General features: G+C 36.4%; 2 protein-coding genes across 5 annotated transcripts; one reads left to right on the top strand and one right to left on the bottom strand.

Moving 5' to 3' along the window:
• The first annotated feature begins 1,424 nt into the window (after positions 1-1,424).
• Positions 1,425-15,545, top strand: LOC134792893 (telomere-associated protein RIF1). Of its 3 annotated transcripts, XM_063764332.1 has the most exons (13): positions 1,425-1,524; positions 1,779-2,013; positions 2,729-2,956; positions 3,606-3,868; positions 4,057-4,828; positions 5,046-5,218; positions 6,144-6,390; positions 6,750-6,939; positions 8,121-8,174; positions 8,700-8,917; positions 8,999-12,058; positions 12,651-13,805; positions 14,770-15,545. In XM_063764332.1, exons 2-13 carry the CDS (start codon positions 1,786-1,788, stop codon positions 15,082-15,084), a joined length of 6,903 nt encoding a protein of 2,300 aa, XP_063620402.1. In that variant the 5' UTR covers positions 1,425-1,524; positions 1,779-1,785; the 3' UTR covers positions 15,085-15,545. The 3 variants fall into 3 exon arrangements, with proteins under 3 accessions (XP_063620402.1, XP_063620400.1, XP_063620403.1); XM_063764330.1 differs by having other exon boundaries at positions 1,431-2,013; XM_063764333.1 differs by lacking the exon at positions 8,121-8,174 and having other exon boundaries at positions 1,431-2,013.
• A 487-nt stretch (positions 15,546-16,032) lies between these two features.
• On the bottom strand, positions 16,033-84,595 carry LOC134793118 (patched domain-containing protein 3). 2 transcript variants are annotated; one of them, XM_063764661.1, is made up of 12 exons: positions 84,461-84,595; positions 84,072-84,172; positions 35,054-35,330; positions 33,607-33,824; positions 22,787-22,965; positions 21,380-21,723; positions 20,940-21,140; positions 20,612-20,749; positions 19,920-20,233; positions 19,415-19,627; positions 18,879-19,088; positions 16,033-18,706 (listed from the first exon to the last, which is right to left on the bottom strand). In XM_063764661.1, exons 3-12 carry the CDS (start codon positions 35,328-35,330, stop codon positions 17,621-17,623), a joined length of 3,180 nt encoding a protein of 1,059 aa, XP_063620731.1. In that variant the 5' UTR covers positions 84,072-84,172; positions 84,461-84,595; the 3' UTR covers positions 16,033-17,620. The 2 variants fall into 2 exon arrangements, with proteins under 2 accessions (XP_063620731.1, XP_063620730.1); XM_063764660.1 differs by lacking the exon at positions 84,461-84,595 and having other exon boundaries at positions 84,072-84,399.
• Between the last annotated feature and the right edge of the window lie 31,969 nt (positions 84,596-116,564).

Below are 116,564 nucleotides of genomic sequence, written 5' to 3'. Positions count from 1 at the left end.
AATAAATACACATGTATCCATTTGTGTCATTCAAACTCTTTTTTAACGCGCGTTGTAAAAGCGCCCGTGGGAATGGGGGCTAAAGATTGGTTTTCCTAGGATAGCGGTGCCGTCATATAGTGGCCGTCGCCATACTAAATAATACGGCTAAATATGGGTGTCGTAGTATTTGTATGGAGACGGCCGCTATATGACGGCACCGCTATCCTAGGAAACTAGAGCATTAGGGCCAATTACACGCGTTGCAATGGGCCCGATGTCGCGCACAATCCTCGCCCGAGCTATAGTCGTTTTCCGTTTCACGAAATATCAGCACATCGTTAACAATATTTCATGTGAAAAAGTAGAAGTGTAAAAACATTTTGTCTGTGCTTTTCGCGCAATCTGATTAAATTTGGGAATTTAATCTGATTGTGCGAAAAATCGTTACCTATTGTAAGTTAAGTGCGATAAAGAGGCAGATGACGATTTTCAAAGTTAGTGGTATTAATGGTATTATATTCTTTGGGTAGGGCCTCGGAGTAATTAACAATGGAGCCGCCATTAACAGGCGTTCCCCTCTGTCGAAAATAGGCGGCCAATGGTCAACCACATGTCAACCATATGTATGGACTGACGTTTATCTGACATGACGTACCTATACATTTGATGTGCCCCTCCCCCGCAAAAAACGGCAGACTATTTTGTACCGAAAATTTTAGACATGGCGTCTCCGTTGTTAATTACTCCGAGGGTAGGGCCTTCTAGTTTAATAAACTAGAAGGCCCTACCTACATAATATGTCTATGGCGCCCTTAAAGCCATAACAGGCTACCGCACCGCACCGCGACTTTGGTGTGCCACACCCATAAGTGAGAGCGAGAAAGAAACTTTTTGACCGGACAAAAGTTGTGGTCCTACTCCCGCCTGTTTGAATACTGGCAAGTTTGAAACGTGAAAACCATGACGAAGTTGCGAAGACCTCAAAGACTCACAAAATATAAAGGCCCCTGTACACAATGGGCCAGTGCCGGCCAGTCCATTTCGTGTCACTTTATTTTTCACTGTTTTTTCTATGTATGTCTATTGTCTGTGTGTTTACGAATAAAAACTATTCTATTCTATTCTATTCTATTCCAAGGGACACAGTCATGCAGTAGAATGAGATAGCAATATCACTTGCTCCCTCTAACGCATACCTAAATGCGTCCCCCAGACTGGTCCACGCTTCGCAATTGTGTACAGGGGCCTTTATAGAATTGTTTAAGCTTAAAGCAATTTTCATCATATTTTTAAACGTAAATTAAATCAGAAACTGCGTTTATTATAAGGTCATTATTTTTCTATTTCGAAAAATCGTGTTGAATCGAAGACTATTCGATAGTTACAACTATTTCGCGCCAGAAACGCACATCTGTCATTCTGTCAAACAAATTATTAATTTCTTTCTTTTGCCCACGATCAAATATTTTTTGCAATTTTGCATTACTGATAACATGCGATTCAGTAAAAATCACATTCTTAAGTGGTCTAATACCTTTTGAGGTAATGAAGTGCCACTAGTTTAACGGATAACATTTGTGTTTTGTTGTTTGTTTTTCTTGTACAACGATACGCCGACAGTCCGTCATATCGTGTTAATTTATGGTTATAATAGTTTCGTAGTTACTTGAAGATAACGAAATCGTGTTCAGAAACGCGTTTAAAACTATTTGTAGACACATATTGGATAAAAAGTTCAACTATAATGTTTCGTGTTGTACACCTACATCCGTAACCTTTCGTTGTTCATATTACAGTGACAAAATGTTGGACAGGGATCTCGAAATTTTAGAGGACTACACTACATTTACTCATAGTGGATCAAGAAATAAACATTTCGAGGCAATTCTACATGTCTTAGACAAAGGAAACACCCCAGGTGTTTCAAAACTTGAGAGAATATTGACAATATGTGTACATGACCTGAAAGAAGACGCGCGGCACGCAGTTTTTTGTTTGAATATAATCACTAAGATCGTGAATAAACATCAGGTATTGATACATTCTTGTTACTTTTCTAATAATATATGCTATTTCCAAATCTGTTTACTTTATAGTTACTGAAGTAACTTTGTTATGCTTCTGTAATATTTCAACTTGACCACGACCGCTCTGTCAAGAGTGATACGACAGAGACAAGAAGAATATTTAATATACTTTTCTTTCATAACTAACTTGGGACCTCTATATTTTTGTATTGTTATTTTGCTACAAACTAATTATTAATGCCTTAGCGACTCTGATATTGCATTCAATACATTTCTATCCAATAAATATAACTGTTCTCAACTAATGATTTTCAATTTAATTGTTTACTTTTAAGCTTTTTTCTCTAATGCTTGGATCACATTTAAGCCAGTTCACATACTTTGATCACAGATCTCATTATATTTTCATTAATTATCTTTCTCTATAGCCGTTTTCTACCCTTCGGGTGTAGGCTTCCTTAATTTTACGCCACTTATCATGGTTCTGTATCAACCTGGAGCCACTTCTTCCCTGCAGTTTCATTTTCATGTTGTCGTCCCAACGCATCTTGGGTTTACTTTAAGGACTCTCTTCCCCCTATGGTCGCCACTCAAGTAGTTGTTTACTTCATGAATCTGTCTTTCGTGCTATATCACCAGCCCATTCCCACTTCAAATTGGCTATAATGCTGTCTCAGCTACTCATTAATTAATTAATTATATTTCATTATATTTTACAGACTGAACTTCCTGCATCAAAATTGGCATCGTCAGCGGAGGCTGTTCTAAACTTCCTTCTAACTGCAGCAGCATTAAACAAAGCAGAGTCGCTGCAAACTATTAGCTTCAATACCCTCCTCGCGTACCCTGATAATGTGCTGGCGGAGCTGGCATCTGACTGCAATGACATTTACGAACTGTTCAACTTATACTGCCATCTCAAGATGCCTGTGGAAATCAGATTCAAGGTAGTCACATCACATCTATTTGTACTTAGTAACTAGGCTTGTGCCTGCTCAGTCACTGCAGGGAGCGATCCACTCTCGGTCAATCGGTCAAACTAGTTCGGTCTTTTAGTCCCTTTAGTTCAGTTCGGTAATTGAGAGTTGACTCGTGCCAGTGTCATTGTGAACCATTTTGTTCAGTCTATTTTCTGTTTCACTCATGTCAAGCGCTCACCAATCCCACTGAACTAAAGGACCTAAAGACTGATTAAGAGTGTGCAAAAAGATTTAGTTCATTTCGGTCCTTTATGGGGTTTCATTCTTAACAGTTCTTTGTTCATGACTGACACAAGCCTATTAGTAACATTGTAATGTAGTGTATTTATACATGTTTGTCAGGCATATTTCAAGATAAGTACTTTTTATGTCACTCCGATGTATAAGTGTGACAGCGCATATCCCCGTTTGCTTCATTACAAAAATTCTACTAAAAGTATTGATTGTGAACCTCATGACATTGCATCAAATTCTATAATAAAATCTACATCTATCACTATCAATTCAAAGCGAATAATTAAGTTATAAAATAAGTAAATGTTGAGAGGAAGGAGTACCTAATTAAATAATATGAACATTCATCTTAACTTATTGATAATATCCTTGCTATTTTCAGCCTGTTAACCTAGCTCACAGAGTAATAATCAACCTAACTCCAGAAAATAAATCAACATTTGTGAAAAAAGGCCTAGCAGTATGGTTTTCAAGAGTGATTCCAACTGCCATGAACTATTTCCAAATACAGACCATAGGCACCACACCCATGGTCCTGTCTATAATGGAACTATTGGAAATGTTGACTGAAGAACTTGTGTCAATTGACTACAGTACTAATCCTCAGTGGCAGACAGTTTTGGAAAATATTTACAGCCCAAATGCGTAAGTATGAAAACCTAAAATAAACATTTTTAAGATTTTTTCCAAGCAGTAGGTACTTAGCTAAAATATTTGTATATAGAACAAGTTCCTCTACCCTAAATTTACACTACGTTTTCAAGACCCCTGCTATAGCATTAAAAAAAAAAATATATAACCTACAGTTGAATAATCCTCTATAATGTTTCCAGATATCCAGCTCAAATGAAAAACCTTTTAACAAGTGGCAGTGTTCTGTGGCATAGGATTTGGACAATTTTTATCAAACTGCTCAAAGCTCAAATAACTATGAACAAACCTGGAGTTGGCAGCCCTATCAACTCAATGTTGCCAGTAGTTGAAATGGCATTCAAAATGGATGTAAAAAGCAGATGCAGAGCATTCGAATGTTGGAATGTGTTAATTGATAATTTCTCAGCTGAGACTAATGAACTATTTGTTAACAAGAGGATAAAATTACTTATTATACCTTTGAGATCGAACAATGCTAAAGTTGAAGAAACTGCACTTGCCAAACTTGACACCTGGTGGCATCTCATAAAGCAATATGAAGCCAGAGTAGATGAGAGAATGGTGTATCCATTTTTACACTTTTGCTTTGGAAGACATATTCCCGAAAAGACGGTTTTGATACCCGGGATGATATCACCAACAGTTAAAAAAAATTGTGTTGAAACATTTGTTGAAATGGTTGGCCATGTTAACTGTGAAGGCTGCGTTTCCAAACCTAGATTAAAGACCAAAATTATCAGTCCTAAAACCTTGGTAGACCACTGGAGTGACTGGATTCATTCACTAAAGATGGCAATAAAAGTATCCGCAGAAGAAGAGGTTGGGATTGGAAACCAGCCAATCATGTGTGCTTGGAAATCATTTGTGATGACCATCGCTGAAATGCCAGAAAATAATATCAGAAAAGATCTTTTTAATGATCTTTTAACCATTACGAAACTACTTGCACAGGTAAATTAATCCAACATTTATAATTACTTACGAATTTTTGTTCTTTATCTGATGCGAATTACATTAAAATTGTATTGATATCACATCTCACATAGGCAGGTGGATTTACGAAATTAGAGTAAAGATAAAGATCTAAAGATGATCCATGATCACCTCCCTAAAAATTTCTGTATGTCCATGTATGTTTAGAAAACTAAAGCTAATTCATCTTTTACAGGAGAGCACAAGTAATAACAAGCTTGCAGACATAGTGAACAATATCCTCATTTCTTCACTTTTCGAGGAAACCTCACTAAGGCAGCTTCTTAAAACCACGGAGTTTCAAAGCGGACCAATACAAATAATTCTCTCCATTCTAACGGACCCGACATTTGTTGAGACTTGTAATAAGTAAGTCTATATTAAAAATATATCTGGGAGACCGAGCTTTGCTCGGAAAACATATAAAAACTCAAAAATGCGCGTTTTCCCAGAGATAAGATCTAGCTAGATCGATTCATCGCCTCCGAAAACCCCCATATAGCAAATTTCAACGAAATCGTTAGAGCCGTTTCCGAGATCCCCAAAATATATAAATAAACAAGAATTGCTCGTTTAAAGGTATTAGATAGATAGATATGGGCTCGTATCAGAACTTTTGTTTTCCCCTGATATTAGCTCTACTATTGCTACTTAAGGCGCAGCGAGTTTAGGTCCTTCTCTGAACGCAACAAGGTATAAATTTGAATGCTCTGAGACCAGAGGGCCTACCGCGAACCACGTTCGACGTGTTGCCTCCTTGTCACACTTACGTATGAATTTACAAGTGCGACAAAGAGGCAACACGTCGAACGTGGTTCGCGGTAGGCCCGCAGCCTCGGAGCGTCACGGAGGATTTTGTCTCCACGGCATTGAGGAGCAAGCGAGACAAGGAGCGCCAGCATGCAATGGAGTGATGTTTTCATTTAGAAAAAAAATGTCTTAATAATTCTTAGTCACCGTAAAAATGTACCGTATATTTGGGCCACCCTGTATATGTTATTAGGCTACAGTATCCATGCCATAACGAACCATAGCTTTGTTTGCTACCTTTCAACACGGTATAAACTATTATGATTTGTTTTAACCGGATATAGTCTTTGTTACTATTATTTAACTTGTGGAATAAATGTGTCGCTTAACTTCAAACTCGGGTAAATCCATCCGATCCTCTGAGCAAATATCTACCCTATTACCTTTTCTTAATACCAAAATAGCATAATCGCATAATCGAGTTTAAGTTAAGAGACTCAAATATAACAGACAATTTATTGTACTATAAATACTTTTTTTTCAGGCATACCAACCAAAATTTACTCATAAACCTGAAGCTAATAACCGAATTTCTCGTCCTGGAGTGCGGCCATTTAGAAGACAAGGCTATAAAATGGCTGATCAAAGACGTGACGCCTCACGACAGCTCGCTGCAGTTGTGGACTGCTCTGGCGGAAGCATTGCAGGACTCGAAATCGAGACAGGAGGGTTTGCAGCAAATGTGCAACTTGCTGCTTTGGCCACTGCTCAACTTAGATCATTTCAGTAATGTAGGTATCTAGTTTCATTTAGTTGTTAGCTGTTATGTAAATAAACCCTGCCAGGAAACATCAAGGTATAGAAAAAACAGACTTCTTAGTATCCTAAAAACGTCTTTATTTCTTAACTGTTTCAACCAATTTTTTACCTTGAGGGTAATATTGCCCATTAAAAAATTGTGGTGATCTGGTGATATGCCTGAGGTAATTTAAAAAGCTTTACATTTACTTCATAAAATATGTATATTACATTTTATGTTCAAATTATTACCCATCTTGTTGATTTTGCAGTCCAGGCTAATTACAAATATATTATATAGATCTGACTTTATGTATGTGTTCTAAATAAATGAAATAAAATATTATTCCAGGTTCAGGCAGCTGCATTAACGTGGAACAATATGTACTGCGTCATGCACCTAACGACGGTGCAAACCGTCTGGTTCCACATGGAGATCGACAGAATTCTCGCGGAAAACGTGAATAAAGGAGCCACGGCCACTTTCTTCGTGCTATGCGTTTTGCTTGCTGTCATTAAGACCAAAATCGTCACAAGGACATGTAAGTTTAAGAATGTATTGTATCTCTGAACCTGAAGTGAAATAATCTGTGCGATTAGCCGGGTCCACACAGCGCGAGCATAGCCTCGCGCGCGCCGCTTTCGCAGAGGCACGTCTACACTGGCCGTTTTTTGCGCGAGGAAAATTGCCTCGCGCGTATGCACGCTCTGTGTGGACCCGGCTATTGATACATAAAACGGAAATAGATAGCATGATGTGGGTGGTATGAATGCCAACCGAATTCCGATGAAGACACTACTTCGTCAATAGTCAAAGGGCCTACCGCGATTCACGTTAGACGTGTTGCCTCTCTGTCGCACTTGTAAATTCGTACGTAAGTGTGACAGGGAGGCAACACGTCGAACGTGGTTCGCGGTAGGCCCTCAGATGTTTTTGAAAGAAAGAATGAAAGTAAATACATTTATTTACCTCAAACAAAACCAGTTAAATTAAAAACAAGACATAGGTCAGATGGACGTTAAAAAGGAGATAATAATATTAGAGAGACAGATTTTTAGTGGAGATCAAGGAGATAATCATGAAATTAAGATACTGTCTCATGACTTGACAGGCAGATTGTATTGGAGCTAAGTATTTAAGCATGAAGTATCGAATTTCTGTAATAATAACAACATAAGTTCATGTTTATATCGAAAACTTCTGTGTTGTGTCTTGTGGATTTTATGAATCTGTTTGTAGGTTGTGTGTCAATGCTTCTCATAATAATCAGGAATAATATTAGGTCCTTACCTATGAAATTGGCGTTTTTGTTCATAGATATAAGTCTGATCCTAGTTTTTTTTTTTTTACAAAAGTACATACACAATTACAATAAAACTACAGTGCACTCAATAAACAACGATTTTACATACAATTAATTGTTATTTTTTATTGTTAAGTGTTCAGAATTAAGCCTTGAAAATAGGTCTTTTCATGTGCTGTCGGTTCGAGTATTAAAATTACTTATATTTTTCTAATGGTACCAATTTTCAAGAAATGGAGATATTGAAAACATACCTTAAAGGTGTCAAAAATTACTGGAAAAATTTTGTTTGGTTTGAATTAGCCATCAAAAAAATATCCGCAAAATTAATTGTATGGAAATTCGTGTTTCGTTGAAATTCTCCGAACAAAACGCCAATTTCATAGGTAATGACCTAATATTAAATTTAACTACTGTAGGTAGTGTTTTCGGGGGCATGAACAAAACAAAGAAGTTTCAGAGGATATGGAAAGGTTTGATTTTATTTTAACTTACATGTCTAATACCTTTAAAGCAATTCTTGTTTAATTTTTTATATGTATATTTATTTATATGTATATGCTCTAACGATTTCGATGAAATTTGCTATATGGGGGTTTTCGGGGGCGATGAATCGATCTAGCTAGGTCATAACCCAGGGAAAACGCGCATTTTAGAGTTTTTATATGTTTTCAGATATTACTATAGTAACATATAGTGGTTGGTAATAAGCACCAAGTGCGCTAGAAAGTAAATAGGTTTGTTTTTACATACAAGACACCTGTTGCCATTTCAATTATTTGGCGGGTAATGAGTATGTTGGTCATTGGTTAAAAAGGCACCTTGTTGAATGTCACGCGATTCATATTTGTAAAAAATATAACGTATTGGGAAACGTGGTCTATTTATTTAAATAACGACGGAATAGGTTTGAAAAAATAAATATCAACTTAAAATGGGTTATAAATGGAATACGAAAAACGTACTTTAATTATACTTTATTCAATCGTTTTTTTCAGATGAGGGAATAAACAAAGAAGTTAAGATGTTACAGGATGTGATGTGTAAATACAATGATTATGATGAAATCAAACAAGTATTTCCTATACTAATTGATACAGTGGACCTCCTATCGACAGCTGCCACAAATGAGCGTTTGGTCGGTGAATATGTCCAAGAAATCTTTGTAATTGGAAGGAAAGCATTAAATATCATGCTGAAACATTTTAAGCGTGGCGTAAGTACAATATTCTTATTCTTAGAACATTGGACGCGCTTATAACAATTTAAGCATAATCTATTCATTATTCATTTCCAGGATCCTACTGGCGAGGTGCTTTTAGTAAAAGTTATTGATGCTTTTGAACATCTTTTCAAAACTGAAAATGGAAGTGAATTCAAAATAATTTTATTGGATGAGTTACTTGTGTGTCAAACTTTATTTACAACAATACCTTCCAATTTGGATGCTGTGTTAAAACTAATTATGGCGGATGAGGGCATTGATCAATCATTAAGAGCAAAAATTAAGGCATCTTTTGAAACTATTGAAATGAAAAGTAAAAATGAAACAAAAGACTCTAAAAATAAAGTTTCTAAAACTGAAGGTCAGGATGAAAACAAGTTTACAACGCCTGTGCCAAAAAGCGTTAAAAAGGATCCCAAAAAGAAAGAAGCCAGTATCATAAATACAGTTGTAGAAAATGGTGAAGAATTTGCAGTAATCAAATCAAATTGGAAATTCAATCCACGAAAACTGACAGAAAATCAAAAAGAAAAATTTAAAAGGAAACGAGAAGATATTCCGGCTTTGTATCAGGACCTTTCACAGTCACAAGATGAATTTAAACTTAAATCTTGGAAAACAGACTCTCAAGATGCCTCTACGACAAACAGTAGATCAGCCAGTACACCGTCTAATGACAATATTTCAACACTTAAAAACATGCCCGGCACTGATATAGTGCCTAAAATAATTGATAATTTTTTCTCTGATGCATCTAAGACTACAGAAAAGAACGAAAATAAACAAACTGAAAGCCCAAAACAGAGCAAAGGTGACCAAACGAAATCTTCTCCGGCAATTAAAACTCCGCGAATGGCTTTGAAAGACAGAGTATTTCGTAATGTTAGAAATTTGATTGAAAAATCTACGCTACCGAAAGAAGGATCACAAAGCACAGATCTGTTAAATCAAACAGTTAATGCAAACACATGTAGTACGCCAGTTTCGAAATGTAAAGAAACTAAAAATGAAGTTAGCTCGACGCCTTCAAAAATAAATGCTGACCGGCCTGCTCGTGTTAAGAGAAAACCTAAAAAGTTTGACGACTCGGAAATTTACTTAGAAAAGAAAAGGCGTAACTCGACGACTCAAAATGAGTCGCAGTCATTTGACAAAAATGATGCTTCAGAAGATGCAACAGATTTAGTAGAAAAAAATAATGAAGATATAAATAGTACTCTCAAAGTTGCCACTGTTTCAGTGAACAACATGGAAACAGATACAAGTGAAGTTTCCAAATCAGATGCTCCTACTGATGACCACAAAACCGTGACTACTGTAGAAAAAGCAGACACACAAAAAGACAAATTACCTACAGAAGTTTCGTCTTCGCCCATCGATAAAGCAGTGCATAAAGATCCGGAAAGTGATAATGGTTCAAACGTTAATCTTGAGGACACTGTCAAATGTTCACAAAGCGACACATCTATTGACAAATCAATAGAAGAAACACAGCAGCCTGAACAAAAAAAGGATACCTCCGTGGGCAATACATCAACGCCAAAAAATATTACTAAGAGAAAAGATTCTGACGAGACGAAGTCGACTTCCAAAAAGAAGTCGAGAATTGAAAAAGAACTGGCTATAGATATGGTTGAAGGTCATCCATTTTTAAAACTACAATCAGATAAGCGAGTGACCAGAAAAGGCTTAACAGAGTCGCCAATCAGCGGTCGTAAAAACCGTTTAGCTGATAAACTAAATAAGTCTAAAACTGAACCAAAGAGTGCTTCGAAAACGAAAAAAGGTACAAGCAATACAGAAATTCCAAATGAAAAGTCCAGAATAAATGCCAGTGAGATAGAAAAATCGCCTGTTACAGTTTGCGAAACACAGAATATTAGCCCTGATGCTACACAAGATCTTTCTGAAGATGTTATAGAGAGCTCTCAAGATACGACTACAACAATATCAGTTAAATCATTCAGAAGGTGTGCTGATAAACCATCTAGTAGTTCCGAAAGCATAGATAAGAATGTTTTAGAGACACAAGATTTAGTTGACAAATCTTCTCAAGAAATAAATACAACTGCAGACGTCATAATGTCTCAAGTCATTAAAGATGACACCGAATTACCTGCCAACAAGACAGATGTCCAAGCTAATGTTATAATGGATTTAACAGAGGAAATGGATACGGAGCCTGTAAGCTCTGGAGATGTAATAATTATCAACGACGACGATCCTGTAATTGATTTAAATACCGAATGTGAGCCAGGCCCAGGACCTGATACACTTGAACTTGCAAATGCTGATACAGAACCTACAGATCCCTCCCAATTTGTAAATGACACAAATGCATCGATTGAAACTGGACATAATGTTATTCAAGACACTAAAGATAATAATGAAAAAACTGATTCGAAAGTTGATGAGAGTCAGCTTACTACCACAGCCGATGACAGAACCATAACCCTTGTTGACATAACTCAAAATGAAGAAACTGGCGCTTCGTCTCCCACTATCGGCGCTGATCAAAGAAAAAAAGATTTCTTAAACAACACTTCAGAAATTTCGCCTATAAAATCCTTAAGCCCAATTGAACCCAAGTCGCCTGTATCTGAAAATAGCAGCGATTTCTTAGTAATTAAACTATCTGGTCCGGTACAAATAAACGGTGAACCTTTAGAAATGAGTAATTCACCTGAAATATTTACTGAAGAAAAAACTTCACCCGACAAAAGGGATCAGTCTCCTCCTCGACCAGAGGTTACAGTTACTAACAGTAGTCCTAGCTCTTCACTGTCTCTGAAGAAAAATCGGCCACAAGTACGTAGTGGTGGTCGTGCGGCGCAAATGTTAGGCCTGTGCGTACCGGACAGATTACAGACAATAAAGCACGTTGAAAGACCTGAGCCTGACGAACCTAAGAAAAGCAGTCCCGTGAACACTCCAGCTCGTCGAAACCTTAGAATGTTGTATCAAACAGCTCAATCGGCAGACAGTGGAAGTTCTGACGAAAAAGAAGAAACAGAGAGTTTCCTGAAATTTAAGAAAGCTTTGCCCAGTGCCGACTGTAGTCCTGCCGGTCCAATTCTAAAAAGAAAGCTTGCTGATATTGCTGACGAAGCCACAGCGTCACCAGCCAACAAGGTTAGTTCCTACTTAATCCCTACATATGCGTGTCCCTATCCTTATAACTCCGTCTGTCTGTATTCATACTTAAACTGTTCAACAGATTTCGGAGATATTTGGTAATATAGTTTAACCCCCTTATTTATAGTCGTGCTATAAACCTCAATTGAATAATAACCGTTTATCCTTATCTGTCATTTTGACTTATGTATTCGTAAGAAAGGGATAAAACATAATTTAACTAAATCAGGCCCGTAAAGTTTTATGAAAAAGGGGTTTCCCGAGGACAGGACAGTTTTATCAATCATTACCATCATTCCACGTAGATAGTCGCTGGTACTGATATAATGATGTACTTATAGTATTTTTCAAACTGGAAGGGTACGATGATAGATGTCAATTCAATACAATTTTGCGCCATTTGGCATTTTTAGGTTATAAATTGTATGGTGATGACATCTATCATCGTACCTACCCTTCCAGTTGGAAAAATACTATAAGCTAACACGTTACTTTATAAACAGATATTCATAATGTAGGTATGTAATTAATATTTAATATAATTAATTAAGTATTGAATGTAATAATATAATATAATTTTGCTTTCCAGAGAAAACGAGTCAGTTTTCATGACCCAGTGTCAACGTCAGTTGCTGTTCAAAAGTATATAGAGACAAGTGGAGTACGATCACCTCAAAATTCAGCATTTAAACGACTGGAACGGCAGTTACGCCACCAGTCTCCAAAATCTCCAAAGAAAATTGATAGTATGTTGAATCTCGAGACCGTATTAACTTCAACGGCTGAAAGTTTTGGCAGTATTGAACAGCCTAGTAATGATACAGAATTGAGCTCTATAGATCAGACCCCTGCCGCGGAAATAGTTAATACTAGTGAATTAAATGATACAGATCCCATATTGCCAGATCTCATACATTGTAAGGATTCTATTGATAACATTGCTTCAGAACTATCTTCACCTGGTATGAAAGAATTATTTGTAAAAGAACTTGGAGGAAATATTAAAACTGTTGGTGATCTAGCCAAGTTAACTGAACTCGAAGTAAATAGAATTTCTATCAAAGCTCCTAAAGTACAAGTGGTCAAAAAAGTATTAGAGGATTATGCATCTAGAAAATATAAAATAATGAAAGCGAATAAACTAGTAGAAACAAACAAAGAACTTACAGTGACAACACGTGATGGAAGACTTAGAAAAAATGAAGTAATGGAGGTAGATAAAAAAGTCGAAACTACTGTAAATCCAAATCTTACAGTAACAACGAGTGTTGGAAGATCTGGAAAAGATGATTTAATGACAGGGGTTAAAGCTAGTGATCTAGAAAAAGTGATTGAACCTGAAGTAATTGAAATTGTTGACAAAACTATAACACAAGCGACTAAAAAATCGTCTAAAAAGGCCAAAAAAATGGAGACGGAACCAGTGGTTGTCCTAACAAAGGTCACTCAAAATGAAGTCGACAGAATCGATGTCAAAGTCCCTAAAGCACTGACTAGGAAAGATAAAATAATGGAAGTGGATGAAGCAGTGAAGCCAACTGTAGATGTAGATCTTAGAGTGGCAACAAGTGTTGGAATACAAACTAATATTATAATGTGCGAAACTGAAACACAAACCTCCTTGATATTGCAAAGGCTCTCATCAACACAGACTGACGAAGTAATGACGAAGCAAACAAGTTCTCAGACAAATGAGTCGGGCAACAAATCAACTGGAGAGATTATATCATCATGTATGAAAGATGTAAGTAGTCCAAATTTTTATATCACTGCATGCAACATTAAACTTTCAATTATTGTTATAAGAGTTATAAACATAGAGTAATATAAGTAAAGAAAGAGTGGTAACTCCACACATCAGCTTTCTTACCAAAACGCGCGTTATTTCGTAGTCGACATCTAACGTGGAGGTAGTGGAACTATCAGTACCCCTACTTGACACCAGATGTCACAAGTGTAGCTACTGACGAAAAATGTACTACTAAAACAATTTACAACTAATATTATAAGGAGAAGGGGTTGAAAATAGACTTCCAGTTGATCCGGTTATAATATTCGCTGAAAATTGTTGAGCATTAGAGTTTTCGTTCGCCGAGACATCTATTGTCAATTAGCAGTACTGATAAATTCCGCTACATGACGCTAGATGTCGACTACGAAATAACGCGCGTTTTGATGAGAAAACTGGTGTATGGAGTTACCACTCTTTCTTTACTTTATATTACTCTATGGTTCTTAGGGAAATATTCATGTTACAACTTCGGGAATAAAATTAAATATTTTGATTTATGTTTCTTAATTATAATTAGTCTCACTACTCTAAATAATAAAATAAATAAATAAATAATAAATATTGGGGACATCTTACACAGATCAACCTAGCCCCAAACTAAGCAAAGCTTGTACTATGTGTTCTAGGCGACGATATCCATACTTATATAGATAAATACATACTTATATACATAGAAACCACCTATGACTCAGGAACAAATATTAGTGTTCATCACCCAAATAAATGCCCTTACTGGGATTCGAACCCGGGACCACCGGCTTCGCAGGCAGGGTCACTACCCACTAGGCCAGACCGGTCGTCGAACTATATTATTTAAATGGTGCTAATGAGGGCTAAGGGCTTCGTAACTTTTTCTTTGGTATGGCATCTATTTCAGTTTATAGACATGTTACTAATTGTTTCATTATTCTTCCAGAGAAAGGACTTCGTTTTTAAATTAGAAGAACAATTAGAAAACGTATCAAAACTGAAACTGGCAGAATCTCTACCTGTAAAAGACTGCACGGACTTGCTTGTGAAGAAAATGACGGGTTCGGATGCCAAGGGTGTTTTGAACAGCGTCATCCAGCGAGGTTGCGAACTGCACGCAAACGGCCAGAACGGAAACAAGGAATTATCGTATCTGCAAAATTACTTGTGTGATAAATTTGATGTTAAAGACTTGATTTTGTTTTGCAGCCAGATGATGCAAAAAGTGTATGACAAGAGTATTGCTGATAAAAATGTGTGAAGTGTAATCAGTTTCAAAGGTCATTTCCTTTTGATTTTATTTTGTTTGCCTCACAGTATAAAATGATGCTGATGTTAGTAATAACTTCTTTGTGGCAGATTTCTTGAATGATTACCTACTGTATACGTTTTTAAATCGACTTAATTATTAACAATACATTTAATCATAGTTATTGTACCACGTAGTGCAAAAGTATTCATGTACATATTTTAGGATTGGACTGAATTAGAATCTTTAGTTTTGTTTTAAGTAACAGTGCCTTTTTGCGCTTTAGTGATAGATAGTATTGTATGTGCCCATTTAATATAATATAACAATTTTGGACATACCTACATAATGTACCTATTGTTTCACTTGCCGAGTTCACTCGTGACATGTGAGAAAATGAGATTGTTACTAGATATATATATAGTTACTATATCGTCGGGTGACAACCAACACTTATTAATTACCTACTACTACTAGTTTCTGAACTAATATTACTAGCTCTGGCTAGTCAACCGTACTAGTTCAAAGCAAGGATGAATTATTGTTTATATATTTTTTGCAATTGGTGAGTTTTGGTTGTCACCTGACAATATCTACAACTAGATTCAGGCTAAATACGACTTGTAAGGAAAAATTTACCAATTCCAGGGCTAACTAAAGTGTATTGTTACGCCGCTTTATTTAGGCAATGTAAAAATATCGTTAATCAAACATACTTGTACTTATGTACTTGAGACACCAATAATAGAAAAATGACATAGATAGATGTCTGTGACTGACTGTTCTAGGTACAGTTAGACATACTGTGGGGTACACTTTGATATAAACCACCTATTTACTTAAATGTATCAAGTACATTGGATGGTTATATGAGACTAACGCGATAACATAAGTTATTTAAATTACGTTAGACTTTTTAGTGATTATTTTTATAATGAAAAGAAAAATAAAAGATCAAAAGATTATCAAAACTAGTTTTATTCAATATAAAACATGTCAATAATATTTACAATATATTCAGTCGTGTTGACCGCGCGCGATCACAATAGGTTTACGACAAGACTACGAGTAGGGGTCGGCGAGGTACTAACAAGATACCTACTAATGATAGATATCGTAAATTGTATTGAAGTGCGAATTTTCACACTTGTATTTATGAGAATTCATAGTTTTAAAAACATGTCATTATATTGGTAAGTATTGGTTTTGTTTATTCAGGAACGGAACGGAAATGTTATTAGGACCACTACATCATAATATATCATGTCATGAGATTTAACGCAATAAATCGTAGAATTGATAATGTGTATAATACTTAATACACATTTATATGAGAAGAATACCATTAAAATCAAATCTTAATTTAAAACTCGAAAACAACAATTACCTATCACTCACTGATTTAATTTCGATAGCCACATTCTCATAACAACGACAATTTTACGATTTATTTCAATACTTTTAAATAAAATACACATAACGTACGGCACATGTCGCTAAATTATTAGTTGTATTGGAAGTTTGTGGCAACAAAGATAAGTTGAAGTGGGCAAGGCCTTGCTAAAACCGAATCGAAGATATACCAGCCCCAGCTTACTTAACAAGCCCAAAGGAAACGGAAATGGCCACAAGATACCTATAAGTAGCTCAACTAATATTTACAGCATCTGTCGATAATCTTAAAGCTTTCACAAAAGAAGGGGACTTACACTATTTTAAATACACAAATATATACACAGTTTTCACCCACCCAGTATTATCACACTAACATAACACTCCCTAATTACAACTTTACTAGAGATTACCTAAAACTTATTATATTACTGACATACTAAGGTATTTGCACCTTTTTTGGATACCTATATAACATTGACGGAGTCCAGATGCCAAATAAATGTAACACTGGATATCTACACACTAATCTGCTTGATAACTAATCTCTTATGTATTTTCAGGGAAAATATGGGAACAGCAAGCTGCAAAAATATCTACGTTAATAGTTTAACTCCACAATGGAAAAAAATAAACTTTCCATACGTTTTGTACGGATCGGCACAATAGTGAGTTTTACATTATTAATATTTTTTCAGATTGTTAATCGGTTTGATAGTTTGTTGCGTGTATCAGACGTTTAGCTACCCGTAGCTATCTTTGTAGCTGACTGTACTTATGATTAGAATACCTATACATACCTATGTAAGATTCTGAATGTTCATGATGAATAATGAATAATACTATTTTATAACGAATTCAATTTCTACACGCAGTCCACATTTTATAGGCAACACACACACATTTTTGGCCTAATTTTTTTGCTAAATATACCTAAAATGGTCCTACTTTCTGCAATCCACAAAAAACATTATTTTATGTAGCCTTATAAAATACAGTTTTTTGTTGATCTAATAATCAAAATCTCTACGGAAACGTAACTTGTGAGCTTCTTAGCTCACTGTTCGATCCAGTTTTGACCATCAACTTTATCGTGGAACTTTGGTCCATAAATTGAGCACTTGATTTATGTTATCTAAATTGTGGGAAGGTTCTGTCAAGGAAAACGCATTTCGGCTACATAGTCTAAATGCTCTAGGTTGTGATGCGAGTTTGACCGCCTCGGAGCGCGCGGTCGGTGCAGGTTGTGGTGGGAGTGGGCGCGCATCACTCTGTAGGTTCCCTCGCGCCGAGGGCCTGCGTCGCTCGTCTTGCGCGCAGGCCTCACCCAATCATCATCTCTAGAAGCCGCACGGCTTCTTCTATAATTGTCAGCCCCGCGCCTGTCATCGTAAGGCTGTCTCACCCAAGCCCGGTCTGCCTCGAGTACATACGGATCTAACTCCCCCGATGGCTGGAATTGGCTAGAATTTTGTCCGTAACTCGACCTTTTCCATCCGAGGTCGTATTTCCTGTCATTGTCGCCTATTTGACGGCGCTGTGATTGGTTCGAGCTGCTCTCGCTCGTGTCCTCTCCAGACGTACCAATACCCAAATCCTTGTCATCTCCGTAAATTTTGTATACTCCATTTGGGCCTACATTCTTTCCGTTGAATATTTGATCGTTTAAAACAAGTTGCGGGTGTGGTATGCAGTATGGGTGTGGAAAACTCTTATCAACTTTTGACATTTTGATGTCTTCATGTTTTTTGGAACAGGAGCCGGGTCCGAATAGAGACAGAAGTACTGGTAGCAAGAAGAGTCCGTGCATTGCTCCGAAGAAAATCACCATGAACACCATCTTGAAGAATACTGAGAAGATGTAGCTGTCCGCTAGAAGGAGTGCGACTACCCCTAAAATTGTACTGAAGGATCCTTGAACTATGGGCAAGCCCAGAGAGTATAAGCATTCGCTAACTCTCTCATTTGGAGATTTCGCTTTTGATGCCATGTAAGCGTAGCATATATGTGCTGTAAAGTCAACGGAGAAGCCGATGCACATGATCAAGTTTATCATGGAGATTGAATCAAGGTTGATATCCCATAGGGCCATATATCCCACAACCCCGATTTCTATAGATATGATACTGAAGGCGACCCAGAGCGAGCACAGAATGTTCGGTATAAATATGAAGGAGGTGATCATCATCATCAGGGCTCCGTAGCACAAGTTCTGAATGGATGTTGGCTTCACTAGCTCGAACTGGAAAAGAAAAAGAAAGTGTCACACAGAGATTTTACGAGTAGACACGTGTTTGCTATCGAGACATTACGGTACTGTTACTTAACAAATCGTCTTGATACAGGGTTGGCATGACTAATTCTGTCACAAGGATCGTACGCACATTCTAGAAACAAAGCTTATCGATACATACCTGATCGAAGAAGACAAAGTACGGATGGAAAACAGATGCGTTCAGCGAAGATTGAGCCACAACATCTCTTAGGACTTTGACCATCTCCTTCTCATGGTTGGTGCCACTGATATTAATCGCTTGGATCAAAAACCTCGATGCTACTATTTGGTCTCCGGCTTCGTTGAATTTTACGTCCAGGGAAAATGGATTAGCCGGGAATAGCCATAACTGAAAAGAAAGTTATTTGTTGTCAATATTTCAGCTCGCTGATTGAAATTGTTCTTCGAGCTTCGAGGTTAAGCATCAAGCCAAGGTTAAGCATCAAGCCATTTACTGCAGAAATCGATGATGCCTATATGCCCCTTTGAAAGTTTTCTATTTCTTAGCATTAAAATAGGTAGCCGAGTGAATTAGGTTTGGGTAGGGGGTCAGTGGAAAATAGGGGACACACAGTGCAGGAGAACGCTTGTGAATCTATTTTATCAACGTACTTTTAGTACTGATGTGGAGTAGGCCACAGTTATTTTCGGGTGGAAACGTCATGTTATGCTTACCTCGCGTAAATTTTGAATGAAATCCGCTTCATTATCGATGGTCACGTTCAAGTAGTCATTATTTCTCGACACGTAGTTGACAAATGTTCGTAGCCACGATTCCGTGTACAGAGAGTTCGATATGTAGGAAGTGTTTTCTAAACTTTGCGTTAATTGTTCTACTTCGTCTTGGATTTTTGGATCTGAGTAGTTGTATTCGCCACTGATCACAACCTGTAACAAAATCAATGGGGTCAATAACGCCAAAAAATTACAACAGATGACGCTTGTAGGACCTATAGGTACCAAAAGTCTATAGTGGTTTATTTTTTCCGTTAAATTATTATTAACTAAGATTTGCAAAATATGATACAAACGTTGCAGCAATTAAATTGCAATATATTTAGGTAAATAATTCCAGCTCCAAGTTGCATTGAGCTTTGCCCGTTTATTCTCATTATTTAGTGAAACCGCGGTCTTGGTCTTGGTCAACTCAATAAGTAACAAATCTTTGAACTTTGCCTACCTGTATTCTGTAAGGAAACTCCCTGTAGTATAAATCTTCACGGTCAAAAAATTCGACAGAATACGAATCTACTTTGGACAGTTTTCTTCTTTCGAGACCCTCTTTCAAATTTGTGACTCCGTAACCGGCTCCAGCAAGATAAGCCAGGAAAATGACGATGACGAAAGCCTTCACTGCGTTGTTGTTGAGGATATTGGCCATTGTGTCGCGGAAGAAGGCCATGATGCAGTGTTCTCTGTTGTCGATGGGGTTGTCAGGGTCGGCTATGTCGATACCGCCGCTGCAAAATGCTCGGTACAGCCACGATTTTTCTTCTGTAACAGAACGAATAAGCATTCAAAAGTTAACTTTATGGGTAAAGTAAACTGAAGGAGAACGAATAAGTTACAAGTAGTACCTACTGACTACCCAATTTCCAAACAGCTTTTGTCATGAGAAGATACATGTCATATTAGGTACGCATTGGGCGTATTCTGATCACTACCTTCAAAAACGCGAAATACCAGATCGGATGTTTAAGCGATAGCTGCTCAATAGTCCGGAAAGATGAAGAAACTTTATGGTTATACAGAGAAGATTCACATGACGCTCGATCACGTAATATGGAGGGATATTATCCATCCTGATACCTATAATGAAACTAGGAAGAAGTCAGATAAAAGATTTAGGGTTATACCAATGGTTATACGCACCCTTTCTTGCTCTGGATTCCGGCAGCACCTTAAAAAATGTGATCGTATGTCTGTTCTGTTTTTCACGATATCCTGATACGGCTACACATCCAGAGAAGAATGTCAGATGCCATACAAACGTAAAGCAGACTGCTAGACCTGAAAATGAAAAACAGTTTTAGTTGACGCATAATGGTTAAAAGAAAAACATTCGAGTTCAAAATTTATTTCGTTCGTTCGTCCATTTGCCACACTGTAGCTTGAATATGCAAGAGTGACACAGGCAGATAACGAAATTCAGATTTTCGCGGTAGGCTCTCAGAGCTTGATATATACAATTACCGCTTACCTGAATACATGCAGAAGATTTGGACCGACGGGAATGGAGAGAATATGCCGATGAAGAAAGATAACATGTCAGTGACGGAAGTTATCGTGATGGAGACCGCTGCCTCAGATAACATGATGGCCATACGTTCGGGCACTGGCAGTTTTGGGGAGGTCCTGCGCCACGCCGCTAACATGACGAATGTATCGTCTATACCGATACCTGTGAACCAGAAAGAAAAAATTATAAACGAAAATGCTTATTTTAATTGTAAAGCCATTAGGTTTTTTATAAGTGCACAGTTTGATCGATGATGTCAAGAAGACTTCTAATATTTACATCAATGTTCAGATGCTCAGTGAGTTCAAATGCTCCTACAGACTAATAAGTAAGTAGCTGTTTCAGATTTCACTCAGCTAGTAATGAAATATGATATGGAAACATGAGAGATAGATACGTACCAATCATCAAAAACGGAGCAGCCAAATTGATGCCAATAAACGATATCCCTAGATAAATAGCGCAGCCAAAAGCTGCAGCAGTGGCCATAACAGCAGAGATATTTCCAAGCAAACCCAGCCAGGGCTTAGATCGGACCCAGTCAGCCATCATACAGGTCACAATCGAGAATATTCCCATTAGGATGAACGTTGAACTGAAGAATGGAACGACAGTCCTAGTGTTCTTTTCGAGCTCATGGTCCAAAGTTCTTGATGCGAATCTGGCGATGGAGATGTGTTTGAATCGCCCCGTGTCTTCTGCTACGCCTACTGCATCCAAAAATGCGTCCTCCCATGCAGCACCTCTGAAAAAGAAAATGAACATAATTAAAATAAAAGAACACAATTTGTTCGGTTGGTTGTTAAATCGGTTGAAGAAAGTGACATTTAAACGACTCTCAATATTTAAATGTATTGTAAAAGAATGGTTTATTACTTGTGAATAACTACTTAAATATTCATTGCAAAACTCGTGAAATATGAATAACAAAAGAGCACCTACCTAATCTTAATTTTAAATTACCGTATATCCACCTGTCATGTGATAACTTGAAACTCATAACGCTCAGTAATAACTATGATAATGTTGTCAACATCACGTTGACCCACAATTAGTTCCTAACAAGTGAAACCTTTCTATTGGTATTCTGGCATCATTACACAGCGCTTAGTATTCGAAACGATTTCCTAAACCGTGTCAAGATCGGTACCCATTATCTAAGAAACTGAGTCATTCAACTCGAATGTAAAACCATTTTGTACCAGACAAAAATCTTGTAAACACCATTTAGAGCAATTAACTAAACTGAAAGAACCTTCGTTAGACACTTGTTTCCTTTTCAGAGATATTACGTCTATAATCATTGTTTCCGTAAATTGCGTGTGATAAGTAGAATGTGTGGTCATTAACCTATGGTTATCTGCGTAATTTTATTTGTTTAGGAAGGATATTCTTTATTAAAATTAAATATGTACCTATCTTAACGACCTGCCATTCCATAACAATGGCAATATAATAAAAGCGGTCAAATGATGTTTCGAATAACGAAGAGTTACAACATCTTACTGCCCTTGGTTTACTAAGCTGGTAACTAAATACCATAACTAGATCAACGGACATTCATGGCTAACTTTTTACTCGATTGCCGTTGGCCTGTGGTCTGTCGTCTGTAGGTAGTGATTCGGTCAGGATGCCGTGGTTCGGTCAGCACATAACGTTGACGACTAGACAATCTAGGCACGATGGTGTCGTTGACAATAATGGGGACTGTGATGTCACGTGATGTGACAAGACATGGAGAGAGTGTTTAGCTTCCCAGATCATTAGGCTGAACATTTTAGACGTCGCTTTCAAGTGACAAAATTTACCTTTGTATTTGCAATGGGGTGTCGGCCTTCACGAACCAGACGAGCTGAACAGCCGGCACGGACACGATGATGTCGTCGACGACGGTCGAGCCTCCGAAGTAGACGGGGAACGCGTGGGCCTCCCACGTCACTGGGTTGAACATTATAGGGAATGTCAGGTTTAGATCGCCGCGTTCCACCTGGAAAATAAATAAAATACGTAGTAAATAAAAAATTACTCAATTAAAAAAAATAAAGGGACACGGTTAATTAAGAATCACGAAGTCTCTTGTTATGAAACCTAACAAAAATTTCAGCAGTCGATACCTATCATGGGTTTTGTTTAGAGATAAGCAATATTTAGTGTCGTATTTTCAGACTTGACGCCCTGGCCCATGAAAGGTTTGCCGCCCCATAGTCCCACAACTGTCCCCAAGGTTCGGCATGTGCCGCCCCTCGCAGCCCGCTGTCCTGGACGATGGCCCCTTTTGGGAATAGAATAGGGCATATACGTCTTGATACACTTTGATTAGGCCCAGCGGCGCACAATACACTATGTAGAATCGCGAAGCTACCTACAAGTATTTATAAGTAAGTAGTAAGTGGACAATTTGTTGGGGTCATTACAAAATGTCCTAGTAAATATATTTTCATGGTAGGTGTAGGTATCTCAATTTATTAAAGCGAAGTAAATGTGGCCGTCTTTCTAGAAATAATTAGGGACTCTATGACTCTCCGTAACGAAGAATGAAGCTAAAAGCATTACCTATACTTACTATCTATTCTTTTTGCCTATACGAACTTAAACTATACGCATTCACATATCACGTGGCAAAGTGAACATGTTGTAACGCCTGACATACCAATCGCGATGTTAAATGAAGATACTCGAAACGATGACAAATGACCGATGCAGCTCATTACGATAAGTGGATGTTTGGAATATAAATCAACGGTGACACACATGATGGTTAACCGACATGATGTATCGGCAGCGGCACAGGTAAAGACAACTACTACCTACGAATGTTACGAGTATGTTGTTTTGTGTGTGACCACTTGGTGACCACAACACACTTGCCAATATTCGTTGCATTTAACGAGTATGATAGGAATATCTTGTTTGTTGCCTTTGTCTTTTACGATTGCTTATATGAGATATCTCTAAAATAATGTGGGTATTACGTAAAATCACGGTCTCTACCATCTAACTGAAATATACACTTATAAAACTCCTTATATTTCTACTCGTAACGTGATGTGTCACCTATGTAGGGTTGGAAATAGTACATTGTGCAACGAGGGGGGTAAGGGTAAGCGAGATTTTGTAAACGCGGTCTATAACTACAACAGTTAAAGACTCGAGTTTACAATATGCTTACCCCCGGCTTACATACAATGTTTTTCATCACACTTGCGATGAAAAACTAAATTTTAAGCGAAATAATTCTTAAATACGGTGACATTTCAAACATTCGTCCGCCATATTGTCTTGTTTTGACAGGTTAGGATTCGAAGGCACAGACCCACCCGGATTCAGCCATAATAGAAAATTGTGTAAAAATTAATTTAAACGGCTATTAAATTAATCAACTTAAATATTCTTAAACATACACATAAAAAATAATTCATAAACGTCAGTATTTTCAATGTAAAACTCATTTAAAACTACTTTTTTCGTATAAATTAGTGACATAATAAAAAAAAAAGCCATAACTCACTCGTGAGTTATAGCTTTTTTTTTACAGAATCTATAACTCCCGCGGGAACAATATAGGCCTTTGTCCTTCAGTACACCTGCATGAAATAAGATCTTTTTCGAGCAAGTGTGATGAAAATAATATTAACTTAACGATACTGGTTCAAAATGTGGTTATGTCATAACTTCATAAGACCTTTCAGAATTATAGTAGGTACCTGGTAATGGTATGGATGGAGGTATGGAGTCGCGCGCGAGAACGCAACTCATGCTAGCAGATCTGCTTAACTTGTACGTGTGACAATAGTTTTAGATTAAGTTAAAGAAATATTTATTATGCGACGTTTTATTCCGTTTCCTGAACTGTAGACATTTATAAATAGTTTTTTTTTAATTAGCTAGTTAGTGTTTCATTTTGTTATATGTATAATATGTACCTACATAGAAGTGGTCTTTAAAAACTGTCTATTGTTCGTACTCCGCCTATACGTTTTATGACTGTGACTCATTCTAGTACCGACCTTTGGACAGACGTCCAGGAAATTGTCGGCAGTTTTAATCGATCGCCAATATTATAATTGTACTTAAGTATGTATAATAATGGTCACGAGGCCACATGTGATGGCTCCTCTACAATAACAACAACAACAACCAAGGGACGCAGCCATGCGGTAGAATGAGATAGTAATATCACTTGCTCCCTCTAATGCATAAATGCGTCCCTTGGATTGGCCGGCGTTGGGTCATCGTGTAGAGGAGCCATGAGAAAATGGACCCATTATGTCCAGGATCGCACACGAAGTGGAGAAAATGAGAAAGCTGGGATAAGGCATGCTATTCATATTTAACGAATAAATGATTTAGGGCCCGATTCGGATTTTGAAATAGACATCTATTAGATATCTTTTAGACATCACCAAGATACGATAACGATATGTTTAAGATAAACGCTAAACGATAAAAGATAAACGATATGTTTAAGATAAACAGCACACATAAACGACAAAATTAACAATATTCTTAACAATGTCTCAGACTGGATGCATGATCACCACCTTGAAATAAATTACCAAAAAACAAAATTAATGACTTTTTACCCCTACCAGAAAAATGCATTAACTATTAACTACAGCCACAATTCATTACAGTTAGATGTTGTTGATAAATTTACACTACTCGGAATAGTCATAGATAGTCACATAACATGGAAATCGCACATTAAACACATTCGAAGTAAACTCTCAACATTTGCTTATGCACTTAGCGAAATAAAGAAAACCACAGACTTTGAAACAGCACTTACAACATATTATGCATATGGTTATTCCTGGCTTTCTTATGGAATAATCCTATGGGGCAACAGTACAGATGCTCCCTCCCTATTCATCTTACAAAAAAAACTTATCCGCATACTAGTAAACATAAAGCAAACTGATAGTTGTAAACCTCATTTTAAAGAACACAAAATACTTACCCTACCTAGCCCCTACCTAGCCTCTATATCTTAGAAATATGCAAATTTGTCCGTAAACATTCAGAATTATATACCAAACGTGAAGATGTACAGCTAACTTATACACTAAGAAACAAATCAAAGTTAATGCCACCACCCTCCCGATTAAAACTCCATTCGTCTGGCCCTCTATCAATATCCATAAAGATATATAATAAATTACCACAAAATATAAAGGAAGAATAGTTATTTGTACAACAAGAGATCAAAGTTTGATATTTCTTCGAGTGCTTATTTTGAGTCCCGTGCAAGCGAAAGATTCTATAATAGATTCACGAGCGTAGCGAGTGAATCTAATTTAGAATCTTGAGCGTAGTAAGGGATTCAAAAGCGCACGAGATGTAAATAACTTTGATCTCGTGTAGTACACAAAATGTTTCACCCTAAGCAGTGAGAACATACCTAGAGGGACAGAGATAATAGAACCCAAGTATATCGAACTTGTATTAGACCCCGCATGTTGAAATGACATTTGACTATAAAGGTCACTTCAATGTCATTTTGTCTCACTCAGTGAGCAAAATGATTCAGTGAGCAAAATCGCATTTTGCTCACTGTTTTTAAGAAGCAAAGTACCCTTGTTCGAGCTGCTGAGGTGAAAAAGAAAGAACATTTATTTGTAAGAAAATTAAAAGAAACCCTTATAAACAAAAGCTACTACACTGTCGACGAATATTTAAATGATAAGTTTTAAGATGTACCTATTCTAATAAGATTACAATTTTACATTTTTATTTGTATTAGGTATAAGTTAGGTTAAGTAATAATGCTATGCCCTTGCAGGGCTCATGTTTGAAACAACTCATTTGTTATTTAATACCCATATGTACAACATGAACGCAAATAAAGAACTTGAACTTGAAAAAAAAAAAGATCTAACCTGTCAAATTTGACATTTGCACGATTCTGGAGATAGGTACTCTTGAACGATTTCCTCAGGATATGACTTAGAGATCCAATTCACATGTAATAGATATCTTACGCTATCTAACGTAAAAGTGACATTGGTTGCCCGAATTGCGCTGCAAAAGAGAACTAGTTGATATCTAAACTATAACGTATCTAGAATGGATCTAGTACGTGTCGTCTCTTGTGAATATCTTGAAGTTCGAATACGGCAGTAAGATTAATATGGTGCATATTTGAGACCAAATTGGTAAATAAGTAATGCATTACAAAAGCTAGAGAGAGGAGCGTGTCGCCAAGTTTACCCACATATACATAGAGTTAAACCAAGATATGATGTCTGCAACGATCAAACGTCAAACTTCTATGAAATTTTGACGTATAAATAACGGGTCTCTATTGTTTCCCAAAACGTTTTAAGTCATATTGTATTGTTTGTCCACATTCTCGTTAGTCATAATTTGTTTTTCGCAGAAACGCGTAACTATTCAGGATTGTCATAAAATATACCTAATAGGTTAGGTTTTTAGGTTAGGACCTAATCTATCTATAGGATAACCTTACGAAAATCCTGAAAAGTTAGCGGTTTCTGAATTATGACTAATGATAACATGACAAACAATACATTATGACTTGAAACTTTATGTCAAACAAAGGGACCCCATAAATAACACTTGCACTGCGTGTGCTATCAAAATCGTTGAGACTTACGTGGGTCTAACTCCATCTATCCTGAAATGAATTAATTTATCCTGAAATTATTGCAAGAATTGCGCGTGAAACACAAACCAGGCTATAACGAACTGGTTCTCTCAGGTCCACTTCATGTTCATACTGACTGAATATAGCCAATGGCAAAAACAAAACATATTGAGAGATATTGAAGGTGATGACAATATCACGACTTACAAGTCTTATTAAAAACATTTATAACATAACCTATTATGCGCATTTATTTAACCCGCACACCTCTCGTTAATAGGTTTCTGACAAGTCAACATAGAATACGATTACTTACCTACTTAATATGAAACAAAGTGAGATAAGATTGATAGTAGGTACATTTATATTGTGGTTGTTGTTGGTAAACGTAAATAATAATATTTTATTACTATAAAGATGCTACAACTCTGCCGGCGAAACCGCAACCAATTGGTGTGAATCTCGCTACTCAACAATTTATTTTTAATAACAATACTTAAAGTATTTGCTAAAGGCACCTTTGTTCGTGCCGTGGGAGAAAGTCAGTGGAAATCGAAAGTGTATTGACCCAAAGTTAGTTAATGTTTTTAAATACTTTTTTGTAAATCCAATTTCTGTTCATACCTACCTACTTGGTTCGTACCTAGCCATGTTTGCCTAGTGTTAAAAATAAATACAACCGTTTTCTAGACAGAAACTAATTTTTCACCTCAGCAGCACGAACAAGGGTACTTTGCTTCTTAAAAACAGTGAGCAAAATGCGATTTTGCTCACTGAGTCATTTTGTCTCACTCAGTGAGCAAAATCGCATTTTGCTCACTGATTGTGTCTCACTCAGTGAGCAAAATGCGATTTTGCTCACTGAGTGAGACAAAATGACATTCAAGTGACCTTTATAGTCATTTCAACATGCGGGGTCTAATACAAGTTCGATATACTTGGGTTCTATTATCTCTGTCCCTCTAGGTATGTTCTCACTGCTTAGGGTGAAAAATTTTGTGTACTACACGAGATCAAAGTTATTTACATCTCGTGCTCTTTTGAATCCCTTACTACGCTCAAGATTCTAAATTAGATTCACTCGCTACGCTCGTGAATCTATTATAGAATCTTTCGCTTGCACGGGACTCAAAATAAGCACTCGAAGAAATATCAAACTTTGATCTCTTGTTGTACAAATAACTATTAATACAATTTCGAGATAGCGGGAAAAAAAATCGCAGATGAAGCAATGCTTTTGGCATAGCTCTGAAAATTGTCGGATCTAAAGTGGCAGTGGGCGGAGCACTTGAACTGATCGCTACTTTAACAAGTTTCTGGAGTGGCAACTGGCAACTATACCTACTCCGGAAGACTCTACACTGTAAGGACAGTCAGCAGCAGAAGTTGCTAAGCGGGCGAGGTGATCAAGGTGTTTATTTTTTAGAGAATAAGAGCGTGTGTAGCTGATTTTGAATACCTTACCCGACATTGGTTGGCTGCTGCTGACTGTACATGCACAAGATGGATCCATAGTCTAATAAAACATGGTCTTCCATTCCCAGAGTGACACGGGGCTACGTCACAACAACATGGCCGCTATATATAGCGCTATCGCATATTATCATATAGCGCTGTCGCATGATGACGTAAGCCCGTGTCAGTTAGGTGACCTAGAAAAGACGGGAATGGAGTACCAGGCGGAGTATATTATTATACCATGGATGGATCGTAGGTCTGATAAAACTAGCCTTAAATCTTTATGTAAATGCAACATGTCGTGGATTTTTTTCTTCAATAGAGGATAATATTATTACCGACCCGACTTTACGAAGCACCCACTCTAAATTAACCATTTCTAATACCCATGACTAAATAAAACAGTATGGAAGTCTGTTCGCCGAAACATGCGGTTGGTCGCCGTTTTTGTATTTCCGTATTATATTCTTTTATACAATGGTAAGTTAAGAATAGGTATGGCTATTAGTTACACTAAGGTGGCTGTTTTCGTATAATTAAAATGTCATTTCAGTTTCAAAAGAATGAGACAATATTTTCGTCTTGAGACTGTAATATTTGATGAGTATTTAACGTGGTTGTCAGGTGTTATCTTTTCCTGTACATTGTTAATGTAATCATTCCCTATGCATATTTCTCTCCGAGAAATACACCACCAGTCCACCATACATATTTACATCAAAGTTTCCTATACTATCCTTATCTAGGTATATAGACTCACGTCAGTCGCGGCTAGATACTAGTGCAAACTTTGATGTTAATATGTAGGTACCTGTTCTATTATTTACCTGTATTTTTTTTTCAAAAATATCTCGCTATCATTTACTATTTAGCAATATGGCTTAATGTCAAGTAGCCTGGCCAGGAGTCGTGGCATTGCCCCGTACTCACTTGGGTCAGATTATGCAACGACCGATTGTTGGCTAGGTTTGACGCTCGTAAAATCTACTACTCATTAGTAGGTTTAGCGACATTGAGTCGCTTCACCGCAATCTTGACGCATGCAGCGAATATACAGGGTATTAAATCCAGATGGGGCGGTGAGCGAAGAACATAAACTTTGAAAGACGGCAGTGGTGACTTTCCTAGACAATGACGTTACTTTACAGAGACGTTCGGCGGAAAGTTTGCCCTATATTACCAATGAATTTGTTCGTCAATTTTGTATCCCGAATAAATCCTAAAAATTAAATATGTAGGTATTTCAGATTTTGATTTCCAACGCCAGTATAGGGACCGTGCGTGTTGAAGGGTCTGCCATCTTGTGGCCTGAATCGGAAACATATTGTGCACATGGCCAAAGTAAGTGCTACCATCTACCGTTCTCGTCGGTACGTTTCCTTGTTCTGCCATCTTGTGGGCTACATCGGAAGCATAAACGACACATTTACGCCTCGTGTCAAAAATCTGATGGCTCCTAGTTATGCTGCTTATAGTCCATGCACAGGGCCTATCATGATTGTTAAAAAAAATACTGTTGGCCCGATTCGGATTTTGAAATAGACATCTATTAGACATCTTTTAAACATCACCAAGATACGATAACGATATGTTTAAGATCTAACCTGTCAAATTTGACATTTGCGCGATTCTGGAGATACTGTTGAACGATTTCCACAGGATATGACTTAGAGATCCAATTCACATCTAATAGATATCTTACTCTATCTAACGTAAAAGTGACATTGGTTGCCCGAATTGCGCTGCAAAAGAGAACTAGTTGATATCTAAATTATAACGTATCTAGAATGGATCTAGTATGTGTCGTCTCTTGTGAATATCTTGAAGTTTGAATACGGCAGTATTTCTTATTAGGTATCTCTTATTTTCTTTTCTGCTCGATTTTGATTTAAGTACTTACTATCCTGTATATCAATGAATAAAGCTTGTAGAATGTTTACTGAGTTTAACTCAAGAGGTGTTTATGACTGAACCGTAACATATTGCGGTGTACTGTATTGTTAGTACTGATACAGAATACGCGGCTTTGTATTCGAGTGTAATGGTAATAGCAGCTATTAAAATTGAATCCCTACAATTATGTTCGACGTTTCCTATATAATAGAATTGACCGTGGATTTTGTTTACAACTTTGCTTAACTGAGATGTGTAGGTATATGTTTCCTCTTCAACTTGTTTTAACTTATCTATCAATAGGATGTAGCTTTCAAGCGTAGGTATAGTCCAGGATCTACCTTCTGTGGTAGTTTAATAGCTACAGTTAAGAACTGATCGTGTAATAGGGTCAAACAGATCACTGTGTTATGTCTTTCCTGTAGACATACACAAGAGTTAAGGGCTATAAAGGTTAATTTTCTTATTTAACCCTTATCCACGTGAAAAGGTCCTCCTTTTATTTAGAGAACTATGATAAAATCATTGCTTACATGCCCACAAGCTGTTAACTATTGCCCACAGGAGAGAAAACTAGTGTGTTATCGCGAACAGCACATTTTTCTCTCCTGTGGGCTATAGTTAACAGCTTGTGGGCGTGTAAGCAATGATTTTATCATAGTTCTCTAAATAAAAGGAGGACCTTTTCACGTGGATAAGGGTTAAATAAGAAAATTAACCTTTATAGCCCTTAACTCTTGTGTATGTCTACAGGAAAGACATAACACAGTGATCTGTTTGACCCAATAACAAGAAATAGGAGTGGGTAAACTTCTTGTGAATCATAAAATCGTAAGATTATTAGGGGGAAATCAGATCCAATCTAATAAAGGAATTTGTGGGGCGGTATTTATCTTTATAGAGGTACTTTTAGTCCCAGTTGGCTTGCAAGTTACCTACTTTGCCCCAGGGGCTTCGAAATATTTATCAATCTTACCTCCTCGATAATTTTGTCCAGGTTCAGAATATCGTTGGTAAAGCACTGGCCCAGTGGCGTAGCTAGCATGGGTGGCACCCGGGGCGGAAATTGTGGGTGTCACCCCTAAATTCAATCAAAATTGTAAAATTATTTAAAAAAGTAATAGTAATTTATGTTTAATATTCCATAGCTCACAATTTACTCCATCGCTTTCATTTTAGATTTCATGAACTCTCCACACCCTGGCAGGTGTTGCCTCTGCGCGCGTTCTATGACACGGGCAAGGACAGCATCCGCACGGTGTAATCCACATTTCATAAGTGTCAAAAGGGCATCTACGTGTTGGCTTGGGCTCCGCGCACGCCTCCCAAAGGTCCGAGTCGTCATTGTCCCGTGAAAGATATACAAATAATTTATGTTAAAAAAAAAAAAAACTGTTTTTGCCAAGTGCGAGATGTGGAAGAGATTCTGTAAAATCCCATATGACAATGAATTTCAAATAGTCCAGAGTCACCCAATTAGAAACAGTGACATGGTTTGTCAATTACAGAAATAATCACATAATAAAAAAAACCTTTCTGAATAAAAAATCCTACGAGGCGCCAACATATTATTGTTCCATACCATGTGCCCACGAGGAAGCCGAGAGAATTTAACCACGCATTTCTGAGGCCAAAATAAGGAAAAAATACTAAAAGAGTTATGTCAATTTCGCCAAAAAAAAATTTTTCGTTTTTGTGTACGTATTTGTACATAAAATGTAAATGCTATAATTTGTAAAACTGTCACCCAAAAATAATTTTAACTTTTTTTGTCAAATTAGGTACAGAAATAATCACATAATTTAAGAAAAAAACCTTTACATTGATCCTGAATTTAAAAAAAAACCTACGAGGCGCCAACATATTATTGTTACCTACCAGGTGCCCATGAGGAACCCGGGAGATTTTAACCACGCATTTCCGAGGCCAAAAGAAGCAAAAAATATTAAAAGAGTTTACGTCAATTTCGCGAAAATAAAATCTTTATTCGATTTATTTGTACGTATTTGTAAATAAAATATAAATGCTATTTATTTTTAAAACTATTACTCAAAAGAATTTAAACTTTTTTTGTAAAACCTAGTTTTTGCAAAGTGTACATGTCACGTTTTTACATTCTATCAATAAGGATTGGACTAGGTCCCATAGTAACAACATCGCCATCAAAAAAACATTTTGCACTAAGTAACAATTAAAAAGATGTTTTTTTTGGCTGCCTGGTGGTACATGTAATCTGAAACTAGGCGAATTCCAAACAGTTTATAGGACATTTTAGTCTTTAAATAGGTATTGATCAGGAACATACCGTCAAAATCTCTCGGGTTCCTCGTGGGCATGTTGTATATTATTTCCTTAATGGCGATTGTGTAATCTGCCACAGTTTTACGATTCTTTATAGATGATTTTTTACTGATGTTCACGGTCGGGTGTCACCCCTAAATGGGTGACACCCGGGGCGGGCCGCCCCCGCCGCCACTGCACTGGCCCTCCCACTTGGCGCACTCCTCCTTGTATGTGAAGGTCTCCCCGTTGGGCAGGGTCACGGTGATGTTCTGCACGAGCTCGTCCAGCTGTCGCACTCTTTGTATATACTTTGTATGCGCCAGGGGCACAGACTAATCCCAGGCGGTTTTCTGTGCCCAGGGGTGTCGAAATATTTTTCAATCTTACCTCCTCGATAATTTTGTCCAGGTTCAGAATATCGTTGGTAAAGCACTGGCCCTCCCACTTGGCGCACTCCTCCTTGTACGTGAAGGTTTCCCCGTTGGGCAGGGTCACGGTGATGTTCTGCACGAGCTCGTCCAGCTGTCGCAGTTCTTTCCACACTTCGGCTCGGAGCATGTTCGTGTTGTTGTCCTTAGGGACGATTATGGTTCGGCCAAATCTGCCTGTAAAATAAAAAGGACTTGTAAATTACTTTACAATCAAACAAATATGTAGAGCATTAAGCACTAGCTGTCGCTGTGGCGTCGCTGTTACATATTTCTATTTCCCCTCTCGGAGGTGGATATCCAAAATTAGGTTTAGTAGTTTAGCCCTAAAAGTTATAGATAAACAGACACACCAGAAAAAAGGCCAAACTGATATCAAAATACCTATTTTCAAGTGGAAATCGAGTTCTATGAACTCTTTGCCACTTATAATATACTCGTATTATGTTCACAAATAAACAATAAAAATCAAAAATATTAGTGTCTATTATAATTAGTGATGCAAAGAATAATATTTTTTAGACTTTATTACAATGTGTTAATTAATGATTAAGGAACACAAAACATGTTTTCAATAAAATTTATATTAACTTGTATTGTATCTACTGCACAGTATGCACAGTCGATAACCTGTTGTCATTGCACTTAGTTCGGAGGACAAAGCAATTGGTTGAAATCGGATGATTGGTTAAGATTAACGGATCCGTATTCAATTGAATTGTACAGACACAGACGAAGCGACGGTGAAGATTTGAAATATAATAAGGAAAACGAGTGATAAAATAAAAGTATTGATAAAAATAAACTTCTTGCACAACTATTGAAATACACTCTGTCTGTGTCACTTTCGAAAATTATACGGTTTTTAATTTACTTAGTTGTGTTGAGATATTACCGCGACTAGATATAATATATTTAATGTCGACTGTACCTTCAAATATTTCTCAAATTGCAAGTGAAGCAAAAAAAAATGTATAGGTAATAGGGCAACATTTTGAAAGTCCTACGTAAGTATTTTTTTTTAATTCAAGTACATAGTTTTTTTGTATTAATTTTATTTTTAGTAAGTGTTATCAGTTAATATAGTTTCAAATATGTTAAATATCTTTAACTTGAATTTAAACTGTTGTGAGACATACTAACATTGAATAATTTTACGGTTTAGACTCACTTGTTTTTAGTCACTCGCGCGACATGTTTCGGAGAGCCTAGGTCTCCTTTCTCAAGCACTAACAGTGCGAGCTGCGTTCACGACGGCCGTGTATCGCGTAGTCGCGTAACCGTAAAATTATTCAATCTTTAACTTGGTTTCTATTTTCTTACTTCTGTTTAGGTACCATTATAATTTAAAAAAAAATTACATCGTTTAGTTTTTCACCTTGTTTATAAATCTCCTATTTACACACCTGCTCTCGTAATCCGGCCCACATTAAACCTGTGCGAGTAGTTAACTTTGAAGTGTTCCTCAACTATCCGCCTCTCATATTTGCCTTGCCCGCTAACTGGCGAGAACAGGTACTCTGGGTCCATTTCGTAGTTGATCCGCTGGTAGCCGGTGATCATGAGCAGAGTCAGTAGTACTGGGATGATGATGAAGTAGCCAGGATTGCGGCCGACCAGCAGGCCGAGCTTGTAGAACGACCGGTTCAGGATGTCGTCGACGAATGTTAGTTTGCAACCCATCTGGAACAATGTACGTTTTTTTATTAGAAATACTCGTGCCTATGCAAACAGGTGAGATTGAAGATAATACTGTATGATGTACATTAGAAGTCACCAAACTCTTTGGCGAGTAACGGTCAGCATCCGCTTTATTATTGCGAGCCGAATTGTATGGAATATATGGCTCTATTATATTACAGTATTAAGACAGTAGGCTTAGCAGCGCAGCGTCACTAGCCGTTCCTTATTTCTTTTTAATACAGTTAGAAAAATGGATAACTATTGTAAAGTAATATATCGTGCGCGAGATACTGCCGCGGTGCTTTCGTGCTACGCCTGCTGTCAGTCATAGTACTTGAATAGGCCCTCTACTTGAGTTATTCTTTACCTACACTCATATTCGTGAATCATAGCTATTTGTTTAGTTAATCCGTCACTTACAATACTCAAGTGTCCATATATCAAAAGTGTACACAGGATATTAGTTCAAATATTTAGGTATTTAAGGCTTAACATACTTGAAACATAGAATTATTTACTCATAAAAAGATAGTAAAAACTGGATATTAGACGTCATTTGATTGATCCAGTAGTAACTAATGAAAATGAATATTGGTTGCGAGCAAAGATTAAGCAGCAGAGTTTTTTGTATTTAAGTCCAATCCCGGAGACATAGTTAGTACGCAAAATTTTGTGCGAGAAATCTTGGAAAAATCTTAACATTGTTTATCTACGAAACATGTATATTTAATTTATTAGAGAAACGTACCTACTCAAATTTACTAGTACATAATATTAATTGCCAAGGCGAGAACCTAATTTTGGGATTCTTAATACGGTAGGAAAATTGCTCTACCTACGGGCAATAAGAATTATTTAGATAAGTACCTATCGAATTGAAAAGTTGCCGGTTTCCACATTACCAACTTGGTACAAGGACGATTAGGTTTACTTATCAGATCCGATAGTAGTTTCTAGTTTTAAATTCCCCTATACTGTAGGTTATTGACTTGTTGTTGATGATTGAGGTTTACTAAGGTATCCTAACCTAACCTGAACTAACCTAACCTAAACGTGCGGCGATAAAATATTTGTAACACGGTTTCTAAAACCATGAAAGGTTAAACATTAAAAAAAGTGTTTAAAAAAAAACAAAAATATGCATCAAATAGGTACAGCTTGCGGGGTTATTTTAAAATAATATATTATATTTAGCGTAGCAATTTATTAAATCATTAAGATAAATATATAGGTACCTACATATGCCATTAATTTTAATTCAATAAATTTTCCTTTATTATTAAAAGAATATCCCGTAAGAAAAATCATGATATTTCTATATAATCATAGATAAATAATTAGCGTCATCTAGGTTAAAAGCGATTATGTACTATGTAGGTAATTCTTGCATTGGGGTTAGGCTAAGTTGCTAAACAGTCATGCGCGCGACCAATTATGAGCAAAACCACTCGAACAGACATTCCAATCGCTACTCGAGCGCGGTGAGATCGGTCGAGATTCGGATTTGAGTACCTATGTGTGAAATGCACTATGTATACATATGTATGCTAGACGAACTAAAAGCGATGAAAAGCATACCTCGAAGTTTTTATAGCATAATAAGACGAAATAAGAATCTTTGCAATCATCTTCTTTACTCACGACAATATACTTATAAGCTATAAAGCTTTCTAAGTAATTAAATAATATTAGGTCATTACCTATGAAATTGGCGTTTTGTCCGGAGAATTTCAACGAAACACGAATTTCCATACAATTAATTTTGCGGATATTTTTTTGATGGCTAATTCAAACCAAACAAAATTTTTCCAGTAATTTTTGACACCTTTAAGGTATGTTTTCAATATCTCCATTTCTTGAAAATTGGTACCATTAGAAAAATATAAGTAATTTTAATACTCGAACCGACAGCACATGAAAAGACCTATTTTCAAGGCTTAATTCTGAACACTTAACAATAAAAAATAACAATTAATTGTATGTAAAATCGTTGTTTATTGAGTGCACTGTAGTTTTATTGTAATTGTGTATGTACTTTTGTAAAAAAAAAAAAACTAGGATCAGACTTATATCTATGAACAAAAACGCCAATTTCATAGGTAAGGACCTAATATATTGAAAAGAATAGTATTACCAATTCAATAGAACAATAAACCATTACCAACTCACGCCTCGGCGTGGCAAATATCGATAATTGACGTTCGGTTTGACTATGTGCGGAAAATTTCATTTTATTTGACAATATCTGGGAGACCGAGCTTTGTTCGGAAAACATATAAAAACTCACAAATGCGCGTTTTCCTAGAGATGAGACCTAGCTAGATCGTTTGTTCGCCACCCAAAACCCCCATATAGCAAATATCATCGAAATCGTTAGAGCCGTTTCCGAGATCCCCGAAAAATATATATAAATAAATATACAAGAATTGCTCGTTTAAAGGTACAAGATAAGATATTTCCCCCGTAGCTAACAGACAGGCCCCACTACAGTCAATTAGGATTCTCATCGATTACGGACCTCCAGGTCACGTTACACCGGTTTATCATAAACTCAACTCGAGCGAGAATGAGAATAGGTGCCGGTTAGTGCGATTCGGTCTAGGCGTTTCTTGACACATCTAGCCTGTCCCCGTTTCTGCACGAGATCTATTGCGTTTAACGATAATCTCATCTGCAATGCCATGCGGTTATACGCGCAAATCATAAGCTAAGTAAGATATGAGTTGGTAAATGGACTCGAAGCAGAAGTAATTGACAGTAATATTGGTAGAGCCGTGTCGTGTGTCCTAATGGCTCTTTCTATGTATATATCCGTTTCCTTCCAAAATAACTTTTTTTATTTCCTCGTCTCCAGGATGCAGCGTAAAAACTAGCTTTGGATTCTCTTCTTTGTGATGTCTACAGGAAAGACTCAAACAAACGAGTCAAGGATGAATCACGTTAGACTTTAAGCTTGATTTTTTTTTATTTGGCTTAAATTTGGTTTGTCGCAAATATTGTACCTACTGAACTACGAATACTTACCACTACGAATAAAACTAGTGCGAGTACTGACGTAAATTTACGGTGGGTAGGTATGCAGTATGGAGAGAGAATAATATTAAATGTTTTCACCGAGTGAGCCGTGTGTTTAAAACGATGCGCGTATTGTCACACATGTCTTGCATTTCACGAGAATGAGGTAGAGCTTCGGTTCACTCGCTCTCGTTAATGGCAAAAACTAACATTTGCATTTATGAGAAACAAAGGCCGGGTGAATAATACCTCGTGTATTTTTTCAAGGTAAATTTGTAAAATTCGTTAAAATCTTTGTAGACTCCGAATAAAATGTGTGATTATTTTGACGGCGTTTGAAATAAAAACACTATACTTACTTCCTATTTCACTAACCAAAATTTATGATATGTTTTGGATTGGATTGCGTGACATCAGAGCTTAGAGCATTTAGTAACTGGAGACGTCACGGCTGACATTTTCTGTACGAAACAGTCTGCCGATTTTTGCGGGGGAGGGGACGTCAAATGTATTGCTATTTCTACATGATTTGTACGTAAGGTACAAATAGCCATGTCAGTCCATATAAAAGTTTGCACAATTGTGCAAGTTTTTCGGCAGAGGGGTAAGCTCTTAAAGGCGACTCCAGTTATTAAATGCTCTAAGCATCAGAGATTGCCCATACCGGTTTCTAAATGACGTTCATGTTACACAGCCTGCTAGTTTATGACAAAAACGCAACACATAAGTTACACCATTGCGTGTAAGCTATTTCTAGACCCAGTGTGTTTGGATGAAGACATATCAATGATAATATTTTGGAACGGTTATGCCTACATTATAAAACAATCAGTAGACTGTAAAAAATAAAAAGATCGACTGCCTCTTTAGCTAGGCGCGTTTAAGCTTTGGCTAAGGAAGCGTCTAAGGAAGTTCTTTAAGGCCTTAGATTTGAAGACATAGGTAGGTTACGAATCTTCTTAAAATCTGTATTTCGGAGTAAAGCGGACTTACGTCATTAAACAATGACCTACACGAGTAGTATCTGAATTTATCCGGAACAAACATGTCAAAAGATCGTCATTTCTACTAAAAAGTCAGTTTGCACGTCCAATTTACTAATTCACGTTCGTTCACCTCAAACGGTACCTACAGTCCTACATGTTTGTGGCTTATTTCAGCCGGTATTTACTCGACTATTGGACATAAGTACCGTTTTTTCCTCGCGAGTTATGCGTGCGGTCAATTTGTTGAGATATTCGCTTGTAGCAATATTGGCACCGAAAATGCAATATGAAAATGACTGCATAGCTCTACACGCGTATCATCTAAGTAATATGAGTATAGTATATACTTAGTATTTATATATTTTAAAAGAATTAAACACTATTGCATTTTATTAAATAATTTTAAATAAAATGATTATGAAACGACATTGTTTTTTTTTAATATTAACCAATGTAAGATACACTGTTAGTTCGGAAACAGGATATATTTAATAATCACAAGTTTCTTCTGTACAAAGCACTCTCTCGCAGCACTTACCAAGACTAACAGGCCTATTCGGATTTCGAGATAATCACAAGATCTTGAGACGATTTAGAGATCAACTAGATCTACATTAGATATCGACTAGATGTGACTTGGATATCTAAGTCATAACTTGTCGAAATCGTTCAAGAGGACCTCCAGAATCGCGGAAACGTCAAATTTGACATATCTATCTTACAAATATCTTTAAATTATCCGTATCGTAACTTGTTGAAGTCTAGTAGAAATCTAATTCATTTTCCGAATCGAGCCGCAAGGCGCCTTGGTAAGCATTGCAGACGTGTAGGTGTAGCTAAAGTTAGTCTAGGATTACTGTTAGGCACCAACATTGAAGCTTTTAATTCAGTCAGAGCATAGATGGGTTGGAAGAGTGTTTAAAATAGAGGTCTAGAGTAGGTCAAATTAGAAAAATCGAAATACGCGACCAACGATCTAATACGCTCTTACCCAATCGAACTCATTTTTTGTTGTTTAATTGATACCTACCGCTAAGCACCGTAAACTTAAATAAAAACAAATGAAATCGGGGTAACTGTGAAACAGTTATCCAAGGAAAAAACTGTTATTTAGAAAAATCGTTAATTAGTGCAATGGTGATATTTCCAAGGTACCTGTTGACTCCATCGTGTAGTATTTATTATATGCAATACCATCTTGCAAAAGATTGCGACTCTGGAGATGGATGAAGGACCAAAGTTTAAGGGTTACGCATACAAGCCAGGCTGGTTGCTCATTACATTACTCTGTGCTTAGCGGTCTTAGGTTTTAGTTGTTTACGATTTGTCTATGGCTCGACTAACACCAAGCCCTAACCTAGGAAGTAGTAGAAGCTAGCTTTATTTACGAACTATGTATGTAGGTTTTATTAGGAATCTGCTAACTTGATATTTAAGCAGTAATTATTTAATACATCCTAGATCTCCTTGACCGACCCTTTCACTGATTCAACGTCTAATAAATGACACTGGCGTATGACATTATCTTAATTATAATATTATGATCATACTGTAATTTGCATTTAGGGATTGGGAATACTATGTAATCAATATTGATAATGATGGTCATATTTATATTTAGTAGGTTATAGCTATGTAATTTTTTTATGATACTGTACCATGTGGTATTAGACAATATAACATGGTTTTGTTAAATTAAATACATTATACACAGTTGTCTCGCAAATTCCTAGACAGTCTTAATTGATAATTTTTATATTCTATAAATTGTAGGTACTTGTCCCTCGTCGTCGTCCAAAAGTATTCTAAATACTCGTACCATAAAGTGCATTTATCACAGATTAATACTAATTTAAATTATACAATGTATCGTTAGTTTATTCACGTAAGTGGGTTCTCGTGACTGTAGGTAACTGAGCAGGTGTATTTAGCTGAGTTAGTAGCACCAGTCGACCTCGGCACCAGTTACGGTGAAAAATGCAGCTTTTCTAATATACGCGTAACTAGATTTCCTCAGAGTTTTCCTCTTGATATACTCGTACTCGTAGTAGACAGATACTGTCTAGGAAAATAAGAAAAAAAGCTGCTGATTACTATATTTATTACTAGAAGTAGGTTTAATATATTTATGTCATATCTAATTAAGACATTGTATCTATAAATAAATAAAACTAAGCATTTTTTATTAGTACTCCTATAAACTCGCGGGTATATACATATACATCTCGGTCATTTGATAGGCGTGCGTGGGGATACAGATCCAACACGTAGAGGCCATTTGGAGAAGTTTGCAGTTATGTAATACACCTGCTAGAACCCATTCACGGGTACCCATTTATTAGTAAGTACTTATTAACAAACAAACAAACAAAATTTACTTTATTCATGTAGGCCTAGATACAAGCTCTTATGAATCGTAATTAATCTTAATCTAATTATCAGAGCAATTTATTGATGTTAATATTATTCCATAATAAAATTGGATTATTATACATATCAAATTTAACACTAAAAATTTCACAAAAGGATCGTCAAACATTAAAAAGATTGTTAAGTTCTTGACGACTTATATTTTTGTAAGTACTTTTTTGGGTTTTTGAGCGTGTCTTTTTTTCGTTTCGCGTCATTATCTGTGAGATGTTAGTTAGTATGTATGTATTTTCAATCATCATCTTTTTCCTTCCTGCACAACAGCTGGTTATTAATATATTATGATACCATCATCATAGCGGTAGCGGTGTATTGTAAATATGTGATCCGTTGACGTTTTAGATTAATAGTTTATTAAGATATCCATATTGATCCATATGTGTACACTGTACAATTGTATATATTGTCGAATAAAGATATATACCTATTTTAACCTAACCTAAATCTACTTCGAGTTGCATTCGTGTCAAATACATTGGACCTTGGCCTCTACTACTGTGGCCTAGATAAAAGCATTTCAACTAATTATTGTTGCTATGTTTTCTGAACGCGTTTTAATAGAACACTGAAGTAGCCTCGACCATGTCTAGAAAAGTTAACGTTATTCATGTCGTAACTTATCGTTAATTTATCGATTACGCACGCTGTCTTGCAAAATGACAGAAAATAGAACTGTAATAGTACATTACGATACAAGTACGATAAGTAGGAAATTCGCAACGAGTGACGATAAATTGAAACACGACCGAAGGGAGTGTTTTAAATCTAGACGAGTTACGAATTACCATTTCGCACGTGTACCTATTGTACAACGTTTTACAATGTTCGACATAGGCAGGTATTGTGGTAAAGTATAGCACCATATGTACTGTAAAATGTCTTCGTGGGTATGAGTAAAATAACATTTATATTTATTTAGGAACTTCTAGTTTAAATAAATAAAATCAGAAGAAGTATTTTAAAATAAAGTGTTTTGTATATCTGAATATCTTATCCTATCCATTTAAATATTCTAAAAAAGAACAAATAGTATTATAAGCTAAGTATTTGAATAATATAAGAATATCTCACCATTCTCACCTAGTACCTAATTAAATATTTTATAAAATAAAAACTGATTAATCGAAATCTTTAGTGTTTGAGAACAGGAAATACAGGTGGAACCTAAAGATAAATGGCCAATCTTAACATTTTATGGATTTGTGACAAGTTCATTTGAAAGTTATAAAAATAAAAATAAAATAAAAAGCCTTTTATTTATGATCTCTCATTGACATGTTTTAAATAAAGTTGCCTAAATGTTATTTATTTTGGGATCCCCTCTTGGGTAAAGGCCTCATTTGAAAGTTACCTATGTGATATTATGGCATGTGGTGTGTTCGTGCAAAATTAAAATTAAGGGATCGAGTCCGAAACACCACGCTGCGCTCTAAGACTCGAATAATGGACGTAGCTCGGAAAGCGGCCAAGTTAAAATGGGACTGGGCTGGTCATGTCTGCCGAATGCCGGACGACTTGTGGGCCAAGTTAACCACAGAGTGGGAGCCCCACGAGTCTAACCGGGGAGCCGGAAGGCCTCGTCGGCGATGGCGGGATAACTTGGACTCCTTCTTGAGAGGCTGGCCAGATATTGCACTAAATAGAGACAAGTGGAGGAAGGGAGGGGAGGCCTTTGCCCAGCAGTGGGACACAGTGGGCTCTGAATAATAATAAATAATGTGTTCGTGCAACTTTTAATCACAACATTTTGTAAGAGATGACCTCTTGTAGGCCTTGTTAGGTTAATTATAAATTCTTTTTACATATCTAATATGTATATCAGTATATTTATATCGGTATATAAGCTGATAGTCTTGAATGTCAATATCTACTTGTTGGTTGCGGGCATATCAGTGGTCACGGGAAAAAAATGCGTTACTTTTTTCGTAAGGTTGATAAAAAAATTGTCTAAGATTTTGTATTTCAATAGGATTGTTTATATATGTAAATAATTTCAGCACGCACGTTATGATTCCTAGTATCATCACTACTAGTCTTGCTAGTAATGAATGAAATCGTAGCCAAATTATGAGCTCACGGTTTAATAAAAGTGGCTCGGTTTCCTGATTCAAATATTTTGCATATTTGCCATTTTGATGATGATGATTTCAATAGCAATAAAATCAAACTGTATGCATATTTTACGATTTGATAAGGTGACGAGTTATTGAAACTTGATTTACAGGTTACCCACCTACTCACTTAAAACGTATGCAGTATGTATAAAAAACATAATCATAACGGATGTTTTACAGATTTCAGGTACTAACCGATATACGTCAACAAATGTACAAGCTTAAAAAGGACTTGGATACTAATTGAACGACATCTATATTAACGATTAGGTATCCGCTGATCTTTTAAATATATTTCAGATTTTGTGATTAGGACAATTAGCCCGATTCTGAATATAATTTCTAGTTCTGAGACTGTTATGGATTTGATCTGTCGGCTGTCAACTAACACTATGTTGGCTGCTCATAAATCAAATCCGTAACAATTTCATAACAAGAAATTAAAATCAGTATCGGGCTTAAGTGATGTGCAGGCCATTCGACTTCAACGCGCAGCGTATCATATTAGATATACATACATAGTTAGCTCAAGCGATCCTAAAAACATTGAGTAGGTATATTTATTACGAAATAGGATAAGTATAAGGATAACGCATGCAAACTTTTTATATTAATAAAATAAATTATAATTATTTAATTATTAATTCCAAAGGGGGAACGCAGCCAGCCTCACGGGAACCCTTCCACAGGGATCGGACCTGGGTGACCTAGCCTAATATATACATATTGGGCTAGGTCACCCATGCTATGTTTTATTTATTTTTTAGGTATTAGTTTTAGTTTTGTAGTTAGTTTTAATTTTAGGTTACCTTTTATTGTAAGTTTGATATCAATTATGTTTATAATTTTAAATAAAAATCATTGAAAAAAAAAATATAATTTTGCGTTAGGTTAGGGGTGTAGATAAGTCAGGGCAGTCAAAAATTCTAGGGGACAAAAATCAAGATTAGTACTTAAGGTGGTGGTACTAGTGCTCGACATGCTAATGCCCAATAGATGACACCCTGCTGTCACCTCTATTGACAATGACTTAAGTTTCAAGATGACATGTACTGGTATCGCTTCGAGCATCAGTACCACCACCTTATTATGACGTCGCAAACATTATGATGTCAGGGACATGAAAAACATTGTGGAACAGCGCAGGTTACGCTCCAGCTGGTTGATTTCCTGGCCCGGTAATGACTAATAATCGCATAGTAACGGTACAGAAATGTTAGCAATATTAGTTTGAATTTACATATCGTTAAGCAACTTCACACAAGTTTCGGCAACGTGTTTCGGCGGAAAATTGGAATCCGCTCAAGTGCAAACAAGGTTACCCTTTAAACGTGACTTTGGAAACTCAATATGATCTAACTGGAGACTTGTCAAACATGTTTATACATTTATTGTAAAATAAAAAGTTCATGCATAAATAATATAGCTGGGTACATTGATAAATTACCAACAATACACATCTCTTTAAAATACATACCTATTTTTTTATTTTGACATATTAATTAAGTTAAGTTCATTTGCTAGTGACCTTAAAAAGATAGCAGTTAACTGCTGTGGTAGCACTTGAACCTTGTCGAGTCCTAGCGGCATTTTTATTTTCTAAAATGTGCGTGGTCCAAGGATTGCTTAGGTTTAGTTTAGAGTGTTTATTTATATTTTATTTCATAGGAAAACTTACAGCTATATATATATATAGCTATATATATATATATATATACCCAAATACCCATCACCACGGACAACAGTCGTAACAAAAAACGCATTCAATTTTGTTGACCGTTTTCTCACGTAATAAATTCCAAATTCAAACTAAATTTCCAACGGATATTAACGCGTGTGGGGGCTGAACTGGACTTCTTGTAGTCGGGGAGCCGACGATGCTAAATGAAGTACACAATTAGCATCGTCGGCACTCGAGCGTCGTACAGACCTATTGGAATCGAAATATTAGATGATAAGAAGAAAAAAAGTTATATTAAGTTTTTTTTCCAGGGAGCCGGAAAGCGTCTACAAATTTTTGAAGTGAAAACTTCTTTAGCGGCGCTGTGCACTTTTTGTGATGGGGAAAAAAATGTAAAAGTCGCGACAGGTCACGTAAGACGTAAGACGGCCACGTGACCTGATCGAAAAACTGTTACAATGTCATTGAGTTTTCACTTCTGCCGGCACTCCCGGAGTGCAACCCGTTGTTTTTTGTTTTTAATTTCGGGAGGTTGGTTTAGGGTTAAAAAATCGTTAAGCAGTTTGTGGGTTTGGTCGTTTTTGTCCACGTTAATTATTCTTTCTATAACTTAATATTTAACACTTATTTGTAGGCATTTTCTTAATCTGACGAACACAAGTTTGACGCCTAATTTTTACATTGAAACCGTCAGATTAAGGAAATGCGTGCAAATAATTATCAGATTTAGTAATAGCATGATTATAGCGTTAATTTGGAGTAATATGACCAAATCCACAATCTGCTTAACAATTTGTTGAACCCCCCACCAACCAAGGGCTCAACATAGATGGCTAAAAGGGGTAAAGGTAGACTACACGGGGTAGCAAGATATCACTCATATCTTAATCTGACGCGCTCGAGTAAACACAAAAATCCCCTCTTGGGCTCCCCTACTATTGTTATTGTTATGGAACTTTTATGGATATGTAATCTATCAGCTGTCAACAGTTTTATACCAAAAAATTCAAATCTGAATTGGGCTCTAGGACCTTAGTAACTACTATAGTAGATTGTACAACAAGGGCATAAAGTAACCTATTTTTACCCGAGGCAATTTTTTGTATACGAGGTACAAAATAGTAGACGAGGGTAAAAATGGACATTTATGCCCTTGTTGTACACTCTGCTTTTCACTTCGATTGCGAAATGTACAAAAAATCAAATATTTTAGGTTATTTTAAAGTATTTATTCAAGACTAAAGAAAATTGTTCTTGGGCCGGTCGGAGGCGCGGGGCACGCCGATCGGGAGAGCGCCGGTCGGGGGCGCGCCGGCAGGGCTGGCAGTTTGTATGGCAGAATTTGGACTTTATTGCTAAGTCAATAAGGGTCGTAATAGATGATTTTACTTTATGCTCTAGAGCATAAAATACGATTTTATGTCGTCTACGCGCGACATAAAGGTGCACTTTTTGAGCATGAGAAGTGAAATGTTTATTTTTACATCACATAATGATATTTCCAGCAATGTAACATCCTCGGGTAACTTAATGAGCTAACCATAATCATTGCCTAACCGCCTTTAAAATTAATTGTAAGGGCCGTTACCTCGTCTTTAATGACTGTCTTTTTAGTTCTCAATATGTTCATCTAATTACCTACACGCAATGTTAGGAAACGTGCCAGGCGTAAGATCTATACGGTGGGTTAATTATCGTATAATCCGACTCAGATTACGCACAGTTTTTAATCATCATCATTATCATTACCACTATTATCTATAATATCCCACTACTGGGCACAGGCCTTCTCTTATTTTAAAACAGGGCTTAGACGCTAATAGCATTAGTTTTCAAACTTTTCACAGTTATTTTTCATTGCAAATATACTTAATATTGGGCTAGCATTGGTCGTGGGTGCAAGTCCCACCCAAGACAGTGAATTTTTCCACTTTTAACTTGTTTTTAAGCTTAATACTATACTATATCCGATTATACTTATACCTTATTAACAGACTGGTCGCCAGCTCTAAATTCGTTGATAATCTATCTCCGCTTCTATTGCTTCAGTATTATATAGACTGCGCTTAATTTTTTGCACATAATTTGATAATACTCACCGACTGTACTTATGTAAAGGCACGAGTGTTAAACAATTAAAACATGGAATAGAAATATACATGATAGCTTCGCGTGCGCGCCATGCCGTGCCATCGAATGTTACATAGTAGCTGAAACAGCCTATTCAGCAATAAAGTCATTAATCTGGCTTTGCTAGGCTGGAGCGGAATTCATATTATAAAATTGAATCTATGTGATTGACTTGAATCGCATTTGAGCTGAGTTTTCACTACCCGCGGAATGGGCTCCTTAATGACTCTGTTTAATAATATATGCATAACGATCAACAACATGCACTTTACTGTTTTGATATCGATTTGGAAGCCCAGTTGCGGTGTGACAGTAATATAAGTTAAGTAACTACTGTTAAGTAACTAATACTAGTTCGTCGATTCCGCGAGTCTTATTTCGTAAAATCGACGCTCGTAAAAAATGTGGAAATATGAGCTCTTGGATTACTTATACATATATGTATTCTGCCTGCAGAATTTTTACGTTTACCTATCTATACATATTCTACCAAATATTTACGAATTACTTAATCGGACATACGTCAAATAAATTGCATTAACGTTACATGGGTGATATACGACTTCGTAAATCTACGCAATAGGAACGCGTGCTGAATATTAATTTAAGCATTATACTGTGAATTCCAAATATTCCAATGTACCTAGTGATGCTGCATGACATTTGAAACTGGCTTTGCTAACTTATAACGTCTTCTGATATGTATTATTTAAAAAAAATTAGCATACGCTCGCATCTTCGTCCGCGTAATTATTAAAAACATTCAACCCCATTTTATCACTCTAAGGCTCACTTGCATTATCCCACTAACCCGGGGTTAAGCGGTTAAACCGTTAACCTAATATCAAATTGTGGTGGTAACTCCAGGATTGACCGGTTATCCCCGGGTTAGTGGAATGGTGAAGTGGGCCTTAAGGGTTTGAATTTTAATAAATTACTGGCGTGCTCGGCACTGCATCTTATTTTTCAGTTTCTATGTTTCCTGTTCATCGTAGCAGTGCAGGCAGATAGCTTAATATTTTCCAACCACTACATGTAATCAAACTTAGGCTACAAAAAAAAAAACAAATACACAAAACATTCAATCTACTGTAATTATAGTCATGAATCCATTGAGTGATATTGCGCCTCTTATAGCTGGGGAGCCGCCGATGCTAAATGTGTAGTTGCTTGAGCGTCGTACAGACCTATTGGAAACGAAATATTAGATGATAAGGAGAAAAAAAGTTATATAAAGTTTTTTTTCCAGCGAGCCGGAAAGCGTCTACAATTTTTTTTTAATTTCGGGAGGTTGGTGGGTTAAAAATCGTTAAGCAGTTTGTGGATTTGGTCGTTTTTGTCCAAGTTAATGCTATAGGTATTTTTTCTATAACTTAATATAACACTTATTTGTAGGCATTTTCTTAATCTGACGAACACAAGTTTGACGCCTAATTTTTACATTGTAACCGTCAGATTAAGGAAATGCGTACAAATAATTATCAGATTTAGTAATAGCTCAATTATAGCGTTAATTTGGACTAATATGACTAAATCCACAATCTGCTTAACGATTTGTTGAACCCCCCACCAACCAATGGCTCAAGTGCTCAACATAGACGACTAAAAGGGGTAAAGGTACACGGGGTAGCAAGATATCACTCATATCTTAATCTGACGCGCTCGAGTAACGACAAAAATCCCCTCTTGTACTCCCCTACTATTATATTTTCTAGCTCACTATGAAATTGGTAGGATGTATAATTAACAAAAAGGGGGTTCAGTAAAAGGAATACACACGTATATACGACGTTTTGTATATGTGAGGCAAAATCGTAAAGAAACAATGGACTGCCTATAATAGAAGCTCACGTACTAATATTGTTTTCTATTATTTCTATACCCTAGACATATACTTAAAGTAGATCACTTTGCGTCTTAACCTATATAAGAGAATGAACTAGGTTATTAAACAGAACAGAGAATTTGCTTGTGTGCTTTACTATTTTGTATAAATGTACATAATTGAAAATAAATCGAAATTAAAAAAATATTCAATAAAAGTATAAGTTTATAAACCCGCCTAATAATATGTAGCCCGTCACTATTAAAATACCCCAATAAATAATACACCTACAATACTCCAAAATTGGCGAGTTCGTTCCGAATGTGCGTTAGAGAGGCCTGTTCAGCGGTGAGGTGGAGTAGGCTGGTTCCGTAGGGGTGAAAAAGTAAAACCGTCTTGTGGTCACAATAATATATTATATTGAATATAAAAGCACAATTACGATAAGCACATATTTAGGTGGTAAAAGTGAAGTATTAATCTCGTTCCCATGGTAACATAATTCAAGGATAGAACAAGACCATATAGATACTTAACTGTAAAAAGGAATTACTTCTGTTGGACTTGCCAACAAGGCCTACTTATACACATGTCTATGTTTTACATTACATTGTCCACAAGCGGTTATGATCTTTGAGCCGTTACGTTTTGCAAAACAATGGGAACAACATCCAATAGCCTTTTTGTATTGTTTCGTGCTATGAATGATCTGATCTTCAGACTTTATGTCTTAAGTGCGTCGAGAAAATTGCTAGGTGCTACATGCATATTAGATGTTATTAGAACCTCTGTGCTAACAGTATTTAATTGCTAATGAATGAATAGAAATTCATACAAACCGGTCAAGTGCGATTCGTTCTCGCGCACGAAAGGTTCCATACCATTACGCAAAAAACGGCAATAAAAATCACGTTTGTTGTATGGGAACCCCACTTAAATATTTAATTTATTCTGCTTTTAGTATTTGTTGTTAAAGCGGCAACAGAAATACATCATCTGTGAAAATTTCAACTGTCTAGTTATCACGGTTCATGAGATACAGCCTGGTGACAGACAGACGGACGGATAGACGGACTGGCGGACAGTGGAGTCGTAGTAACAGGGTTCCGTTTTTACCCTTTGGGTACGGAACCCTAAAAACAAGCTATTGCAGCTCATTTGCAAATCTTGAATTAATTTATTTACCTCCACTCGTTATTTCTTCGTTAATTACAGTTTGGATACGTCAAAGCAGACAGATCTAGGTTACTTCTGTCTAAGAAGTAGTTATTAAGATATTTGTCATGTCAACAGTACTTAGGTATGTTTAGTACTTCGCCAGATTTAATCTTAGGCGGTGCTGTATAAATATTTACCGGTGCATTAAGGTTAACTGTAGGCAATTATTCAGACGGAAAACGCAGCAAACAAATAGTCCCTGGATGGCGTCTAGGTATAGTAAATACACAACCACACTGTTGATGTTCATGTAGATGTAGGTAAATATAAAATGAACTTGAAAACTCATGAATAGTCATGAACACGTTTTACACATTAAATACACCTTTGGGATAATTTATTGTAAATTTAATACAGTCTAGATAACAGGAGATGAGACAAAGAAAGTTATTTTTAGTTAGCCATATCATAAGTTTTAAAAATTAAGCACTTGTAACTTACAATAATCACTAGTCTAATAATACTGTTTATTACAGACTTTTTTTAGGAATTTATTTTCTTCATAGAAAATTCAAATCTCTTTTCTAATAAGTAGATTTACAAAGAAAGTAAATGTTTTGCCGCCAAACATTGTCTATGGTTTTTTTATATATTAGTGATAGGCCTCCTCTGTGTTTCATATGTGTCTGTTGCAAAACCCATCTGATTTGTATATTGTTACTTTTCTATTTTAAACATGTGTTGTAAAATCACGTTTATATCCACTTACGTAGTTACTAACAGCTCAGTATTTAGAAATTCTAATATCAAATTTCAAATGCGTGTGGGTAATTCACAAGTTCAAGTCGAGTCATAGGTCGAGCACAAGGCTCGAGCGAGGATGCTCTGGCTGCCTATAGAGCACGTCCGCACGAGGCTGCGCCGAGGTTGGCCCGGGCTTTCCTCAACTACGCGGACCGGAACAGTTACCATGGGCGGAATAACAAGTTAGATTATGTGAGCATTTGTATTTTTTACGTGTGGCATCATTGATTGAGTGAGGGGTTGAGTAATTCAACCAACATTAGAGAAAAACAGTCGTTTAGATAGTTGTACACGGAACTGATATGGAAATTATGTGAAATACAAATACATCGACTTCACTAAAGAAACTTACGTTCTAAACGAACTAAAAGCATTCATTAGACGATAAATTAACAATAATTAAATAACTATTAATATAATTTTAATTAGGTACTATTAAATGTAGTTTGTAAAATGACGCAATTAAAATCTTTACTTTTACTGACGTTAAAATTTTACGACATTGCGCGGTATATTTTATTAATTATGTAGTACGTTGGCGCAACTGCGCAATGACGCCGTTTTCCATAGCGCTGACTAGACGCTGACGCTCAAAAGACGCTGGTGAGGGGTGCCCCTTAAGGTATAGATAGGATATATAATTCATCGTTACTTGCAGTTGTGTATTTGAAAGGAATAAAAATAGCTTCCCGTAAAAGGAAGCGCGCCTATACTACTTTTTCTTTGAATTCCTCCAAGCTCATCTGTACGGGTTTTTTGACGTCGTCACGGATCGGATCGTTATACGAGTATAATAAAATGTTGATTATGTTGTAAAAGGCTACCCGATGTTTTTATTACGTTCGTGACTATCAAGTATGAAAGCAAGTGTTTCTAATGTACCTACTATGCCGTGTTAGAAATTTGTACTTGGCCGTGTTATTAAATAAATTGTAATAGCCAGCTCAAGCTGTTTGCAGAAGCGTCTCACAGAACCCGGTTTGTATGGCTACTATATACATTTTGTAGCTCACTGTATTATAAGCAACAAAATTTCACTAGAAAACCTCCCTATGGTGGCAGTCGGATACTAATAGCAAAGACATATGTAACTTCGTATAAGACGAATAAAGTCTAAGGAAAAAACGTGCCTCGGAATTCAAGTAAAAGTCATTCTCGAATAGATGCCGCACACACCTTTAGCCTATCCTCGGCTAGATGGCGTGACGACACCGTTTCATATTTAACAATTTTAACACATAGATATCAGTGAATGAACATGGATCAAAATGATATAAAAATAATAAAATCATTTATCCATATATATAAATTTTTTGATAACTTTATACGTTTTCATTTTGAGTTTTAGTCGTGTGTCGATAGATGGCAGTAAATTTACAGTGACTACAAAATTTACAATGACAGGACCCCTCTATACTATCTATTCTTTTTGCTAATAGTATGCAGTAGCCTACAGTAACCGCTACCTATAATTTAAAAACGTTATCAATGTTAATTAGCGACGTCAATGATGGCCGCAGGCGCAGGGAAAGCGAGGCGCATGCGCCAGCAATACCGGCACGCGATCAGCGCACGCATCGAGAGAACGGCATTATGATGATGATTGACGCAGAACCTTATGGCGACACGTTAGGTGTTATAATCAAATAGCCTGCAAATTAAAAAAAATCGTATCATATGATTTGTTGGAATTATTTAAAGGTAATGATTTGTTAGAGCAGGTGAAAATTTGTGTTTCAATCTTGAATTACCTGTTTGACGATGATGGTAGATATATTCAACAATTAAATAGTTTACGTCATGTATGTGACTATGCGAAACGAGAAGTTTGAACTCCTTCAACTCATTATCCAAGGAAAGATCCAAGGGAAAAGATTATCCGGACGAAGACTTCACTCATGGCTCAAAAATCTCCGAACATGGTTCAAACAGAGCAAACGCTCATTATTCCGCACAGCTGTGTCTGAAGCCTGTAGGAGATAGTACTGGAAGAAGAGAAGATGTGTCTATAAAATCTCGGATAACACTTAGTGCTTGCGTGAATCATAGCGTTTTTTATCATCCTATTGCTTAGTTTACAAAACGATAGTAGTAATAATGGCGAGACTCTTAATAAATGATAATGAATGAAGATGAACGGAGCAATAAACCTATTTCCGTAATTACGATGCCGTGTTGTCAATGATCTTGACGTTTTATGAAAGTATAATCAACTTTAAAATAAAGGCCACACAAAACTTCCTGGTTAATTTTCATTTACAGCCCTACCGGAAACGTTAATAAAAGATTGACGTAATTTTATATTAACAACCTTTTAAGCACTTTCAATCAATAGCTACCAGTGATTTGCAGCTATATATAATATTAACTAGCAATATTCTCCTACTAGCTGTGCCCGCGGCTCCGCCCGCGTGTAATTCGGTCTGTGTCAGTCACAGGTGTCAGTAAGCGGCTAATTTCTAATCCTAATGTCTCTCCCTCTCCCCTGGAGGCGGAACTTGAAGTAAAGTTGACATAATATGGATATGCTAGAGGACTGAAGCCCAGATAAAATATTTTAGAATTAGGTAGCACTAAATAAAACTACACTCCAAAATCAATAGTTTTATTCGCCCTTATTCAAATTTTACACGTGATTTAAACTTAGAGAATATAACCAAACGGAGTGGTCATTAACAGGTGTTCCCCTCTGTCGAAAATAGGCGGCCAATGGTCAACCGACGTCAGAAAACGTCCGCAAAAAACGCCAGACTATTTTGTACCGACAATTATAGACATGGCGTCTCCGTTGGTTATATTCTCTAAGGATTTAAACGACAGAGTAGTAGGTGAATATCGGACGATATAGTAAGGTATACGCGCGCGAGCGAAAGCGAAGCGGCCTGCCTGGCTAGAGCGCCACTTACCGTGGTCTTCTTCAGACTCCTGAGGAAGACTACGTTCCCCTTGTAACCTCAATGCGATCAGATTTTTTTCGGGAAGGCATGGTAATGCACTCCGCAAACGACCAGTCGGCCGGATTAAGATATTTTGATGGCCTAAGTATTTCTAGACCATGGTGCCCCCTCTCCCTAGGGTCATCAAGATTACATTGAATTTTTTTAGTAAATTGAGTGACGTTCATTGCTGCATTTCAGCTGAAAATGGAAATCAGCCACATCATTTTATCACGAAAATTGACAGTGCCGCAGCAGTAAAGTTGCAACAGAGTACCTAATGCTGCTGCAGGCGCCACCCAAATGTCACCTTTATTATAAACATCTTAGAATGTTATTGAAAACGCGAGCGAAGCGAGCGCGAAAATTTTTTGATATAAAAACGCAATTTGATAGACAGTTGTACATTTTTACTTTTAGTATGGAAATCAGTCACATCATTTTATCACGAAAATTGACAGTGCTGCAGCAGTAGCGTTGCAACAGAGTAATGCTGCTGCAGTCCCCACCCGAATGACATCTTAATCATATCTTAGAAAGTTATCGAAAACGCGAGCGAAGCGAGCGCGAAATTTTTTCGATATAAAAACGCAATTTGATAGGCAGTTGTACATTTTTACTTTTAGTATGGAAATCAGTCGCATCATTTTATCACGAAAATTTACAGTGCTGCAGCAGTAACGTTGCAACAGAGTAATGCTGCTGCAGTCCCCACCCGAATGACATCTTAATCATATCTTAGAAAGTTATTGAGAACGCGAGCGAAGCGAGCGCGACAATTTTTCGATATAGAAAAACGCAATTCGATAGACAGTTGTACATTTTTACTTTTAGTATGGTAATCAGTCACATCATTATATCACGAAAATTGAATGTCACCTTTATCATATGATAGAAAGTTATTTAAAACGCGAGCGAAGCGAGTGCGAAAATTTTTCGATATAAAAAACTCATTTTGATAGACAGTTGTATATTTTTACTTTTAGTGTGGAAATCAGTCACATCATTTTATCAGGAAAATTGACAGTGCTGCAGCAGTAACGTTGCAACAGAGTACCTAATGCTGCTGTAGTCGCCACCCGAATGTCACCTTTATCATATCTTAGAAAGTTATTGAAAACGCGAGCGAAGCGAGCGCGACAATTTTTCGATATAAAAAAACGCAATTCGATAGACAGTTGTACATTTTTACTTTTAGTATGGTAATCAGTCACATCATTATATCACGAAAATTGAATGTCACCTTTATCATATGATAGAAAGTTATTTAAAATGCGAGCGAAGCGAGCGCGAAAATTTTTCGATATAAAAAACGCATTTTGATAGACAGTTGTATATTTTTACTTTTAGTGTGGAAATCAGTCACATCATTTTATCAGGAAAATTGATAGTGCTGCAGCAGTAACGTTGCAACAGAGTACCTTATGCTGCTGCAGGCGCCACCCGAATGTCACCTTTATCATAAACATTTTAGAATGTTATTGAAAACGCGAGCGAAGCGAGCGCGAAAACTTTTCGATAATTTTTGGTGCCCCCTAGACATGGTGCCCTAAGCAAGTGCTTATTTTGCTTAAAAGGGTTAATCCGGCACTGCAAATGACAGAGGTCAATGTTTATTTTTCAAAGTACCCACCTTCGTCGCCATTATTAAGTGCTTAAGGAGGCGATACGTATGAATATGGATTTGATATGGATGCGATATAATTACGATAAGGTATAATTCATGACGGAGAAAATAAATAATTTTATGCAATTATACGCGTGTTGATATGTGTATGTGTGTTTATTTTACCACTTCGTAACTGTGTAAACCCATTTTTAGTTTTCTTGGTTACTTAATGTTTACTCAGCTCCCCAAAAGATGGCACTGTGCAATGAGGGGCAATTAATTTACTGTCGTTTAATTTTGTTGTATTATTAAATCAACACAATTATTCAATTAAATTTGTTGATATCCGTACGATTGATTGAAATTTTAGAAAAGGGGTCTTCTAAACTTAGAGTTAATTTGGCAAAATCCTTCCTCGGTGACTTATTATAGAATAGAATAGAATAGAATAGAATAGAATAGTTTTTTATTCGTAAACACACAGACAACAGACATACATTGAAAAAACATGTCATTATTTATGTCAGATCGTATTAAATTCAGCGCCATCTGTTAGTTTACCAGGGTACTCTATAGTGTAAGCACATATTTGAAAAAAGTTTGCCTCTCCTTCCTAAGTAGCGCCATACGATTCAGGGGCAAACTTAAGTCAATCGAGTGTTGTGGCTACCCCCCCTTTTAGGGGTTGAATTTTTATAGCCTATAACCTGGCCGGGGATTTTCTCGACAGATTAGTAAAGTTTTCATCAAAATCCGTTCAGCCGTTTTCACGTGATGCGCGTTCAAATAAACAGACAAACAGATAAACAGATAAACAGACAAACAGACAAAAATTCTAAAAACTGTTGGAACGTGTTCTGTTATCAATTCTAAGTATCCCCAGCCAACTTTTTTTCAAATATCTTCCATGTACAGACTTTCGACCCTCTTCAGCTTTATTATATGTATAGATAGGCTGACACAAATGGACTGCATCCCAACTGCAACGTTTATGTGTGCGTTCCCGTATAGAAACGCGTATTATCGACTGCAGGCTGATTCCATACAATTTGTTTCCAGAGGGCCTACCGCGAACCACGTTCGACGTGTTTCTTCTCTGTCGCACTTGAAAATTCGTACGTAAGTGTGACAGGGAGGCAACACGTCGAACGTGGTTCCCGGTAGGCTCTCAGCAGTCTATCCGGGTCGGCTGTAAGCAGTAGCGGATTTGCAGTCTTTGCCGCCCTAGGCCCCAGGACCTGTAGCCACCCCTTTCTCAGCACCATCATATGGACTACATTTTGATTTATTTCTTGTTATCTTCAGCGAATTTTTAGTCACAATATGCCGCCCCCAAAAAACTTGCCGCCCTAGGCCCGGGCCTACTTGGCCGTAGGGCAAATCCACCACTGGCTGTAAGGCAAACACTGAAAGCTCAAACTGAAGCCTACTAATGCACACTTTACCACGAATGTCTCACTATCTTACGAGTATTTTACTTAGGTAGGTAAAGCTACCCCAAGGTCTGTCTGAATGAGATTGCTCTTTAGCGATAAGACAGCCAGTTGTCTGCCTCTATGTTTAATCGATTGTTTATCTTCAAGCTATATCTTTTACTGAGGTGTACCAATTAAAGAGTATTTTTTCTATATATCTATCTATATATACGAGTATTATATTTTAGAAGGTACAAATGGTGGTAAACCTTGATTTTAACTGTACAAAATCTAAATATGATATCTCATTTTCAACATCACAGTGATGACAAAAAGAGTATTTTGTATCACGGAATGCATTTGCGTGCAAGTGTTGAAGTGTGCACGGTCGAATGGTTCAGAAACAAAAACGGGTCCGACCACTCCGACTAGGCCCGACGACGCTTACGACACCCTACCGCAAACTGTGGCTGGTCGTAGGTCAGGACGCTTTCACTGACAATCAGGCACCTGTGCCGTAACCGACTTCAACTGGGATCCTACGTTTATTGTAACGCAAATGGATGTATTTATGTTATCAAGACATTACTAAAGGGAAAGCTTTATAAACAGCGCTTAATGATAAGGGTAACCCTTATTAAGGGATTACAACCCAACTAGCAAATCTATGTGCTATAAAAGTTGAGAGCACGTTTTTATTTTCGCTTTTTGGTGCTATAAACGGTGTAAAAACAGTCGAGTAAAAGTCCTGTAAGCGTTTACTCAACGCGAAAAGGCGCACTTATACAGACTAAAAGTGTTATAAAAATCGAGTAAGCGCTGTATAAGAAGCAAATCGATGCTGTAAGAGTTGAGTAAAAGTGGATAAAAGCACTTCTAGTGTTTTAATAGCAACGATAGTGCTTTTACTCGACTATTTGTTATATAAACATTAGCAATTTACTATTACTCAGTAAAAGTGTTCTATAAAAGCAGCCGCACTGCTTTTTCTCAGCAAAAATGTTTCGTAAAGGTAGCCGGATTGCTTTTACTCGGCATTTTAAATGTGTAAGAGTGCAGTAAATGCTTTTATTCAACTAATATGTGCTAAAAACGATCTCAGGTAAGCGATTATATTTCAATTATTTAATTAAGTTTGAGGCCTAATCGTCTTCGCGTGTCTAATAAAACAAAAAGGTACTTCAGTATTTTTTACTGCTGTCATCCATGACATTTATTTTTACCGTGATTGTGTACATAAGTTTTTACTGTCTGTAAGTACACGTAATACAGTAAAACCCAGCGCGAAAAATACTTTATTGATAAAACCAAAGGCACTGGTTCATATATATTAATGGGCCGCATATTTTCTTAAATTTCAATAAAAAAATATTAATAAAAATAAGTAAAAATTTGCTTACACGATCTAGTTTCTGTTATATCTCATTAATTCGACTATAAGTCGAGTAACTGCGTTTACTGCTACACTTATAGCACATGATGTCGCCATGTTTATGGATTTATAGTCCGATGGCCGACTGCATGAAACCCTACCTGATAAAAATATTGAAAAATCCTACTCTGTAGGGGTAGCTGACTTTTAGCAGCTTCAACTGCTCTTGGTCGGCCGTGGCTTAACTTGGCAAATTTTGCGCAAATGGCAAAAAAGTAGTACAAATATTCATCAAAAAAACAAAAGTGGTCAGCTACATCCTGTGTTGGCAGGTTCCTGTGTCCGACCGAATTTGTGGTACCAAGTGAGCTACAATTTACCTCATCGAAAAATAGAATGTCACTTGTATGGTAGGATAGCTGTCATTGACTTTTTTTTGAATGCGGACGGACTGAAAACGCTGTCAGGCTAAGGTGAGGCCGACCAAGACATATGTCAACAAATTTAATGTAGGTATTACAATCAGTTGTTTGGATTCTATTTTTCGATGAGGTAAATTGTAGCTGTCACGTGGTACCACAAATTCGGTCGGACACAAGAACCTGCCATCACAGGATGTAGCTGACCAGTTTTGTTTTGCTGTCCTCAAAGGCAGCTATCCTACCATGCAAGTTTCATTCTATTATACGATGGGGTTTTTTTTATGAATTTTTGTGCCACTATTTTGCCATTAGCGCAAAATTTTCCAAATTAAGCCGCGGCCGACCAAGAACAGTTGATGCTACTAAAAGTCAGCTACCCCTACAGAGTAGGATTATTCAATTTTTTTGTCAGGTAGGGTTTCATGCAGTTGGCCACCGGACTATATTGAAACGTCAACATGGCTGACTTGTGATGTTAATGTAGTTCAAAACTCTTTAAAAGTACTCTAAGCTGAATACATTTTGAATAAAACCTGTAAATACACTTCAGCTCCTATAACAGCGGTTTGAACCCCATTACCCGATTTATGATATAAGCGCGCTGTTACAGCAGCATTGTTGCCAAATGGTTATTTGATTGCTTTTAATAGGCTTTTATAGCAACAGAGAAGAGAGTTAAGTAACAGTTGTATTAAAGCGCCTTATTCAGACAATTAGCTAATCTATAGCTGTTATATGATTTTAATAGAACAATTATGCTGAATAAAAGTGATTTAGTAGCGCTAACTCAGCATTTATTAAAAGGTGGAATAAAAGTGCTAAAAGATAGTGCTATAAACGTTTATACGACATGATTATAGCACTAATTAGCGAAAATTGCTAAATAGTCGAGTTAACCGCTATTATACGATATATTGGTGCTTCAACAACCGTAACTCGGCTGTTATACGATTACAGGCTGAGTAAATCAATTCTTATACGACTATTTTGCTAGTTGGGAAGGCATATAGGTAAGCTTTTCGGTAAGGGATATTCAAATGAATGGGCTTGCAGTCAAACTGGAAAGTCTTTCAATGTGTTAGCCGTGTTTAAGGGACGCCCATTGAAAGGCTTTTATCGCGGAGTAGGTTGTCCGGTCCCTGCTTTTAATACTGGAATTCATTCCGGGAGTGACGACAACTACTAAGCGGTGGAAGGCAGTGGCTTACCAGCTCAACGTCTATTATGCGGATGAAGTTACGGAAAATATGGAATAAGAGTAATTTTGTAGTAACCATAGATTTCTGGCTAAGACCATGACCGTGTTAGCCACGAAGTTTCATGTGCACAGTTATTGTGTATTTTCTATGTTTTATCGAAGATTTTTCCTTTGATTTTAATTTTTATTTTAAGGCGGCTCTTCAAACGTAAAATATCTACAGTCAGCTTAACTATTAGCTTAGCACCCCTGCATATCTTAATTTGTATGCAGGAGTAATAAATTGTTTGCTGACTGTACGTAAACTTAGTGCAAAGTACGTGCATTGTAATATTATACAGCTTACAAATCACTTCTACAGCATCAAATAACCAAACAAGCTTGAATTAATCTCTGTCCTTGTACAAAACTACGTGGTTTGTAAAAGGCATCCATTTATCATTGAAACGCATACGCAAGTTCCGCGGAAACGGTTTGTACCATGAAAGGCATGTTTACACGGGGCGAGTGTCGCCGGAGTTCCCGCCGTGTGGCAACGCTTTACCCAAATTTAAAAGGTAACATGAATGTATGAAGCCAGCACCAATAAGGTTTGAAAACCTGCTATCTGATCTAACCACGCCATGCGAAATTGGTTTCTATAAGCAAAGAAATAAAAACTCAATTTCGCCAATTTTCAAAAGCCGAACAGCTATCGTGGGTATGTATCTTCTTACTACCTTCTTAAATTAAGGAATATTGTCGCGGTAACTACAAGTTACACCACGGTTCCACTGCCTACGTTTCCGCTTTTTGTAGTCGCACTGTAATTTAGTTTCTGTCACTTTTTTCCGGACAATCTATACTAATATGGGTGATGTGTACGTTGTGTAAATATTTCTGTAAATTGAGTAGTTCCGATATGTGCGTTATTTCAGTTATTTGCAAGTATAAAGTAAAATACCTAATAAACGAAATCAATTATTTACTTTAGAGAAAACGGGAACTGGAATCAGTTATTCGTGAAACTGGATTGCTACGAAGATATCGACGAAGATATAGATTAGGTGTAATCTAGATAAAAAGATCTCAAAGGAGCCGATTTTTTTATTCTTTCCTTTAACCGGAATAATTATTATAAAAACAAGTTTTGTTGTTCATATTTAATACGTTTGACCTATTAACTAAGTTTCCATATTAAACACAGGTAAACAGTCTAAACAAACATCTGTATGGCGGTTATCACCTGGCGCGCGCCGCCGGAACTGCATAAGTGATATCTGCTTTATCAAGCTCCAGATACCGAGTTAATGTCCAAAGCGGCTGTAGATACAGCTTATAATATTATAATTATAACCTGCATCATTAACAGCTTTCATCGAACAGAGTAGCGGAGAAATTGTCGCTGGTAACACGTTAATAAATATACACGTTTTCACCGGTATCCAATGACAAAGGTAAAATTATAATTTAACTTTTAAGCAGCCCAAAAATAAGAAAAGTGATAAGGTAAATGTCCAAAACTTGATCTATGCCGGTTTAAGGCGCCGATATACATAATCAACAAACAGCAAGCCGCCACTTTCTTTACCTTTCCGGAATAAGTGGCACTTTTGTTTTTAATTGTGTTTGATTGTGACTATATAGGTACAAATATCTTATCGCTAACAGTTTCCGAGGAGCCACTTTATTCAATCAGATCAAGTAAGTATGGAGTTAGGTTTAACTAATCAACTGTGTCGATATCAGAGATACAGAAAGACACATGAATTACATATTACGATCGTTACGAGTATGTATATTTATAAGAAGATCTTGGGAGTAATAACTGTTGCTGGGAAATACATCATAATATGTACCCAGTTGTATGTACTCCTAACTTTATCAAAAATGGCGCTCTTCACACGTGAAGGATTGTACTATGAATCAAACCAGTCACAAATAAAGTCAATATAATAAAAATATGTACCTAGTTCCAAACCCTTCTTCTAGGTACAATCCCTATAAACGTTTCAATAGCGCGATGTAGTAATCGCTGGACCCGATACAGCGCCATCTCGCATGATGTTTAGCAAACGTCTTTGTATTGAAAGCTAATGGAAGTACGGACGCGAACACCAGTCGTGTAGAAATTTAACGTTTAATTTAAAAAGAACATGTTTTTATATGTATTCAATCAAACAAACATGCATGTTAAATACCCCGTTTTTATGGTTATTGTAAAGTAAATGACCGTGATGTTAGCGTGAAATCTACATACTAATAATTAAAACAATGATCAAATGGCTATCTATATTCGACGTCATAAATGATATTGGATATCCTTTTTTATTTTATACCTTATATAAGGTATCAACATCAAAAGGATCAAAAAATAGAATAGTACATCATCATTATATCAGCCAGAGGACGTCCACTGCTGGACATAGGCCTCCCCCAAAGCGTGCCACAATGACCTGTCTTGCGCCACCCGCATCCAGCGGACTCCCGCGACCTTTACCAGGTCCTCAGTCCACCTTGTGGGGGGTCTACCCACGCTGCGCCTTCCGGTACGTGGTCGCCACTCGAGAATAGTACATATTTACCATAATATGCCAATAGCATAAACGAAATCTGAATAGAGTTCAACAAAAGAAAAAGTAACGTAAAGTACCGGCCTCCGCCACTGGAGGGCTTGTTCCTTTTTCTTTAGTACTTATATGACATCAAATTCAGTTTATAATTTATTTAAAGTATGGTACTTAAATAACACAGAGCAGATTTTTGATAAAATAGTTTTATTTGTTCTCAAAGTTTTATAAATTTGAAACATCGCTATTTGTAGAGCTGTTGGATACAATGTAAAGTGGTTAGTTGTTGGTACCAAAAAGGCAGATGACTGTACACAGGAAATTATGTTTATTTTTTACAAACCCATATCGTGTAGTGCGGAAGGCTGTATGTTATCTGTATTAGATCTGTCATTGAATGGGTCGTCGCGTGGAGATCCGAAACACGCAGATCTAAGCGACCGTGAAATTAGGCTGCGCGAATTATATTGGGCCTTTTGTATATTTATTCATGTAAATAATATCATGTTTACTCCGAAAACGGTGTTTGCTGAATATGGAATGATTTTACCGGAAATGATGCTGTCGTTTGTGTTTAAATTATTCATCCTTTTCTTGTAGGTTTTTTTCCTTTCCAAATAATTTGAATGAATATTTCATATTTTTAAAAGACACTACATACTAAAAAAACACTAAAGGTAATCACGTCCATATACCGGTCGATATAAGTGTAGTGACTAATAATTAAAGCTTTATTAAAATAATAATAATAATATTCATTTATTTCAAGCTATTTGGCTTATAATCAGTACACTATTATTGAAATAACAATAACACCTTTATTTCCAACTACATTATGTATTATATTCATGCAACATACCTAGTAGGTATTCATTTAAAATGTATACTACCCTCTCCAAAATCTACAGAACTTAACGATTTAAAAAAGCCAGCTTCTCTACTGGAATGTTACATTGTTATAATAATACTTATTTATAAAAAAATCATTACCTACTTAATCCTGCCCCTTTGAATACGAACTTTATCCCTTAAGACTTTGTACGTATAATTTAGTATAACGGTTCCTTCGATTTAATCCTCATGGCATTGTTCTCTAAGCATCTAAATATGCCTTGAGGTGCTCATTGTACATTGTGTTAGGGGCCTCGGGAGAGAGCATCCTAGACAGGGTTGGCAATCTGTACCAATGTATCAAGCCCTAACATAGTCTCTGATTGGAAATTTAAAAAGAAAAATCGTGACTGGGAGTCTGACTAATATCTTTTCTTAAAAATGAACCGTTTTCATTCACGTATATCTCAGGACTAGCCTTACGGGCAATAAGAATGGGGCCAGTACAGCGGTGTGACATCGCTACATGCGATTGGTTGATGAGTTTGCATAACGCGCGCGATTGGTCGCAACTAATTGCGTAAGACTGCACGATTGGCTCGAATTCGTAAGTGACACCGCTGAACTAGTACCTTTTTTAGTGCCCGTAAGGCCCGTCCTGACCCTTTTTGATAATTAAGGTACCTACTGTTGAAATTTGTTGAAATATCAACAGTACTGCCAATAATTATAAATTTAAATCTCATTAAAATCCACACAGTGTGGATTTTAATGTGTAAAAAAACATTATATTAGTTATTTCATAGTATCAGGCGACAGGGCTCACAAAACGATAAAATTAATATTAAGTAAAGTAAGTATTATATTTAAAAGATAAAATTAAATTTCTATCTAGTTATAAAAATATTTCCCCTGGTAACCCTAATCCTAGAAACCTTTGAATGGGAACGAACCAGAATCGAGATCTTTCGAGTCTTCCGACAGCGGTGCAGCCATGATTTATTTATTGACTCATTAAATATTAATGCAGTTGCATAATAATAAGATAAGAGTATAAGGTGAATAAACAAAAACTTTAATGGCGACCTTAACCAACTCGTTAATTTAAAGGATGGGCTTGTTAGAAAATACATTTTAATTTTAAGTAAGATGGACGTATGCATTGACACATGTAACGCCGCTGTATTTTTATAATAATACTCGAAACAATTACTTGTTTAGAGTTTTATTATAAAATATTTATTATAAGAGTTCAATAGATTTTACGTAATGTTTAACTTAACATATGTTTTGCAAAATTATCATTTTATACAGTAGCGCATATGCAGTGTGAAAAAAATCTATAGGCCCTGGAGGAAAAGTGCCTTAATACCCTAAGTATGCTCATTTTAAAGGAAACATTCCTTTATATTTACAAAGAAACAAAACTGCATCCAAAGGTTTTTTTAATTCCATGTCTCGCCCGGGACAGATCAAAAATTAAAAAAAATAACACTGGCTACTTGTAACCTACAATATGTATCTACTAGGTACCTGAATATGTATCAGATAACCACGACGCTGTGAATAGAAAACAAAAACTGAGAAAATGGCTGTCTAATCCAACCATATGAAAGAATCCTACAAACGTTTCCACCGCACCGGGCTATCTCGTTCATAAGAACCATGTACCATGGACAAATATAGGCTGACGACAAAAATAAGTAAGTACGTCGATCGTTTAAATCTTGCTAGTTACTGTTGCCTTCAACTCGCCGACCTATTATGCCCAAACAAGTAACACGTCAACGACCGAAACAATAACCATCCTTGATGAGTTCGAACACCTTATCCGACTCGATCGATGCGCAAATTACTAACCTAGGCATACCGTCCCATAATTACTTCCGAGTAGTTCCGAGCTTCCGTCATGAAAATATCACTCGTAAATCCACCGGACATTATGGAGAATATGGAGTTCCATCAATCGATTATAATCTCTGAGACAATGGAATAAAGCTCCTGCAGATATCGCGATCATGGTATAATATAATCACGGTACCTTCGCCTTGGGCACATCGATTAAAGAAAGATGAATGTGGTATTTTCGGAATTGGGAAATAATTAAACTTTCATATTTAAAAAAACGAATTCGTCAACTGTTGGGAGGTTAATCGCCTTGTCAAAATAATTGTACCTGCTTCGATGGAAATATAATTATTATTATTCTAGAATTAATCGGATTTAATTCTTTATCCATGTCTTGTTATAGATTTTTTCCTTTTTTCTGACTGTTCAATGTATTATGCTTCTATTTTGGACCTATACCACTTCGCTAAGTAGGTTTTAGGTTTCTAAGATTAATGGTATAGTAATTTATTCCATAAATGTACCTACGCGTGTGTAGGTATATTATGTGTTTAAAAACTTGTTTTTTAAATGATTACCTACTGCAAGGCAAACGTGGTTGAGGTCTTTCGTACCTATGTACTCGGCAGCATGTTAAGTTTGGTCGTAAATTATCATCCACTTAGTGATATACGAGTACCACGCGTGTGTACGATTAAATGGATCTGACTGACCTAAATAGTTTACTTTTTGGGCAGAGCACAAACAATATATTTTCTTATTTAATTTATTTGTTTATTTACGCAGAATATACGGCAAAATACACTTGCCTAAATAAACATTTTGTTATTTAAGGAACTGCCTATTAAAAAAAAGTAAATCATAACTTTTATTCAACTACAAACATTCTTTACAATCAGATCTTATAAAATTTAACTTATAAAATAAATTACATTACATGCGATTGCAGCTATTGTTTACGTTTGATTAATTAAAAAAATTGTTGAATGGTATTTGATGTACCGTAGGCCGGGGTGACTTTGGAAAATTTGGGGTTACTTTGATAGTTTTAAAACGGCCATAGAATTACCATTATTCATTATTTACTGAAAATGTTCCTGTAACTAGTTAGATTACTATATATTCATATTCACCTACTATAAAAAATCTCGCATAAATATATATTATGGCTTAAAAACTATTTTAAAATTTTAAAGTCGCCCCTGCATTTGAAAGTCACCCCGGTCAATGCTATATATTTTTTTAATTTTCTGCCAAATCTGAATTTTAATTAAATAAAAAAAAAATACAAAATATTTTTAAAGCAATAAAAATATGATCGTGTCTGATAACTGAATGTTATTAAGGTTGGGCAAGGTTAAGAAAATAACAATCATTTTAATTTATATAAAGTGAAGTGCCAGCTGTCTTGTTCAATAATGACAATGAATACGAGTATAAGACAGCATGTTGTGATAATAAAAAAAAAATCAAGTAGCTACTACTTCGTATTTGTTTTTGCTTTAGCCTCGTAAGAGTCGTAAGTCTCCGCGTACGGTGCAAGTACAAATTTAATTCGAATTTTAATCAATTATAGAAATATAATAGACTAGACATAAAAATTCAAAATCGCTCTCCTTCTTGATTCGACTGGCAAATCATATTACTTTTTGGCAACCAGGCGGCTTAGCACGGTCGCGTTTTTATCCCTTGTCACCATGCCTGTCACGTTCTAACAAGTATGTAAGTGCGAAAGGGACGCGCATAGTGATAGTCGATAAAAATGGAACCATGCTGAGCCCGCAGGCTTTTAACCTAATTAGACCTCGCTGAATCCGATTTTGGCGGTTGCTTGATCGAATTCTTGACCGGAAGTGAGATATTTGATATTAAAGGTCCCTTTTTTTAGTTTTTCGTAAATAACTCGAAAACGGTGGCCAATATCAAAAATGTTGTTAAAAGTTAATAATCTACACACAATTTTGTACAAAAAAGATTTAAGTAGTACACTTTTTCGCAGGGACCAATGTTTAAAAAGATAATAAAGTGGGAAAGTTAATTATAATACATTCTAGGGTTCCTTGTTTTTATTTTTTCGTTAATAATTTGTAAAGTATGACTCATAGCAAAAAAAATCTTATACATAAATAATAAACATAAAATTTCCTAAAAGAAACATGTAGAACACTTTTCGCTAGGATCAATATTTAAAAAGACAAAGCAGCGGGAAAATTAATTATGACAATTTTAAAGTCCCTTTTTAGTTTTTTGGAAATAACTCGTAAACTCGTTTTAAACATTGGTCCCTGCGAAAAAGTGTACTAAATCTTTTTCGTACAAAATTTTGTGTAGATTATTAACTTTTAACAACATTTATTGATATTGGCCACCGTTTACGAGTTATTTACGAAAAACTAAAAAAAAGGACCTTTAATATCAAATATCTCACTTCCGGTCAAGAATTCGATCAAGCAACCGGATCAAAATCCGGAGCAAAATCGGATTCAGCGGGGTCTAATTAGGTTAAAAAACCCAGTTGCCAAAAAGTAATATGATTTGCCAGTCGAAATCGAATTTTACAAAAATAAGACCAGTCTATAATAAGAAAGTTCCAAATTTAAAAGCGCAAAACTTGCCCTGGGTCTTATGAGGTACCGTTAGAACAAGTTCAAACAAAATAGTTATAGTTCGTTTTTCTTAGCATTAGTAATAAGGTAAACAATCTTGATGTGTCTTTTATTGAAAAACACGTATTAAAAATAAGTTACTACAAATATGTAACAATTATGAATCTACGATCATTTATATTCTTCTGTTTTCATAATTAATCGTTGCTGATTTTTAAAGCGGTTTTCAATTTAAAAGACAGATCGCTTACCTTCTTTCTAAGGTTAAAAAACGAACTATAACTATCGATTAAAGGGCTGTAACGGAACAGGTCTCAATTAACCTTGATCCAAGTCAATCTGTTTTCGAAACCAATCAGTTGGCAGCGCGCGTCTTAATAAGTTAACGTCACTGTTATACAAGAAAACGTGACCAGCTCACAAATGAGTATATGTATATAAAAGGTTCCATAGGACTTCAATGGGGGCACATACAGGCATGGATTAATTGGCATTGTATGTTACATTGGGTACATTTAATGCCTGGAAATTTGTTTGCTTATTTAGACAATTATATCGACTATTATTGTTTTTTATTATGTACTTATTTCGCCAAAAGGAAACAAATCAAACCACGTAATTCATTAAACAAATCAAAGTATGTTTGTTAGTTATAGGTAGATTTATTGAATGAGTCGGTATAATATACCTAAGCAAGTAACTAAGTATAGTTGAGTATGTACCTACCGTAAAACCTTTAACATAACTTTGCCTACCGCGTCACATTTCAGTAAAAGCGAAATAACTTAAAAGTAGTTACAATCAATCAATCAAAGCATTTATTTTGTGGAATTAGTTGCCTGTAGATATATACCTTACAAACTAACATATATATATACAATAATAAAAATCTTAAATACTAAAAAATAATTTTCGTGACGAAGTCTTCACTTTCTTCAGAAAGTGTATCTGTAACTACTCTTTCTTCACTTTCTTCAAAGTTATGTTAAAGGGCAAAGTTTTATACTTATACGCATGGTCTAATAAAACATGGTCTTCCATTCCCAGAGTGACACGGGCCTACGTCACAATAACATTGCCACTTTATTTCAACATAACATGTTACATGGGTACATTATACCTATAGTTAATAAGTTAAAATATAATATAATTTTCATTTATATGTATTTTAGCTTAAATTTTACAATAACACGTCATTTTTAATTACTCGTTAGCAATATCTTCCGATTCACGAAAGAAATTTCAGACTTTCGGGTAATTCTGTTTATACTGCTGGCAACACAGGATAGCGCTGTGCACATTTGACAATTCGGATCTAGATAACTTCATGCCCTGACCGTCATCCTTGTCGAACGCGTGTTAATTGTTATTTCCTTCTCGCTCAGTGTCAGCAGTCGCAGTGTTTTCCAAACTTTTCACGTCGTAAGCTTGGTAATTAATGTGTAACTGTGAATTAGTTTTTTAAACGTTTGTCTTGTATAGATAAATAAAGTTTAATTTAATACATTAGATTTGTTTTATTTTACTATGTTTCTACATGAATAACTTAAAATTAATGCCGTTAAAATAATTTTCACCGTTGGTTAAAATTCTCCCACATTTCAAAGTTTGAGAACCTGTAAACAGCATGATGACGTAGGCGCGTGTCAGTTAGGTCATACGCGAATCTCGGAATGGAGTACCAGGCGGAGTATATTATTATACCATGCTTATACGGTAAATCCTTGATAAGAAATTATATCAATTTTTAAACAAGCATACGTCTGCGAGCGATATTCCAAATTGTATATTGCGGAGGTAGCGGGTTCAAGTCCTGCCGGAAGCGTAACTTTTTCCATTTTTTCATTTAATATAAAATTAATAAATTATACATATATGCCTGGATATATTATTTAATAATTATGCACTCCTACGGCACCAATATCTTCTTACCCGTTTGTTCGATGACTTTCAAATTTCTACCAGGTAGGTACGATACCAACAATAGGTTATAAATAAGGATCTATAATTCTACACGCGGCTGCCAGCTGTAGAGGTACAACCTTTTGGCGACTTGACTTGTATTCTTCTTTTGAGGCAGGTAGAGGTTTTTAACTTTTTATAAACGACTAGCAGGTATAACAATCGTAATAACGTTGGTTGCTTTGTATGTTGTATGTGTTTAATGGTTGTTTTTTAATAAAAATCAAACTAGTTTTGCTTATGTACTGGCATTTATGTTTGGCTAAAACCGGTTATAGATCTCTGCACTAGGATAATTGTTTAAGCTTGCATTATGTAGTTGCATTAATAAGGTATACCAAGATACAATAAATACCTATTTTTTACAGTGCAATGCTACAAGATTTTTGGTCCCTCATTTTGGTACGTAACTAATCAACTTTTATGCTCAAATACCATTACAAGCTTTTTTTCTTATCAAAATTACTTGAGAAGACTGTTGAGGACAATATTTTTTTTTGAATTTGTAATTTTGTTACCCCTTCATGTTCGTCTTGACCTGGACGCGTAATCTGATTGTAATAATTTATGAATTTGATCTCTCAACGTCAAAAGTTCTTCAACCAGAAATGTCACTTTTGACACTGACAGATCTACTTCATAACCTGTGTTTACCTTTACAATCAGAATACGCGATCCTGCGCGCACGCATGTCAACTTTTGCTTGCCAGTTTAAAGCGAAACACGAAGTGCGTTAATTAAGCGAGGCTGTATTTTTGTTTGCCACTGATACTGTATGTAATAAAAGGCTTGAGATAAGTATGACGTCATGTTAGCTAGAAGCTAGTTAAACTACTACTTCGCAATTTGCACTTTTGCGTATGCATGTTTCGGTTTCGCTGCTTGCGATATCGCTTATGCAACAACCTGTAATCTTAATATGACGTTAAAATTATATAAAACTGAGCTTCGGCGAATTATTGTGCAGTTTAGTCGTGAATGGATTGCTCCCGTCATGGACTATTGAGCGAATTTTAAGCTGTGTCATGGATAGAAACATAATTGTCTGTTGAACTTGCGTGTAATTGTACCTATTTCTTTAAGGCTTATTTAGAGTTAGATACACCGGGCAATATTTTTTAAGAAATTTTAATGATCAGTTTTACATAAGTACTACGTAGTATTTTCATATTACCTAAGAAGTGATGACTAGCAGATAGTCTTATGTCAGCCTTTTGTAACCATTCATAATCTTCTTTCCCCTGCCCTTATCCCACGTTATGTGGGGTCGGCACAACATGTTTTTCTCTTCCATTCTCCTCTGTCTTTCGTCTCCTCAGCACTCACTCCTTTCTTTCTCATATCCTCTTTCACACAATCCATCCATCGTTTTTTGGGTCTACCATACGCTCTCCGTCCATCAACATTCATCCCTAACATTCTTTTGCCTATATGGCATTCATCCCTCCTCATTACATGCCCATACCACGCTAACCTAGTACTCCTCATTTTCTCCGTTACTGGAGCTACTTTCAAACTTCCTCTTATATACTCATTCTTAATACGATCCTTTCTCATCACTCCACACATCCATCTCAGCATTCTCATTTCCGCTGCGTGCACTCTTCTTTCATCCGCTACTTTCGACGCCCAGCATTCTGATCCATACATTACAACAGGTCTCACGATCGTTCTGTATATTTTCCCCTTAAGTTTAAGGGGCATTCGTGGATCGCAAGTTGTTCCAGAGACCTGTCGCCATTTCATCCATCCCACATTTATTCTATTTTTCACCATTTGTAACCATTCATAATAATAAGTAATAAGTAGTTACACAGTAATGGGGGATAATACAACGGACACTGTCTATAATATAAAAAAAAAGCCTTTTATTTCTTGCTTGCATTTGAAGATTACAGTTTTTTTTTCATCTTAACCTAAGTATTACTATTTCCTAATTTTTAGTATGTTTTTTATTCCTTATTTATATTATAACTTCTATATAATAATTAATAATCTAACTTTATAAAATAAATAATGATAAAAGCCCTAAGAATAGTCGAAGGATGTCGTACTATACCTGAGTCGCACCGTAGTATATTTATAAAGAATAAAATTTTGACTGTAATTTCTATGTACCTATACAGGATATGTGTTTATGTGTTCACCAACAAACACTTGTACGCGGAACAGGGTGCGACCATCAATCATTATGAACTGCGAAATAGAAATAGGTTACTCTTAAATGAAGCACATTATGTCAATTTCGATAAAAGCTTAAATAATACTGCCATAAGAGTATATAATCTATTGACCGACGAAATTAAAAGTATAGAAGATTTTAAAACTTTTGACAAAACAGTTAAGGAATATTTTCTGAGCCGTCCTTTTTACTCCATAAATGAATATTATGATAAGTTTTTTGACCAATGTACCTGATATCTCTTTTATGCTGTTTTTTTGACATTCATTTGACTCATTATTATTATTATTTCTTTGACATAGTTTATATTATTTTTTTATGTTTATGTTAACGTTGTATTTGACCATTGTACCTGATACTTGACTTAATGTTTTTTTTTTTGTTTGAGCTTGCTATGTGTGTATTATTATTTCCGATCTGTGTATTGTTGTGATCTCTGTGTTTTTAAAAATTGTATTTGCATGCATTTCTATGTGTTTTTATGCAAATAAATGATTGAATATGAATATGAATATATAAGTCAGTCTAATTAATAATCTAACTTTATAAAAAAAATAATGATAAGTGTTACAAAGTAATGCTAATTCTAAGTATTTGTGTATGTATGTACATAAGTTATTGTTTTTTTTTCTATGGTTCTATTGCAAGAACCCCTGTTTGGGTATAGGCCTCCTCCAAACGGTTCCATCTCTCTCTGTCTATAATATAGCAGTTCCTTAGTAAAAGTAAAGAATACAATTTAAATAAATAAACCTTTGCAGATACCTGGTTTCACCGACACAGGGAAAATTATAATACTTAAGTAAAATATACATAATTATAAGCTTATATGTAGGTACTGACTGACTAATGCTATGCTGGTCGAATGTTTGAGAATATTATTACTTCATATTGAACGTAGTTAATAAAAGTTTTATAACTGATGTATGGACTCTAGTCACATATATGCTCTGAACATTATTTTTATACATATTCATAATTCCTGCTGTGTTGAAATAAATACGTAAAAAAATGCATAAATACGAGTATGTTACGTAAGTAACTAGAAAAATTGTATTTTTGTATGTACCTAGGTATTGTTTCTGTTGCAGCCAACCTTCAAAAATACATATAATGGAATTTGAAAATCAAGAGTTCAAGTCTTACGTTATTATTTTTAAATAAATAAAATTACAAAAGTCGTCAATGACTGTCAATGTTCTTGAACCCAACAACGCAATAAACAATCAATAACAGTAGGTATTTCTGAATTTATGATGGATGCATCTAACATAGAATAACAATAACACTCTCACACAAACACAGAAAAAAAAACATAAAATGAAAAATGTCATTGCTTGTCCAGAAAGTTACCTGCAAGAATAATGAATACGTCCTTCGCGATTAATATTCTAGTGGTCGGAGAGTATTTTAATAAATAATCACTATAAGATTTTAGTAGGTAAAAAAATTAATTATATTATAAATTAAGTAGGTTTTAAATACCTATTATGATTAATAACTGGTTGACTTATATATTTGCTTGAATTCTCTTTAATTTAGTCGGTCTTAGTGAGTTTTGTTTATGCTTAATTAAATATACGATGTTTAGTCAATGAACGGCTCTGACATATATGTACTTAGGTATACATAAACTCGAGTCATGCATAACAAAAGTGAAATGTTGTCTCGTTATTCAATCACAATCGCTTGAATCAGTATACCAAATTGATCAGATGTTAATTTTGCTAGTAGAAATTCTGATCGTATGGATAAAACGCAACAATCTTATTAAGTATAGAAATAGAGCAAAAAGTTGAGTGTGGTTGGATATGGACGAAAGTAAGTCAAGATTGCTTTGTTACTTAATCTATTTTTGCATAACACACAATCAGCTGATACTGGTCTACTGCCAGCTACTTTTTTATTCACTCGTAACCTACATTATAGCGACTATTTTTGAGTAAAAATGTATTTGCGGTAGTAATAAAATCGTTAGAGGTAGAAGATAAAGAGAGATTCTTTTGGGGATACGCTAAGATGAGAATGCCTGCCTGGTAATTCGACGTTACGGGGGCCGATTTTTTAATTTCGATCGCTCGATTACGTCACTCGAAAATCCGTCGAAAACGGCGAAATGCTAATTTTTGAAATATGAGCGATAGAAATTGGGAATCGAGTGGTATTGACCACTCGTTTTCAATTCTATTAGTAGAATTTAAATGCGTAGTATTGGAGATATTATTGAACGAAATACACGAAATCGAGCGGTCTAAATTCATAAACGGCCCCCTGGTTTGCATTTCTGTAATGATTCTGGTCAATTTGGTTAACATATATAGGTAGTCTCCTGATATCTTCTGGTGTGATGACTAGACAAATAGCCCCATAAAAAATGTGCAACGGATAAGTCGCAAACCTCTTATATTAGTACCTATTACTCTTATATTATATACTTGAATGGGTATACCTATATACGGCTAAATTTGCGCGGGATAGCCCTTTACTACGGGGGGGTTTGCGACCTTAGCCGATGTTCCCTTGATTCTGAGCATAATTAACATTATTATTATTTTATAAACCATTTAATTGTAGTTTGTCTAAAATTTATCATATTCATAACTCAAGGATAACAGTTAATGTCTATAGTTACTTAAATTACTTAGTATGTTAATAGGCCAAATAAATTAGTAGTTTAGATTACCGTGTCGCATTAACGTTTATCAACATTTTATAACAAAGAAACCTTGTTCCATGACTCGTGTTTCTATTTCAATATTTATACTAATTAGTCACTTAATTATATTAGATCACGATTATATTGTTATTAATAAGTACGCTAGAATTTATAATAAAAGTAACATGGTTTAGTAAAATACTTACATAAGTATTTAAAAGTCTTCGCGTAATGATGACTAAAACAAAACGAATGAAATATGTGCGAGCAGTATTCATCCCTTTCTCACAAAGATTATATACCTATAAATAGCACACCTAGAACACTCCACGGCAAAGAAATGTGCCTCGGCACTTTCATTGACATAGAGGGCGCTTTTGACAAGACTCACTTTTCCAGTATAGGGAACGCCTTGGAAAGCCACGGCGCTGAACCCGGACTAGTAAAGTGGATCATGAACATGCTAAATCAAAGGACAATAAGGTATGTAGGTGAACCGCAGGCCGTAGCGGCGGTGCGAGGATGCCCTCAAGGGGGAGTTCTGTCACCTCTGTTGTGGAACCTAGTAGTCAACAACCTCATAACCAAACTGAACGAGGAACACTTCTACACAATAGGCTACGCTGATGATCTGGCAATATTAATATCAGGTAAATTTGCCAGTACAGTATGCGACCTCACCCAGGCAGCTCTTCGGATCGTAGAACGCTGGTGTAGAGATTTTGACCTATCAGTTAACCCCACCAAAACAGAAATGGTAATGTTCACCAATAAAAGGGCACTTGGCAACTTTACCAGACCAACACTTTTCCAGACTGAGCTACAGCTGACCGATGAAGTTAAGTACTTAGGGCTAACGCTCGCCAGTAAACTCAACTGGAACAATCACATCAACAAACGCATAGACAAGGCGGGAGTAGTCTTCTGGCAGTGCAAAAGGATGATTGGTAGGAGGTGGGGACTCAACCCGAAAATTACCCTTTGGCTCTATAAGACTATAATCCGCCCCCTACTCTGTTACGGTGCTCTGGTTTGGTGGCCAAGAACAAACCTAGGCAACGTACGAGACAAGCTACAAAGACTCCAGAGGCTCGCATGCTCGGCCACCACTGGCTGCACGAGGTCCACTCCGACTGCAGCCATGGAGGTCATGCTAAACCTTTCACCGCTGCACCTACACATACAACAAGAGGCCAGTCTCTCAGCGGTAAGGTTACGAACCCTCAATATATGGTCTAACACCACAGGAGCTCTTCACACAGCATGCCTGGAAAAAGTATACAGCGAATTTCCAGTGCTCATGGCGGGCACGGATCGAATTCACAAACAAGCCATCTTTGACAAAAGGTACAAAATACAATTATTTGAGGACGACAACTACGAAGGACTCAATCCCCGGGAGCTGAGAATCTTCACTGATGGGTCCAAAACAGACAGCGGATCAGGCTCTGGAACCTTTTCAGAAGACCTGAACATGTCAATTACCACTCCGCTAGGAGCCCATAACTCGGTATTCCAGGCTGAGTGCATGGGCATCATTAACGCGGTGGCTGCCATCACTGCAAGGAAGGTAGTAGGATCCTCCATCCGCATACTCTCCGACAGTAGAGCAGTCTTAATGGCCCTGAAAAGCCATATAGTCACATCCAAACTTATACACGAATGCCACGAACGACTAATGGAGGTATGTCAGAACAATAAGATCACCTTACAATGGATCAAAGGACACAGTGGATCCCGAGGTAACGACGCCGCGGACGAGCTCGCCAGACAAGGATCGGGTGCGGGGGCGATTGGCCCGGAACCGATCCTCCCGATACCGTTTAGTAAGGTACGCTCAATGCTGCTGGCACGTACAGGGAAACTACACACAGAACACTGGCTAAACCAAACTGGATGCAGACAGGCCAAGCAAGCCATGCCGAGCATGAACGGTAAGCTCACAAGGGCGCTCCTTCAACTAGGAAAGGTTCGACTGAGTATGGTAACCAGTGTCATAACAGGTCATGGACTTTTTAACAAACATCTTTTTATAACAGGTGTCACAGACAGTCCCCTATGCCGTGGATGCATGGAGGAAGAAGAAACAGCCTCTCACGTGGTGTTGGAATGCAGCGGATTGGCCCCATACAGGGCAAAACATCTCGGATCCCCGAGTGACCTCCCCGAGGTCCTACTCAACATCAAAGGTCTGATAGGATTCCTCGAGGAGCTGGGCTGGCAAGACTAGTCCACCCCCTATCACGCAAAATAGGCGCAAGACGTCGAGTTGCGGAAAATCGCCCGAACTACAATACAATACAATACACAGCACACCTAGATTAAAACAACACATCACACCTAGATTATTGAAATGAAACATGTTTATAATGTCAAAGTAACAAACGACTAAGAAGGAAGACTTTTTGGTTGGGAAGACCGTCACAAGGCAAGAACTCTCGTATACGTGCTTCGCTCAGACTCAGTCAGAAAGGAAGATACTTTCTGGTGGACGATGAAAGAGCTTGTAGACGATCTTACCTGCTATATGGCCTTCTCAACATTCACCTTACGTTAAACTTACAACGCTAACATCTTCACTGTTAAGATTCGCATAAATTAGTATCAATATACAATTTAATGTTAATACCAACAAGAAATTATCGATAATTAACAGCATCGAATAGATAATGTTCGCCATTTGATTGGCCATCATTAGCTAAGAATGAGGATCTCAATAGTTTATGAAGTAATTAAAAATCTGCCGACTTATCAACCGTGAAGTGGCATAAATCAGTCAGATTCTTCTTTGTGTTTTTACTAAGTAACTATAGTTGCTAGTACTAGTGTAAGACGAAATAGTATGATTCTCTCTGTCTATGATTGAAATGAGACAGCCCTTTGACAAACTTTATTACTACGTAGGTAATTTTTTGAGCATACTCGTCTGCTCGTTTGATACCTAACAGTACATATTTCATAAATAAAGCAGAGTAGTGTCATAAATAAAGTGTCCCTACAAATATTTACATTTTGGCTGTTTATGAATATAGACAAACGACAATTATTTGACCACCAGCTTAACAAAAAAGTGAAACATCACGAAGAAGCCTAACACGTTTGTCAAAACGCACAAATTTGTGCTCGTACCTTAATTGTGACGGCCCCAACGCATGCCCCTGGTCGGACCAACTTAGGGTAGGATGAAGGTGGACTAGATAATTTCCTTGTGTATGCGCCCAGCAGTGAGATATGTAATCGTGTATATATATAAAACTGATAACAAATGGTAAACTAATGAAAAAACATTAGCCTAACTACAAGATAATGTAACGCTAGAAGCTCATAACAATCAATAAGATTAGTGCATCAAACGCGTCATTAGACTGTTTCTTATAATTACGTAAAAGGCGCGCTAATGGGCTAGCATAATGGCTGCAGTTTCAATCCCACCAGCTTTCTATACGAGAATAATTCATGCGCTCTATAAGGCCTGCGCAAACCACGGGGCGCAGCGCAGATCACTTTAAATTTATCAATTTATATTCTCTCCTATTTCAATTACATTCGGGTATTTGAATGCTCTGAGACTGACCTCGGAGCATCACGGAGGATGGTTACTCCGCGGCCTCGAGGAGCATGTTAGAGGATACCGCGGCGGGAGGCGCCGGCATGCCGCGGCATCCCCGGGTATGCGTCGAGGCCTCCCGAGTGCGACGGTTTAGCGCCGGGACGACGGGGGAGAACACGTGCATACTAGTCCCTTTTGAAAGAGTACACGCGGCGGTAAGCGGCGGCATGCTGCGGCATCCCCCGGCCTGCGCCGAAGTGCTCCCTGGTGCGCCGGCGCCGGACTGGCGGGCGCTCACGGTATCGCGGGGGATTTTACCTCATCGGTGTGCGCTGCGCGGAGTTTAGGGTTGTTTCACACGTACCACAACCACACCACGTCGCAGCGTTAAAATGCGGTCAAGCAGTGGTTACGTGTGAATTGTACTATTCATTAAACATACAAAATATGCGCCCGACCACGTGTTGTGGTTGTGGTGTGGTTGTGGTTACGTGTGAATTGTACTATTCATTAAACATACAAAATATGTGCCCGACCACGTGTTGTGGTTGTGGTTGTCGTGTGGTTGTGGTACGTGTGAAACAACCCTAAATCCTCCGGGGTTATCTACGCTGCGCTCCGCCGGTTTGCGCGGGCCTTATGTTACAGATTTTTTTTTTGTATAGTAGATGTTTTAATGTTATCTTAATAAATCATATTATGCTGTTAACTGAACAATAACTATGTATACTTATTTGTTTGTATTATTTTGATATATATATAAAGCGCTGGTGGCCTAACGGTAAGAGCGTGCGACTTGCAATCCGGAGGTCGCGGGTTCAAACCCCGGCTCGTACCAATGAGTTTTTCGGAACTTATGTACGAAATATCATTTGATATTTACCAGTCGCTTTTCGGTGAAGGAAAACATCGTGAGGAAACCGGACTAATCCCAATAAGACCTAGTTTCCCCTCTGGTTTGGAAGGTCAGATGGTAGTCGCTTTCGTAAAAATTTGTTCCTACGTCAATTCTTGGGATTAGTTGTCAAGCGGACCCCAGGCTCCCATGAGCCGTAGCAAAATACCGGGATAACGCGAGGAATTTTAAGCTCAAATGCATGGGCACCTATAAAATATGGATGCTACGTAGAGTCAAATATTGACATAGTAATACCAAGTAATACTATCGTCATTTCTAGATGACCTATTGTCAGGTGTCGAAGCCAAGCTATATTTCGCAGCATAAGTACATACATACATTATTTATTATTAGACAGGAATTTAGTGGCAATAGAGCCCAAGGCGCTATTAATGATGCCAGACCGTATATTGTGACTGCCCATGTAGCGTGAAAGAGCCGATAGTTCAGACATACCATTATAAGTTCGCTATCTAATAAATCTAATAATAACCTAGAATTTGTAAATGCCTAATCGGAGGCAATTTATTGACATTCGCAAAGTAATAGGGATGTATTTTTATATATGTTCACAAGTGTATTAATTCTCTGAAGTAAGATTTATGAATTATGATTTCTCGGTATCTGTTAATGTCGTTATAATGTTAACCGATCAAAGGAAATGTGATTAAGGGTCGGTTGCACCAAACTGTTCGTATCGTTAAAAAATTTCGCAAAATTTTTATGTATGGAAAGTTTCATAGTAAAGCGCCGGGGGGCGCCGGCTGATGTTGATCAGTCTGTCAAATGTGGTTGGTGCAACTGGCCCTAAGTGGAGGAATTGTTTACTATTAGGTGTTTTATATTGCCTTACTTGAGCCTAGAGACGGACAACGCAAGGTTTTCATGCCAAGTGGTACGTCAAGTACCCATACGGCATACTTGACGTGGCACTTGAAAGAATGCATACATATCCTTATATCCCTAGCATATATTAGGGATAACTATGTAAGTATTCTTACTGCCAAGTTTGTGCAAAGTTATATTGGTCAGAGTCTACGCTCGGTAGACTATTGGAACAACACACAAGTGCGCAAGCGCGTACGCTGCGCAAGAGCATTGCGAATGTTCGTGAGTGGCATCCACAATCCTGGCTGGAGCGAATTAGGCGTAATGCCACCCGATATTGTGAAAAAATAATTACGGCTGGTTTTCAAGCGGATTGTGAGAGCATATTTAGATTTAGAAATCTTTTACAATCTTTACGAAAACTGGTTTTTGTGCAATCATCGAGTTTCATATAGCGTATCGGTGAAAGAAAATATTGCGCGGATTTATAAATTCACATAAAACCTTAAGTTTAAAATAGCGATACATAAGTATTTAAGTTGATTTGATCCAATTTGGCTGACAGAAAATAGTTTATAAGTTAATACGAGTACTATAGGTAAATATGATGACAGAAATTATTATACTTCTCCATTTATATTAAGCAAAACATCTACTATTAGGTAGGTACTGCTGAAAATGCTTGGAAGTCCAAATATGGTACTTCACAGTAATGCTTTCGTCACGCTGGAATGATAAATGCAAACAGAAAGAAACGTAGCCAGAATAGAACAATAGAGGAAGAAGGATTTCCTCTTTAAACTTATTTAATCATTACATTCGGCTTATCCTTGCTTTGTCAACTGGACAAATTAAATCTTTGAGGCAGTTAGATGTTGAGCTACCTACCTATTGGATCTTACTTAATGCTCCATTACTTCTATTATGAATAATACAAATGAAATAATACCTACATAGGTATGTAAGGATTTAAAAGAAATTTCGATACGTTACGTTCGATACGTTTTTATTTTAGTAACATGTAGTGATGAGTACAACGTATGTAGATAGAGTCAGTATGTGCTAACTTTACCAGATTTGAATAGGAACAAAGTTAGGGAGTGGTTAAAATACCACGTGCATTGCGTGGGCTATCAAATCCGCTGCAGACTTTTCTTGGTCTGACTCTATCTTGGTCCGACTCTAGTGAAAATATTTAGTTACATACTTATATAATAAATACAGAATCTTCTAGACTATTATTGTGTTAAGGCAGGAAACGTGTGTAGAACAAGGGCTCTTGACAGCTGCTATGTCTTCATTGAGCCACGCACATTATGTATATTAGATAATTTTAGGACCCGTCGGTCGTTAAACTCGTTAGTACCTCACTAGTAGCTTCTACCAAAGGTTAGTACATATGTATGTATATAATATGTCGAAGGTTGTATAAATTTCCTGTGGTTTTTGGTAAATGCTCTATTTTAGACCTAAAGGCTACCCTTTGATTTCCAAAACTTAACGAATCGTAACAAAATTTTGGGAACGAGAAAGAAATTATCTGTGTCTGACCGTTTTGATTTTTACGTTTATTGTTGGCGGTTTTGTCTGTCTGTCTGTCTACGGCACCTTTTGGCAGTTTTCAGCGCTGTTTGAAGTAACCTACTTAGTTCTTATAAAAACCGGATTATCCAAAAAAGCAAAACGTACAGACACACGTTATGGTAATATTGTACTCATGTATAAAAACAATCATCTAGGGCCAAAATGCAGAGAGGAAAATGTCGTGTGTAAATGTATACTTTTACCAACTGGTAAAACTATTTGTAGGCGCCTAGAAAAAACTACATATTTTATAGTAAACGAAGCTGCTATTAGTTAATTCGTTGCATACTTAATAATCTGAGTAAGTTCTTATTATTGAGCGAGGTCATCACTGTATTTAAAGTTATTATTTAAATTAATTAAAAAGGCAGATATACATATTAGCGACTGAATTTGTTACATAAAGTATAATTAATTATAGTATGTATTTACCAATATTTTATTTGCAGTACATACGGTGATACTTTCCTGCACTAGTGCGGGAATAAGCACTTTCCGTGCCTTTGTCGAAAATTGAAAGGGCCATATATACTGTAAAACGTGTGTACGATACACGTGCGAATAGGTAATTCGTAACTCGAGTCGTCAAGTTCGGTCGTGTTTTAATTTATCACCACTCGTTGCGAATTTCCTACCTTCCGCACTTGTATCGTAAATAACTATTCCTTTATTTATATTTGGTCTTTGTTACGTATTATTGTGGTAAAGCCAAACACATGTTTAAAAAATGCGAGTTATTTCGGTAATTACCTACTTGCTGGTGAAGTTATTGAACCAACAATTTCTGTTTTTCATTAGTCGATGGTACAGTTTCATTTACATAAAACATGAGATTAATGCAGTCATTATGTGCATTATTTCATTATTGAAAGTCGCTCTTCAAGTATCTAGTGCTTTCAATTTGAGTATGTAACTCACCCTACACCTATTTCAACTTTTATTTGATAAAACAAAAACTAAGTGATTCGTTATAATTTTAATAGGTACATTTAGGTATATCCATTATTTTATAAACAACAATTAAAAACAGATTTAAGTTAAAATGACAAAAATCTGTAGTTATTCACAAGTCTCGAATGTTTTGGTAACGTAACGACGGACACACGAGTACGAGCCAAAAGTGCCAGATAATATCCGGTGTCCCTTTTTTACTAAGTATCGACTTTTTAACCTGAAGCAATTTGGCTTTACTTACCGGAAAATAACCATAATATCATCTAAGTACTCATTTTATACCTTAGTAGTCTGAAATGTATATTTTAGGGATATAACGATACCGATACCGATATATCGGCATCGCCGATTTAAATTCAGCCGATATCACAGTTCGAAAAAAACGCGAATCGAACGACGCTACTAATAATTTGAATAAACTTAGTTTTCATTAAAAAAATCTACCTAAAGTGAACTATCATTACTGATTTGAATTTACTTTTGCTTTGATTGCTTGATGGTTACCTAAATAAATATATTCTTTGATTTATTTTTGGCAGCTCTCTTTATTTGTTTTACAGTTTTTCACACTTCACAAAATCAAGTGTCTATTATACATAAGTATGTTTTATGCATATTAAGCATATAATTTCTTATTTATGTGATTTATTAACTAACTACTATGCCATTGATATCGGTATCTGTATCGGTATTGCCGATGATTTACTTCAAAAATCGGTATCGGTATCGTATCGGCAAAATCATGTATCGTTACATCCCTAGTATATTTCAAGGTGCTAAGTTAAAACACGAATTTAAAAGGAAACATAACATCTTATGCACCTATTATTATATTTAGACTGTGTTCTCCTTGCCCGCAAGGTCTCGTGTTAAGTGAAAACACCGATTTTCCATTACGGCCAACATAAGCAGCCAATTTGTAGTATAGATATCGTTCTAGATACCCTTTTCTATGCAACGTCGTGAAAGTGTCGGCCACTGGACGTGTGTTGTAATTACCCACAAACCAAATTGCAATGTGCAGCGGGTTGACAGCGCGGTTGCAACCTGTCCGTTCACATTTTAGTTTTCCGGCATTTGCACAATTATTAAAAATATTAAAATAGTATTTATGCATCTTCTCATCTACGGATTTATGTCAAAAGGATTGAAATGACTCCAATAAAATCTAGGTTTTAGTATTAAACACAAGTTTTACCTTAAAATTTCAAAGGGTTGCTCCACTCGAAAATAAATCCTTCCTATGCGTTCCAAAGCACAATCGCAAGCACCGATGTAATTCACAGATTCACCTCAGCACTGTAACCGAAAACATTTTAAAAGTTTGAATATGGAATCGGACTCGTTCGAATTTCGAATGCGCGGGCGCGGCGTACGGCGACGGTGGCGGTGCGCAGTGTTGTGGCGCTGCGCCGCCCCACTCCGTCCTCTCTACTCAAAAAGTTAACTTAAGATAAGGACCCGACTTCCCGCTGCGAAGGCCCTAAAGGATTTAGCCTCTGGAGTCTATGAACTTTGTTTTTTTCTCTCATTGTCTGGAGGAATTCTCCGTATTTCTATTTGGTGTGTATACTACGACGTACTTACCTGCGCTCGTCACGTTGTTTACGGTGCTCCTAAGCTGAGATTGATCGGTCTGTGATTTTGAAATTTACTACTATAGCAATTTGTAATACCTACGATAAAATTGAACTGCTTTTTTATGATAGGTACTCAATAAAAAATCATTCGCTTTCGCTATATATTTTTTTCTTTTACAACATGTAGGATTTAAATAATTCCTCTGACAACATAAAATGTATCGCACCGCGCTACCCCTTTAAAATGTATTTATTTATTTATTTATTTATTTAAACTTTATTGCACAAAAGAAAACTTATCGTACAAAAGGCGGACTTAATGCCAAAAGCATTCTCTACCAGTCAACCTTAAGGCAAAGCAGAGAGATTGTGGGCGGTGCAACTGCTACTACTACTAACAAAATTTAATATAAGGACGCAACGCTAATTTAAAGAATTTTAACATACATACGCAAGTACATCAAAATATACACGATACATATAATATAAATATACATATAATAAAAATATAAATATAAATATATATATATATATATATATATATATATATATATATACCTAACATTAAATATATACAATAAAATATATAACTTATATAACTAAAACTAGGAATCCTTCATTCTACCAGCAAAGAAAGCACGTAACGATTTCTTAAAAGCGAACTTGTTTGGGGCATTTTTAATACTAAGGGGGAGTCGGTTCCAAAGGCGCGCTGCCTGCACGCAGAACGAATCTGACATAAAGCCAGTGCGATGTGGAGGGATGGATAAGGACATATTGCCAGAAGAGCGAAGCTGACGGTTGCGAGAAACGCCGTAGTATTGAAAGAGGGACCTGAGGTATACAGGAGAGTGTGGATCGTTGAGGGCAGAGTATAGAGTGCACAGCATGCGAACACTGCGTCGTTGACGGATGGGAAGCCAGCCAAGCTGGGAGCGGTATGAAGAGACATGATCGTATTTACGCAGACAAAAAATGAAACGAATGCAGTTATTGAGAAGGCGATCCAACTTATTGAGAAGTTCTTCAGTTAGGTCAGGATAACACACATCACCATAATCAATTATAGGTAGAATTAGAGTGTTTATAAGGAGAATTTTAGTCTTGATAGGCAAAAAGTGCTTTAGCTTATTTAGTGAATGAAGAGAACCCATAACTTTTCGGCTGACCTCAGAAACCTGCGCTTTCCAATCCAACGAACTGTCGAGCATAATGCCTAGGTCCTTAACACTGTGACTAAATTGTATTGGTGATCCGTTAAAGTTTACTGGTGCAATAGTGTCAAAGTCCAGTCTGGCCACCTGTCGAGAACTGCCAATAACGATGGCCTGGCATTTAGACGGGTTCACATAAAGGCCATACTGCTCAGACCACTGTTGGATGTGCAATAGGTCCAGGTTGAGCCTATCAATCGAACTCGAAATATTAGTCACTTCACACTGGTCGTAAAGCTGCAGATCGTCGGCATACAGGTGGTGGGAACAACGAAGGCCAGGTGTGATAAAATTTATGAAGGTGGAAAAAAGGAGCGGAGACAAAATTCCGCCTTGAGGCACGCCAGTCGCAAGATCACACCAATCAGATAGAGACTTGTCAAGCCTAACCGCTTGTTGGCGACCACCCAGATAAGTCGCGAACCAGTTAAGGGCTGTCGGAGACACATTCAGATGTTTGAGCAGGGCAAGGAGGATATCATGGTCTACGGTATTAAATGCGTTGGAGAAATCTATTAAAACGAGTATCGTGACCATTTGGTTCTCCATGCCCTGTCTGATGTCTTCCGTCACCTTAAGAAGCGCAGTGCAGGTGCTGTGACTAGGACGGAAACCTGACTGTAAGGGACTTAACAAGTTATGGGAGTGAATAAAAAGGGACAATTGCTTGTGAGCCACCGCTTCAGCTATCTTAGAGAGAAAAGGGAGGATAGAGATTGGCCGGAAATTGCTAAGAGTGGAGGGATTACTAACTTTAGGCAGTGGAATAACAAAAGCCTTACGCCAAAGGGAAGGGAATTCGCCATTGGCCAGTGAGCAGTTGATGATGTCAGCTATTGTAGGAAGCACACAGTCGATGTAATTCAAAACCTTTAGATAACAATGTATTAGGTTGTACATTTTAGGGAGAAACAAAGGCGCTGGCTGCCACCAAGAACCCCGTACGTGACCAACGACCCGCAAGATGCAATCTGATAGTTTATGCTTCCTCTAGTGCCATGTGGGTGGTTTTGGTTTACAATAGATCGTAAGGGAAAAAAATGTGAAAAAATCATATTTTTCTGTCACAGCCTACAACAGCACATTTAGGTATCATTACTTATGCTGAAAATAATTTACAAAATACGGATTGTTCTCGGAACCTAAAAGTTCGTTTATATATAGCTTTTATCATCCTGTTTGATATTGTAATGTTGAATTGTGTACCAGCCTACTAAAACAAAAATAGTCAGTACTCTTGCCAATACTCCTCGACAAAATACAGTATGTAAATTAACGAAAAACATTTACTCAAGCCCGTTAATGAATAAGTCACACTGAGCAACTTTTACTATGGCACCAACCCCTAAATTGCGAAAAAAAAAATTGACTCTCCTATAGAAAATTTCAACGAGCAAAATGTATGAGACAACCAAAATTTTGTTCGCGATTTCGGGGTCGGCGCTATAGTAAAAGTTGCTCAGTGTGACCTACACATTAACTGGTTTGAGTAAATGTTTTTCGTTAGTTTACATACTGATAGTCATATTTGATATTCTTAAATGTCATTACGAACTGATTTACCACAACACAGCTTTTATCCATTGATGGAAATTGATTTGTACTAACGTATCTATTTTTATTCCAGTCAGTTAATTAACCCTTAAACAGGCCTGACGCATTCTTTACTTTTGATTACTGATTCGGGTAGCTAATAATAGCGTTAAAAGAAAAGTAATTTCTTGTTTTATATTTATTATCATTAATTCAATTAAAAATCCCTGGTGGTTTTTATATGCCCACTGCCCGTTAAAAATGGTGCTACGTGGTACATAATGGCCACTGCCTTGTTAGCTATAGAGAGTAGTTTTAAGGGTAAGTCGTGTGGATGTCACATTTTTACTTGCGTCACAAAATACACTAACTGCCAGCACTTGCTTGGCTCACGCGGATGTCGTAGCTCATAAAACTAACCGTTGAATAAATATTTAATTTAAAAAACAAAGGAAAATATGTTATTTTTGTACTATGAGGGTTCATTCATAGTCATAAATCTTACCCTTAAATGACATGTAAACTCCTTGCAGGGCAGTGGCCACTTAGAAACCACTTGAACGTGCCCCAGACGGACAGAGGATTCATACGAACCACAAACTTTTAGAACGAATATTTTATCAGAAAACAATAACTAAGGTAAATTATGACTTACTACACATACCTTATCTAATAATCTACCATAAAAATACTAAACAAAATACTTACAGTACTTTTTTTCGGCGTAGCGAATTTATACAGCGAGAGAAACGTACAAAAACTGCCATTTGTTGTCGATTTGAACTTGACAACTAAATTGTCATAAAAATTTGTTTTGACACCTGTCATTTTTTTACGTTCCGATATCACCCACTTAATAGACTTTACGGTGATTATATTTTGGGGTTGTTGTATTTACTCAGCTCGCCAAAAAAAATCATTTGCTATGTGGTACTTATAGATACACAACCTTTTTAAGGGTTAAGTCCACAACTGATTTTTTACAGACTGTTTTGTTAAGAGGGTCTATTGCTTTTTTAGTGCTACAATCGTCATTTTGCTTCGTTAAGTTGTCGTTGCAATTACATGACGAGCACATGTCGACTAGAGTAAGACCAAGAAAAGTCTGCAGCGATTTTGATAGCCCACGCAGTGCAAGTGTTATTATACGTCATAATTTCATAGAAGTTTGACGTTTAAAATAAAACTTTCACTGCGTGGGCTATCAAAATCGCTGCAGACTTTTCTTGGTCTAACTTTACTAGAAAACCAGTACAGTCAGCAGCAGAAGTTGCTAAGCGGGCCAGGTGTTCAAAATGATCTTTGCGCGAATTTATTGTTAAGAGAATAAGAGCGTCTCATGGTAATTTTGAACACCTCACGCGCTTAGCAACTTCTGCTGCTGACTGTACCTATAACTGATGTCAGATTACCGTAAAATGGGGTGAGTAGGGTCAAAACTGAATTTCAAACCTCGATAACATTTTATTTTTACATATGAAAACTGAATGATGTATATAATAAGTGTTCCGGACGTTTGTATTTTAGTTTTTATTTTATTTTGGGTAGTTCCATTTCATAACTTTGACGATAAAGAGAAAAACCCACCTCATCCCGTAGTGCCTCGTATTTGGGGTGAGAGGGGTTTTCATACAAAGGTGATTTTGGAAGATTGTTGGATCGATTTTTTTTTATTATGCCTATTACTATAGCTCCATTTTAAATTGGAATACATTATTTTTGTAGCAGTAGCCTTAAAATCCCTTCTCACCCCCCTCTCAAACCTTCTCTCCCCATTCATTACCCACCTCTCCCCGCGAAACCTACTCACCCCGTTTTACGGTACGCATTATATTTAACCCAGGCTTCTGATCCCAAAATTTACCCCCTTATTCATAATAATAATCCCCTAACCCTTAGCCGACAATAATCGTTTGTCCCTTTCCATCATATTACCAATACGTCGGAAAGGGACAAACGATTATTATCGGCTTGTCAACTTTAGTAAACGTTTATGAATAAGGGGGTTAGTATTGTACCTTGAGAATCTACACATCGGATGGAGCATAGTAGCCATCGGCGTAGGAAGTAGGGTTGCCAGATCGAAAGGCGCTATTATCGGGAAAAATATCAATATTTCGGGATTTTGGGACGTAAGTCGGGAAAAAGTAATTGTATTAAAAACAACGATAAGTATTTTACATTATTCGCACTACGTCAGCTGCTCTGCCCATAGACGTTTTTATGTATATAAAAATATAATAAATCTTTGAGATCTTGAACAGTCTCTCGCTCATCGCTGGACGCCGGGTCGCTCGCTCGCTCGACTATAGTTCCGAACTTGAAATTATTGTTTTATAACGTGAAGCTATTTTTCGGGACTATTTTCACTTTGTCGGGAATCGGGAACACATGCTAAAAATCGGGAGAATCCCGCCAAATCCCGACCATCTGACAACCCTAGTAGGAAGCATCTCTGCAATGGTGCACATCGATCTTTCACCTTGCCTAGATATAATAAAGGATGACTCACGCTATACCGAGCCGGGGCTGGGCCGGAGCTTCCGGCGCTTCGTTTTCTATGGAAAGCACCACGTGGTCACCCATCAGCCGTCATAGAAAATTACATGTCGGACGCCTCGGCCCGGGCACGGCCCGGTCTAGCGTGAGTCATCCTTTAGTCATTATTCAGGTAGGTATGACTGTGCAAAGCCCATACCACAGTTGTGGTGGTTCGACGTGGTCCAGCTGCGACAGTCGAAACGTAGTAAGCAATCACTCGTGCGAAATTGCTTTTACCGCATAACTACAACATACTATATTCATACAAGCGACAGACCTCTCATTTTTAATGTTAAATAAATAGGAATTAATCATTGAATTTTACATGAATAGGAATTTCAACTAAATTTAATTGTTTAATTTAGAAGATTTACTTGTAATACTAACAATTTTATGGACCTATGCAGTCTGAAATAAATATTGAAATTGAAATTGAAATAAAGGATAGTTCTTTCCAGGGTTCACATTGCACTGGTCCTTCAGATAGCCTGCGTTTGCGCAACTACTCTGAACACACGGACGTTTGATGTTGTATAACTGACGGATTGCGCCGGCCACAGTCATCAACCGAGTCAGTGGACGCACAATCGTTACAAGCCGATTGCTTCTAGAAGTTAATGGCAGTGGTTAGTGTTATGGAAAATGGTTGGCTATTATTATATGTGGCGTTCCAACACCGAAGGGTCCTTATGATTCAAGAGCAATAAGAACGTTTCCTACTGAAACAATATACATTTTGATAGAACGGCCTTATTGCAGATGAAGCGTATTAAGGACCGTTCTCTAATGGAAAGCCACATAGGTATGTGTTTATACAGAGGCAGCCATATAGAGTATGTAGCGCTTTATTGTGGTAAGCCCCGAAAAACGATATTAGAGATAAAAATTACTGCCCGATTCGAACTTTAAGATACGTCAATTAATAGATCTAGAAACGATATGGATTAGATGTGTCAGTGTCAAAAGGACGTTTTTGTTTGAAGAAACGTCACATTTGACACTGACATATCTAATCTATATCGTTTCTAGATCTATTAATTGACGTAACTTAAAGTTCGAATCGGGCCGTCAGTAATGATCTAGAGCATTTTTGCCAATAATATTTTTATAAAATAAGAATATTCTAGAAAATATACCTAAGTAAAACATAACTATTACTCTGACTCCGTTTCATCAACGAGTAATTTATTGTTATAGCAATGGCAGTGGCGACACCGACCACATAACACTTAGTAATGACAAGTAATGGGTACAGAATTCTTACCTACTGTATGACGTTTAGGCGAAATCCTAGTGTTGATAAAATTACAGCCATAATGGCAACAAGACTTGTAAACGTGCGTAAAAATTCGAAACAAAATTTTTAGGAATACATGAAACCTAGCTGGTTCGAATCCTCCTCATATTATAGAATATAATATGATGTGATAACATTATGTTCGCTTTATCCGTAATCATATATCAACCTAAGGACCTATATAATATACCAAGAGGACCCCAGGCTCAAACGCTAGGAAGAAGAAGATATAACAGCATACCTATATTAATTCTTTCCCAGACAGCCTCAGAGCTCAGAACTCGCTTTCTGACTTTCTTCACTCGCTCTTTTGTGAGATCATTGTTGCGCAGTCATCACTCGCAATAGTCGCAATGTCTTCCGTAGGTAAACTCTGCCAGGCGTGGCTCACTCCGCGATTTCGTCGCTTTGCTACAGGTAGCTAAAAGTACATCCGTTCGGCCCCAATTTTGGGGTTTGCCATAAGCCGCGCGTGGCGCTGTCGCCACCTAGCGGCCATATCTGTGCTGATCGTAACAGACGCGTTTTGTTAGAGAGTGAGTCTTCTGTACCTAGTACTATTATTTATTCTGTGACTCTGCACCGATTTTGACTTGATAAATTGTGACATAGGAATATTTATTACAATAAACATCTTATTTTATAAAGATTTGATATTTATGGCAAAATCTTTGTTGGGTTAACTTGATCCGCTCTAAACGGCTCTACTCTATTACCAGGCCCAGGCAGAGGCGGCATAGTCAGTCTTTGTATTTGATACCCACGTAACTTGCTGGTTTTTGTAAGAAATATCGTAACGTATAGGTATTGAAATCTATTTTTTTCTATTCTATTTTTTTTCTGATATAAATAAATTTTAAAAAAATCTATAAATAGGTTTACAGTTTTGTACTTACGAGTAGGTATTTAAAAACAAACATTTATGGAACAAATGAGTACCAAGTACATATTATGTCGAAATGAGTAGGTACTAATCGCGGGAACTTAATACAATATAGTTATTTATAAATTACCTACATATTTTTACGATATAATTGAACCCGTTTTAATAACAAAACTTCCGTATTGTCGACATGTCGAGCGTTTTTCGACTTAAAATACGTGAGTGACCCGTTCTTAATATATTTAATATAATTTAACCCGGTTGATCTTTATTGTTTTTTTGTAAAACATTCATTTATAATCACTTTTTTACATCACATAATAATGTAATGGTGTTCAACCATTGTCATGTCAACAGTGACTGTCAATCAAGTATTCACGTTCTTATAAGCTGTAATTAAGTTATCGTATAATTGTAGGTCCACACGAATAATGATCATCGTAATCAGAAACACCGGTTCCTGATTTACGAAGTATTTACCTATGCTGTAGCCAGATTGTAGAATTGGTCATTTTATGATCTGCCCGGTAATTTCATGAAACGGGAACAATTCACAATAAAACCAGTGAAAAGCAGTTAACGCTATGGAAAAACATAAATATTTAGGTAAGTACTTATTTTTGTAATTCTGAAGAATTAAAAAGTAGGTAAAATACGAAATTTGGTTAACTTAAAATAATGAGATCTATGACGAATACAATTATATACCTAAATATTTTCTCACTGAATTAGATTTTTCTCAACTATTTGGGCATTTCTATTTAAAGTTGTACCAAAAATGTTTGGGTTAGAATTGGAAATGTTATATTATTTCTACTCAGAATCACGAGATTTTTCCATGTTTAATGAGAAAAAAGTGTTCCCACAATTTTTGGTCCGTTTGGTTACGGTTTCCAATAACCTTCTATGACCGTAACAAAACGTACAAAAAATTTTTTTATGAAATTTTGGGGACACTGTTTTTCTCGTATTAGGATCGAAAGAGCTCGTGATTCTGAGTGGAAAATGTATAAAAATTCCAAAATCTAAAATGCAAGTTGCCCATTACCCAAGATTTTTACTATTGAATCTAAGCACCTAACTTACATATTAGATACTTACCTACATATCACAGTTAGGTGGTACTTTTTCAGTTTCCCTAATAAAAGTGCTTGCTACTAACTATTAATATCTGAAGCATATTAATGTGTGAAAAAGCCAGCTTTAAATTATATAACAAAAGCGTAAAATTAACACAATTAAAGTAAAAAAAAACCACTGCGGAAACGGGAATGATAATATGTATATGTAAATAATTGCTAGCTATTTTTTATAAGTTATGACCTTAATTAACAAATGAGTTATATGTTAATAATATGTATATAATGTCTTATTTATAATATTTGAATAATATGTAAGTTGTAACCTGTAATTTATCATTACCAATAAAGGATGTCTATGTCTAAGGTTAATTCAGTAAAAGTGCGATAGCCACGTCCTGACATGATTGAAATGGCAGTTTAACTAAAACCTCAATAAAACCTGACCTTCCTACTTACTGAAATTGCTTGGCGACTCCTTGGCTTTGAGATATCTGCTAATGGGGAAATTGCATCAAACATTTGGCATGCGGGGTCGGTACTCCCACTCTCTAGATAGAGCCGGAATGCTTAGGACTAGACCCACTTGCTATCAAAGATAAAACAGCAATCGGGTATTTTCCTACTAGTCAAATCAGTTACTTTTTTAGAACTGTCAAAACGATTTGCTAATATGGAATTTATATGAAACATTACATCGTGACATCACGGTCAACTCACCTACTTTTTAAATTTCTATCCGATTTATTAAATAGAACTTGTGTTTAAAAATAACTCCTATCTGTGTTTTTCTAATAATTCTCTGGTCCTTTATTTCATGCATGGTGTAAAATAATTTATTTTAAATACAGTATAATGCCCTATTGCTGTAAATGACTTTAATTTTCATGCTTCGTAAATAGTACCTGCTTTCAAGTAATCTTAAATAATTTAAAGTGAAACGGAACTTAATCGCGTGCGCGTGCTTACTTTTATTATTTGGTCGGCGTTCCAAACGTGACATTAATTGAGCTTCTTATTAAGAGGAAAGGACGGCCGTTTCTTCATACAAACGTAGTCCCCATTTTGCTCTCTGGAGGGACATTATGGAATATACTGTGCCCCTACGTTACTTTTTTTAGATTATTTTTATATTGTAAAAATTAGGAGCGTAAACCAGATTTCATACAAATTTTTAATTGCTCCTAACTCTTATAATAATTAATAAAATGCCAGTAAAATGTTTTGTAATGTTAAATGTTCTACATTTTTTAGGGTTCCGTACCCAAAGGGTAAAACGGGAACGGGACCCTATTACTAAGACTTCGCTGTCCGTCCGTCCGTCCGTCCGTCCGTCCGTCCGTCCGTCCATCCGTCCGTCCGTCCGTCCGTCTGTCACCAGGCTGTATCTCACGAACCATGATAGCTAGACAGTTGAAATTTTCACAGATGATGTATTTCTGTTGCCGCTATAACAACAAATACTAAAAACAGAATAAAATAAAGATTTAAATGGGGCTCCCATACAACAAACGTGATTTTTGACCAAAGTTAAGCAACGTCGGGAGTGGTCAGTATTTGGATGGGTGACCGTTTTTTTTTTGTTTTTTTTTTTTTTTCATTATGGTACGGAACCCTTCGTGCGCGAGTCCGACTCGCACTTGCCCGGTTTTTTATTATAAGATATGTGTCCAATTAGTGTGATTTTTTTTATAATTATAATATAAAATTATATATACCGAAGTAGGTACTGAAATAAAAGCTAAGACGTTCGCAATGGGGCTTTTAGCATCACTTTTAGCCTCTAGCCGCCCAGAGACCTATAAAAAGGTCTCCTGTTCCATTCTAATTTGAACTTTGTGATGACAAAATAAAATTTCATTTTGCTTGGCAAGGTTTGACGTATGGGCGGCTTGAGGTTAAAAATATTTATGAGAATATAAATGTAATAAACGTCAATAAATTATCAGTGCGATAAGTAATTTTTTCCAATGAATCGACTGCCAAAGTGATACTAATTGACTAACGCATATATTTCGATATATTTAGATTTTCCTCGATTAATCTTAAATTTAGACATGTAACTACATAAACATACCATACATATATATTCATAAAATAACAGCTACTTATCGTGAAAAATGTAAACACATCCTTACGTCCGCTACATTGGGCATCGGGGCTATTATTTTAATCTAATCGAGCCGAGAGTTGGTGTAGCCATAAACTTGCGTCTGGCATAGACTCAGGAACATCCACACACTCCTTTGATAGGTACCGTATAATCTGCCACTGGGTATTTGTTCTCCAACAGTTTTTATATATGTAATATGAAAACTACTTATAATATATCTTCACACATTTACGTGTTACAAAATGATATAATATGTATAGATGGTCAAGCAAATCTTGTCAGTAGAAAAAGGCGCGAAATTCAAATTTTCTATGGGACGATATCCTTTCCCGCCTACATTTTTCAAATTTGCCGCCTTTTTCTACTGACAAGATCTGACAAGACCAGGCTGTATCTCACGAACCGTGATAGCTAGACAGTTGAAATTTTCACAGATGATGTATTTCTGTTGCCGCTATAACAACAAATACTATAAACAGAATAAAATAAAGATTTAAGTCGGGCTCCCATACACCAAACGTGATTTTTGACCGAAGTTAAGCAACGTCGGGCGGGGTCAGTACTTGGATGGGTGACCGTTTTTTTTGCCGTTTTTTGCATTATGGTACGGAACCCTTCGTGCGCGAGTCCGACTCGCACTTGCCCGCTTTTATTTGTTCTTATTTAGTGACAAGTTTGACCAACTATAGAAGCAATGGTTTACTTTAAATCGGCATATACATCAACATACTAACCTCAATATTATAATTAACAAATTTAAATTAATTTTCGATTATCGGAGCAAATTTTGGAAAAAGCAGGCACATTTTACGGTACTCTTTTAACTAACACGGTAAAGGGTACGCGGATTTTAATAGTCTGAGTCATGGATTATGTATTTTACGTAATTGTGTATGTGGGTGATCAAGTAGGTATGGAGGGATATGTCGATGTTGTCAAAAATGAGAAGTATCTAATGCAAGGGTGATATATGTAGATAAAAAATATTTACGGCTTCTAAAGAGAAGATGCTGCGAAAATGATGCGAAGTTGCATGTTTTCAAACGATTTAGTACTTGTATATTTTAGTAAATATGATGTAGATATAAACTAATTCGTTTTTAATATACTTAGCACAGCAAGCTGCAGCAGACATGTTTATACGCTCTGCGTGGTATTTACATATACATCACTATTAGTGGTGTGGTGTGGTATTGGTATTAATTGGTGTGGTTTCAATAATAATATATACATAGGCAAACAAATTTAATTATGTACAATAAGGCTTATTTTATTTGAAATTATTTTTACTGCTAGTCAAGTTATATTCACCAACGGTCATGTTGTTTATAACCATGTACGTTTAAGCGTAGTCGATTTATTCTAGAAAGAAACTAGACCGTGACTAGATCCCGTTTGTATTAAATTTCATAGGAACGCATCTCGGTTAGCTACATTACATATATTATTACCGATGGAGCAAAAAGTAGGCGAGCGAGTCCATCCGTTAATGGGTAAAATTACTCATCTCACAGTTACATTTAGTTAACTGTGTTAACGTTTTTAAATACGTATACGTATATCGTATATGTATGTACGTTCTCTGTGAAAACGAACACAAAGGTATTGTTTGAAAAAAAATACATATAAGGTAAATTGATAAGAAACCAAAAGATCTTTACACCAAGAATATAATTATAAAACATCATAATATAACTATGAAATTCTCGTCGTCTTGTATAAGATTGTCGCATATTCTATACGCTAGGTTCATTATTGCGTCCGACATTACCTTAAGATACCCATATCCCCAAATAAACATGTATAGTTACCGAAATAGTTTAATACACGATTTAACAATAAACTAATCACGGTTATGAACCTAAGTTAATAATTGATATTTCCAAGTGAACGCTTGTCGAGCTCAGTTTAAAAATTAAGTTTACATGCTTTGCCCTTCACTACCTGAAGCCTTGATGTAATATTTTAATAAGTACCTTATACCTATTGCTGAAATATAAAACGAAATTTAAAAAAAATATATAAATCGACTAAACAATTCACCATAACGGTTACCTATATAATATACACACTATTTTGTTTGCTTATTTATTGATAGACGCAATACAAAGACATTAAGGTATTTGTGCTTCCGATTGAATCACATGTGAGAAAACATTGAGGTTAATTATGAATGATAACTGTACAGTCGCCATCAGATATATCGGAGCGGCCAAGGTGCTCACAAATATCGGAACACGCCTCTATTGTCAGGGCGTTAGAGCGCGTGTTCAGATATTGTGAACACCTTGGCCGCTCCGATATATCTGATGGCGACTGTACTTGTTAGCTATTTTGTACCTATTACTGGATTGAAAAAAACTCTACCGATACCGATCGGAAATAAGTAAAAAATGTAAATAAATAATACAAAAACATCGCTGTATTTTTAGAGAATGTTGTTTTTGTAAGTATTGTGAAAGTAGTTGTGTTTAATAGTTGCATTATTTTCTTGAACGTCTCGATTAATACCGATCGCATTTCAGATCGTTTACCTGCGCACGTGTCGGCATTTTCTTCTAAACCGACGGTGGCGGTGGTGTTTTTTGACATCCATCAATGTCTTAACCCTTTACCAGGCTAAGGGATATATATTTCCCACATACAGCACTTCAAACATGTGTTCTATTTTCGATGAGTAAGACTGACATTCGATTGTCATTTTTGAAATGTCAGCCTGGTAAAGGGTTAATACATATTGTTTCCAATTTCGAACAACTATTTGTTTTATATATTATTTGCAGTACCTACATATGTTACTATAATTTACCGCCCTAGTGCGGTAACTAACACTATACGTATGTTGCAATAGTACATTGTGTATTAAGGGCGGGAAATAAGAAATTACGAACGAGTGTCAATTTTAAGCCCGACGCGAAGCGAGGGCTTAAAATGTTCACGAGTTCGGAATTTCTTTACCGCCCGTGGCACACACAATGTTTTTCATCACACTTGTAAGGAAAAAAAGGAGAATTAATAAAAACAAACTTCTGTATAAAACACTTTTCCGCCCTAGGGCGAAAATTTCAATTTCCCGCCCGCAAGCCCTACGTGTAAATAAGTGTTTTTCATCACACTTGCTCGGAAAAGATTTTTTCCGCCCTAGGGCGAAAAATTCAATTTCCCGCCCGCAAGCCCTACGTGTAAATACATCTTTTCCGAGCAAGTGTGATGAAAATTAATATTTCACGCTTAGCGTAGTAATTACCTACAACAGATACGTTGCTTTCCCGTCCCTTTGAAGGTTTGTCACTAAATTTCATCGTCATTAATTGGTTACATTTATGATTGTTTTCCAAGGTTGCTGACGATGTTGCAGTTATGAAATAAAGTTTGAATTTACATATTAATGTACCTGTAATGCCAGATAAGTATGGTGCGCCCATGGCGTATAACAAAAAATGGATAATGGCTCTTGTTTGATGTTCTTGATAGTACTTATTGGCTATTTTTTCCAGAGATCTGTAGAATATGATTATTATTTATGTCTAAATAATTGTGATTCGGTTAGAATTTAGTTATATCGAAGCAACGTCGCTGATACTGATATTCAGCAGCTAGAAATCTATAGATTACATTATAGTTTGCTACTGAAAATGAAGACCTTTAATAACAATAATAAACAGCAAGAGCTTTTTGCTATTATGGCAGTGTAATTGCTAGTTTTAAGTCTAACCAACCTCGGAAATAATCAACACTTAGTAGTTTATAAAAATAGCTATTATTTAAATTTACAATCCAACAACTTGATGATTAAGATAATCACTTATTTTATTATCGGACGTCCGTTCGGTTCCGTTGCCCGGTCAAGAATGCCCCGTTTGCCGGCATCGGACATGACGTCACCAGAATGGTGATTAACCCTTACATAAGGAATATTAAGAGCCAACAGGAGTGGTCATTTCTCCATACAAACGTACTCGACTGTTTCCTCCGTGGTTTTTGAAGCTAGAGCAACGATTTTTTCAACACATATTAATATTGTCAATATCTGTGTCGGACTGTTTTGCTTTTTTTGATATTGTTTTTTAAGGCGGTAGAGCCAATATTCATATTCATATTCATAGGGTCGTACAAATTCGTATGTCTATGCGGCCAGGACTCGTAACGTCATCGACGTCTCAATTATTTAGTTCTCGCTCATCGGTCGCTTCCTCCTCGTCGAGATTGTTACATCACCAGCACTATTCAAGCTTCAAAGATCCTAACTCGATTTGATATTGAAATAAAACAAAGAAAACGGATTATATCGCGTATTGGTTTATACCCCGTTGACACAGTTTTATTTCATGAGTAACTATCACGGTAACCGAAGACAATAGGTATTTGATTTGATATTGATTTATGGACATCGCGGTACATTCTTGTGCTAATACTCAAGCTATGGCAAGATATTCTGAAAGCAATATTAATTCAATATCCAATTAAGTTTAGATTTTAAAAGTTAGATTCTGGTCTCCATCCAACGAACCACGAACAGCGTAAAAAATATAGAACAATTTGTGAACAATTGGTTGTTAAATTATTATTATGAATATTGGTTTGATTATAGTTATGAACTCAATTGCTTTATAAAAAAGAGTTTACTGGTTCACTCCCTGCATTAATCAATATTTATTATATTTATAAGGTAAATACTCAAGTTACATAAATCGCCCAGACCAGGTAGGTTCTGACGATCCACTGCCATTTCTATAGAACAGATGTTTGTTACCTGACTACCTGCTTTGCAAAAAATACCATTTGACGTATTTTGAAACGCAGGTTGTAAACTCTCTATCAATGACTTTACGACAGAAACTATTAGACATAGTATTCTACAACCAAAGCCACTGATGTCATAAACACTATAACAATAGTTGTAAGGCGGTTGTAAGCCGTAAAGCGATAGAATTAAACAAATGAAGCGCTGTTATTGACCGAAGCGAAGCGAAGGTCTACGTTTTGACTCGGGCATTTTGCTTTCGTATGTCCGGATGTTCTCCTCTACAGGTCGCAATTCTTAACCGATTCTCGTGAAATTTTGTGACCGAATTTTATGACTAAATAAAATTTTTTTGTCAATCCGGTTTTTGGAAATTTTTAAAAATGGCGGAGTCGTGATACCTGGCGCCTAAACAAATAGTCGTATCGATATCATAAGACTTTTTTCTTTTTGAAACATGTTTACAGAGTTAATAGCAAAAAATGCAGAAAAAAATTATCGCTGGTTTAGGCGGTATTTAGATATTTAATTTTAACTAATTTTAATTTGAGAAGGAGTAGCTAAATTTCGTCAACCCATCTAAGAACTATTTGGCTCAGTTTGTAAACGTTCGCTTTTTCTGTTTGCACAGAGGGTCTGGGTTCGATCCCCAGTAATTGTATGCTGGGATATTATAACTTTTTGTATTTTTTTACACATAAATTTCGTATTGTTTTTCTTTAATTTACTATACACCGTGTTTTTATTGAATTCCGTTAAGTTCGGGGTATAGTTAAGTACGTTTATAAGAACTAAATGGCATAGTTAATTTTCAAAAAAAAAATTTTTTTTTGTTTTCTTTTTTGTTTTTTTTTTGTTTAAAAAGTAATTAAATGTAGCATATAGCGTTGTTGTAACACGGGCATTACATTTAACTCAACCAAACAATTGAAATCTGTGACATATCAATGTCATTTCGTACATCAATCGACCGAGATTGTACTTACGTTTAGTAGCAAATGTATGAACTCATTCTAAACACTAATCAATATGTAAGCCGGCCCTAAGGCAAGTGTACACGCTTGTAGAGGCCTTATAGTAAAAAAATAAATTATGGATTATCTCCGAATTAATGGACTTAATTAGAACATCGGTGTCTTTGAGAAAGTTACTTGATTTAAGCTCAGGAATGCACCCTTGAAATTAACGGAAATAAAAAAAAACACGGTGTATTTAAAGCTCTTAGCACCATGTTATTTCAAGCTCTGCTCGCGAGGTCTACAGCTCACAGAGCCACTAGTTTATTGTCTGGATAAATTTCATAGAAGATCACACAATCACCTGACATTATTTGCGTGGGAACAGTATGGGTGCGTGTGTACCGGAGTAAGAGAAATTTAAACAAAAACTGACACGTAAGTATTGGGATCTGTTTGATGTAATGGCGTTTACGTTATGATTATGCTGCACTGTTAGTTGGGTCAGGCCAACTCATAAATAGGTATAGGTTCAAATATTATAGCAAAATACTGAGATACAAAATATTAGTAAAACAATTGCCTACAATCTTGAGACAGAATAATTAAAACTACGAGTACCTATGTACATCGCGTGCGGTTTTGTCTGATATTATTTACTTTAAGTATGAACAAAATAATTATTGATTAAGCCCTTGTCCTAATTCGACTGTTATATACAGTATGTATGTATATTTAGCTCTCCCGTATTTGTTTTTCTTCAACGCGCCTTTATGTAGTGGCAAATGTATTAGTCAATGCAGAAATTAGTTAGCTTAGTTAGTGTTCACTCCATATATAGACAAAAAAAACAATTTACCAATAATTGGACATAGATTATATTCTTCGTGAATATTTTGTTTAGCTAATATTAATTAATTATAAACGTTTACATAGACCAGTGGTGGGCAAAGTTTCTTCATGGGGGCCCAGAAAGGTTAGGAAATTTAAGTGGAGGGCCAGAATTGTAGCCAAAATTTATTTTGATTTGTGATAATCGTGGGCCAATGCCATATAGCCCATAGTCTAATTATTTCATACGACCGGCGGCGAGCCGGATGAAATCCATTCGCGGGCCGGAGCTGGCCCGCGGGCCGTACTTTGCCCACCACTGACATAGACGAAGATTATATTTTAATAAGGGAATAATTCATTTTATTCGTTCTATAATAAGTTTTAAGTGAGCTTTGCGAAAATTTATTTGTAATAAGATTTAAGCTTATTAAGTAAGGAAACTGATGTATGGAGTTTGCATTTCTCTAAGCTTACTAATTTGCCTATCAGTTATAAGAAACATGTACCGTTTGTACCCAAATAAACATTAAAGCATTATAAGTGCAAGCAGAAATTAATCAGTTACATTAAATTTCAGAAATGGAAGAGATAACTGTTGTTGCTGTGTGGCTATGACCCAGTAGGTGCATACTTGGTTTAAATAGATATGTAGGTACCTTTTTATATGATTTACTTATACAAACGTTCATTCTTTGTGTCCGATCCAAAGATTTCAAAAGTAAGGATAGGCCCCGTTCGAACATGTGCACAAACGCGATTTGTGCACCAACGGACTGGCCCACTTCGTAGTGCCCGTGAGGCCCGACTCGACTTCACGAAGTAATATATAAGTCCGAGTCCGATCATTAACGTGTTGTGGAGATAAACTGGGTGAAATAATTAATTAATATTTTCTAGAGTTAAATAATTAAACAAAATGTAGTTTCTTTTTCGCTATAAACCCTACGATTTTTTTAAGGAAAAAATATTGAGGCTCATTATGTGTAACTTTCATTTGATTATTTATTATACTTTATTTGTTATTTTATAAATGTTTTATACACCCTCATAAAACATAAACTACTAAAGTCGTTTAAAATGAATTTTAATGTTCATAAACGAGTTTATACCTAAGGAAAACTCGTTGCCTTGCGCAAGTCCATAACAACTTATACTGTGTTTGACCTACTAAATAATTATTAAGTATTGTCAGCTTTGAATCGTTCGTACTTTTTATATAAAATGTATTTTTTTTTAATAAAAGCCTCAGAAGTATAATTAAACAACGTTTTTGATTTATTTTACCTGTTAAGTAAATATATTTTTTGTGATAGGGCAATGTAATTTGTTGGTTACATTATAAACATATTTATGTTTTTTTTTTCATTATAACCCGTTTATAGTGTAGGGCACAATTAACAAATATGTAAGTAATAATGATTTGGAGTACCAAAACATTTGGAGTACCAAAGTTAAGTGGTGTTTTGGAGTATTTAGTAAAATATACCAAAAATCATAAGTTCCGATGTGGAAAGCAAAACAAAAAATCTTATTATTTTGGTCTGACCCCATTTGCAAGAAAGTTGCAATGCACCAAATATGGATATCCATTTCCTTTTCTATTCATATATAACTATTACTAGTGGCTCTGTGAGCTGTAGACCTCGCGAGCAGAGCTTGAAATAACATGGTGCTAAGAGCTTTAAATACACCGTGTTTTTTTTTATTTCCGTTAATTTCAAGGGTGCATTCCTGAGCTTAAATCAAGTAACTTTCTCAAAGACACCGATGTTCTAATTAAGTCCATTAATTCGGAGATAATCCATAATTTATTTTTTTACTATAAGGCCTCTACAAGCGTGTACACTTGCCTTAGGGCCGGCTTACATATTGATTAGTGTTTAGAATGAGTTCATACATTTGCTACTAAACGTAAGTACAATCTCGGTCGATTGATGTACGAAATGACATTGATATGTCACAGATTTCAATTGTTTGGTTGAGTTAAATGTAATACCCGTGTTACAACAACGCTATATGCTACATTTAATTACTTTTTAAACAAAAAAAAAACAAAAAAGAAAACAAAAAAAAATTTTTTTTTTGAAAATTAACTATGCCATTTAGTTCTTATAAACGTACTTAACTATACCCCGAACTTAACGGAATTCAATAAAAACACGGTGTATAGTAAATTAAAGAAAAACAATACGAAATTTATGTGTAAAAAAATACAAAAAGTTATAATATCCCAGCATACAATTACTGGGGATCGAACCCAGACCCTCTGTGCAAACAGAAAAAGCGAACGTTTACAAACTGAGCCAAATAGTTCTTAGATGGGTTGACGAAATTTAGCTACTCCTTCTCAAATTAAAATTAGTTAAAATTAAATATCTAAATACCGCCTAAACCAGCGATAATTTTTTTCTGCATTTTTTGCTATTAACTCTGTAAACATGTTTCAAAAAGAAAAAAGTCTTATGATATCGATACGACTATTTGTTTAGGCGCCAGGTATCACGACTCCGCCATTTTTAAAAATTTCCAAAAACCGGATTGACAAAAAAATTTTATTTAGTCATAAAATTCGGTCACAAAATTTCACGAGAATCGGTTAAGAATTGCGACCTGTAGAGGAGAACATCCGGACATACGAAAGCAAAATGCCCGAGTCAAAACGTAGACCTTCGCTTCGCTTCGGTCAATTATGTACGTGAAAAAGAGCTAAAAAGCGCAAATTTATAGCCATAAGTGCCATGGCTCTTAAGTAGTTGTAGGCAGGTCTAGATGAGGAACAAAGATATACAAATCGCAAGTGCACAAAACATTTGATGTGAAGTTAGCGCTCGGATCAAAACGCTTGCTCAACGATATCTCGGGTAATCATGCAATCCTACCATTCAAAACCAAAACGTCCTATGGCACTATGAAGTATGATGGACATACGACTTTTACTTTTGATGTGGGCAGCAATCGCGCGCATACAGTGAAAGTGGTGAGGAAAATCCTGGTGTCCGAGCGCCCACCATTCTGTGGAACTGGTGTTGCACTCGTGCATATTTAATATTATTATTGAGATACGGCGAATTTTCGCAATTTATTTTGTCGCAATTTGTCGGTTGTAAATTGTAATATCAATTATGTATGTATTATTTTCGGGTCTCTATTGTTTCCCAAAAAGTTTTAAGTCATAAGTAAGTATTGTTTGTAATTTATTTGGTTCAGAAACGCGTCACTTTTCAGGATTGTCATAAAACAAACCTAACCTAACCTATCTCTAGGATAAACTTACGAAAATCCTGAAAAGTTAACGGTTTCTGTTTTATGACTATAATGATAATATGACAAAAAATACATTATGACTTAAAACTTTATGGGAACCAAAGGGACCCCATTATTTTCAGCAATGAAAAGATTGAAAAGTATCTACTTGAAATTATAAATTGTGTCGATTTGAGCTTAATAAGGGGTATAGGTACGGCCAGATATGATAGTAGGTAAGGTTTTGATAATTAATATGACATTTTAGATAGAGTTTTGCCAGTAGTCAGTTTACAATTTTTCAAATTTCATAAGTTACATTTATGAAATTTGAAAAATTCAATTCTGTTCACTGCGTGAACTAAAGATATTTCTGTACGTCTACCACCAGTTTTTACATTGACAGAACGCTCACGTCTACGTAATTTACTTTCTGTACATCTGGCTTGCACTAATATGCGAGTACGAGCGAGATGCATAGAAAGTAAGTTACGTAGACGTGAGCGTATATGTCAATGTCAAAACTGATGGTAGACGTACTGGAAAAGGAAAAACGAATCGTATGAAATACCTAGTTCGTCAATTGTTTCGGTGCGTTACCGGGCACGCTCAGTTGCGCACGCGTCGTTTCTCGAATGCAGCGCATGTACTTACGCGCAGCGATTTAGGATTACTATTAGGTACCTATATATTTACGCACTATTTTTCTTTTTAGGGTTCCGTACCCAAAGGGTAAAACGGGATACTCCGCTCCCTATTACTAAGACTCCGCTGTCCGTCCATCCGTCCGTCCGTCCGTCCGTCTGTCTGTCACCAGGCTGTATCTCACGAGCCGTGATAGCTAGACAGTTGAAATTTTCACAGATGATGTATTTCTGTTACCGCTATAACAACTAATACTAAAAACAGAATAAAATAAAGATTTTAGGGGGTCTCCCATACAACAAACGTGATTTTTGACCGAAGTTAAGCAACGTCGGGCGGGGTCAGTACTTGGATGGGTGACCGTTTTTTTTTGCCGTTTTTTGCATTATGGTACGGAACCCTTCGTGCGCGAGTCCGACTCGCACTTGCCCGGTTTTTTAGTATCAAGTTTCCTCAAATTAAGTGCATGTTTCTCGTGGTAGTCGCAGTTGCTTATTGTTGCGAGGGAGGCAATTATAATACTCGTATGTATCACATTTTAAAATAATAATTTTAAAATATGCATGTATGTAAAGTACACTTCCTAGTTTGAACGGAACTTGTAATTTCCTTGTAATTAGTATTTATATCTTCCACTCGTTTACTGATTTCTAACTCACGATATAAAATATACTTAGGGCCACTTGCACCATCTCACTAACCCGGGGTTAAGCGGTTAAATCGTTAACCCAGTGTCAAATTGTACTGGTAACCATGGTAACTCCAGGTTGAATCGGTTAACCCCGGGTTAGTGGAATGGTGCAAGTGGCCCTTAGAGAATTATCTATTTATAATTTATTATAAATGTGTAATAAACACAAGAGTGGAATCTCTTCCGTTTTGTTTAAGTACAAAACAGAAAATATTTTGGTGTCTGGTATTTTACGATTCATTGTGATGAGAAAGAAGAGAGAATCTGCATTCCACGCGCAAACGTAAAACGAGAGTTGAATTTTTATATATAAATTGGTACTTAAGTAAAAGAAAGTATAGAAAGTCGACGTGTTGAAATAATTATGATATTCAATTAAATACAAAGTAATTATTTTACTAAAGACTGCTTTTAAAAATGTGCATTTTTGGTTAAATCAAATATAATTAACGGCCTACGTATTCCGAAGTACGTCAACCTACGTATATCCGACGATTAATATTAGTCAATTCATTGGCAAGCGTATTTAATGTGCCTTTAATAAATTAATTGGTGAAACTAGGTTGAACAATTTATAAAAAATACATATCAAGTAGGTACGAATGCACGAATACATGTATGAAACTTACATTAATCAATGTTTTATATTTAATTATTTTCAGCAATTCTCGACTAATTTGCTCCAAAAGAGCGGTGGTGCGTAATCCGTTGCATCAGGTTCAACCTAATTTTGGTTAATTGCACCCAAGCCTTTACAGTTTCTTAGAATCCGGCTTACATGCTAAATAAAATCTCTCTTGTAATTATGCTAAAATTTAATTATAATCAGGACAATACTCTTAGAGAGACCTGTACTGACAACAGACTTCTACAATGTATAACAGCCGTAGTCGAACAATGAGATACGTCAAATACTAGATATTGAAACGATATGGATTGGATATGTCAGTGTCAAACAAGTGTCAAAAGTGACGTTTTTGTTTGAAGAAACGTCAACTTTGACACTTGTTTGACACTGACATATCATAAAAATCATGGACATGATAATTTTAGGTTAGAGTTATAGATTCTGAAACTGTAAATAATTTATGATTCAACAAAGTTTCTTAAACACTAACTGATATTAGGATTTACTGCATTATTCGATATTTTTAAACTGCTCATTTTGGGTAGTTTATCACATTAAAAATAAATAAATAAATATTAGGGGACATCTTACACAGATCAACCTAGCCCCAAACTAAGCAAAGAATAATAAGAATAAACGCCCATGACTCAGGAACAAAATAAATATTTGTGTTCATCACACAAATAAAATATGCCCTTACCGGACTTCGATTTCGGTTCGGTTTCGATTCGATTCGAACCCAGGACCATCGGCTTCACATGCAGGGTCACTACCCACTAGGCCAGACCGGTCGTCAACGGTCAACGGTCGGTCGGTGATTCTAGAAACAATTTATGTAATTTAGCTGGACATATTTCACCTTAATGATGTAATGATTTATAATACTCTCCGAGTGTCGAGTGTAATCATAATCACTCGGTCTACCGCTTTTTGTTTGACGTGATATTAAAAACCGGCCAAGTGCGAATTGGCTCGCGTTCCAAGGGTTCCGTACATATTAAGTCCGACAAACGGTTGACTGCACATTATTTGGCTATTTTAAATAACTTTTCTAACCTATAACCTATTTGAAATTCTCAAAATGAGCTCTTTCATTTGACATATAACACGATATAGTTTGAAAAACTTTATTTTTTAATTTTCTCATTTACCCCCCAAAAGTGGCCCCCATGTTTAAAATTCACGTTACATGTCTGTCTTTGTGTCAACATAATATGTGTAGGTACCAAATTTCAACTTAATTGGTCCAGTAGTTTCCGAGAAAATAGGCTGTGACAGACGGACAGACAGACCGACAGAAGCACGAGTGATCCTATAAGGGTTCCGTTTTTTCCTTTTGAGGTACGGAACCCTAAAAAGTCTGATAGCAATTCAACTCCGTATTTCTCCGTGGAATTATCCCGTGAGAGAGAATCATTCACAGAAAAAAACACATATGACGTGGGTTGATTTTGGGATGGAATGGGGAAAGTCCAAAGCTCGAATTCTTAACGCATGGGTCAAAAAACATTTGATTGGTATGTTACAATAAATCTTTCGAGATTTATGTTTTTAAATTGTAGAATTCCAACTTGCTGTTTAGCGTTTGACGTTTTTTTCTTCATTACACAAAGTATTGTGTTTGTAATTCGGTCGTGAATTTATCTTGTGGAATTAACCCAAATTTTCCATAAATCGTAAAGTTTGAATATTAATAGTACTTCTTGTGAGCTTATGTCCATGTTATGTTTGTGCAGATACAAAGTACAATAATCATAATCATCATAATCATAATATTTATTGATAATATAAATTACATGTCACATTTTATACAGTGTATAAAGATTATATTTAAGTATGAATTTTCACTACTTAATGTAGGTTGTATTTAATATATTACATCTACCTTACTTCCAAAATTTTAAAGAACTCTTTTTTTTTAATCAGGTAATTACAACACAATATCTAAGCTTAATTACAAAAGTATCGTTAAACCAGTAAGGTTTGTCTCGATACTCCATCCGCGGTAGATTTGATACAACAATAGAATAACTTTTAACAACAACTTAAGAAACTACTTACATATTCATATTCATAACATGCTCAATTTAATCTATCATTTAAATTACAACAACCGACACCACTGCACTGAGCGCTATGCGTAGAAACGCGCTTTATGGTCGTAGAACGCTTGCTCGACTAACCAATTTTTTAATTTGTTTTTAAAATACTGCTACGCTTTTGGCAACTACTATTGAATCCGGGAGTCGATTGTATACGTTTGGGCCTAGTATGTGAATGAGCTTGTCCGCAATATTTATGTAGATACGAAAAAATTATAGAAAAATACGTCGTTACTCTTTCGCTAAATACTTACCTCCATATTCATAAAACTTTACGGGCCTGATTTAGTTGAATTGTTTTATTTCTTTCTTACAAATACTTAAGTCAGAATGACAGATAAGGACAAACGATTATTAGCTAATTGAGGTTTGTAGCGCGTTTATGATAAGGGGGTTAATCACTAAAGTGTCACACAATTATTAAGACAAGGGTAACAACTATCAATCGAAAACTGAAAAAATATATGTAAGTATGTGACTTGTCGTTCATAGACTGGTCATATTTTTCATAAAATCGATTTCGACTGGCAAATCATATTACCTACTTTTTGGCAACCGGGTTTTTTAACCTAATTAAACCCCACTGAATAACCGTTTAAGAGTTATTTACGAAAAACTAAAAAATGGGACCTTTAATATCAAATATCTCACTTCCGGTCAAAATTTCGATCGGACAACCGGCAAATTCGGATTCAGCGGGGTTTAATTACGTTAAAAAACCCGGTTGTCAAAAAGTAATATGATTTGCCAGTCGCATCAAGAAGGAGAGCGATTTTTAAGTTTTTTGTCTAGTCTATCATATCAGTGATTTTGATATTTTTTGTTTTTAACTAGCGCACAACAAATGGCGTAGGTATCCGCACGAGTAATTTCGAGCAAACATTATAAAAACGTTAGTGATTGCTTTTATTGTCAATCTGATTTCACGTAGGAACAATTCAGCTTTAGTGACTTGACTTTAACGTGAAAGTAACAAATAACTTTGGTCACGCGCGCGTGAAATGTGTAATCGATCCGAATTGTCTGATGAACATAAAATATATTTAATTACAGGTTTTATCGAGTAACTGTTACTGTTTGAGAGATATGTGAGATGAGCCCTAAGGCTAGACCGGGCCGTGCCCGGGCCGAGGCGTCCGACATGTCATTTTCTATGACGGCTGATCATGATCACCTGGTGCTTTCCATAGAAAACGAAGCTCCGGCCCGGCCACGGCCCGGTCTAACGTGAGTCATCCTTTACAAGCTGCATGTAACGAATTGCCAAGCAATGGAAGATAGCCGAAGTTACTTAATTTGCATTACTTTTTCTTCAAGAGCTGTAGATAAGGTAATCAATTTGTTTTAGGACGGACAAGTGTCAATCCGATGAAAATCAAGTTCTATATTCATCCCAGGCGGCCTATCTAAGGTGACGATCGCTTGCGCTTCGCCATCGAATGGCTTTGTGTCTCTCTATCACTCTTCCATATTAGTGTGACAGTGACAGTTGCGTTTCGTTCGCTTAGCGTTAGCGATTGGCATGTTGTCTACGGGGCCTGGCGGCCTAGCCAAGGTGACAATCGCTATCGCTTCGCCATCGAATCGCTTTGTGTCTCTCTATCGCTCTTCTATATTAGTGCGACAGTGATAGTTGCGTTTCGATCGCTACGGAGCGTAAGCGATTGGCACGTTGGCTACGCGGCCTGTTCAGACTAGCCCCCTTATTCATAAACGCGCTACAAACCACAATTTAATTAGCTAAATCGTTTGTCTTCTTCTGTCATTTTGACTTATGTATTTGTAAGAAAGGGATAAAACCTAATTTAACTAAATCAGGCCCGTAGTTTTATGAATAACGGGGTAGGTATTCTATTAGCGTCTATCAGAACATGCCAGTACACTTGATTCTTGTTCGTGACACGTTGTCAAGATCCGACCAATGCTTGACTACATATAATTCTCCTACTCATGCAAGGTAGACAACCTAAGTATACGATAATTACTATACCTTATAAAAAGTACCTATCGATACAGGTACTTAGGTAGGTATATAGCTGATTGTAGCTGGTCTGTCATAAAAGATTTATTTATAGATCAATTTGACCCATTGCCTAACATGAGGTCGTTCGCTACGCTCAGGTTCGATTTGATTAGGGAGCGGACATTTCCAATTTGCGTGTCCCCCATGTCTAGGGGCACGTGTGTCACACAGTCAACAAAGTCAATTCACAAAACCTGATATATACGTGGGCCGTACTAAAAGTTTCTGGATTCTGATATATGAGAAGACTTATTTTTTCTAAGTGGCCAGTCCATAAATTTTCAGTAAGCCCTAAGTATATGAGTTCGTCTCTAGTCTATAACTGTCTTATACTGGTAGATACGCCTTAGTCAATGTACTTGGTAGTGGTTTAGCGTTATGAATAATATTAAACCAGGAATTCTCAAATCTTACTACAGGCAGTGGGGAGACACTCCTGACTTCGGCCAAACTCGGTTCCGTTCGGCTCAGCATTGCTCCGAACAATTATTAGGGTTGGCACCACTTGACGTCCTTTTGCGTGCACGACCACAGATAAGATAATCACTTGAATTTTGACAACCCTAAATAGCCGAAAGGGATAGTGGCATACATTAGAAAGGGATATCATGAATCGCTGTCAAACTTCGGTTTTGTAAAAAGTGTCCTTTCTGTACGGTAGTACTATTATTTATTCTGTGCTACAGGCCAGTAATAAGTCTGGCTCCGATGGGTAATCGCCAGCTTTATGCTTGCGTCTAAACTCCGACAAACAATACTAAAGCGATCATCAAATTTCTGTACCTACCACATTTCTAGCAAATAAATTTCTATTTCTATTTCTATTATTACCATAACCACCACCGCTGATCACACAAATATAAGAAAGATTACTTTGTGGGGAGTCAGTACTAATCTAGGGGCAGCTGAGGGTAGATCTCACACAACATTCAAATGAAATAGTCGGTATGCCGCTTTAAATTAAATATACAAAATTTAAAATTCAAATAAACAAGTAGAACGAAATTAAAACCTGACCGCCTGTTGTTACCTCTATCCAATTGTCTTTGTTTATGTTACTGTACATTTATTGTAAACTATGTGAGGTGTGCAATAAGGAGTATTGTATTGCGAAATAAAGTACTACAGTACAGTAAGGGCATATTAATAGCGGTATATTCTAGACGCAATTTTAACTAATAGGAAAATTTTAATAAGTAAATAATTATAGTAAGTAGTTATAACTGTATATGTAGTAAAAATACATTAGGTATTGGTACTCCGAATATAATTGATTTTAAGATTTACTCTTAATTGCAAGAATAGGAAGTTGTGAAACCTGTTTCTACTTTTGAACATTTTCTAGTAAATTTACATAATTCCTAAGAATGTTATCATAATAATGATTAGTCTCATTAAAACATATTTTGGTTCCGTCACACTCATATTAAAGTAATGATGGGAACGCTTAGACTGTAGGGTAAAGTCCGTAGTCAAGTGACGGGACGTTTTTGACATGACTCTTCCACTACCGGTGGGCTAACCCAAATTATATTATAATTATACATTGTAGATTAACCACAGGTGTAGTGAGAAAGGATGCCGCTCTCCTATTTCTGTGTTTTTAATGTTGGTTAGAAAAATAACGATCTTTTAAATGTATCTCACGAAAAGAGTTGAATAAAAATGTATTACTTATTAAAACATTTTGACGCTAAATTACATAAATTTCATAGACGACGAAGCGTATTAAAATATTGAGCGTGACGTCTGCTAAACACAGGAGACTGTAGGTTCTATTCAGGTACCTACCTATATTTAGGATGAGAAAGTAATGAATCTAAGTAAGTAATCTTTTTAATAGTCTCCAAGCCAAGCATCACATCTTTTTTTATCTACAGCATCCTATTTTCAAGTGTTGTAATTTTAAGGGCCAGGGTGACATCCGGTCATCAACGAATTACCGTCACGGCGGCCATTATCCTAATAAGAAAGACAGCATAATACCCGTATGCACACTAAAAATAATAAGTTAATCATTGTAAATGTCATAATTACCTAACGAAAATAACCTGTAATTATTATAAATAGGACAAACTTGTTATTTGTGTTTGTTGCGTGAGTTTATGCAATAAAGTTATATAGAGTGTTTGTATATTTTTACGTACTTATAATCAAACTTGAGATATCTATAGGTATCTATATATACTAGTAGAAAGTATATACATAGGTACATAATCATATTATTACTAACATCATTAAAGTGTTATTTATAGATACGGAACTATTTAGACTGGCGTCATTAAATAGTGTCAATTTTCTTATTCACTGACAACTAATTTTCTGCTGCAAAAAATAAAGGGAAACAAAAACTGACAATGTTATTATGGAGTTATTTCGAAAGAATATAATCTTGACCTCTATATAGAACGAATGTTCTGTGTCTGATCACGATGAAGGCTGTATGAAAATGTATAATATGCCTACTTAGGTATATTTCAATATGAATATTGTATAGCAAATGGAAAACTGTGCTACTTGTATAACTTAAATTAAACCCAATTTTGCTAATAATTATAACCGTCGTCGGTCGGTCGTCAACCATACTGAGGAACGCCTTTACTAGTGGTGACTCCGTTCGACACCCCTAGGTAAAGGGTTAAATAAAAAAAATACAAATAAGGTTTTTTTTTAACCCTAAAGTGATGATAATGGGTTTGATGGTTTTCGATATCTAATGGCTCCTCTTCACGTTGGGCCAACGCCAACTCCAACGAGGGACGCAGCCATGCGGTAGAATGAGATAGCAATATCACTTGCTCCCTCTAACGCATAAATGCGTCCCTCGTTGGCGTTGGCGTTGGCCCAACGTGAAGAGGAGCCATAATACACAGACGAAGTCGCGGCCGGAGGCTAATCTCTACTAATAATTATTATAAATTGATGTCTGTCTGGCAGTTACTTCTTGATGCTTTAACCGCTGAAATATATGAAATTTGTTACGGAGATAGTTTGAGGAGAGGGTAAAACACACAGTCCCATACGCAGAGCGTGCACATGGAAGAAGAGGAAACAACAAAACATATTCTCCTAGACTGTAAACAGGTAGAAGTATACAGGATCCTTAGAGCATTTAGTAACTGGAGACGTCATGGCTGTCATTTTCTGTATGAAACAGTCTGCCGATTTTTGCGGGGGAGGGGACGTCAAATGTCTATTCCTACATGATTTGTACGTAACGTACAAATAGCCATGTCAGTCCATACAAAAGTTTGCACAATTGTGCAAGTTTTTCGGCAGAGGGGTAAGCTCTTAAAAGCGACTCCAGTTATTAAATGCTCTAAGACAGGAGCAAATACCTGGGGACTCCGTGCACACTAATAGAGGCAGTTAGCAACCTGGAAACTGCTAGGCTTCATGGAGAAACTGGGGTGGTTAGAGAAGCGCTACCTCGTGTCACGTAAAATAGGCACAATGGTTGTCGATTTGCGGGAAATGCCCAGAAGCACTAACTAACTAACTAGTTTGAGGCCTGGGGAAGGACATATTTAGGGTAAATTTTATCAATCATCATCATCCCACGCCGACGAAGATGCGGGCAGAATATAAATGATAGTAGGTTTATAAATAACTATATTTAGGTATTAACTGGTAGAGTCAGACCAAGAATAGTCTGCAGCGGATTTGATAGCCCACGCAGTGCAAGTGTTATATTAAAAGTCAAACTTCTACGAAATTATGACGTATACATGACACTTGCACTGCGTGGACTATCAAATCCGCTGCAGACTTTTTTTGGTCCGACTCTATTTGCCCTTGCACAGGGTTGCCCGCTCTGTTGCCTAACATCGAAAGTATCTCTATAAATTATTACGTTATTTTAGTTTTGTTGGTAAGGCCACGGCAAGGTAAGTTAATAGAAGCCATCTTACTACTGTTGTTGGTTTTTTTGTGAAAAATATTACCGCTCTGCAATTATCGCGACTTTTTGAGTTCTAAGTTTAAGGTTAAACTTATAACGTACCTTGGTTGCTTGCAATGATCGATTGTATGTATGTAAATCGGTAAGAGATAAGGAAAATTATATTGTAAATATATGAGCTTCTCGATGACAATTTGGTCAAGTATACTTTTTGGCAGTGGCTTATAGTTATGTATCTCAAGAGATGGCATGGTATATATCAATAATCATCATATATATAAAATTGAAAAACCAGAACGGGATAAAAAACGAGCGAAGAAGAGAGATGGCGCCTTACAAATTTCTAAAAAAGTTTTTGACACGTATCTCGAATACAACGCACGTATGATAAGAAAAAACTGTTTAAATCTATTATCTACATATGAGAATAAAACTAGAACATAAAAACTATCGCTTTCGATGCGTATTTAATTTACAATAAGGAAAAGAAATTTTCATAACAATCTTCATTTTACGACTTCGACCATTTCTCGGGAACTCTCGGTTGCTTTCGTTTGGCGGTGCTACAGATTAGACCAAATAATCCGTAAGTTAAAGTAAACTAAATTATGTTTGTCATGTTGGTATACAGGTATTTCTGAGTTTTTTTACACGAAGTAAAATAAAAAGTGCTGCCAACCTCAACCTTAGTCCATAGCCCATACGAGTGAATTATGCCATTTATGACATATCAATCAAATTAATATTTTCGTATGATTATCGTGTTAATAATTTGTATTTTATTGTTTTAAATTTCTTTATGAGTTATTATCATTCAGATTGATTTTCATGGCTCGGCAAACATTGTCATTCGTCCTGGGAAAGGGCTGCCGAGATGAGCCAAAAATATGTACAAAGATATAGAATGGGAGACGAGCGTACTTGGGACAACAAAATGGGAGACGCCCGATGGCGAGAGCTATCGCAAGATTGCAAGAAACATGACGTGATCTGGTATCGGAGGCCAGGTGAGTCCTTTGGATCGTTGCGTCACCTTAGCCGTAGTAATGTTAAGATCCAGAAAGGGAAATGGGGACTACCTACGTTTGTATGAAAAGGCGATTTATGGGTGGTGGTCGTCCATATTCGTGGCTTAAAGCGGAAAATAAGTAATCTAATGAACGTTTTTGCAACTAGGCTTACAACAATAAGTAATAATTTTATGTTAAAACAAGTTTTAAATAAATACCTACGTACGTTATAAGAAATTTTCGAATTAAGTTATCCAAATAACGGCTACCTACTTGACAAATAAGAAATCCTTATCACAGTTATAAACCCTGGCTGGGATACATAATAATGTCGGTATTTAACTAAACATAAGACAAACTCCTTATTTCATTTACGCGAGCGGAGCTGCGGGCCCGTCTAGTAATGAATAATGATTGTATAAGAAATATAGAAAATAGCATTTCATTCAAACCTTTAGGGGTCCTTTATTTACTTGAGGTCTGCGGGAACGAAGAACAATATATTATATTATATTAGAATTTGGTACTAACTTCTTATCTTTTTCCTGCGACATTTTGGTAAAAAATCAAACCTACTAAAAGTTTTGTTTGTAATATAAGTTATATAAGGAGTATGCTTCTACGCTACGATGGATAAGTAAGGTCCGATTTACACACTGAATATTGTCAAGTGC

Source organism: Cydia splendana, chromosome 8 (assembly GCF_910591565.1).
Source record: "Cydia splendana chromosome 8, ilCydSple1.2, whole genome shotgun sequence".
NCBI lineage: Eukaryota > Metazoa > Arthropoda > Insecta > Lepidoptera > Tortricidae > Cydia > Cydia splendana.
This window is presented reverse-complemented; position numbering and strand designations above follow the sequence as displayed.

Bases quoted from the DNA above. Each gene is read 5' to 3' on its own strand.
- LOC134792893 (XM_063764332.1), top strand. From the start codon at position 1,786: ATGTTGGACAGGGATCTCGAAATTTTAGAGGACTACACTACATTTACT. The intron at 2,014-2,728 runs GTATTGATACAT...TATATTTTACAG, and splicing joins AGATCGTGAATAAACATCAG to ACTGAACTTCCTGCATCAAA. The intron at 8,175-8,699 runs GTTTGATTTTAT...CGTTTTTTTCAG, and splicing joins GTTTCAGAGGATATGGAAAG to ATGAGGGAATAAACAAAGAA.
- LOC134793118 (XM_063764661.1), bottom strand. From the start codon at position 35,330: ATGGGTTGCAAACTAACATTCGTCGACGACATCCTGAACCGGTCGTTC. The intron at 21,141-21,379 runs GTACGTATCTAT...TCTGGTTCACAG, and splicing joins TGCTCCGTTTTTGATGATTG to GTATCGGTATAGACGATACA. The intron at 19,089-19,414 runs GTAAGCATAACA...CTTTCTTTTCAG, and splicing joins TCATTCAAAATTTACGCGAG to TTATGGCTATTCCCGGCTAA.